This window comes from Hypomesus nipponensis, chromosome 14 (genome assembly GCF_054491055.1).
Source record: "Hypomesus nipponensis isolate SF chromosome 14, ASM5449105v1, whole genome shotgun sequence".
Taxonomy (NCBI): Eukaryota; Metazoa; Chordata; class Actinopteri; order Osmeriformes; family Osmeridae; genus Hypomesus; species Hypomesus nipponensis.
Genome location: NC_140374.1, coordinates 5,109,070 through 5,249,520, shown reverse-complemented (window position 1 = coordinate 5,249,520; position 140,451 = coordinate 5,109,070). Strand labels below are relative to the sequence as shown.

Below are 140,451 nucleotides of genomic sequence, written 5' to 3'. Positions count from 1 at the left end.
CACACATACACACTCACACACACACACACACACATACCCATAGGTTTACCCCTGAGCCTCATTGATCATTCATGATATTGATCCACCTCAGCTATGCTAGCTGCTTTTAGGAGGTTACTAGTGCACACGCTCACACACACACACACACACACTTACACACACACACACAAACACACACACACAAACACATGCAGGAACACCAACAGCACCTGGAACAGTGGTTGGTCAGGGGTGATGAGGACGAGGGCTGGGTTTAATCCTGTTAGCTGATCATTAGGCCGGGTCGATACAGGAACCAGTTAACTGCTAGATCTCTGCCTGTCACTTAGACCTGTCAATAACCTCGCAAACGCTCACTGTCAATGTGTGTGTGTTTGTTTTTGGGTGTGCAATTGTGTTACATAAACTGTAGCAGAGTGTGGTTTGTGAGTGAGACACACTGTGTGTGTGTGTATGTATGTGTGTGTGAGTGGTGTGTATGTGTTGTGACAAGTTTACCGTGTCGATAAGTGTGTGGGATTTCTGTTTTTCATGGGACAAATGTTTTATTTGACTTCTATGGGTGTGTGTGTGAGAGAGAGTATGTGGAAATGTGTGTGAGAGAGTGTGTGGAATTGTGTGTGTGTGAGAGAGTGTGTGTGAGAGAGTGTATGGAAGTGTGTGTGTGTGAGAGAGTGTGTGTGAGAGAGTGTGTGGAAGTGTGTGTCCCGGGATGTGTAAGTTGAGACCCCTGCGGTGTGTAAACGTGTGTGAAAGTGGCTCCACCTGAAGAGAAAGATCTTATTTACACACACACTGCAGAGCAGGGAAGGAGGGAGGGAGGGAGGGAGCAGAGGAGGGGGAGGAGGGGGATGCAGAGAAGGGCGGGAAGGGGAGGAGGGGGAGGAGGGGGAGGAGGAGAGAAGGAAGGAGGGAGAGGAGGAGGAGAGGAGGGGGAGGAGAGAGGGAGGGGGAGGAGGAGAGAGGGAAGGAAGGGGAGGAGGAGAGGAGGTGGAGGAGGAGAGGAGGGGGAGGAGAGAGGAGGGGGAAGAGAGGGGGAGGGGGAGTAGAAGCAGGAAGGTTAGAGACAGAAAGGAGGAACACAGACCTGGGGAGGATTTCAATCTTTTGTTCCGTGTGTTCTGGTGTGTTCTGGTGGGTTCTGGTGGGTTCTGGTGGGTTCTGGTGTGTGTGAGATGAGAAGATCAGGGAGAAGGGTTGTCCCTCTCCAAGCATGTGTGTGCTTGCGTCCATCTAGCTAAATGGAGATTGGATTGCTTTTAGTGCTCGTCCATTCTAGCTTATTGATAACTAGTGGATTTCGTTCTCTGTGTTGTCGAGTGTGAATCCATGCCCTCAGTATTATAGAACCCATCTGTCTAGCCAACATGGCCGATATAGCCAGGAGTGTGTGTGTGTGTTTGATGCAGTCGTTTATGACAGTGCACCACGTTGGTAGCCAAGAGGGATGATCTGAGATATCTGTCCTGACCAGTGGCCTTAGAGCAACTCATGATTCGATGAAAGATAAATGTTTCTGATTGGAGGACAGATAGCATTTCCTGACTGGTATCATCCTGGCCTGGGGCTGATTGATCGCTAGCCGAGATTACAGGAAATCAGAGGGAGCACATACATACAGAAACAGGACCTCAAGTACTAATATTGCTGCCAAACTTAATTTCACCAGAGTCTGAAAGTGTTATGGTGTAGGATGATACGGTGTGGGTTTTGCGTGTGCGCGCATATGCGTGTGTGTATGCTAGGCAGCTTGTTTCTCTTTCCCAGACGAGACAGTTGACTCTAGCCTGAGACTATAATACTGCGTTTTAACAGACACACAATAGGACCGCCCCTGTTCCCACGACAACCTGCCAGGACCCCTATTCTGTTGTTACAGCCTGGGCCCTGACCTCGTCCAAAACTCTGTCAGTTGGGGTGTGGGGGAAGGAGGGGGGGACTCTAGGGGTCAGGGGTCGCAGAGACGGAGCTGTGGCGAGGTCGGACTCCTCAAGGCAGGCTGGAGCTGTGTTGAGGTCAGACGATGAGGCAGGCTGGAGCTGTGTTGAGGTCAGACGATGAGGCAGGCTGGAGCTGAAGCAAGGTCAGACGATGAGGCAGGCTGGAGCTGAAGCGAGGTCAGACGATGAGGCAGGCTGGAGCTGAAGCGAGGTCAGACGATGAGGCAGGCTGGAGCAGACAGTGTCTGGGAGGGTGTGACTGGAGGGAGACCGAGCGCAGACGAGCATAGTGGCATCATAGAGACCGACATGACACTGGGGCGTATTGTGTATATGTGTGTCTGTCTGTCTGTCTCTCTGTCTATTTATCTTACTCTACATCTATCTATCGATACATATGGACATATTTACATGTATTCATTTGGCAGACGCTTTTATCCAAAGCGACTTCCAAGAGAGAGCTTTACAAAGTGCATAGGTCACTGATCATAACAACAAAACAACAAGCCCCAAAGCATTGTGGGTAGCCAAAACAAGAAGCACACATTGTGAACAACCCAAAAATAAGTGCCAAAGGGAAGAACCATAAGAGCATGTAGTTAAGCAAGTTACAATGAAACGACATTCATCTCATATGACATATTACGTGCATCATACTGTATACTTTCACCCTGGAAGATACTGTAGCTGGTCAAGTACCCCAGAGCATGATTAACCTTCTATCCCTCCCTCCCTCCCCCCTCCCTCCCTCTCTCCCTCCATCTCCAGGTGGTGGTTCCCACCAGGGTGGGTCAGGTGTACGTGTACGACACGGGGAAGGCTGAGCAGGACGAGTACGACGTCCCCCCGCGACACCTCCTCCCCTCTCAGGACATCTACGATGTTCCCCCCACACGCGCTCAGTACAACCAGCAGGTGAGACGCACGCACACACACACACACACACTCACACACACGCACACACACACACTCACACACACACACACACACGTTTTCGAAATCCAAGATACACACTCACACTCATACGTGAGTGTCTCACATCATCATTTGATGTGTTGGGAATATTGAGTATCCCCTTGTGTTTCTGTGTGTGCGTGTTAACTCAGGGCATCTGTCTGACTTCATAGCTATTTTTAGAAGAGGTCCTTCATTCCTGGCAGGGAGGCAGGGACGGATTGAGAGAGGGAGCGAGGGAGGGAGGGAGAGTGGGAAGGAGGGGAGGGAGAGTTGGAAGGAGGGAGCTGTTTCTGTGTCTGGAGGCGCCGAGGAGACAAAAGAGAAGCGTTTTTTTCACACGTAGCAGAAAGCTTTGGGAGCCTGAACATCCCAGTCTGCAGCTGAAGGTGATCCACTGTGTGTGTGTGTGTGTGTGTGTGTGGAGGGGGGGGGGGGTGTGCTGTGTCTTCACTGCCTCCAGCACACACTCTCAGGCTCACGCACGCACGCACGCTCCGGCTGGTGGAGCAGACAGGGAGGCCGCGCGCTGACAGGCCGTGCTCCTGCAGTAAAGGTCACGGGCGCTACGTCTCAGCAGAGGAGAACCTGCGGCTGGATGCTGGGCACGGTGGGGGGGGGGGGGGGGGGGGGAGAGGGGGGAGGGATGAAGTGAGGGAACGGGGGAGTGGGCAGGGACTGGGGGGGGGGGAGAAATTAGAGAGAGTGGGAGAGAGATGGAGAGACAAAGTGAAAAGGGGCCTGGACTTGGCTGATGTCTCTCCTTCCCCCAAGCCAGAGAGGCCAGAGAGATGGACCTCCATGGGCCCGATGTAGAGATCTCACCAGGACTGGTCCCTCTGGTGGAGCACTGCTAAGGACAAGGGGCTGCTAATGCTAAGGATACAGAAGCTCGAGGAGGAATGAATTGCCTCTGGTTTTTTGAGATGGGGGCGTGGAGATGAAGTGAGATGCATCGTGAAAATAGATGGAGGGAGAGAGGCAGGGGGAGGGAGGGAGGGAGGCAGGGGGAGGGAGAGGGAGGCAGGGGGAGGGAGAGGGAGGGAGGGAGGCAGGGGGGGGGGGAGGGAGGGAGGCAGGGAGAAAGAGAGAGGGAGGGAGGGAGGGAGGGAGGGAGGGAGGGAGGGAGGGAGGGAGGGAGGGAGGGAGGGAGGGAGGGAGGGAGGGAGGGAGGGAGGGAGGGAGGGAGGGAGGGAGGGAGGGAGGGAGGGAGGGAGGGAGGTAGAAAGAAAGAGAGAGGGAGGGAGGGAAGCGATGCAGGAGGAGGAGTCGGGACGACGTAAAGATTGTTTAAACATGCAGACAACGCATGGAACACATTGCTCATCTCCTCCACTAACATCACCAGCCCAGAGGTTCAGTCTACTGTCGAGAGTGTGTGTGCATGCTTGTGTATGTATGCATGTCTGTAAGTGTGTGTATATGTCTGTGTGCTTGTGTGTGTGTATGGTACGTGTATATATATGTGTGTGTATGCATGTGTATGTAGGCGTGTGTGTGTGTGTGCATGTACAGTATATGTGCGCATGTGCACTGTAAATGTGTGCGCATGCGTGTATTGTGTGTGTAGTGTGTGGGTGTACTGTACTGTACACTGTATGTGTGTGTGTGTGTGTGTGTGTGTGTGTTGTGCAGCGTTGGTCCTGCTCCACTGCTGTACCCTGGCTGTGTGCGTGTCAGGGAGTCAGACAGGAAGTCATTCCTCAGTGTGGGAGAGGGGGAGAGAGGGGGGAGGGAGAGAGAGAGAGAGACAGAGAGAGAGAGGAGAGGAGAGGGAGAGGGAGGATGGGGGGTGTCACATATCGTGTGTGTATCAGTGCTCTGCTTGACCTCTTCTCAGACCCAACCTCAATAACTCCACTGTCTGGCCCCATGCTGGAAGGGGAGGGGGAGGGAGAGGGGGAGGAGGTGGAGGGGGGAGGACAGGAATGGCAGCAGAGAGAAGAGGGCCCCCATGGGAGAGAGGAGATTAGAGGACAAAATGGGCAGAATTCCTCCCTCCCTTTTCTCATTCCCTACATCCCTCCCTCCTTTTCCCCCTTCCCATTTCTCCCTCCCTCCCTCCCTCCCTCCCTCCCTCCCTCCTTCCCTCCCTCCCTCCTTCCCTCCCTCCCTCCCTCCCTCCCTCCCTCCCTCCCTCCCTCCCTCCCTCCCTCCCTCCCTCCCTCCCTCCCTCCCTCCCTCCCTCCTCCAGACACATTTCAAATTACCCAGGATTAAACCAGCAGGTCCTCCAAAGCTTGATTTAATTAGTTCTTCCTGTTTAATATGCTCTCTTCAATAGACTCTCCTGCACACACAAAACAGTGCTGCTAGCTGATGGTGATTAGATGTGTGTGTGTGTGTGTGTGTGTGTTCATATGTGTGTGTTTGTACCGGCCCACGTCGGATTGTGTGCGCCTGACACAGTTTTGGATTGTCTGAGACTTTCATTGTGCTGAGTGAGGAAGTCATCATGTTGTGTGTTGGTGTGCACGTGTGTGCGTCTTCTCATCATGCCCCTCCCCCCCAGGTGTATGACACGCCCCCCATGGCTGTGAAAGGCCCTCCTAGTGGCCAGGACATCTATGACATCCCCCAATCACAGACAAGAGCCAGCTCATCTCACAGCACACGGTGAGGCCTCCCAGCCAATAGGAGAGCCTCTCATGGAGTGCGTTGCCCTCCCAACCAATAGGAAATCCCTGCACAGCCCCAAGGAGCCTTTGTGTCTCCGAGACAGGGAGTCTTCAGCAGATCCGTTCACGTGTTGATTCTACTAGAATCAATAGTAGTAATGAATAAAAAAAAATATATATTAATGAATATTAATGTTACCTCTTCATGCCTCCCCCCCCCCCCCCCACAGGTGTATGACTTCCCCCCCTCTGTCAGTAAGGACATCCCAGACGGGCCAATGAGAGAAGAGACGTACGACGTGCCCCCCCACTTCGCCAAGCTGAAGGGCGTGTCCGACCCCCAGGCGGCCTACGACCCCCCCATCCCCGAGGACGTCTACGACGTCCCCCCCACCCCTCACCGGCAAGCGCCGCGGCGACGGCGCCGGCCACGACAACCAGGAAGTGTACGACATCCCCGCCAGCCTGCGCAAGGGAGGCCCAGCCCCCCAGTCCAGCCAGGACGTGTACGACTTCCCCCGGGAGCGCTCCGCCCCCGGCGGCGCCGCCGAGGATTCCGGAGACTACGTGTACGACGTCCCGCCGCAGGTGGTCCGAGACGCGGCGGCGGCGGCGAGCGGCGAGGAGCTGGGCAACTCCTTCAAGCGCCTCTCCGCCTCGTCGACGGGCAGCACGCGCAGCAACCTCTCCTCCTCCTCCTCCCTGGACATGGTGCCCGTCAGGGAGTCTGGCCCCGCCCCCGGCCACGCCCCCCTGATGCTGGACCTGGAGCAGGCCATGGAGCGCCTGTCCCGCCTCCAGCAGGGGGTGGAGTCCTCCGTCTCCCTCCTCATGTCCTTCATCTCCGGCGCCTGGCGGAGCCCCGCCCAGATGGAGAGCAGCCTGCCCGCCCTGCGCCAGGCGGTGGAGCGCGTGCGCGCCGCCGTGCGCGACCTGCTCGAGTTCTCCCGGGGCGCGGTGGCCAACGCCGCCCAGGCCACCGACCGCTCGCTGCAGGCCAAGCTGGGACGCCAGGTGGCCAAGATGGAGGAGGTGTTCCAGGGCCTGGTCCGACACAGCCAGGCCCTGGACGCGCTGGGCTGGGTGCCCTCCAGCCTGGCCCTGGCCACGCCCCCCGCCGGCCAGGACGACTTGGACCGCCTGGTCATGTGCGCCCGGAGCGTTCCGGACGACACCAAGCAGCTGGCATCCTTTCTCCACGGCAACGCCACGCTGTTGTTCAAACGGACCAATAAGCAGCAGCTCCCGCTGCCGCCTCTGCCCCAGGCCGCCGAGCCGCTGGCCAATAGCAACCTCGCCGCCTACCAGACGGGGGCGCCGGAGAGAGCCAACATCCAGTCCCGCCCCCTGCCCTCCCCGCCCAAGTTCACGTCGGAGGAGGAGGCCCCGGATCGGCCCTACGAGACCACGGAGGAGGGCTGGATGGAGGACTACGACTACGTCCACCTGCAGGTAACACGCTCACCTGCACACACACACATGCTCACGCACACACACACACATGGAGTGTCCCTAGACTGCATCTCGATCATCGCCAGAACCTCTATGTGGGCCACACACACACACACACACACACAGACTCTGTCTGGTGTGATGCATATGCTGCAGGTATCATCATCCATCTTCCTTACTGCATGTGGAAGCATGTTGCTCAACATGCTACACAAATATCCCCTCCCCCCCCCCCCCCCATCTCTCTGCTGCTGGGCAGGTATGGACATGCTAGCAGGCCTCACAGAATGACTGAGTCACACCTGACAAGGACACATGCTCACCCGACACAGGGTTACGTGGCTAGGTCTCTAGTTGGCGTTGGGAAATTCATTCACAAGCCTTCAGAGAAAGTTGTTGAAAATGACATTTTTACTGACCCTTGTTTTTTTTTATTATTAAAACGTAACACAAATATTGACAGTTCTATGCAGTTATCTGGGGGGTATTCCAGAAAGCAGGTTATGCAACATAACCTGGTAAGTTAACCCACCAGCTGAGTCACAATGTTGCAGCAACCTACTGGCAATGTTGCTACAACGCTGGGTGTCAACTGGGTAGTTAATTTACCCGGGTATGTCACATAACCTGCTTTCTGGAATACCCCCCTGGAAGCCACACAGTGACTGTGAGAGTACCTCCAGCCAGCTCCAGAACTGTGACCAGCCCAGCTCCCTGAGCTGCTTCACAGTGCTGCAGGATCACACTGCCCCCTGCTGGACAAACAGGAACACTACCACAGGGTCCTTACTGGGATTAGAAGCTCCGGGTTGGAGTTGTGGATTTAATTCATAAAATGGCAGCTAGTTGGTGGAGACAGTTCAATACAGTTAGCTCCCATCCATCCATCTTTTGTATCTATCCGCCTATTCATCCATCCACTCGTCGATTCATCCATCCTCCTATTTTTTCAGATATATCTGTCTATCCATTTATCTATCTATTGATCTATCCATCTATTGATTTATCCATCTGTTGATCTATCTATCCATCTACCTATCCATCTGTCCATCCTTCCATCTCTCTTGGCGTGTGTCGCTAAGCCTCTGCTCTGGGTCGTGTCCTGCAGGGTAAAGAAGAGTTTGAGAAGAACCAGAAACAGCTTCTGGAGAAGGGCAGCATCATCCGCCACAAGCCCCATCTGGAGCACCAGCAGGTTGGTCTGCAGACGCGTCAAATCCATGACGTGTATTTATGGAGCCTATTTTTACGGCCATAGTCTCAAAGGGCTTGCCAGAGGCTCATATACGCCAATGTATTGATGTGTGTAGGAACATTCTAAACATAACCGAGGTATTCACGTTTCCCTGCCTCCTGTTGCAGCTGAAACAGTTTGAGCGCCTGGAGCAGGAAGTCAGCCGTCCAATCAACAACGACATCTCGGGCTGGACTCCGCCCCCGCAGTACCCGGCTTCCAATCAGAGGTCGAGGCTGTGCACAGGCGACCGGCAGCTCCTCCTCTTCTACTCGGAGCAGTGCGAGGCAAACGTGACCACGCTCAACAACGCCATCGACGCCTTCTTCACCTCCATCTCCTCCAACCAGCCGCCCAAGATCTTCGTGGCCCACAGCAAGTTCGTCATCCTCAGCGCCCACAAGCTGGTGTTCATCGGGGACACGTTGTCGCGCCAGGCCAAGTCCCCGGAGGTGCGCTCCAGGGTGGCGCAGCACAGCAACGCGCTGTGCGACAAACTGAAGGACATCGTGGTGAGCACCAAGACGGCAGCGCTGCAGTACCCGTCCCCAGGCGCCGCCCGCGACATGACGGAGCGCGTGCGGGAGCTGGCGGGGACCACGCAGCAGTTCCGGATGGTGCTGGGCCAGCTGCTTGCCATGTAAGCCCCTGGAGCGCGGAGCGGGAGTGGGGGGGGGGGGGGCACCAGAGGCACACCCCCCCCCCTGGACTGGAGGCTCCCACAGACCCCCCCCCGCCCCCCTCTCTGGAACCGGACCTTCTCAGAGGACCCCCCCTGTGCCCCCACCCCCAGAAACGCCTCATCCCTGCTCCCCCCCCCCCTCCTCCTCCTCCTGGGCCTATTACTGTAGAGACACCTACCTGAATGGTCTGGGCCATCGGTTGTAAAATAATCACTGTACATATTGAAGCTACTCTCGATATAGGGACAGAAAAAAGACTTTCTCTCTCTCTCTATATATATATATATATATATATGTTTTTGAAATCTTACGGAAAAAAATTCAACCTAATGTAGTTTTTAGACAATATCCCATCATGATGATTATTATTATTATTATTGCTATACTGTAATTATTGATCTGAATATGATAATTGTTATCATTATTGTTATAATGCATTGATTAAGGACGTGTATGTATGTTGTACCTATGTGCTGCATACGTGTTACATGTATGTAGCTGCTTTGCTGTCCGGATGGGGTTCCGAGGTGGAGGGTCTCATAGTAGACATGCCCTCATCTCAGCCTGAGGTGGAGAGACAGGTAGGGGATAGGGAGAGACAGGTAGGGGCTGGGGGAGAGACAGGTAGGGGCTGGGGAGGGACAGGTAGGGGCTGGGGAGGGAGACAGGTAGGGGCTGGGGAGAGACAGGTAGGGGCTGGGGGAGGTAGACAGGTAGGGGCTGGGGAGGGAGACAGGTAGGGGCTGGGGGGGGACAGGTAGGGGCTGGGGAGGGAGACAGGTAGGGGCTGGGGGAGGTAGACAGGTAGGGGCTGGGGGAGAGACAGGTAGGGGCTGGGGAAGGTAGACAGGTAGGGGCTGGGGAGGGAGACAGGTAGGGGCTGGGGAGGGAGACAAGTAGGGGCTGGGGAGGGAGATAGGTAGGTGCTGGGGAGGGAGATAGGTAGGGGCTGGGGAGGGACAGTACCTGACACTGAGATGGTAATCCCAGAGATGATTGTTATCTCTCTGATGATTAAAACGCCCCTCGTTACCAGACTGCTCTCTACCCCTCTCTCCCCTCATTGGGTGGGATCCCTCTCTCCTCTCTTCCACTGACTCCAGAATGGACAGATTCAAGCACAGTATGTGGGAAAAAAATAAGCGGTTTAAAAAATGTGACGAGTCAGCTGTTTGATTAAAGAGTCAGTCTGAATTTCTGCTCGACTTGTTCTTGAAAAGCACATGGCGCCTTGTCTGTCTGTGTGTGCAGCCCTGCCAGGGCTTCTTCATTTCCCTCTTCATCACACCTGATCCCTCTCTTCCTCCACCCAGACACAAAGCTGAAGGTGCTGCCTGTTCTCTCCCACAAGGTGGTCAGGAACTGACGGGTTCCAGAAGTTAATACTAAGGGCTGTGTTCTAGAACCCTGTTCTGTTCCAGAGTTCCTCGGGTCTCATTGTGGTTGCCTGATTCGTCAACCATCACTGCCCCCTGCTGGACCATGCCAGACAAGACCCAGGGGTGGAGTTAAGGGAGCTTTACTGTAAATGTATGAAAGAATGTGTTTGATAGACCCCTGTGCTTGTTGCTGCTGTGCTGTTTCCTTCTCTAGGGGGCAGTAGTGGACCAGTTTTCACCCAGACTCAAGGAGGATGGATGGATAGATGGATGAGGGAGTCAGGTGGCTGAACAGTGAGGGAATCGGTCGCCAGATTGATTCCCGGCCGAGCCAAATGACGTTGTGTCCTTGGGCAAGGCACTTCACCCTACTTGCCTCGGGGGGGAATGTCCCTCCCTGTACTTACTGTAAGTCGCTCTGGATAAGAGCGTCTGCTAAATGTAAATGTAACTGGATGGATGGATGGACAGGTCAGGAGAAGAAAGGAAGAGTGGAGGAGATGGAGGGTTGATGATCTGAACAGGGTGACCTGGAGCCATTCCTCAATCTAGTCCCCGAATAAGTTATTCAATCAGTTCATCAAGAATTGTATTATTATTTATTGATGTCTAACGGGAATGTTACTCAGTTTCATACAACTCTGTATGTTGGTAAGTAAAGTAGAACTTTGCTATGTCACTAGAAGGGCAATTTGTTGTGCAACAGTAAAAAAAGAAAAAAAGAAAAACGATACAAAACAATATCACAAAAATGCAACATCTATGTGAGAAAATGTTTTGTCCTTATAAACAGGTTGTGCAAGATAATGAGGCCCTCTGAGAGGTATTTAGCAAAACAGACAGCTCAGTGACAGTGGAATGTCACTTTCTGATTCTTAGAGCAGCCTACTAGTTTCCAGCTAATTATGTTAAAGCGATCTTTATCTTGCGCCATTTGTTAGTTAACAAAGCAGATTATGGTTTTGATTATTTAATAATATATTCGGCTCCGCCAATCTAAAACAGCTCAATCTGGACTGTAGCCAAGCAATGCAAAATGTTTCTTGCTTTACATTGCTTTGGCTCAATTCTTGAAACAGAAATTACATTCTCAAAGCTCTAAGTGCATTTGGCAAAATAGCTTATATGGTTCAGCACAACTACATAGATCACCTTCAAAAGGTCATATCTCATCTAAAACAGTTAACTCATGCTTCAAAACCAAATCATTTTCTCATATTAATAGTCAGTGCCCCCAAAATGAAAAGTTCATTTGTCGATTGCTGTCGCTCATATCGCTCTCGAAAAAAAGGACATTCTCAAAGTTATATATACAGTCGCCAAAATAACCTAGATGGCACACCTGCAAAAGGTCATATCTCTTCCAAAACACACAACTCATCAGTCAAAATGTAAACCTTTTCTCATACAAATAGTCAGTGCCCCCAAAAGGAAAAGTCCCTTTGGCATTGTGTAAACGCTGCAAGTCAAAATGTTTAGATGTTTTGTCAGTATGGCAGTGGATCCCTCATGTGTACTGTGCTACACTTCCTGTAGTAGATGTTTTCTTTCCGGAATACTATGTGTCTTCAATCTACCCAGACGCTCCCATGTTACTCCGCTCCTCATCTCCCTCCACTGGCTTCCCATCACGGCCCGTATCAGATTCAAGACCCTGGTACTGACCTTCCGAGCAGTAAACGGAACTGCACCCGACTACATCAAGTCTCTCCTCCAGCCTTACGCCCCCACCAGCCACCTACGGTCTTCTTCTGACAACCATCTGGTACGCCCACCGCTCAAGAGCGCCCTATCCCAACCCAAACTTTGATGTCTGGCCCCCCAATGGTGGAATCAACTCCCCACCTCCATCAGAGACACTGGCTGTCTCCCCACTTTCAAGAAAAAGCTCAAGACGCACTTGTTCCGGGAGTACAACGGCACTTAGGAATGATTTGCTGGACCTGATGTAAGTCTTTTCCTCCAGGGAAACAATGACTCTTATTGATGGACTTGTTGCTCTTGTTGGTTAGTTGTAACTGATTTACTGTAAGTTCTTGTACTCGCTGTGAATTATATTACTGTATTGTTACTTGCTTTCCTACAGGTACACTCAGGTTCATGTTGTTGTAAATGTAACTTGTTTAACTACATGCTCTTATGTTTTTTCCCATTGGCACTTATTTGCTTTTCACAATGCATGCTGCATGTTTTGGCTACCCACAATGTTTTGGGGGCTATCTCGTTGTTCATGATTATTGACCTATGCACTTTTGTAAAGCTCTCTTGGAAGTCGCTTTGGATAAAACCGCCAGCTAAATGAATGAATGTCAAATGTAAATGTGTATCAAACTGAAAAAAGATTACAGTAAGAGTAGCCTACAAGGTTTCACATCACAGCACTCATACTGCCATGGAAATTGTTACTGGAATTGCCATACATCGTGGTTAACAGGAAATGTGTACAGCACAATATACTGTCATACAATAAGCGCATCAAAACTAAAATGATGTATAGCCTACACTACCAACACATAAAGTAAGAAAGTAAAACAAAGCTGGAGTTTCAAGTGTAGTCGTCCTCACTCTCCTGCTCAGCCTCTTTTCTCCTGTCTGTCTGGCCACAGATTTCATCGACATCACATCTGATGTTCTCCCTTGCGATGCAACAGGGGAAGAATCGTTGTGCACGCCGCAACCATCCCCTACACTGATCTGCTGTGACATCATCACAAGCAGCATCCACTGCCTGGAGCAGGGACCTCTGGTTTTGAGCCCGATGCTCATAGACCCCCCCACCTCCATGCAGAAAAAAACTCCTCGATACGATTGAGGAATGGGGAGTTAGGTGATAAGAGCACCATCAGCATTCTTGGATGTGCAGTGAACCCTGATGAGTGGGCCCCGGTGGAAGCTTACATTGTCCAACACGATGACAAATGGAAGCAAGTGAGGCCCTACCAAACCCCTCTCAAGATCGGAGTGCAGGCGGTCCAAGAACACCAGGAGCTTCTGGGTGTTGTATGGGCCAAGACTGGGAATGTGGGTGCAATTTGATTACTGTAAACGTCTATAGTCGACTAAAGGTCGGCTGTACCCACGCTACCACAGGCCGGCTACTTCTTGGTAAACATCTGTGTTGTTATTGCCAAATGTCAGCCCTTGGACTGCCACTCATCCAATAAATTACTCTGAATGAATTGTTGATTTGTAACGTGACAGACTCATAGCCTACCACACTCAGTATGAGTATAAACTCATATCTGGCATCCTTATTATTCATAATTCATGATTACTTTATTTGCTCATTTGTATCTTCTCCCTTTGACAAACACAAACTGAAGAATCAAGCAAGCTAAATTTATTTTAAAGATTTATATATTTATTCATTTTTTCAACAAAGTGTGTCATATCTCATACATGGAATACATCAGCATTTTCAACTAAACATTTGATGTTGATGGAGTATTCCTTTATGTACTCTTATATGCAAATACTGCAGGCAGTGGTTCTGCAAAAACACAATTAATACTTCAAGTGTGCAACCATGACACACTCAGAATGTAATGTTACACATGTGGTCATTACCAGTGCAAATGGATAAAAGGAGAAAATAAATTAAGAGAACACAACAGCAACTGAATGTTTATATCACTCCTGGAAAACCAAAACACGCACGTCTCAGTCGTCATAGAAACAGGGATAAATACTAAAGTCTATATGAGTTTCGCTAAATCGAACACAATGATCATTCTTAGTGCAATTTCATGTAATACGCCCTCTAGTGTTGCCTCTCGTCTGCGACTTCCAGCAGACAGCCGTTACAAGCAGACCCTGTCCTAGTGCTGCCTAGGATGTTGCACCAGCTGGTCTAACCTTTCCTAGTACTGCCTAAGATGTTACACCAGCTGGTCAAACCTGTCCTAGTACTGCCTAGGATGTTACACCAGCTGGTCTAACCTTTCCTAGTGCTGCCTAGGATGTTGCACCAGCTGGTCTAACCTGTCCTAGTGCTGCCTAGGATGTTACACCGGCTGGTCTAACCTGTCCTAGTGCTGCCTAGAATGTTACACCAGCTGGTCAAACCTGTCCTAGTACTGCCTAAGATGTTACACCGGCTGGTCTAACCTGTCCTAGTACTGCCTAGGATGTTGCACCAGCTGGTCTAACCTGTCCTAGTGCTGCCTAGAATGTTACACCAGCTGGTCAAACCTGTCCTAGTACTGCCTAGGATGTTGCACCAGCTGGTCTAACCTGTCTTAGTGCTGCCTAGGATGTTACACCGGCTGGTCTAACCTGTCCTAGTGCTGCCTAGGGTGCCGTTTCTCTCCATACATTCCTATGGTCAGTGATGTATTGCAACCTTGTGAGTTCTCACTAATCTATTAGTATATCATATTGCACATCATCAGGTATCATCAGGTCTAGTGTCGTCTGGATGGCAGGCATCTCTGGGAGTCTGCCTAGGGGCCTTCTGAAACACTCTAAACATCCTTCCTTCATGCCTTCCTTGAGGTCATCTTGGGCCCAAGTTAGAATAGAGTAGAGGTGAACGCCTGTGGCCTTCTACAAAGCAGATGAAGGAAGGGTGCATTTGAGACCCGGGGGCGGTCCTGTTCCTGACAGCTACTTCCTCTCAGTTTCCTGCTCCTGAGCTGTCTACTTCCTGTCTGCTTGCTGCCTCGCAAGCCACCTGGGCAAGCTCTGCACCGCACGCCCACAGAGACAGCGCCCCCCTCTGGGGAGAAAAGTCACTGTTTTACCATTAAGGATGAATGATAAGTGATTGAAATTGTGCAAAAAAGCAATGCATGGTTTCTTCGTGGATTCCCAGATGGAAGGCCTATCATCCGACATCTCCCTGACCTCCCACACTACAACGTAGAGAAGAGAAGTAACACTATCTGTGTGGCCGTCATCATTATCAATAATATATATAATCTCCGAAGTACAAATAAAGTATTTTGTCAAGATAAGAATATAGTAAAAATCGGGCGTTCATACACCAGGTTAGGAATAAAACATCATTTCCACAAGCAGAAACTCTCACACACATGCTAAAGTGCTTGCTAGGGGGGAAACCCAGCGGACTGGTGGGGGCGGGGGGGGGGAGGGGGGAGTCAGGGTAAATCAGTCTGTGTGCCTCTGGATTTTCTCAGTTTCCCTCTCGTTGTCCCGAGGAAAGTCCTTGCACAACGCTGACATCTGGTTGGTCAGTCCGGCTTGACCAGGGATGGCTGGGGTCTGATTGGTCACTGCTCCTCACAGCCAGCTCCACTGAAGGCCTCAGCTTCCTGGTTCTGGAACATGTACTGGAACACACACACACACTCCACATCAGATGATCCCTGACGACAACACTCCATTTATGACCATCAGCCCATAAACAAGAGAGGTGTGTGTGTGTGTGTGTGTGCGTGTGTGTGCGTGTGTGCGTGCGTGTGTGACTCACTGATTTGAGATTGGACTCCATTTCAGAGAAGTTCCATTCAGTCAGAGGCAGGTTGAAGGTGAAAGGCTGAAACACATGGACCAGGTTCTGTTAACAAGATGTGTGTGTGTACCAAACACGTCTTGTATGGGCGTGTGAATGTGTCTGTTTGTGTGTTTGTGTGTGTGTGAGTGTGTACTCACGTCTATGACAGCAGTCCCAGGCTCCACACTGTGCTGGTGAGTCCTCAGCAGAAGCTGTAACTCCTCCAGGCTCATGTCCACGTTCTCCACAGCGTCAGACACCTCGGGCCTAAACACACACACACACACACACAGGTTTGTTTTACTATCCTAGTGAGGACTGTATTCACTCCCATTCATAATCGTCCCTAACCCCTAACCTTAACCCTTCATGTAGTTCTGTGTGTGTGTGTGTACCTCTCCAGAGCAGGTCTCTTGCTCCTGCGGTCCCCAGATCCCCGGCCCTCCAGGACGGACTGTACCATTGCGACGGGGAGGACGGGGGGTTCAGAGCACACCTCACAGGAGCCCAGGGGGACCGCCTCCCCGCGGCCCCGCACACCTGGACTGACCGGCTCCTCCTTGATCAGCATCATACACTTATCCCTGGGAACACACACACAGACAAACATAAACACACAAGCACATACGCACACACACCCACAGACAAACACATACGCACACACACGCACACACACGCACCAATCATCATCCACATGTTTGGACGTTGTCATGGTTATCATGCAATATATTTATCGTCCTGTTCTCCTTTCCCAACACCATGGTGGGTATGAATCAAGGCCAATAGTCTAGCCTAGTTCCTGGCTGTACACCTTCTTCAGCCTGGGCCAGCCTGGTCCAGCTCAGCCCAGCCCAGCCCAGCCCAGCCCAGCTCAGCTTCTCACCTGTTCTCCTCCGTCTGCATCTGCAGGGCCATGACGGAGGGCTGGGACATCTCAGTAACATCGGAAATGATTGGTCCTCCTGTCATGGCAGCAGACGAGCATGAGGCTGTCTCTGTGGATGGCTGTGGAGACACAAACACCACAGGTACACAGACTGGTGACCAGGGACCACATCTGTCACTGGAAGCTCCCTTTGTGTGTCTGTGTGTGTCTGTCTGTGTGTGTGTGTGAGTGAATGTATCTCTGTGTGTGTGTCTGTGTGTGTGTGTGTGTGTGTGTGTGTGTGTGTGTCTTACCGACTGAATGTAGAAAGGTTCTTGCAGGGGGTCCATCTGGGATGTGTGGCTGAACTTTTGGGCGGGTGGGCTGGAGGAGCCATCGTCCAGCATCAGGGGCCTGGAGTGACACACACACACACATATACACCCAACCACACATACACACAAACACAGTATGGGGGGACGGACGATATCGTTTTTATATCTATAGAGATACAAGCCACTGAAGTATAGAATGTGTGAGGTGAGATGTAAGTGGTGCAAGTAACAGACAGACTTTACACCAGGATTATATGAGGTAAGGTGTTTAGAATGACTTGTTTGGGTAGGTTGAGGTAGATGATGAGATCGTTTGAGGTATTTGGAAGTGTGTGTGTGAGGTGTGTTTTGGTGCGTGAGGTCCAGAGAGGTTTCCTGGTGCTCAGCTATGTGAGTGAGCTATCCAATCATACCCTGCTTGTTCACACACACCACTGAGCTGACAAGGCATTTCTCACTCAGAACAGTCATGCGCTTAGGTTCAGTAGGGTAGGGATATTGTGTGTGCGTTCCAGGGTATGTGCGTGAGTTCAGTGTGTGTGTGTGCCCGTGTATGTTTGTGTGTGTTAATGTGTGTGTGTACCAGTATGTGTGTGTGTGTACCACCGTTTTGGTGCGTATATGTATGTGTGTGTGTGTGTGCATGCATGTGTGCGTGTGTGTGCGTGTGAAGGGCTTAGTGTGTGGTAGGTCTGATTCAGCACTTGCGTCCATTCACAGTAGCAGGGATTGTGCTCTGGCAATCAGCTGATCCAGCCAGCTGACCCTCCCCTCTGCCCTGCTGTGTTTGTGTGTTCCACTTACTATTGTGACCAGGAGTGTTAACCGCTGTGTGTGTGTGTGTGTGTGTGTGTGTGTGTGTGTACTCACAGTTTTCTCTTTATTCCCACAGGGCTGGGTGGGTTGGACTGCATCTGACTGAAGAGGAACTGAATCAGCTTTTAGAGAGGAAAAAAACACAACATGATTCAGCAGCCCACCTCAATGCTACCGAGAAATGTCCCTTCCTCTCATCATCCACCCCTCCACCCCCCCCCCCTTCCTCCATCCACCCCCCTCCATATCTCTCTATCCTCCCCCCCCCCTTTCTCTCTCTACAATTTATTGTTCCACACATTCAGAGGGACGTCACCTACTGTAATGCCTGAGAGCCAGAGAATGGCATTTAAGTCAGAAGGGGATGGTTACCTTCTAAATCCCTTTGATTACATACAGGACATTCTCATACAGTACACACAGACAGACACACAAAAACACCTTCTTACCTTGTTCATAACCTTTTGTTGCTGGGTGTGGTTCTGCCTCAGTGAGACCACTTCCCTCCACAACACCTCATTCTGTCTGTTGGGGGAGGCGGAGCGAGAAGAGAAGGAGGGAGGATGGTGAGAAGAGGGGAGGGAGGGAGGGAGGTGAGAAAGAAGAGGGGAGGAATGGGAGAGAGGGAGAGGAGGAGGGAGGAAGGGAGGTGAGAGAAGGGGGAGGAGAAGAGGAGGATGGCAGGAGGTGGGAGAGAAGAAAAGGAAAGAAGGGCGGAAAGAAGAGGAGAGAGGAAAGAGGGGGAGGAGAAGGATTAGCGTATGTTTTCACAGTTTCAACAGTAATCGACTGTTTCAACGCTGGCTCACGATGGTTAGCAGATTAACTTGTTGACATTCAGTTGAGCACCTGGACCGTCTGTTGGAGATCGTGTGTGTTCTCCCTGATAAGAGTGTGTGAGGGGTAGATAATGCTGTCTCACACATCCTGCAGCACCTGTGGAATCACCTGGCTGACACACCTGACACTATTATGAGTTGCAGCGGTCAGGTGAGCAGCTGAATGTTCTCCTCAACCACACAATGGAGACAATACACAATAGACCAACCCAGTGACCACACAATGACCACAGTAACAGGACTTTTCCCCACCGAGGGTCGATTTTTAAGATGACTGTTTCATGTGTAGCTTTGTTATGGGGAAAGCTTAAACCTGTCCAATGGGAACCCAAAAATCGACCACAAACACATAGAGGAATTCTCAGACGTCTCGTGGCCAGGGTTCAGGGCCCTGCACAGTCATAGAAAAGGTTTTCTCCCCAGCTTGTGAAGATTTTTTTTTTAAATAAAACGTAATAAAAGAAAATAAAGTAATATGACAAATATCTATGTGTGTGTGACTCACTGTTTCATGTCCTGCATTTGACACTCCATGTTCTCCTGCTGGCTCCTCAGCACCTGGACCTCATACAGCAGCTTACTGAGGTCCTCCTGCCGCAGCTTGGTCTCTTCACTCTTCACAATGGAAACCTGCTCTCTCACACACACACACATGCGCGCGGACACACACACAAGCATAGATGGGTATGGTCAATGGGTTTGTGTGTGTTCAATGTTCTGTATGTTGTGTGTGTGTATGTCAGTAGATGTGTGTGTGTTTGTGCGAGATGTTTGTTTATGCCATCCAGTTGTTGTGCGTATGTATGTATGTATGTATGTATGTATGTATGTATGTGTGTGTGTGTGTGTGTGTGTGTGTGTGTGTGTGTGTGTGTGTGTGTGTGTGTGTGTGTGTGTGTGTGTGTGTGTGTGTGACAGTAGATGTGTGTATATGCATGCCAGTAGATGTGTGTATGTATGTGTGTGACAGTACATGTATATATGTATGTGTGTGTGTATGCCAGTAGATGTGTGTATGTATGTGTGTGTGTGTTCCAGTAGATGTGTGTATGTATGTGTGTGTGTTCCAGTAGATGTGTGTATGTATGTGTGTGTGTTTATGCCAGTAGATATGTGTATGTATGTGTGTGTTCCAGTAGATGTGTGTATGTATGTGTGTGTTTATGCCAGTAGATGTGTGTATGTATGTGTGTGTTTATGCCAGTAGATGTGTGTATGTATGTGTGTGTTTATGCCAGTAGATGTGTGTATGTATGTGTGTGTGTGTTTATGTCAGTAGATGTGTGTATGTATGTGTGTGTGTGCCAGTAGATGTGCGCGTGCGTTCCTTACCTTCCTCTTGATGTGCTCCAGCAGGTGTTCGTGCCCTTGGAGGAAGTAGAGGTGCTGGAACTCAGTGTCATCCCTCTCCGGCTTCACAAGCCCACTCTGCTCAATGTTCACCACCTTCCTGAAGCCATCTACAGGGGACACGCGCGGCTGTTACACACACACGGAGAGCAGAGGAGGGGAGGGGAGGGAAGAGGAGCAGAGAGAAGGAGAGAGGAGCGGAGAGGAGTGGAGAAGAAAGGGAAACTCACACATGTTGAGTTGTCGAACAAAGCTCGCCATGTTGTTGTGCTTAAAGTACTTGGGCAGAACCTCCTTGGCGAATCGCCCTTGATCGAACACATGGAAGCTGGTGCCAGTCTGAGGATAGAATCGCACAGACCATCAGAAACCTCCAATCAGACTGCTCAAGGACTCTGTGAAACATTTGACTAAGACTGCTTTTTTAAGACACCTGTTCTGTCGAACTCAAACCATTTCACATGAAGGTTCAACCCAAACCCCAAAAAAGTGTTCTTGATAGGAGATATCCTCCAAGACCAACCCCAGACCCCTCTGGGGCTAGCCAACCTGGAACAATAATCAAGGCTATTTCCTCTAGTGCCTGCGTTTGGCTTAGTACTGGATGAGATAAACAGTTCTACTGAGACAGATTTGACAGAACCTTCCTCTACTGTAATCTACGGTAACGCGCAATACATGTGAAACAGTTGTGTTATAGATGTGTAATACATGTGTTATAGGTGTATACTAGATGTGTAATTCATGTGTAAGTATCAAATACATACAATGATATAGAACAACAGTGATGTTCACTTTTCTTCAAAAACATTCTCAATGATAAGTAGGGACGTATCACCATTTATATTCCCAGCAGGATTCTTACCAACACATTTACAAGTGTTGTCTGAAACGGATAAACTGACTAAGAAACCTAAAGGAAGGTTCCCTGACTTGGCCTGATCTGGATAGACCGTTACAATGGAACAATCCCCTGCTCCAGGTCCCAGGCCCTCACCCCAGCCCCAGTCCCCAGGACCCAGCCCCAGGTCCTCTTCCTCTCCCCAGCCCCAGGACCCAGGACCCAGGACCCAGCCCCTCTCCCCAGCCCCAGTCCCCAGGACCCAGCCCCAGGTCCTCTCCCTCTCCCCAGCCCCAGTCCCCAGGACCCAGCCCCAGGTCCTCTCCCTCTCCCCAGCCCCAGGACCCAGCCCCAGGTCCTCTCCCTCTCCCCAGTCCCCAGGACCCAGCCCCAGGTCCTCTCCCTCTCCCCAGCCCCAGCCCCCAGGACCCAGCCCCAGCCCCAGGCCCTCTCCCTCTCCCCATCCCCAGGCTCCCCAGCTCCAGGCCTACTCACAGCACTCCAGCAGATGAGGTGGTTGGTGTCTGGGTCCTCCACCAACGTCCAGAGCTTGGTGAGGAAGGCCGGCACGTTGCTGCCATAGCCCCCGTCCACCCCCAGAGAGCCTGGAGACTCCTGCATGGCCAAGCCACAGGCACGGCAGAAAGTACAGAGAGTGTGTGTGTATGAGAGTGTGTGTGTGTGTGTTTGGGATTCTACTCCATCTCTCAGGTTCTGCTTGGCTCTCTTTCTCTTTCTCTGCTCTCTCTCTGCTCTGCTCTCTCTCTCTCTCTCTCTCTCGCTCTCTCTCTTTCTCTCTGTGTCTTTAGCTTCGGGCGTTTCTTCGTCCTTCTGTCCTCGGCCCTTCTGATGGCTTATCTCCCAGTCCTCCTGATGGTGTCTCTCCCAGTCTCTCTCTGTCCCTGGCTGGTCTCTGTGGTAGCTCTCCTGGTCCAGCCCTGTCGTCCCCACAGGTCCCCGTCAGCACAAACCTGCCTGCATCACTGCTGCCCTCCGGCCAACAAAGGGGGCCAGTGTGGGACAATAGAGGCCAGCACAAAGACCTGCATAATGCCTGCTGTCACACAGAGAAGGGCCATACACCGTTCTTTACACAGAGGTGTGTATGTGTGTGTGTGCGCGCGTGTGTGTGTGACTGTACATATATATATTTGCACACACACACACAGCAAATTGATGGACATGCAGATGCTCGAGGAGCCAATATATTTTGACAGATTACAGATGTGTTCTCGAGATACTCAGACAATGATAAAGGTGAGAGAAAGACAGAGAGAGAGAGAGAGAAATAGAGAGAGAGAGAATGAGATTGGGAGAGGAAAATGGAATGGGTCGACCAACCAATCTCAAGGAGGTGGTTTTTCAAACATTTGCGCCATCTAGTGCTCTTCACGGGGACATTAGTTTTCACGAAAAGTTAAATGACAACAATTACTTGTTTCTCCGATGCCTGGCAGGAAATCAATAGTAATAGCATTTAGATGTATTTCAGCCTCTTGTATCTGACAGATGGAAATAGAAAGCAATAAGAGAGAGACACACTGAGAGAGGATGCCAGTAGAAGGAGAGAGAGAAATCCTTGGAACTTGGTACTCCCCGGAACTACTTTTAATGGAACTATAATGCTCCTTCAGCTCATTGTTAGCCACATAACCACCTCATGTACTTTCAGAAAACTTGGCACAGTAGACTGCTGAAGTATGCAAAGTATATAAATAGAATTGAATGTAGAAAAGACTGGGATAGGGCCCACAGGCCCCGAACCCACGACCTCCTCTCTGCGAGATGCCAGTGCAAAGTCTATTGTGTTCCACTCGTGCTCGTTTCCATCATTACCTTACACTGTCATCAGAGGCATGATCCGACCTCCAACTTTGACACTCTAGGCCAGGGGGTTACAAACTTTATAATCTGCGTACCCCATTCAAAATAATATAGTCCACCACGTACCCCCATGTGATATAGTCCTATTTTAGAATATGTATATATGGAACAATAATGTAATACAAACAACAAAACAATGACCTAACTATTTGAAACATTTAAAAACTCTTCTGCTTTCATATCAGGCATACAGTGCATAGAGGCTTGTACAAAAAATCGTTAAAATAGTCTGCAAGGCAAAACTATGGCTTTTATTTGGTCATGCGTTGTGCATTTTGAAATGAACGAATTCACGAGTTCAGTGACACACCAGCAATTGAATAATGATGTGCTTTTATTGAAGCGGGGCTGGTAGCACAGCCAGGCCTGGTGCGGTTTGGTAGAGGCTGGTAGCAGAGTCAAGCCTGATGCAGTTTGGTAGAGGCTGGTAGCAGAGTCAAGTCTGATGCAGTTTGGTGGAGGCTGGTAGCAGAGCCAGGCCTGATGCAGTTTGGTAGAGGCTGGTAGCAGAGTCAAGCCTGATGCAGTTTGGTAGAGGCTGGTAGCAGAGTCAAGCCTGATGCAGTTTGGTAGAGGCTGGTAGCAGAGTCAAGCCTGATGCAGTTTGGTGGAGGCTGGTAGCAGAGCCAGGCCTAATGTAGTTTGGTGGAGGCTGGTAGCAGAGCCAGGCCTAATGTAGTTTGGTGGAGGCTGGTAGCAGAGCCAGGCCTAATGCAGTTTGGTGGAGGCTGGTAGCAGAGCCAGGCCTAATGTAGTTTGGTGGAGGCTGGTAGCAGAGCCAGGCCTAATGCAGTTTGGTGGAGGCTGGTAGCAGAGCCAGGCCTAATGCAGTTTGGTGGAGGCTGATAGCAGAGCCAGGCCTGATGCAGTTTGGTGGAGGCTGGTAGCAGAGCCAGGCCTGGGGTCCTGAGGGGACTAGAGTGATTACTGGGATGCATGGGAATGAATGATGTGAAGGGATATTTAAGAAAGGGAAGGGTGGGTGATAACATGCTAGCACAAGGACCAGAGGAACGGAAGAGACTTTATACAGAACTCGTAATTGAAAACGGGGAGTTCCTCCCTGCATTAACTGGGCGGATGTGTATGAGTTGATTGGAGCAAAGGAGGAGTGGTATCTTCATCCTGAAATTCAGTTACTGCATTTTCTTAAATATCGTTCAATTTTGGTGCAGCGTTTATTCAAGAGCGGCGTTTATTCCAGGGCGGCGTTTAATTTGTAAGAGAGAATGAAGAGTGAATTGTAGCTGCAGTGCAGCCATAGACAACTTTGTTGCTGGCATTGTGACAAATGAATCATGCAGCTAAAAACGCAGGTTTCATTTATTACTGCTGACCCCCTTTTCTATTCTGTGTTTGTCTATGAGTGCGGCAACTCCCTTTCTTATTGGCTATCTATTAGGTGTGCGTTGGTAGTACAATTGTCTCAAATACAAGTGTTCTAGAAATCTGAAGCAGCATGGCGAAATGTTCATACATGTTAGCTTTCAAACAGGAAGCTGTGCAGAAAGTTAGGTAGGCCTTCATGTGTAATAAATACAGGGGTTGAATTTAACTAATTAAATAACGGTTTTCAGATTTTTTGGTGCAGCGTTTGTTCGAGGGCGGCGTTCATTATACATTGTTCATTTTTGGTGCAGCGTTTATTCGAGGGCGGCATTTATTATACAACGTTCATTTTTGGTGCAGCGTTTATTCGAGGGCGGCATTTATGAATTCACAATTGGCTGGTACAAACACACAGAAAGAGGGATTAGACCTCCACCAAATCAGCCTGGCCAGTTGTTACTAACACATTTAAATATGGCTTCTGTTAAAAACAGGGCTAAATGAATATGGATATTTGACAATTGTGCACTGAACATTGGTAGTCAGGACGCAATTGAAACAATCTTCAACGCTTCTGAAGTTTATAGAACAGACCAAAACAGAACAAAAAACATTTATTAAATTGCCAAATTATAGTAAATACATTGCATTACACAGCATTAGGGATTTTTTTCGCATACCCCCAGAGTAGAGTTTGCGTAGCCCAAGGGGTTTGTGTACCCCAGTTGGAAAACCGCTGCTCTAGGCTCACCAGCCTGAGTTAGACGATACAAGTTTTCCACATGACTGTCAGCATGGCTACAGAAAGCAGATAAACAAAGTATTCTCTATCAAGAACCTCTTTCTGCTTTTGTGTGTGTGTGCGCGCGTATGTGTGTGCCTGTGTATGTGTTCCAGCCTATGTGTGTAATCTGGATGTCATGTGTTTTAATGTGGGTGGGGAGAAAGGAGGAGAGGATTAGAGAAAAACCAAAAGGAGAGTACAAGTGGTGGAGGAGGGGATAACAGGACGAGAAAGAAAAAGGGGGATGAAAGAAGGAGGAGACGGTGGTGCTAATGTAACTGCTTTCTCCTGAGAACTTCCTGGGAGGGAGTGTGAATTACATGGTTCCAACTTCATACGCGTGCAGCAGTACACGTCCTCTTTCCTGTCCTCTACTGTCATTCTCTCCTACTCCTCCTCCCCTTATCCTCCTCCCTTCCTCCTCCTCCCGTCATCCTCCTCCCCTCATCATCCTCCCTTCCTTCTCCTCCCCTCATCCCCCTCCCTCCCTCCCTCCCTCCCTCCCTCCCTCCCTCCCTCCCTCCCTCCCTCCCTCCCTCCCTCCCTCCCTCCCTCCCTCCCTCCCTCCCTCCCTCCCTCCCTCCCTCCCTCCCTCCCTCCCTCCCTTTCTCCTCCTCCCTCCCTCCCTCCCTTCTTCCTCCTCCTCCCTTCGTCATCCCCCCCTCATCCTCCTCCCTCCCTCCCTCCCTTCCTCCTCCTCCCTTCGTCATCCCCCCCTCATCATCCTCCCCTCATCCTACTCCCTTCCTCCTCCTCCTCCCCTCATCATCCTCCCCTCATCCTCCTCCCTTCCTCCTCCTCCCCTCATCCTCCTCCCTCCCTCCTCCTCCCCCCTCATCATCCTCCCCTCATCATCCTCCCTTCCTCCTCCCCCCTCATCATCCTCCCTTCCTCCTCCTCCCCTCATCATCCTCCCTTCCTCCTCCCCCCTTCATCATCCTCCCTTCCTCCTCCTCCCCTCATCATCCTCCCTTCCTCCTCCTCCCCTCATCATCCTCCCTTCAAATAAAATCAAATGTATTTGTATAGCCCTTTTTACACTCAAGCATGTCACAGAGGGCTTCACATACGCCCATAGAACTGCCCCTCAACCAACCTAAACCCTCAAGGAAGACATGGAAAAACTCCCAGAAAAACTCCCAACGGGAAAAAAATGGAAGAAACCTTGGGAGGAGCAATTCAGAGAGGGATCCCCTCTTCCAGAGACGGTTGGTAAGAGAGAGGAGCAGAACACAAGCTAAACATAGTCATACAATGTCAATGGGTTTTGAAACACCAAAATCCATTGTTTGGCTTTATAGACGTTGGATGGGACCGGGAAACTCGCTGTTGGCCATCATGGAGACTGGGTTCCGGTAGACGACCTTCTTTCTCCTCGCCTCATCCTCCTTGTCTCATCCTCCTCCCCTCCTCCAACTCCTCTCATCCACCCCTCATCCTCCCCTCATCTTCCTCCCCTCATCCTCCTCCCTTCCTCTTCCTCCCCTCATCATCCTCCCTTCCTCCTCCTCCCCCCTCATCATTCTCCCTTTATCATCCCCCCTTCATCATCCTCCCCTCATCATCCTCCCTTCCATCTCCTCCCCTCATCCTCCTTGCCTCCTCCAACTCCCTTCCTCCTCCTCTCCTCCTCCTCCCCTCAACCTCCTCCCCTCATCCTTCTCCCCTCTCATCCTCCCTTCCTCCTCCCCCCTTCATCATCCTCCCTTCATCATCCCCCCTCATCATCCTCCCTTCCTTCTCCTCCTCTCATCCTCCTTGCCTCATCCTTATCTCCTCCTCCAACTCCCCTCATCGTCCTCCCCTCATCCTCCTTGCCTCCTCCAACTCCCTTCCTCCTCCTCTCCTCATCCTCCCCTCAACCTCCTCCCCTCATCCTTCTCCCCTCTCATCCTCCCTTCCTCCTCCCCCCCTCATCATCCTCCCTTCATCATCCCCCCTCATCATTCTCCCTTCCTCATCATCCTCCCTTCCTCCTCATCCCCTCATGCATGTGTTATTTATTTATTTATATGTTTATCAGGGGCTTCACACAATACAACCGTTAGGCCAGAGATGGCTATGTGGCTAATTTACATTTGCAGTTCCTTGGAAGGAAGGTTATAAAAACACGATAGCACAATACAAACAATACAAAACAAACTCTTGAAAAAACCCTACAATTAGCAACATTTACAAATGGAGCATCACATATAAAGGAACATCATTCGAAATATATTCTCCATGGTCGAAAAAACACAAATACAAAGGTTTAGATCAGTAACTACCTGAATTGTTTGTGTTGATGAGTGTTGTTAAAAAAAAAAAGACTGAAGCTTTTGCAATATGGGGGGAACCGAGTTCCATTCATCTGCTGCTCTGACTGAAAAGGCTGAATGTCCAAAAGCAGTTTTCCTAAATTTAGCTGGTCAGTCACCTCTGACTGATTATCGTAAGCTATGAATGCATGCACCTCCAGGCTGAGCTCGATCTAAGGGAGAAGACCACATCTGATGAAGCACTGGAGATATGTGATGGCTATGCAAACCAAATTGAAGTCAGGGAGAGATTCTTCTGGTGCCCCGCCCCAAAATGGTTATTTCAGGCTTTGTAGAACAGTTGCATCATGCTTTTGTGTGTGTGTAAGTGTGTGTGTGTGTGACAGAAATCTGGTGATTGAGCAATGTAAGGGAGCTAACTGGTGTGTGGAAAGAAAGAGTTTCACTTCCCGCTGCTCTCACCAGGCCTTATTGGACGATGTTTGCATGAAAATATTCTGGCCTGCGTGGACATGCGGAGGGCATGCAGCGGGAGGGAGGATGATGCCCTCCAGCTCCAGGCCTCCAGTGGGAGGGAGGATGATGCCCTCCAGCTCCAGGCCTCCAGTGGGAGGGAGGATGATGCCCTCCAGCTCCAGGCCTCCAGTGGGAGGGAGGATGATGCCCTCCAGCTCCAGGCCTCCAGTGGGAGGGAGGATGATGCCCTCCAGCTCCAGGCCTCCAGTGGGAGGGAGGATGATGCCCTCCAGCTCCAGGCCTCCAGTGGGAGGGAGGATGATGCCCTCCAGCTCCAGGCCTCCAGTGGGAGGGAGGATGATGCCCTCCAGCTCCAGGCCTCCAGTGGGAGGGAGGATGATGCCCTCCAGCTCCAGGCCTCCAGTGGGAGGGAGGATGATGCCCTCCAGCTCCAGGCCTCCAGTGGGAGGGAGGATGATGCCCTCCAGCTCCAGGCCTCCAGTGGGAGGGAGGATGATGCCCTCCAGCTCCAGGCCTCCAGTGGGAGGGAGGATGATGCCCTCCAGCTCCAGGCCTCCAGTGGGAGGGAGGATGCCTTCAGGAGACACAGGCTGACAGTACAGCAGCTGCCCACAAACATCTGGAAGTGCAGTTTCTACTGTGAACCACAAGAGGCAATCTGTTAGCGTTCGAGACAAGAGAACTAACAAGTACTGTACATCTACACGAAGCCGACAAGTCAAATCAAACCAAGGCAAACAACGGTGGGCATTTATGGGAAAATAAAATGGTGAAGACTTTCCTTCACTGTCACACCTCTGAGCACACTCACACACACACACACACACACAGGATCCACAAAAGGGAGAGCCGTCCTATGTTCCAACACAATCTGGGTAGAATGGAGAGTTAGGGCCATAGTGGAGGGTGTAATTCATGATTTATTGTGGACTGAGAGAGAGAGCATGTTTTGATCTGTATCTGATAGGAGGCTGTTGTTGTGAGAAGGAGCTTGTGTGAGAGTGGAAGAGAGTTTTATCTTTCGGCTGTGTGTGTGTGTGTTCATATGTGTGTGTGTGCGTGTAGGCCTACGTGTTTGTAAACATGTGTGCTGAGGACGGTTAGGGTGCAAAGAGCAGACACTCGGCATGACGTCCTACCTCGTCCTCCCAGGCGGATGGATGTACTGAGTAATTAATATATTACATCTGCATTCAATAATAAATCTGACATGACCTACAAACAGCTGTCTTTGTAACATTTCGGTCAAACACCTCATAATCACACCATTTTGTGTTCAGTGTTCATGGATCAAAGTTATTTTATTGAAAGTGAACCATGACACCCATAGGAAACTTTAATGATTGCATAATTATAAGGTCCCACGAGATCCCAATCAGATTAATCAAATTGTAATCAGTTAAGAGTTGAAGCAGCTGACCGATACCGTGGTTCTGAACTCGCTCCATGCGGAGATGTGTATCAAATTGCCTACTGAACTGTGAATCACGACTGTCAGGACATATCAAACAGCAAGCTACTTATTATGACTCAATACAAGAGCAGCACTGAATAACGGTGAAGATCTGGGAGCGTATAACGGTACACCGCCGCTAGAATGGTTGCTCGAGCATGCTCGCTCGTTCTCTCTGGTCTTGACGTCAGCGAGATTGTCTGAGCCGCTAGCAGCGCACTCTACCAACCGACCGTCCATTGTGAACAAGCTGAACGATGCGAGCGCTCGACACCTTCGCCGCCGCCCTATAGAGATCTGTGGACCGAGCGCCAAACGTAGCGACTGGGACAGCCGGACCGTGTGAACGCTAAATACGGAGACAATATTTGTTTTTAAACAAGTGTAAAACGTTGTCGTGTCGGGTTTTTAATGCTTTAGTTAGTCACCGACAGAGCGCGAGCGAGAGGGAGAAAGAGAGAGAGTGTGTCTAGAGAGACAGAGGGACAGGGAAGAAATCCTACCGAGGAAAAAGGGGTTGCTCGTGTTTTGCACTTCGCCTATTTTGGATACCAAGATAGCAAGTTGTGTAGCCATGGGATGTACATTGAGCGCAGAGGAGCGAGCGGCTTTGGACAGAAGCAAAGCAATCGAGAAAAACCTTAAAGAAGATGGACTCACTGCTGCAAAAGACGTGAAACTCCTCCTGCTTGGTAAGATGCTTATTAGACTGCGGCGCTGGCCTTTGAGGCTTCCCGGGGGTTGAGACATTCACTTAATTAGCCTTTAAAGTGTCATAATAAGGCTCCCTCTGTTACCTTTTCACGGTTGGAGCCACGTTCATGATGCAGGTTGATTCTTTACGGTATCTTTTTCTTTTCATCAGGGGCGGGGGAGTCAGGAAAGAGTACCATCGTCAAACAGATGAAGTAAGTAATAGTTGTACGCTCGGATGTGTGAACTGATTTCTGAACACATAAAGTCTAACGTAAACGCACACACACAAACACACTAACTCACAGAGGCTTGTCAAGTGGCGTCCTCGGTCCGCCATATTTTCAGGGAGTTACAAGCTACCTTTGAAGTCGTAGGCTGCAGACAAACTCATTGAAACTAGAAGTGATGCGGGTTGGTTTGCGAGGAAGTGCACAGATGTTAAAAGAAAAAGGCGCAAAATTGCCAATGAGAACTTTTTTTAAAGATTCAAACATGGAATTTGAAGTCTTGTAGAACCATTTCTCAAGAGGGGTTAGGGTGTTTTAACTCGGCTAAATGCATTTTATTTCACAGCTTTCGTTGTAGCTACTCTAACATGCTATCGAGCCTATGGTGCTTGCATTTACACCTGCCGCAGGTTTTAGCTCCTGTTTCCTCGGTATAGCCTATTGCTTTAGAGGCTTTTTATAATTGTATTATACAGTCCAATGAAGAACATCTTAGTGCAAGAAAACTCACTGGAGTCTTTTGTTCCACAACCAATGGTTTCATCAACCTTCTTTGTTATATTTCTCACTGCTGTGTTGAATATAGGCTAGCCTACACTACATAAGCAATAGCCCAAACGATTAATAATTTAATGTATTCACATATGATCCTTTATCTGTCTTCTTTGTAAAATGTGTGTGAAGCGGACAGTTAACTCACTCCAACTTGTTCACACGGCCATCTTTACAAGACTATCCTACTTGTCTTAGCCAACACCCTTTATCTGCCAATTCGTCAGTTTGACGTCTTTGGAGCCAATCATTTAGTCAGATCAGGCACCGGAGGTGGTTGGGCTAAACTATGATGATAGATAGCCCAGGGGGATGTCATTGAAGTCTGCTATAATCCGTTGCTTACAAGCTAATTAAATGTCGGGCTTCTTGTGTGATTTCTGATGGTCAATACGCTGTATGTGGTATATTTGTTTCGATTGTAAAACGCTCAGTTCAGTGATCATGCTGGTGGATTGTTTGCTGGACTTAAAGAGACCGATGTTTTAATTCATATCATAATTAGGAGAGGAATGCTTAATCTCTTCTCATGATGTGTAGGCACCTGTCATTTGTCGAGTTTTTCTCACGTCGCTTAAACTAACGGAGTCGGAGCCTACTATCCGTTATGATTCACTTACGCTCTGGTGTTGCAACTGTGTAACCACCAAATAATGGACAGTTGATTACATAATTTCAGACGCTTTCGCTGGTGGACAGCGCCCAGAAGAATCTGTGGCAACTCGTTTCTTTTCGGTCTTTTTCGAGCCTCTCCGTCCGTAGACTCAAAGCTCTACAGTACCTTCGAACAAGAGTGGAAATCCTGGTGCGGATTTTCACAGCTCCGTAGCTATCTGGGGCGTGTACCCCGGACCGATGCTTTGTGTGTAGACAAACGCTACGCGTCCTTTGATTCGACAAGAATCTTAGATAGGAGTGTCACTTTGGTCATGTTGAGAAACGCTCTGTACGGTCTGTTTTTATAGCTTGGATGGTTATTCTGGGGTTCCCTTCCATATTGACCATTAATGATAGGAGATATCGTGTATATTTAGTCTTTGAAATGTAACTGCTCTGAGTATATTTGGACAGTGCTGAGTTTGTATGAGAAGTTGGAAGACAAGTGTGTCAGCTATTTTTGATGTACGGAAGAGACAGGCCTATTCAATGGTATCCCATAAAACTCTATGTGTTTGTGGATTTAATTAAAACTTCTAAACTGTTTGTGTGCGTGCGCATGTGTTTTTGCAGTGTTTTAGGTGTTTGACGTTTGAATACCTATCTCTGTAAAACGTGAGATACTTCCCAGTGTGCCCTTGTGGCCTGTGTATGTATTAGGGAAAGTGAGACGGGCAAACACCAAAAGGATCACTCAGAAAAAGAGCATAGAGAATGAGATGTGCTTTGTTCCTGCCGTTTTTCATTAACCCAATCCGTTCACACGCACACACACACACACACACACACACACATACCCATACCGGGTACTGCAGCTTAGTAGGTCAGTGTGAGGTGAAGACTGAGGTCGATCTGGATCTCTCTCACTCTTTCATTTCTCTCTCTCTTTCTCTCTCTCATCTCTCTCTCTCTCTCTCTCTCATCTCTCTCTCTCTCTTTCCTTCTCTTGTCATTGCTGTCAATTTTTTGTCTTCCTTTCGGCCTTTCTGTCTGTATATATTTGTGTGTGTGTGTGTGTTAGCGGGGCTGCCTAGCCACCCTCGATGACATGATTGGAGGAGACCGAGCGCAGAGAGAACAAACACTGGCCGTACGGTGTGGCTGCACTGGTTCTCAGAGCTGTGTGTGTGTCCCAGAGAGAGAGAGAGAGAGAGAGAGAGGGAGAGAGGGAGAGAGGGAGAGAGAGAGAGGGGGGGGAGAGAGAGAGAGAGAGAGAGGGAGAGAGAGAGAGAAAGGGGGAGAGAGAGGGGGGGAGAGAGAGCGAGAGAGAGAGAGAGAGAGAGGGAGAGAGAGAGGGAGAGAGGGAGAGAAGGAGAGAAGGAGAGAGGGAGAGGGAGAGAGGGAGAGGGAGAGGGAGAGGGAGAGGGAGAGGGAGAGGGAGAGGGGGAGAGGGAGAGAGAGAGAGAGAGAGGGAGAGAGGGAGAGAGGGAGAGAGGGAGAGGGGGAGAGGGGGAGAGGGGGAGAGAGCCATACAGTTCTGGACTGTTCCCATTGCCGACCAGTCCTGGCATGGCCTGTCTCCCAGTAGCACCCTCCCCCACCCTGGCCTCCCTCTATACCTAACCACCCACCCAGCCATCTCCAGAATGGAGGGTGATTAGGGTCTGAGTTGGGGCTAGGGGGTGAGGGAAGAATGGGGGGCTAGTTATGGTTAGAGCTGGACAAAGGAGGGGGCATGGAGGAGGAGGGGGTGTGGAGGGGGGTCGGTTTAGTTTTGGGGGGTACAATGGATGGGTGGCATGCTACAGTAGCTCGAAACATTATCATTGGTTGTTAGCTCTTCTCATATTCTGCTTAAACCTACTTGTTGTAGCCAACACCCTTTATCTGCCGAATCCTCAGTTTGCCTTCTCTACAGCCAATCATTCAGTCAGATCAGACACCGGAGGTGGTTTGGCCAAACTATGATGATAGATAGCCCAGGGGCTGTCATTGAAGGTTGATATAATCCGTTGCTTACAAGCAAATTAAATGTCGGGCTTGCTGTGGGAATTCTGCTGGTCACCACATGCAGCATAACTTTGCTTCGGTTGCAGAATGCTCAGTTTAGATATAGTGACCAAGATAAACGAAGATACGCTTGTATGTGTTGACAGCCACCTACTGGCTGAGGTCTCAAAAGCGGGACTGGGGTCAGTTCAACATCCGTTTCTTTTTTTTGTTCAATACTTTAGTGGCCTTTTTCAGCTTTGTTTATATTGAAAGAGACAGGAAAGGCAGGGAGGGGGAGGGGATGGCATGCAACAAATGGCCTGGGCTTGGACTCGAACCCTGGCCCCTGTGTCAAGGCCTCCTCTTTAGCAGTACACACTCCTACCCGGTGAGCCACTGGGGGTCCCGAACTTTTGCGTTCTATAACGATACAGAAGCACATGCAAATCCCACGGGTTAAAGAGCAGCATGCATACAGCAGACACATGAGTATGATAGACAGACCACTGTGTGTTCTGTCTGACCCCAGTCCTCCAGTCCCCCAGTCCCCCTGTCCTCCAGTCCCCCAGTCCTCCAGTCCTCCAGTCCTCCAGTCCCCAGTCCCCTGTCCTCCAGTCCCCCAGTCCTCCAGTCCTCCCAGTCCTCCCAGTCCTCCCAGTCCTCCAGTCCCCAGTCCCCCAGTCCCCCAGTCCTCCAGTCCTCCAGTCCTCCAGTCCTCCAGTCCCCCAGTCCCCCAGTCCCCCAGTCCCCCAGTCCCCCAGTCCCCCAGTCCTCCAGTCCTCCAGTCCCCCAGTCCCCCAGTCCCCCAGTCCCCCAGTCCCCCAGTCCTCCAGTCCTCCAGTCCCCCAGTCCCCCAGTCCTCCAGTCCTCCAGTCCCCCAGTCCCCCAGTCCTCCAGTCCTCCAGTCCTCCAGTCCTCCAGTCCCCCAGTCCCCCAGTCCCCCAGTCCTCCAGTCCTCCAGTCCCCAGTCCCCCAGTCCTCCAGTCCCCCAGTCCCCCAGTCCCCCAGTCCTCCAGTCCCCCAGTCCCCCAGTCCTCCAGTCCCCCAGTCCGCCAGTCCTCCAGTCCCCCTGTCCTCCAGTCCTCCAGTCCTCCAGTCCCCCAGTCCTCCAGTCTCTACCTGCCGTCTGACTGTCTGTCACTCATTAACTTCCATCTGGAACCTTCTGTCTTTCTCTCTCTCTGTTTCCCTCCCTCGCTGTTTCTGTCTGTCTGTCTGTCTGTCTGTCTCTCTCTCTCTCTCTCTCTCTCTCTCTCTCTCTCTCTCTCTCTCTCTCTCTTTCTCTTTCTCTTTCTCTGTCTTTCTCTATCCCTGTCTCTCTCTCCATTTACTCCAGTCTCTTACAGCTCAGTTCCCAGCGTGTGAATCTATCCAACCCTTGGCCCAACTCTGTTCAGCTCAGCTCAGAGGGGAGGAGTGGAGAGTAGAGTGTGTGTGTGTGTGTGTGTGGGAGCAGAGACTGAGGGAGCAGGGATAGGCTGTGTGTACGTGTGCGTGTTGGGGGTGCTGCAAAGGACTGACTGCTGCCTCTGCTACTAGGTTGTCTGTCGGGGACTATTAGAATCTATTAAAGCTTAAGAGGCATGTGTGATATTCTTCTGGTACTCTTCCTCTCTCACTCTCGCCCCTCCTCCCTGCTACTCCTGTTTCTCCTCCTCCCTGCTACTCCTGTTTCTCCTCCTCCCTGCCACTCCTGTTTCTCCTCCTCCCTGCCTCTCCTGTTTCTCCTCCTCCCTGCCTCTCCTGTTTCTCCTCCTCCCTGCCTCTCCTGTTTCTCCTCCTCCCTGCCTCTCCTGTTTCTCCTCCTCCCTGCCACTCCTGTTTCTCCTCCTCCCTGCCTCTCCTGTTTCTCCTCCTCTCTGCCTCTCCTGTTTCTCCTCCTCCCTGCCTCTCCTGTTTCTCCTCCTCCCTGCCACTCCTGTTTCTCCTCCTCCCTGCCTCTCCTGTTTCTCCTCCTCCCTGCCTCTCCTGTTTCTCCTCCCTGCCACTCCTGTTTCTCCTCCTCCCTGCCATGCTTCTGCTGTCTCTTCCATGTTTACACTCCAGGCTTGTGTGTGTGTGTGGTCCATGTGCGGGTCAGGTCCGTGCTGAGGAACAAAGGGCTGTTGTCTGAGGGAGGTGTGTGTGTTGGGCCAGGCAGCAGACCTCAGGTCAGGTCTTAAACACAGCCAGACAAAGGAGCCTTGTTGCTGGGCCACTCTCTCAGCTGCTCCCAGATCAGCTGATGCGGAGCGTGCCTCTGTTATGTCTGCCTTCCTAACATGGCTCAGACATGGAAAAAAAGCTCAAACACAGCACTCTGGCACTGTCAGACCCGCATCCAGCGCGCATGAGGACTAGAGGTGTGTGCGTGCTGCAAAGATCGATGCAATGATTGGAGGAGGTTTTGTTTGGGTGTTAACCTCTGATGTCACACTAAACCTTACCTTAGAGGTGATAAATTCACCTTTGCCTGTCTGGGGGAGGGAGGGGGAAGGAGGTGGAAGTGTAGCAGCACTCCTCCTTCTCCTCCTCTGTAGAACGTTGTTCCGGAACATGACATCAATCTACTAGAGAGATGAGTTTTATTCGCTGATACAAGTCGACGACACATTTGATGACTGCACAGGAAACACGGAGGGAGGGAGGGAGGGAGGGAGGAGAGCATTTAAGAAGACATGAGGCTTGTGTACAGGGAGGGTTGAAGGAGGAGAGAAAGGGGCCGGGTGCAGCGAGGAGGAGGAGGAGAGCGCGGTGAGAGATGACTGATACCGAAAGCCTTTCACAGTGACAGCCCTTACACAACCTGAACCTAATAACACAGGTGAGCTCTGCTCTGTTTGGTCCCACCTGTTATTACTGACCCTGTTCGCACGGCACAGGGTCACTCCTGCCTGCCTGGCCAGGCTTGGTTTGACCAGACGAGAGCTTTGTATACCACACAGTAGCGACCACCGCTGAATGTCAAAGCTTTCCCTTTTGTCCGTGTGTCGACAGCTCGTGTGAGTTGACATTTAAATAAGGGTTTAGACGTCGTTATTGCGAGGCAGCGCGAGCAGGAAGCCGGCGGCGGAGGAGACGGGGCAGGTCACTGTGTGGGCCAGAACACCACAGGAAGGAGGGACACTGTAATGAGGATGGTCCGGATGCAAGGCTGAGCTGTTATTATGCTGCAGATCTGAGGGATTCAGAGAGCGTCGTGCGCCTGTGTGTGTGTGCTCGTGGGGGTGTGTGTGTGTGTGCTCGTGGGTGTGTGTGTGTGTGCGCTTGCACCTGAGTGTGTGTGTGTCTGAGTGCATGTGACAGCAACAGCAACATTCATCAGATCAGTGCCACCCTCTTCTGTACCCAGCTGGCACACAGCAGCTAGAGGAGTGACAGTCAGTAATCTGACTGGCACCATCGAGATGGGCTGTGCGGAGGGAGAGAGGGAGGGAGGGAGGGTGGGTGGGTGGGATTAGGGTTGGGTACCGAAACCCGGTTCCTATGCAACCTGTAGGAATCGGACCGGATTAGAACGCAAATTTTGGTTCATCATTTTGGTTCCACTTAATGTGTTGACAGAAATATTTTTCCTCTGTCGCTCCGAAACGGATGTAAAAAAAATCCCACACTCCTGGGATGGTTGGGTGGGTTGGGGGGGTATCTTTCACATTGGTTAGTATCTGTATAGCACATCCATACTATGTATACATTTGGTCCAATATGTGCTGTAGAAAATGCTACATGGTTTAATGGAAAATCAATAAAAATTGAAAAAAAAACAACTAAAAAAACACTTTCTCTGTAGTTTACTGTTAGCTAGCTACCGTAAATGTAGGCTGCTTTTAAAATTACGTTTTCCCTCAGACGTTTCCTTTTACGTCCGTTTTCCAAAATGGATGTAAAAGCATATTAACCATTCACTTCACGTGATCACTAGTATACATATTACACTTGCTCTGTTTGTCTATCGTTAGCTAGCTAGCTTTTAGTGCATTTAAAATGCCTAAAGCGAAGCGGTCAAAAGTGTGGCTGTATTTCCCACCCAAAGATTCCGACATCGCAAAACGCAACAAGTGTTTCAAAACGATCAAGTGCAAAGGAGGAAGCACGTCAAATTTTTTGCGGCGACAGTCAGGAGAGGTGTCATATCACGCCAGAGAAGGCAAATATGGTAATTTTTCGGCGAAATAACCGCTAGAGTCCCCTAGGTGGGATAGAGGGATGGAGGGATGGTGGGAGATGGGGTTAAGGAAGGAGAGGGAGGAGGGTTGGAGAGGGAGGAGGGTTGGAGAGGGCGAGAGTTGACGCGTGTGAGAGAGCTGGGGGAGAGGGGGATGAGAGCACAGGGAGGAGAAGGTGTTGGCCGGGTCTGGGATGAGAGCACAGGGAGGAGAAGGTGTTGGCCGGGTCTGGGATGAGAGCACAGGGAGGAGAAGGTGTTGGCCATGTCTGTGCTTGACCTCCAGGGTGTGAGGGAGAGATTGTCGCTAGCGGAAGCAACAGCTGATGCTTGGGAGACCAGCGCTTCTCTGATTGCCGAGGTTATTAATAGCCACACACCCAGTACACACACACACACACACACACGTACATACACACACACACAGCGGGGTAAATTAGGTAGCTGTGTAATGCAGGCGATGACAGCGTCAGCACTTGAGGGGCCTCAGACAGGACAAAGAGGTTGGTCATCGTCAGCACGGACAACAGCGGTCAGTGGTCAGTTACAGGAGAGGCTGACACACCAGGCCTGGGACCATGCTATGGAGGGGAGGGACCAGGTCTGGGACCATGGAGGGGAGAGACCAGGTCTGGGACCATGCTATGGAGGGGAGAGACCAGGTCTGGGACCATGGAGGGGAGAGACCAGGTCTGGGACCATGCTATGGAGGGGAGGGACCAGGTCTGGGACCATGTTATGGAGGGGAGAGACCAGGCCTGGGACCATGCTATGGAGGGGAGAGACCAGGTCTGGGACCATGTTATGGAGGGGAGAGACCAGGTCTGGGACCATGCTATGGAGGGGAGAGACCAGGTCTGGGACCATGGAGGGGAGAGACCAGGTCTGGGACCATGCTATGGAGGGGAGAGACCAGGTCTGGGACCATGCTATGGAGGGGAGGGACCAGGTCTGGGACCATGCTATGGAGGGGAGGTGGTTAATATCTGCAGTCGAAAACAAAGTACTTAGTACCCAAAACATATTTAGGCCACGATGGAGGGAAGTAACCTCGAGATGTAAACAGTCAGATGGATTCCTTATCCAGTTTCTTGATGCCCAGATTCATGCATGGGACATACAGTATCCATCTTGGGAGCAGCTCTAGAAAGGCTAAAGTTAGATACCTGACTGACAAGACTGTCAGGCTAGCTACATTCCTAAATGCCATATTCTAAAACTGGTTGTTCCCATCCTTGATTGTGATTGGCTATATCGCGATCCATGCCGTTGTAAAATCCAGCATAACCTCACAGGTTGTCTTCATAACATTCTTTAACATTCCATATTACTACGCATCGAATATTTCAAATAAAAAAAGACGGCAAAGGTGTCCATCTGGCTGTTGCGTGCCAACAATTTATGTAGGAACTATACTTTGTAGTGGCGGAGGAATGACGGTTTATTATTAAACTATTTTGTTTTATAATTGTTTTTATTAATGAAACCACATCAAATATTTGTAGTAACAGTTTTAGAAAAGCAATAAGCCCCGCGAGTCTGTGTTTTGTGCTGATTGTAGAACAGGTAAGGGGGTTTCCGGCACTCCGCTTCGCGTCGTGCCTAACAACTCCCCTTACCTGTTCTAAAATCAGCGCAAACACGGCCTCTTGGGGCTTGTTGCTTAAGCAGTCTCTGGGCTAAAGAGCAAAGAAATCACATCATTTCCGAACTCCAACTGGGAAGTTTATTGAAAAAATACATTACCTTAAGCTTATGCCAATAGAATGGGGGGTATTGTTGGTGAATATCAGGGCAAGATTAAATAAAGCACTGGTAACACAAAGGTAAAGCTATGAATTCACAATTATATTGTGCTTGTGAATTCTTTTACTGACTCAATAAAGTTCTAAAGAGATCCTCTCCACAGATGGTCACAGGTGGTTGAAGGTTCACTGTTGGTGAGTGAGTGTGTGTTTGGGTCTGTGTGTATTTGAGTATGTGTGTGTGCCAATAGACAGGTCTACAAGACTTCTCTGACTTTCTACTTACTCAAGCCACAAAGCAATGTGTGTGTAATGTGTGTATGATGTGTACAGGTTTCTCTCTCTCTCACACGCACACACACACACACACACACACACACACACACACACACACACACACACACACACACACACACACACACACACACACACACACACCTGACAGAAGGAGGAGAGGCAGTAATGAGAAAATGTTCTCATGCATGAAGAGCCCAGAACCTTTGAACCACAGATGATCATTGGATTCAAAGGCTTTTTACCCAGTATGTTCCTTTCTCTCTCTCTCCTTCCTTTCCTCTCTCTTTCTCTCAACCTGTCTCTCTTTCCCTCACCCACTCTCATCTTTTCTCTTCCCTCTCCCTTTCCTACTTTGTTTCTTTCTTAATGACTGTTCTGTATCTCTTCCTGTCTCTCAGACCCACCCACACTCTGCAGGCCTGTCCCCTTCTCTCCCTCTCCCCTTCTCTCCCCTTCTCTCCCTTTCTCTCCCTCTCCCCTTCTCTCCCTCTCCCCTTCTCTCCCTCTCCCCTTCTCTCCTTCTCTCCCTCTCCCCTTCTCTCCCTCTCCCCTTCTCTCCCTCTCCCCTTCTCTCCCTCTCCCCTTCTCTCCCTTTCTCCTTCTCTCCCTTTCTCCTTCTCTCCCTCTCCCCTTCTCTTCCTCTCTCCTTTTCTCCCTCTCTCCTTCTCTCTCTCTTGCTCTCGTCTGCTAGTTAATGAGGGTGCCAGTATTAACTTTGAGGGAAGGCCAGGCGGAAAGACAGTAATAATGATCTGAGCTCTCCTGTGGTGTTTCACCCACACACACACTGACTATATGGTGCAGCTCCAGGAAACAAAGAGGAAACTAGACATTTTTAGTCCTGTTTAAGCAGACACACCCTTCCACCATGACTACAGTATACTGCTGCTGATTACCGTTGTTACCATGACTACAGTATACTGCTGCGGTCTACCTTTGTTACCATGACTACAGTATACTGCTGATGGCTCTCTACCATTGTTACTATGACTACAGTATACCGCTACTGTCTCTACCACAGTTACCATGACGACAGTATTCTTCTACTGTTTCTACCATCTTTACCATGACTACAGCATACTGCTACTGTCTCTACCATCATTACCATGACGACACCATACTGCCTCTGTCTTTACCATTGTTACCACCGTGACTTTGACGGCACCTGAACACCTTTTGAATATGATCAATACACCTGACACCTGAGAAGGAGAAAGGAACACACACACATACACTTAGGACTGTCAGTGTTGCTGTCAAACTCCATCTGCTGTGGCTGAAGCAGTGAGTGGGTGACCTGATCTGCTTGTGGCTTCAGTGGCCTCCATCTGTTCATCCCCGGTGTGTAGAGACTTCCTGTAGAACGCAGTGCTCCAGTCCTGTTCATCCCCGGTGGGTAGAGACTTCCTGCAGAACGCAGGGCTCCAGTCCTGTTCATCCCCGGTGGGTAGAGACTTCCTGTAGAACGCAGGGCTCCAGTCCTGTTCATCCCCGGTGGGTAGAGACTTCCTGTAGAACGCAGGGCTCCAGTCCTGTTCATCCCCGGTGGGTAGAGACTCCCTGCAGAACGCAGGGCCTCTCTGGCCAGACGTCAGGGTAGCGGCTGCAGTGTGGTGCAGGCAGGACACCACAAGGCCCTCTCATTCTGAGGAGCTCAGCTGGTCCACACGCTGTCTGGCTCACAGAGAGTGTGGAGTGTGCCCAACATCTACCTCCCACCAGCGAGCACACACAAACACACACATACCACGTTGCCCAGTCTGTGCTGCACTGTTTATTATACTACTAGATAAACCTGTCATGTCATGGTGGCATGGTAATTACTGGATGAGAGAGTGAAAGAGAGAGATAGGGAGAGAGATACACACACACAGAGAGAGAGGGACATACAGAGAGAGAGGGAGAGCCCCTTCTTTATGTGAAAGATGAATTATTAAGGGGTTGAACCATCTAAATCTTGGTGGGCAGAGTAGAGCTATTTTACCACGGAGATGACACAGAGATAGACCGAAGCTGGGCAGAGAGAGAGAGAGAGAGAGAGAGAATAGGTGTGTGTGTGTGTGTGTCAAAGCTAAAGTGAGGGAGGTTGTATCCCACTACCATATTAATGCACCTGTCTGCCTTACAGCAAGACTGTTGAGCTGTAGCCAACCCATTAATAAACACTCTCACACACACATGCACACATACATTCAAACACACTCTCTCACATACACACACAAATACAATGGACATTGCAGGTTAAGACTTGCCAGAAGGCTGATGAGAAGCAGATGCTGAAACGAAGGTGTGGTGCTATAAAGAGAGAGAGACATAGAGAAGATGTGGTGCTATAAAGAGAGAGAGAGACAGAGAGAAGGTGTGGTGCTATAAAGAGAGAGAGACATAGAGAAGATGTGGTGCTATAAAGAGAGAGAGAGAGACATAGAGAAGATGTGGTGCTATAAAGAGAGAGAGACATAGAGATGTGGTGTTATAAAGAGAGAGAGACATAGAGAAGATGTGGTGCTATAAAGAGAGAGAGACATAGAGAAGATGTGGTGTTATAAAGAGAGAGAGAGACATAGACAAGCTTTGTGGGGGAAAGCTGGGGGCTGGGGGGGGGGAGAAAGAGAATGACGGACAGTCTCTCTTACACCCCAAGGCTTAGGTCTCTTTCTTCCTCTCTTCCTCTCCCTCTCTCTCTCTCGTCTCTCTCTTTATCTTAGTCTCGCCTTCTTTATCTCTTAGTCCTCTTGTTCACCCTTCTCACAGTCGTTCTTTTAAACACTTGGTATGCTAGAGTGAACACACACACACACATTTTCCAGTTAAGAAACACTGAAAAGATTACAAGCTAAAAGAGTGGTAGAGTGTAGTTGCTGTGGGTCCAGGCCCGAGTGTGTGTGTGTATGTGTGTGAGAGAGTGTGTGGGTGTATGTGTGTGAGACAGTGTGTGTGTGAGACAGTGTGTGTGTGAGACAGTGTGTGTGTGTGAGACAGTGTGTGTGTGTGTGAGACAGTGTGTGTGTGAGACAGTGTGTGTGTGAGACAGTGTGTGTGTGTGAGACAGTGTGTGTGTGTGAGACAGTGTATGAGTGTTTGATGGAGCACAACCTCAACATCTGGACTGCTCTAATGTCGGCAGACTCATTCTTCCAGCATGCCAGTGTGTGCAGCCTACAGGCACCTACAGTACTGGGCCATGCATGGGGTGTCATGTACTGTACAATCCAGTCTAATGACTGTGTGTGTGTGTGTTTTAATCTACAAGCCAGTCCAGTGTGTGTGTGTGTGTGTGTGTGTGTGTGTGTGTGTGTGTGTTTCGAGGTACATGCCGGTCTGGCACGCGTGTGTTTTTTACTGCATTGCGTTAACGTGCGTGTTTGCCGTGTGTTCAGGATCATCCACGAGGACGGTTTCTCGGGCGATGATGTGAAGCAGTACAAGCCCGTGGTCTACAGCAACACCATCCAGTCCCTGGCGGCCATCGTCCGTGCCATGGACACCTTGGGCCTGGAGTACGGCAACAAGGAGTGCAAGGTCAGTAGCACACACACTCTGCACATCAACACACACACACACACACACTCTGAATGTAAACACGAGTGTATGCCACACACACATGGCGGGATTGAAACCGATCCCATTGCATTGGTTTCTGCTGCTGATTGTGATGTTGGTGGTGATGATGATGTGATGAGGGTGATGATTGTGATGGTGATGATAAGACGATTGATGAGGATCGTAATGGTGGTGATGATGATGATGGTGGTGTTGAGGATGATGGTGTTGATGAGGATGGCGATGATAAATGGGTGATGAGGGAGATGGATGGTGGTGTTAAGGATGATGATGGGGGTGTTGAGGATGATAAGAAGGATGATGATGATGATGGCGATGATGATGACTTCAGAAGGTGGTTTAGGAGGAGTGATACCGTGGCTGTATGACCCCTGGCTGAGGACAGGGGTGGAACATGTGACACCAGCTGCTCAGATTCGGTGTCACAATCTGTCCCCACCGGGTGTCCTGTACCGCCACCAAAACAGGATACGCATCACTGACACTGACCTTTACAGGAAGTCCTCTGTTTTTTTATCCAAAGCTATAGATACTCCAAGAAGAGATGGACTATTGATCAAGAGTGTGTGTGTGTGTGTGTCAATCTGATGTGATCTGCGATCGGTGTGGTCCTCAAACCTGCAAATACTTTCATCAGAGATACTGACCCATGTTTCTGACGGAAGGAGAGATTGTAGACATGACGCCGTCATTTCCTCAGAATTACGTGTGTGTGTGTGTCTGTCTCTGCGTGTGTGCGTCTGTGTGTAACCTTTGTAATCATTTCGAGTCGGGTCATACGGGTTCAGTGTCCTTCAGCACAAAGAGAGAGAAAGAGAGGGATAGAGAAATAGCTTCGTTTGAGTAAGACGGAGATTAGAGGAGAGGAGTGTGAGAGAGTGAGATGGAACAGAGAGAGGGTGTAAGTGAGAGAATGGAGAGAGGCCAGCTGCTGTGTGGAATAGCTGTTTAGACAAGTCTCCTTTCCCCCTCCCTCCCTCCCTCCCTCCCTCCCTCCCTCCCTCCCTCCCTCCCTCCCTCCCTCCCTCCCTCCCTCCCTCCCTCCCTCCCTCCCTCCCTCCCTCCCTCCCTCCCTCCCTCCCTCCCTCCCTCCCTCTCTCTCTCTCTCTCTCTCTCTCTCTCTCTCTCTCTCTCTCTCTCTCTCTGTCCATCTGGCTCACACCTCTTTAATCTGAGGTGTGAAGCTTTTATTGGATCTGTTCAACAGTCCCTGCAACACACTCTGCCCCCCCTCTCTTTTTTCCTCTATGTCTCTCCCTCTCTCATCTGTAATCTATTTGATTAAATCATCTATTAAATGAGCAGTCTTTCTCTGTCTGTTCTACTGTATCTATATCTCTCTGCCACTGTACTCAGGAGACAGGTATAGCACACTGGGAGAGTGTATGACGTAGATCAATAGGTTGGAGGTTTAAATCGCCCTTGTTCATTGTTTTGGATGGAAGAGTATGCTCAATCAATGAATTATTTAGTAAATGTCCCTCCTCCACTCTCAGACTACTTTTCCTTTTGTACCTCTCTATTCCTGTCATGATGAGAACTCTCTCATCCTCTTCCCCCCCCCCCCACCACCCTCCCTTTTTTCACTGTACTTGCCAGTTGCCATGACTACCCAGTGTTGTGCCTTCCTCTCAACACATACCGCAGGTGTCCAAGGGCAAAGTCGCACACACACACACACACACACGTGCACACACACGTGCACACACACACTTTTTATAGCGCTAGAAGAGTTGACACATTTTTCTTAATGGGAAAATCCAACCCATTTAAATTGCTTGTGTGTTTGTACCCTGACAGCAGTCCATGGACCTAACTGAATCCTTATCTCAGGTAAACAACACGGCAGGGTAATACGAGGGAGAGAGGTCTGCTGCCAGGGAGGTGGAAGAGGGAGAGACGGACAGAGGAGAGAGAAAAAATCATGTAGGGTGCTATATATTGGCCAAACAACCAAAACGAATTCCCCTATGGTTTAAAGGAAGATGGGAAACTGAACAATGTATCAGCATGAATCAAATAATGTCAATACAAGTATGATTCCAGTTATTTGACTCTAGGGGTTGAATCAGAGCAAGAATGGTCAAAGTAAGGTTAAAATAAAATACGCATTTAATAACATTGCAAATGAGTGAAATCAATTACAAGGTAAACATGTTTTCAAAATGAAGGCTTTAAATATTGCCTACTCTACCATGATCATTGTGAATCAGAGAGAAAGCAAGAGTAGGACAGTAGAAAAAGGGAGAACTGAGGAGAAGGTCTCAGGACATAAAGAATCCACAGAACAATGTATTACAATTCCCTTTATACACAAGACCAACCAATCTGACCAAATCTTGAATGGGGTGTGAGAGCCATCAAGTTGAGACCGTCCAGGAACTCCAGACTTTAGCATATGAGAGGTGGGGGCAGGTTTGACACCCAGCCTTACAATAATAAAAGGAAGGAAGGACAGAAGTGTGTTGTCCTCGTGATCAGCATGTGTACAGGTGTATGTGATTGTGTGTGTGTGTGTGCGTGTGTGCGTGTGAAGGACGATGGGCGTTTGTGTGTGACGACGCCCCACTGCTGATAACATTGCATCTCCTCATTAGGTGCAGCTACCACTGAGACGGGACACACACACTCTCTCACACACACACACACACACACACACAGATACGATGTCCCTCCTGGCTGCTGCTGTCCCTCTCTTCCTGCTGTTCCAATTAGCCTGGGTGGGCCATACATCACTGTCCTCTGACACTGCATGTGTTGTCCTGTGTTTGGGTGTTTTCAGGTTATTCTGAAGTGCTTGTGATGCTTTGAAGTGTATGTGTGTGTGTGTGTGTGTGTGTGTCAGTGTTTGTTTTGGGGTGATATGGCAGTATGGATTCCCCGGCCAGGTGATGAAGGTCACATTAGAGTTGGAAGCCCTCTACATTTAACACCACTTCCTCCTGCCTGAAGCTTCAACGCAGTCCTTTGATGTGTGTGTGTGTGTGTGTTTGTTTGAAGTGTGTGTGTGTCTCTCCTGTCATCTGGGGAACCTGCTGAGATGAGCACCTTTCATCTCCCCTCTCTCCTCTCCTTTTCTCTTCTCTCCTCACTCCTCTCCCTTCATCGCTTCTCTCCTTTACCCTTTCCTCCTCTCCTCTCCTGTCCTCTCCTCTCATCTCCTCCCTTTTGGTCTCTTCTCCTCTCCTCCTTTCTCCTGTCACAGAACCCAACGTCTACTAGGGTGTTCCTCTGTATCTATGTGAGAGAGGCAAAGAGAGAGAGATGGAGAGAGGGGGTAGGAGAGAGACGGGGAACTGGGGGGCTGACTGCTGTCAGATTGACTAACACCTGTTCCTTCCACCAGAATTGAAATATGAGCTGTATCTTAGCAACTGTGACAGTGTGGTGAATTCCCTGAAGGATGGAGTAAACCTCATCGGATCACAGTGTTAGTGTTGTGGACATTTGTGAGTTGTAGTCGTGGAGTAACCGTGGGTGGGGGTTGTGTAAGTGTGTAGATTTGCACATACAAACACACACTCCAGTACTGTCTGCAACAATATGAATGTAATGATGAATGCCCGGTCCTATATAGCTTCAGATGCGAATGAGAGGATATGTTCAAGGGACAGGAGCTGAGGTGAGGAAGTCCAGTTCCTGGCTGGTTGGAGGGGTGAAGAAGTCCGAGGTTGGAGGGAAAGGAGCTGAGGTTGGATGCATTTAGAGACAGGACCAAGGCAGGATTAGTCCTGGATTAACACGTGATTAAAGTCCAGTTAATTGATATAGAATTTTATAACAAACCAGTGGAGCTTCACACCGTCTCTCGTACATTTACATTTAGCAGACGCTCTTATCCAGAGCGACTTACAGTAAGTACATTCTCCCCGGTGAAGTGCCTTGCCCACAACGTCATGTGCACTGGCCGGGAATTGAATTTGCAACCTTCAGATTACTAGCCCGATGCTCTACCCGCTTAACCACCTAACTCCCCACTTTCACATGCAGGCACACACACATACACACATAGACACACGCAAATCCTGTAAAGCTCTGTACTCTGGAAGAGTTCTTCTGGTCTTCCAAGACGGCTGCTCTTATCCTATTAGCCACAGATTAATCCATTTATGTGTGAATATGGACGGCGGGAGGGAGGGACCTGAGCTCTCTGATCAAGACAAATGGGTCAGACCATTCCTGATATGTTGTGAGTTTGTTTTGGTGGAGAATTGTTGATTGACGATTGCAATATAAGTGTCAACAAGAATCATGTGATTGTCTTGAGTTGTAGTGAGGTTTACCCGTATAAGCTGTGATTGGTTGAGTAATCAGCAGGCCAGTAGGTGTGTCACTACGTTATATGGCTTAGAAGTCCTGCAGGATTGTAGTCCAGAGTGGGCTGGGCTGGGTTGGGTTGGGCTGGGCTAGTCTAGGCTGTGCTGTAATGGGCTGTACTGTGCTAGTCTGGGCTGGTCTAGGCTGGGAAAGGATACCCCTCTGACAGTAGTGGGCTAGGCTATGCTAAGCTAGGCTAGGCTAACCCTCTGGGCTAGGTAAACTAGAGACTAGGGGTTCTGGCCCCCCCCCCAGCAGCCTGACGGCCCTGCTGCTACCAGCTCTGTGCCAGTCGTGCCTGGCCGGTGCCAGCGCTGATTGGAGGAGCAGGAATAAAGAGATCAGAGGAATAAGCAGCATCACAGCCAGATGGCAAGCTGGACAACACACACGCACACACACATACAAACACACACACAAGCATACAAACACACATACACATATACATGCATTAATCACCTCTCACCACCTTTGCTGTGTGTGTGTTTGACTGTGTGTACGTGGCTAGTTTAGAAAGAGTGTTCAACTCTGTAGATACATAGTGCATCAGATGGAGGCAGGAAGGGATAGATGAGAATAGGGAGGGAAAGAGAGAGGGAGGGAGGCAAGGGAAGTGAAGGGAGGGAGGGAGGTAGAGAGGAGGGAGGGAAGGAGGGAGGGAGGGAAGGAGGAGGAGAAGGAGAGATGAGAATAGGGAGGAAAACAGGGAAGGAGGAAAGGAAAGAAGGAAGGAAGGAAGGAAGGAAAGAAAGGGGGAGAGATGGGAGGAGGAGAGGTACAAACCTGAGAGGACAGTTATTTTCACAGCTGTAGAACCCAGCACCCTCCCTCCCCCATCCACACGCCCCTCCTCTCCATCACCCAGGCAACCTCCACCCTTGGGTTACCTCCAGCCCTGCAGGCCAATCAGACGGCAGCAGGTGATTAACTAGCGGGTTGAGGGGTTTATAGGTGGTGGGCCGCAGCTCAAAATCGTGCATTTGAACGATCCCTGGTGATGGAGGAGCTGGATTTTTCTGTATCGCTTTAAAACTTTTCTACAACCCTTAAAAAAATGTGTTGGCATGTCCAGTTCTTGCACATTTTTCAAGGAACAAACACTTTGTTTCTTTATCGACACAGGCATGTTTTCTGGACAACTATGGTTTGCATCAAATAAGAGTTCATATCCATGACACCTTCATAAAATCCACCAATCGTATACTCTTCAAGGCGAGTAAAGTAGGAAGTAAACATTGACAGGTGCATTTTGGTGAGCCGGTATATTGTCAGTGGTCGACTGGGCTTCAAAGTATGAAAAAAAGTACAGCAAATGGCTAATTCAGGTATTCTCTAAAGAAACATTGCAACATTCCACTTAAACAAGCATATTTGTTATATTATTGCACTGCTATTAGTCATCAGAGCAAGTTAACAGTTAAGTGATAATGACATTTGCAGAACATTTTCAAATAAATGTACAGTATTGTTTTATGTGCGTGTTGCCTAAACATATAATAATGACATGAGTCAATGACATACGTAATTATAATTAGCCAAGAGTAGGTAACACTTATCAATACATATTGACATCTCTGCACACTTGGAAACCGAACCTCATTAGCATAATACACGCATGTGCACAATTAATTGTATTGCTAGTAGTGTATTCAAGGCCACAAGTAAATTTAGTTGCAATCATGCTGTATGCATGGAGGTAGCAAACCAAAAGATGTAATCTAACCATTTACTGAAGCTAGTTGGTCCAAGTTTGTCCAATTGCAACATTTTGACAACAAGGAAAGCATTCTTGCAGAAATAGCAGTAGAAAGATTCAACTTAAATTTAGCACCTGAGAACCATATGCTAGGTAATGCTGGATTTCACAGGGGTGTCACAGTAACTTCACCAACACAACAAATATAGCTAAAGCACGTAAGAGTGAAAATGGAGAAGGATTTCTGTATGGCAAGAGGTACAGTGGGGTCAGTGTATACAAATAACCTACTGCAAAATCAATGTTGCTGTTACAATCTAAGTGCACCACATTTGATTTGAAAATTAGTTGACAGACATTGCATGCTTATGAAAAGCACAGACAGGACGGGCAGGGCAGAGGAGAGGATGGGCAGGACAAAGAAGACCTATAATCTGATGTGGAATACCACGCCCCTCTAGTCGTCCGAGTGTCTGCTCCCATGTTCTTTGTACAATAAAGGCTATAGAGTGAAGAGATTAAAAAACATAATCTTTAGATGTTTAAGGACAGAGAAAGAAAGACGATGACGAAGTTTGAAGGTCGGGAAATAACTTTTAGAGCAGACCGGGACCTATTGCTCGTTTGACACAGCTTAGTCTCCCATCTCCAGCCAGCTCAGTCTACCATCTCCAGCCAGCTCAGTCTACCATCTCCAGCCAGCTCAGTCTACCATCTCCAGCCAGCTCAGTCTACCATCTCCAGCCAGCTCAGTCTACCATCTCCAGCCAGCTCAGTCTACCATCTCCAGCCAGCTCAGTCTACCATCTCCAGCCAGCTCAGTCTACCATCTCCAGTCAGCTCAGTCTACCATCTCCAGCCAGCTCAGTCTACCATCTCCAGCCAGCTCAGTCTACCATCTCCAGTCAGCTCAGTCTACCATCTCCAGCCAGCTCAGTCTACCATCTCCAGCCAGCTCAGTCTACCATCTCCAGCCAGCTCAGTCTACCATCTCCAGCCAGCTCAGTCTACCATCTCCAGCCAGCTCAGTCTACCATCTCCAGTCAGCTCAGTCTACCATCTCCAGCCAGCTCAGTCTACCATCTCCAGCCAGCTCAGTCTACCATCTCCAGCCAGCTCAGTCTACCATCTCCAGCCAGCTCAGTCTACCATCTCCAGCCAGCTCAGTCTACCATCTCCAGCCAGCTCAGTCTACCATCTCCAGCCAGCTCAGTCTACCATCTCCAGTCAGCTCAGTCTACCATCTCCAGCCAGCTCAGTCTACCATCTCCAGCCAGCTCAGTCTACCATCTCCAGTCAGCTCAGTCTACCATCTCCAGCCAGCTCAGTCTACCATCTCCAGCCAGCTCAGTCTACCATCTCCAGCCAGCTCAGTCTACCATCTCCAGCCAGCTCAGTCTACCATCTCCAGCCAGCTCAGTCTACCATCTCCAGTCAGCTCAGTCTACCATCTCCAGCCAGCTCAGTCTACCATCTCCAGCCAGCTCAGTCTACCATCTCCAGCCAGCTCAGTCTACCATCTCCAGCCAGCTCAGTGTCCCTTTACCAGCCAGCTCAGTCTACCATCTCCAGTCAGCTCAGGGTTCCTTTACCAGCCAGCTCAGTCTACCATCTCCAGCCAGCTCAGTCTACCATCTCCAGCCAGCTCAGTCTACCATCTCCAGCCAGCTCAATGTCCCTTTACCAGCCAGCTCAGTCTACCATCTCCAGCCAGCTCAGTCTACCATCTCCAGCCAGCTCAGTCTACCATCTCCAGTCAGCTCAGTCTACCATCTCCAGCCAGCTCAGTCTACCATCTCCAGCCAGCTCAGTCTACCATCTCCAGCCAGCTCAGTCTACCATCCCCAGCCAGCTCAGTCTACCATCTCCAGTCAGCTCAGTCTACCATCTCCAGCCAGCTCAGTCTACTATCTCCAGTCAGCTCAGTGTCCCTTTACCAGCCAGCTCAGTCTACCATCTCCAGTCAGCTCAGGGTTCCTTTACCAGCCAGCTCAGTCTACCATCTCCAGCCAGCTCAGTCTACCATCTCCAGCCAGCTCAGTCTACCATCTCCAGCCAGCTCAATGTCCCTTTACCAGCCAGCTCAGTCTACAGTACACTCAACAAGAGGTAGACACAAGACAGCTTACACCCTCTACCTGGAACACATTATAGCATCAGATGTTTAAAAACAGTCCAACTCAGATGTTGTGTATCACTTTTTACAGGGTTTTTGGGGATCACTTACATTTACATTTAGTCACTTTGCAGACGCTCTTATCCAGCGCGATTTACAGAAAGTACAGGCAGGCAAGTAGGGTGAAGTGTCTTTCCCAAGGACACAACATCAAACTGGCAACCTTTAGATTACTAGCCCGATTCCCTAACCGCTCAGCCACCTGACCTGACCTGACCTGACACTTGCAAGGGCTACCCGATTAAAGGTCAGCCATTGTCGATTATAAGTCTCCACTAAACACAAGAGGAAGAGCCAAGACTACATAAAAACTTTCAACATGCTACATATTATGGTATTCGTTGTATAAAAACGTCTCAATAATGTTCTCATATTTCTTTGTGTTTTTGGGCTACCCTGAGCTCAGCCGGCTAAATCTCCAGGTCAGTGAGTGCCCAACAGTTTTAATCACCGCCACTGATTTAAAAAATGAAGAAAATAAGGTAAATTAAAGATCGACAGTGACATGGAAAGCAAGTATTTAATTAAAGCTCACCGAACTACCATTGTGGTGCTGAGACTTGTAGGCTTACTTGGCTAGCTACTTGACACATGGTCACCTAGGTTGTTTTTACTATCAGCTGATCCTGTTACGAACCATTCGATTAGCTAACAAGATAATACACCAGTTCTGGTTGGTTGGAGAGCTACGTAGTTGAGACGATTGCCTGATAAAGTTGCTAACTTTGAAGTAAGCTACAGAAACAATTTGCAAGAACTGGATGTGCCAACAAACGAGAGAGAGAGAGAGAGAGAGAGAGAGAGAGAGAGAGAGAGAGAGAGAGAGAGAGAGAGAGAGAGAGAGAGAGAGAGAGAGAGAGAGAGAGAGAGAGAGAGAGAGAGAGAGAGAGAGAGCGAGAGAGAGAGAGAGCGAGAGAGAGAGAGAGAGAGAGAGAGAGAGAGAGAGCGAGAGAGAGAGAGAGCGAGAGAGCGAGAGAGCGAGAGAGCGAGAGAGCGAGAGAGCGAGAGAGCGAGAGAGCGAGAGAGCGAGAGAGCGAGCAGCAGGGAGACCAGTCTTGAGTCTCCTCTGCAGCCCATGTGGAACACTGATGTCCGCTGACATCTCTGCCTGTGCTTCAGGCTCTGTGAGATCCCTAGCAGGTTGGGAATGTTGGGTCTGCGTAGCGTGTGTGTCAGCAGGCTGCCTGCATGAGTGTGTGTCTGTGAGTGTGTGTCTATACGAGTGTGTGTCTGTGAGTGTGTGCTTGTGGCCCTGTTCAAAAGTAGCTGTCCAGTCATCCAGTAAGCAGGGCTCCCTGAGGGTACAGAGGAGAGTTGATGTGGAGTGTGTGTGTGTGTGTGTGTGCGTGGAGGAGAGCTGATGTGATTCTCTCTGACTTGTTTTTAGGATTACTCTCTGTAGCCATCCCAGCATGCTCTATGTATTCTCTGCCAAGAGCAATGCCGGTATCATATGACCAACATATAAACACCTCTCTCTCTTGCTCTCTCTTTCTCTCTATCACCCTCTATATATCTCAAACAATCTCTCCCTCCCTCTCCCTCCCTCTCTCTCCCTCTCTCTCCCTCTCTCTCCCTCTCTCTCCCTCTCCCTTTCTCTCTCTCTCCCTCACACACACACTCACCAGACCCAACCACAACAGCCAACTCAGGCATTCCTGGTAGAGAAAACGGAGCCAGTGGGCCATACTGCTGTCACTGCTGGTTACACAGGAAGCCAATCAAAAGTTGTGGAAATAGCCTGAGTTAACACATGAGGGCCAGGATTGGCTGGGGACAGAGGAAAGGAGAAACAGTGTTGAGGCTGGCTGTTCCCAGGTGTGTGTGTGTGTGTGTGTGTGTGCGTGTAGGACAATGGCATCTGTGTGTGTATTCCCAGGTGTGTGTGTGTTTGTGTGTGTGTGTTCCCAGGTGTGTGTGTGTGTTTGTGTGTGTGTGTTCCCAGGTGTGTGTGTGTGTGTGTGTTCCCAGGTGTGTGTGTGTGTTCCCAGGTGTGTGGGTGTGTTTGTGTGGGTGTGTTCCCAGGTGTGTGTGTGTTTGTTCCCAGGTGTGTGTGTGATGCCCCGCAGCCGAAACACTCCCATCATTAGGTGCAGCTACCACTGTCTGATTACTGCGTGATTACCGTTCTGTTTGGACATGGGATTCTTGCTCTGTGTGACTCGGTGTGATGTTAGCAGAGGTGATGTAAAGCAGCAAAGAGGGGGGTGTTGGGTCCTGACAGGGTGGTGATGCTGCTAGCAGGAGAGACTGACAGACACCCTGCTAGCAGGAGAGACTGACAGACCCTGCTAGCAGGAGAGACTGACAGACCCTGCTAGCAGGAGAGACTGACAGACCCTGCTAGCAGGAGAGACTGACAGACCCTGCTAGCAGGGGAGACTGACAGACCCTGCTAGCAGGAGAGACTGACAGACCCTGCTAGCAGGAGAGACTGACAGACCCTGCTAGCAGGAGAGACTGACAGACACCCTTCTAGCAGGGGAGACTGACAGACACCCTGCTAACAGGAGAGACTGACAGACACCCTGCTAGCAGGAGAGACTGACAGACACCCTGCTAGCAGGAGAGACTGACAGACACCCTGCTAGCAGGAGAGACTGACAGACACCCTTCTAGCAGGGGAGACTGACAGACCCTGTGTCCTCTACTCTGCTATCTTCTATCTTTCCTCACCTCCTCCTTACCTTACCTCACCCCACCCCTCCACTCTCCTTCTCTTCTCCCATTACCTTTCCTCTCCTCTAATCTCCACTTTTCCCCTCTCCTGCCCTCCTCCTCTCCTCTCTTCTCCTCTCCTTTGTTTACACAATTAATGATGTTCTTGCCCTTATACGGTACGGTATTGAGCTCCCTTAGCAGTAGCAGAGGCAGGGGGGAGCCTAGAGGAGGGACACAGGTTCTTACAGATGGCTCGTAATGTTTGTACATGTGCGTGTGAAGGGGCAGGGGAGGGGGTTGGAAGGAGGGGACAGTTGGGTGTGTGTTGGGCTTTGTTCTGACTGGGTCGGTGGCCGGAGGATCCACTAGAGTTGTTGAAATATGCTGACAGTCCCAACCTCTCTATGCTGGTCCATTTCCTTGTTTACACTCTTGTCTGCAGGTTCTAGGCTGTGTGTTTGTGTGTTTGAGTGTGTGTTAAAAGCTGTGCGTGTGTGTGTGTTTGAGTGTGTATGTGTGTCTCTGGGGTTCAGTCTTTCAACTCAGAGAGGATTTATCACCACAGCTTCCAGAGCAAGCAGGAGAGTGGCTGATCAAGTTAGCCTTGGGTGGAGCTGTCATCCTTCCAGAGCAGGGTATGGGGAAGGAGGGACGGGGAGGGAGGGATGGGGAGGGAGGGAGGGAGGAGGAGGTTGAGGTTAAGGAGAGGACTGAAAAGAAGAGAAAATTAGGACAGAAGAATGGAAAGGAGGGAGGGAGGGAGCGAGGGAGCGAGGGAGGGAGGGACATAGAGAGGAATGGGGAGACGAGTGTATGTGTGTATATAAACTGTACATGTGGCTTGTATGTCTGTGTACGTGTGTGGATTTGTAGCTGGCGTGTATAGCTTGTGTGTGTGTAGCGTGTGTGTGTGTGGCGTGTGTGTGTAGCGTGTGCGTGTCTAGCTTGTGTTTGTGTAGCATGTGTGTGTAGCGTGTGTGTGTGTGTGTGTGTGGGGTGTGTGTGTCTAGCTTGTGTGTGTGGTGTGTGTGTGTGTAGCGTGTGTAGTGTGTGTGTGTGTGTAGCTTGTATAAAAGTGTGACTCCCTAGTGGACAGTCCCAGCTGCCAGCAGTGAGACTGAACACTGGCAGGGTTCTCCCCAGGGAGCCTCCGATGAGAACCCAGTTTTGTTCTTCATATTCCTGTTTTCTTGTGTTCCTGTGTGCTTCTCCTGTGTGTTCCCTCTTTGTGGTCCTCCTGGGTGTTCCTGTATGTTCCTTTTGGGTTCCTGTGTGCTCCTCCTGGGTGTTCCTCTGTGATCCTGTGTGTTCCTGCCTGTGTGTTGCTCAGGTCCGTGCTGTGCCAGTGGGCAGCCTCTCAGCCTGTTATGTGTGCTTCGAAGAACTGTCTGCATCCCTTCCCATCATCACTCACCACACTGAACCCCAGTGTGTGTGTGTGTGTGTGTGTGTGTGTGTGTGTGTGTGTGTGTGTGTGTGTGTGTGTGTGTGTGTGTGTGTGTGTGTGTGTGGTTGCACCAAGGTCAGGGGGAGACAGTGCTGGGAAGTGAAGTAGATGAATCCCAGTTGAAAACAGCTGAGGCTCTGTGTGTGTGTGTGTGTGTGTGTGTGTGTGTGTGTGTGTGTGTGACACATCACTGTATGTTCATGTGTACCTTCATCAAAACCATAGAGGCAGAGAGAGGGGGACAGATAGAGAAAGGCATAGAGGGAAAAAAAAGTGAGAGAGAGAGCAGATATTTGATTAATAGAGAAAGAGGGGGAGGGCTGTAGCTATCTAGCTAACGTCCTGCAGCTAGGATACATATGGAGCGTGTAGATAGCTACTGTAGCTACCAAATCAAGTCCTCCTGTTCTAAATATAAAGCCTGTGTGTGGTTAATGAATCTGTCTGCCTGACGATAATTAAGAGGTCTAAATATAACTGTGATTAAGACACGAGTCCCTCAACACTCAGTCATAAGCTTTCTCCAGCGTTCATATTGTCTCATTCACAGTATTCAAGAGGAGATTGAAGGAGGGAGGGAGGGAGTGGAGGGAGGGGGAGGGAAGGGGGAGGGGATGGGAGGGAAGGGGGCGAGGGAGGGAGGGGCGGAGGAAAGGGGAGGGGAGCGAGCGAGCGAGCAAGCGATCGGGCAGTGTTCTTGGCCAGAACTGAAAGGTATTCTGTGCCAGTGGAAGCAGGAAGTCAAGGCGCCTCTCAGCAGGTGGGTGGGGCCTCAACAAGTAGGCAGGACCTCAGCCGGTGGGCGGGCCCAAGGAAGGCATCCATCAGCACAGTTGAAGCGGATGGAGAGAGAGGTAGAACCAAGAGGTAGTGGGTGAAGGAGAGTTTCCTGTTCCACTCAGGGAGGGGTAGTTAGAGAGAGAGATGTGACGCAACAGTTTAGGAGAGTCCCTGAATGTGTTTGACCACTGCTGCAATGCATTGTCCGTCCCTCCTCCCCCTCTCCTCTACCCTGGTCCCCATCCCTCCCTCCTCCCCCTCTCCTCTACACTGGTCCCCATCGCTCCCCCTCCATTCTCCCCCTCTCCTCCCCCTGGTCCCCATCCTCCCTTTTCCTCCTCCTTCACCCCTCCCCCGCTCCTCCCTTTCTCATCAGTAATTGTGTGTCCTTTCAGACAGCCTCCCTTCCCCTACATTTCTACCCATCCCGACCCCGCTCCTCCTGGAGAAACATGATGTTGCCGGCAGCTTTGAATTATACACATTTGGAGGATGTATATTTGATGACGGGTCTGTATTTATAACCTGGCAGAGCAGCGTGTGTGCGTGTGAGTGTGTGTGTGTGTTTAAAGTGCGGGCTGGACGGTTCCCAGGGTGAAGCAGTAACAGGGAGGATGGTCCTTCTGTCTGCTGTGGAGGGTTTTGGAGGTGGGATGTGAGGGGGGGCAGGGGGGGGGGCAGGGGGGGGGGGGGCAGGCAGCTCTGCCTTCTTTTAGCTGACACATTGGTCCCCCTGAAGTAGCCCTACAGACTCACAGGCAGCCCCCCCTGCCTACTAGCCTCCCAGCCCCCCCTGCCTACTAGCCTCCCAGCCCCCCAGCCTCCTTGTCCCCCAGGTCCCCAGCCTCCCCACCTCCAGCCACCCCGCTTCCAGTCTCCCTGCCTTATAGGCTCTCAGCCCCCCAGCCTCCTATCCCCCAGCCCCCCCAGCCTCCAGTCTGCCTGACGACAGAACCAGCAGTGAGAGGCAGAAATGCCACCCTCTCTGCTCACTCCTGCTCCCTCAGCACAGCACACGCCTGTAGGAGCGGGGTTGGGGGAGCGTGAGCGTGTGCACGTGTGTGAGGGTGTGTGTGTGTGCATGAGGGTGTGTGTGTTCAGAGGAACTAGGCCCGTGTTGTTTGACATGTTCCACTATCCGAGAGAGCAGGCTAGGAATAAGTACGTGTCCCAGCACTGCATTAGTCACAAAACCGAGGATCTTCCGGGATACCTGCGGTAAGGGGGGGTTGTGTAAAAGAACAGGGCGCCATCAACATAGAGACCAGCTCTCAGGTCTCATTGTCGCTTCCTGTCTTTGAGGAGTGAGAAAAGATGTCCTTGTACGGTACATTAACGGGTATATGCTCCGTAGAGCGTCTTTGAGGACTTACAGAAGCGCCGTCCAAATGGAGTGTGTTGTTGTTGTCATGTGTGCTCAGCAGTAGGTGACATAGTGGCCCAGCGTCGGTGACAGACAGCTGTGTCCTTGGTAGTGACAGCGAGAGCTTCTGGATCCCTTACACACCAAGCTGACTGTCACCGAACCTGGGGACAGAGGACAAGTCTCTCTTTCTCTCTCCGCGTTTTCTCTCCCTGTCTCTCTCTGTCTCACGCCCACACACACACCCACACACACTCCTCTCTAGATATAATCTAATCTGAGCCTGGCAGTGGTGTGTTACTATCAACCTCATGTTCAAAGTATGAATGTATTCAAGACTATAAATGTTTCTCCCCAGCGTTGTGGCTCCTGGGTTCTCAAGTGTCCCCTGCCCTGTATTTTTAGTCCCTTGTAAAGGAACCCCTCCAACACTGACTTGGTTTATCTCTGTGTATCTTCCAGTCACTCAGCTATCAGGGCTCAGTGGATTATACCACCTCAGTGAGGTAGGGGGGTGGGGTTCAGCCCTCAAACTGTCTGAGGGTCCTATTGGCTTGGCTGGGTGTTTGTGTGTGTGTGTGTGTGTGTGTGTGTACAGACAGAGTCAGTGTTTTACAAGGCCTCCCTACTCCTGTTCTCAGTGATTTAAAGCTACATCTACTTCCTCCAACACTTCTGCTTCAGACACACACACGCACACACACACTCACTTGCACACGCACACACACAAACAGACAGCTCAGTCAGTTAGACAAGCCCACTGAAGCTCAGTTGGTTGGTTATACAGCAGGAGAGAGAAAAGCGATTGGCTGCAGACAGAAGGCTTGGCTCGGTGGCAGGTTTGCAGTGGTGATTTGTTCAAGTTTCTGCTTAGTTAGCTGAACCAAAGGATTCGGCGTGTGTGTGTGTGTGCGTGCGCGTATGTTTGTTTGTGTGTGGGTGTGCATCGCCTTCCATGTAATTAATGTGTGCTTTAGAATCCTGGCGTGCCAAAGGACTACCACTGTGTCACAGGGTGGTTTGTGTGTATATGTGTGTGTGTATGTATGTATGTATGTGCGTGTGTGTGTGTGTGTGTATGTATGTGTGTATGTGAGTGTACGTCTACGTGTGTGTTTGTGTGTGTTGGCATTTAGAAGCTAATCAATGCCCTGTGCTGCCTGCTGCCGCTAATTGAAGGTTAAGAGATAACAGCAGCATGAGACTCACTGAGGAGAGGAAGACAACACTCTCTCTCTCTCTCTCTCTCTCTCTCTCTCTCTCTCTCTCTCTCTCTCTCTCTCTCTCTCTCTCTCTCTCTCTCTCTCTCTCTCTCTCTCCCTCCCTCTCTCGCTCTCTCGCTCTCTCGCTCTCTCTCCCTCTCTCCCTCTCTGCCTTTCTTCCCCTCTCTCTCCCTCTCTGTCTCCCTATCTCTATATCCCTTTCGCTCCTTCTCTCCCCCTCCACCTCTCACCCTGTCTTTCCTCCTCCTCCCACTCTCTCTCCCCCTCTATCTTTATCCCTCCCTCTTACTCCCCCCTTCTCGCTCCTCTCTCTGGTGCCCTTCTCTTCTTCCTGGTTCAAATCAATATGCTGTTAGAGGAGAAAAGGAGAGGAGAAGAAAGTAGGGGAGTAGAGGAGAGGTTAGGAGAGAGGCGAGGGTATAGGGGCGAAGAAAGGTGACTGATGAATTAGAACTGATATATTATGTTACCATGGTGGGTGCAACACCTGAACAACTGTCTCTTCAGAACAGAGAGAGAGAATGATAAGGAGAGAGAGAATAAGGAGAGATAGAAAGTGATAAGGTGAGAGCGGGAGAGGGAGGTAGAATGAGAAAGGAAATTGAAATGGAGAAACATGAGATAGAAGAAGGAAAACATCTTATTGGGTCGATTCTGATCTGCTTTAACATAGGACATGGGTCTTGTCAAACACACTCGCACAAACACACACACACACACCTGCACACCTGCGCACCTTGGAGTAGCAGCAGCAGAGAGCAGGCTTGGCACAAATGCATCATTGTGTGGGAAACACGCTCAGTCTCAGCACTGATCACAGCTAATGTCCAGCTCAGATGGCCACACTGTGTCTGTGTGTGTGTGTGTGTATATCCTGTATGGAGTGTGTGTTTTCTACTCTGATAAGGAGCCTCGTTGAGATGTATTTGCATAGCATATAAATGAGAAGGAACACAGAACAGCAGATACACACACTACAGCCAGGAAGGATCCTCCATTTTGAGCTGCTTACAAAAGACCTCCCTACTGTCTGTGCTCTCCTCTCTTCCTGTGAGCTAACATCAGTACCAGGCGGCTGGAGCTCCAGTCCAGTCCAGCCCTATCCCCAGCCCCAGCCCCAGCCCCAGCCCTATCCCCAGCCCCAGCCCCAGCCCTATCCCCAGCCCTATCCCCAGCCCCAGCCCTATCCCCAGCCCCAGCCCTATCCCCAGCCCTATCCCCAGCCCTATCCCCAGCCCCAGCCCTATCCCCAGCCCTATCCCCAGCCCTATCCCCAGCCCCAGCCCTATCCCCAGCCCCAGCCCTATCCCCAGCCTCAGCCCTATCCCCAGCCCTATCCCCAGCCCCAGCCCTATCCCCAGCCCTATCCCCAGCCACAGCCCTATCCCCAGCCCCAGCCCTATCCCCAGCCCCAGCCCTATCCCCAGCCCTATCCCCAGCCTCAGCCCGATCCCCAGCCCCAGCCCTATCCCCAGCCCCAGCCCTATCCCCAGCCCTATCCCCAGCCCCAGCCCTATCCCCAGCCCCAGCCCTATCCCCAGCCCTATCCCCAGCCCCAGCCCTATCCCCAGCCTCAGCCCTATCCCCAGCCCTATCCCCAGCCCCAGCCCTATCCCCAGCCCTATCCCCAGCCCCAGCCCTATCCCCAGCCATATCCCCAAACCCAGCCCCAGCCCTATCCCCAGCCTCAGGCCTATCCCCAGCCCCAGCCCCAGCCCTATCCCCAGCCCTATCCCCAGCCCTATCCCCAGCCCCAGCCCTATCCCCAGCCTCAGCCCTATTCCCAGCCCTATCCCCAGCCCTATCCCCAACCCTATCCCCAGCCTCAGCCCTATCCCCAGCCCTATCCCCAGCCCTATCCCCAGCCCTATCCCCAGCCTCAGCCCTATCCCCAGCCCCAGCCCTATCCCCAGCCTATCCCCAGCCTCAGCCCTATCCCCAGCCCCAGCGTCAGCCCTATCCCCAGCCCCAGCCCTATCCCCAGCCTCAGCCCTATCCCCAGCCCCAGCCTCAGCCCTATCCCCAGCCCCAGCCCTATCCCCAGCCCTATCTCCAGCCCCAGTCTTAGCTCCTGATATAGCCCCAGCCATTGCCCTGGTCATAGTCTTCTAGCTAGCCCTATCCCTGTCCCCAGCTCTAGCACCTCAGAGCACTAGTCCCAGTCAAAGTCCAACCCTTAATATTCGTCCCATTTACAGACAATACCAGTCCCACTCCCACCCTTCATCTTGTAAGTGGGAGTTGCCTTACATGATTTAGTAAAGAGCTGCATCTGCTTGCTGATGAATAATGGAATATTGAAGCTGGGATTCCTCCTGGGAGGGGGGAGGGGGGGGGCGGTCGGACACCCATGTAGCGTCCATCCAATCCATGTTTAGTTTTTTCTCCACTGTTGCTTCTCTTCCCGGTCGATAAGGCAGCTAAGTGGTGGTGCCAGCAGATGGGAGCTGTGGTGATGACTGTGGGAGATGGGCTTCCGTGACCCCAGTAAACCAGGTTGCCGACCGTTGCAGGCAGATAGGAGATGCGAGCTAAATGCTATCGATTGTTGTGGTGACCTGACCACTGGCCCAGTCCGACAGGATAGGGGCTCGGGCGTAGAGTGTCTCTATATGGTCAAGATTTTGAGGCTTCAGAAGCACTTCCATATCTGTTTGTTCTGTTTGTGTCTGAACTAGGCTGCAAGCTGTACAGGAAATGGCAGGGTTGTTTACTGGCTGGTATCTTCTTCTGTGGTGCTTTCCCAGGTTGCTGTTGTTGACTCAGTCAGGGTGTACTGGCTGCTGGAAAGAAATGTGACCCGACAATAAAGATGTACATGTTGTTGTGCTCCCAAGGGGATCCACCTACACCAGCCGGCCTCCTGCCGTTACTATGACAAACATGTAGGGCAGGAGGCGATGTTCTGTCATTTGTCCTACCTTATCGGATTGTCCTACAGTACCGCCAAATTATAGCTAGGCCTATATTGATATATTTATTGATATATCCATCCTTCTAAATCGAAAAATCCTGGTCATTTGATTTTACAGTGGAAAAGTAGGGTTATTATACATCATGACAAAAAGGAAAAGGAAAATGCCCAGTAAGCCCAGGTAGAACAATCTGACAAGGAGCAAAGAAATGTCAGGGCAGCGGCCATCAACATCTGAACCTAATCACTGGCATGCTGGCGAAGAAGCGCGCAAGAGAGTTTCTAACTAATTTAAAAATTAGTTAAAAATTAAAAATTTTCTCACCGGACATTTACCTAAATAGCGACCCGGCGTTTCCATGCTCTGCAACGCTGTGCTAGTACATGATATTGGGGCAGCACAGTGGCTCAGTGGTTAGCACTGTCACCTCACAGCAAGAAGGTCCCTGGTTCAAACCCCGGTCGCTCCCTTTCTGTGTGGAGTTTGCATGTTCTCCCCGTGCCTGTGTGGGTTCCCTCCGGGTGCTCCGGTTTCCCCCACCACCATAAAGACATGCATCGTATGAATGTGAATGGATGTAGGTAATGAATGTTGGTGGTGGTAGGAGGGGCCTTAGGCGCTGATTGGCAGCCCTGCTTCTGTACCACCACTGGTTTGACTGTGTATGAATGAATGCTGGACTCTGTAAAGCGACCTTGAGTACCCTGAGTAGTAGAAAGCGCTATATAAGATCAATGATGAATACAAAATAAAAATAAAATATGGCACACTAATCAACGAGAACACTTTAAATGAACACTTACAACTATAATGTCAAAAAGGTTGCCAAACCCTGAGGTAGCCTATTCATCAGCACTGCTCTTTGACTGATCTATCCATGAGATTCCCATAATTATAGGCTTTACTAGTTTGAGAGGATGTATGAGTAAGATTTTGTGTGTTCGATTGTTAGTGATTTTGTGTGTGTGTGTGTGTGTGAGAAGACTGTGTGTGTGTGTGTGTGTGTGTGTGTGTGTGTGTGTGTGTGTGTGTGTGCGTGTATGTAATGAGCTGGCCTCCTTAGCCAGGCTCCTTGTGTGGCAGTCTTAAGTGCTGCTCTATTGATCACAGTGGAGAGCGGCTGTGCTTGTGTGTGTGTGTGTGTGTGGGAGAGAGAGGGGGAGAGAGAAGGAGAGAGAGAGATGTGACATAAGAGAAAGCCCCAACGTGTCTCGACTCTCAATATTAGTGTTCCTCCTCTCTTTTCTCTCCTCCCACCACAAGTGTTTACAGACAACTATGAGGAGAGGGGGGACGTAGACAGTGGGTGAGTGGGTGAGTGGGTGAGTGGGTGAGTGGGTGAGTGGGTGAGTGGGTGAGTGGGTGTGACAGAGTGACAGAGTGACAGAGTGACAGAGTGACAGAGTGACAGAGAGAGTGAGAGTGAGAGTGAGAGTGAGAGTGAGAGTGAGAGTGAGAGTGAGAGAGAGAGAGAGAGAGAGAGAGAGAGAGAGAGAGAGAGAGAGAGAGAGAGAGAGAGAGAGAGAGAGAGAGAGAGAGAGAGAGAGAGAGAGAGAGAGAGAGAGAGAGAGAGAGAGAGAGAGTGAGAGAATAAGTGACTGAGTGACTGAATGAGAGTTTTCAAGCTTTACAGTGAGCCCAGGTTCAGCCTCTGGGCCATCACTGACCTGTTTACTATTCTGAAACCACCAGCCACACACACACACAAATCAATGTTTGCACTGCCGCCTGGCTTTCACAGGTTCCTGGTATGAGACAAGTGACTCTGTTAACTTATTCATAGGTGTGGTCAATTATTAAAGACCCTGAGCAAGTCTCCGGTCTCACTCTCACCCACTAAGACTGACACAGATCTCTCTGAGAGATACCTGTAGCAGCCTCTCCCATCCGGGCCCTTTGGGAGACAACAGGCAGGCCTAGGGTTGTGTACCGTGGCTAGCTAGCTAGCTACTGTGTCACACTCAAGGGGCAATATCTACGTTTCCTCCAGCTGTACAAAAATGAAGCCAAAATATCCCGGATACGGGTGCTACCACCTGCTGGTGCGCTGGTGATCGAGTGGTGGAGCCGCGGTATCGAGGTCCCGATCAACACTCGCCCGACCCAATCACAAGCACACACTAACCCCTTTTTCTAACGTCAAATAACGAATTAAAAACAAACTGATCCGAAACATGCTAACATGGAGGGGGCGGGACTTATTACCTATACTGCAGCCAGCCACCAGGTGCCCATCGAGATGTTTTGGCTTCACTTTTGAGGGGCTGTTACTATGTCCACTCTTTTTACAGTCATTGGTCACAAATACATTCTAACAGTTGCATTTGTTTACTGACTTTGCTGGGTGTGTTTCAATGCAGTTCCTACGGACAAGTATGTTTTACTTCATGTTTTTTTCACCTGTAGCACAGACACAAAAGGAGAAAAGCTCGACCTTAGAGTGCCAACGGACGCTCACTGTGCGACCAATCAGAGCACAGGTGTTTAAAAACTCCTGATCCTTTAGGACCCAGATATCTGCCAACCAGTAGCTGTGTGTCACTGTTTTTCTGGTTGGTTTAACCCGGTCTCGTTCACCTCCTGATCTTATTAACAGAGAGGCACTTCTCTGTTTTTGATATGCTTCCACCACGGTTCTGTGTGTGTGTGTGTGTGTGTGTGTGTGTGTGTGAAACCAACACAGTGGATTCAGGTCGGTGGGTTAGGGTTAGTCCTTCTTCTTCCTTCCTCTAGAGAAGAACTCTGTAGGGGAACAGCTAAAAGCAGTGTGTGTGTGTGTGTGTGTGTGTGTGTGTGTGTGCGTGTGTGCAAGAGAGAGAGGGTAGTCTGAATAGAACTGGAGTGAATGCCCGCAACGACGGAGAGAGGGGGATGGGAAGAGAGAAGGGGCGGGTCGGGGAAGAGAAGACATTATGGGATGGAAGATGGGATGAGGCTGGGGAGGAGGGGACGCCGGGAAGAGGCTGGGGAGGGGGAGTGGGTGGTGGGGGAGGTCGGGAAAGGCTGGGGGAGGGGAGAGGAGGAGGGACACTAATGTTTTCTAGAAGTGCCCAGTCAGCTGGGCAGCTGGTGCAGAGCTGCTGCTTTGCAGAAGGCTGAGATCATGGGCCATCTTCCAGGGGTGGTACACACACACACACACACCTATGTGCCCACAGATGCACAGTCAGGCACACCTGAGAAAGCTCACACACACACACATCTTCAGTAACCACACTATGCCCTTCTGACGATCTGTTGTTCTGGGTTCCTGCCAGACAGATTCATTATTTGGACGACTTACATTCTCATTTGGCTGTTGTCTGAAACTCTACCTCCTCTCCCCTCCCTCCCTCCCTCCCTCCCTCCCTCCCTCCCTCCCTCCCTCCCTCCCTCCCTCCCTCCCTCCCTCCCTCCCTCCCTCCCTCCCTCCCTCCCTCCCTCCCTCCCTCCCTCCCTCCCTCCCTCCCTCCCTCCCTCCCTCCCTCCCTCCCTTCCCCTCTCCTCTCCTACCCCCTCACTCTCTCCTCTCCTCTCCCTGACAGTTAGCACTGCTACATGGAGAGTGGATGGCACTATTACTTTCAGAGACCCACCAGATACAATCAGTCAGAGTGGCAGCGTGGGCTGAGCTACTGTACTGCTGCCATAGCTCCCCGCTGACACCCACACACACACACACGCACACACACACACACACACACACACACACAGCATCAGCAACTGTTACTAATTACAGTCAGGCAACATGCATCATGCTGGGGCAGAATAAGCCGCATCATTTTCTTAAAAGTGACCCTTCATCAGATTGATTTGAATTCACTAATAATGTGAGGGGGGCCTGGTCCGGGTGTGATTGGGTTTGTTTTGATCATGGAGATTCGGGTTGAATCCTCGATCCGTATTCTATGCATATCTAGTCTACAGTCGAGGTAGTAGACTCTCACCGGAGTAGGGCGTATCCCCTTGGTCTGGTTTGAGCAGGGGACCTGGGTTTGATCCCTGCTGACAGCGTAATTGCGCTTGAGGAGTCAATGATGTGTAATGTTTCCCGGTGGAGCTGGCTGCGCAGAGATAAGTGTGGGTGTGCGATGCTAGATGAGGGAAATGGTGTCTTACAGTGCTTATGTGTAATTTAGTCTGACTGAGTGCATTTTCTCTCCTGCTGCAGGATGGCACACATACACACACACACACACACACACAGTCACACACCGTCGCTCACTGACTTGAAGGACCATAATATGCATAAGCACACACCTGCATGTGATGGGTTTCTGTGTATGACAGAGAGCAGGGTACAGCACTGTTGATGCGTTATTTATAGCTGGACAAGACATTGATGAAGGAACTACATGTCCTGTCTCTCTCTCTCTCTCTCTCTCTCTCTCTGGCTCTCCCCCTTGTTCTCTGTCTCTCTCTTTGTCTCTCTCTTTCTTACTCTCTGTGTGTATCGCTCTCTCTTTACCTCCTGTTTCTCTGTTTCTCTCTCTCCTTGTGTCTCTTCAGACTCACTGTGACAATAAGATAATCTAACTCAACAGCTCTTATCTTAATGGCTGCTATCACAAGCAGGCCTAATGCAGTGAGCCCAGCCAGGTTTAAATATAGGCCCCGCTCTGAAACAAGGTCCCTCTTCATACACGATAAGCAGCACTTTGCTCTCACTGCTTACAACCGTCCTGTTCTTGCCAGGGTGTTCCCATCAAGTTCATTTCCATCTTGTCCTGTTCCCTGTCGCTCTGTCTCTGTTTCTCTCTCTCCCTCAATTCTCTCTCCCCTCTCTTCTCTCTCTCCCCTCCCTCCCCGTCTCCCTCCCTTCTCTCTCTCCCCTCCCTCCCCCATCTCCCTCCCTTCTCTCTCTCCCCTCCCTCCCCCATCTCCCTCTCTTCTCTCTCTCCCCTCCCTCCCCCGTCTCCCTCTCTTCTCCCCTCTCTCTCCTCCCCCGTCTCTCTCTCTCTCCCCTCTGTCTTCAGGGCTCTCTCTCTCCTCCCCCGTCTCTCTCTCTCTCCCCTCTGTCTTCAGGGCTCTCTGTCTCCTCCCCCGTCTCTCTCTCTCTCCCCTCTGTCTTCAGGGCTCTCTGTCTCCTCCCCCGTCTCTCTCTCTCTCCCCTCTGTCTTCAGGGCTCTCTGTCTCCTCCCCCGTCTCTCTCTCTCTCCCCTCTGTCTTCAGGGCTCTCTGTCTCCTCCCCTTCTCTCCCTCTCTGGGTGGCTTTTTTATTCAGTTTTCCATAAGCTGTTCCGTGCTGCTTGGAAACGGGTGGTTGCCGTAGTGACCCGGCTCATTGGACACTCAGCGAGTAACAGAGGGGCTGTGGTCATGTGACCGTGAGATCTCCGACTATTGGTCTGGAGCGTTCTGTAGGGGGCCCGGGCCTCGCTGTTTCTCTAAACTTTCTCACCCTCTCTCCTGTTATCCTTCCCAGCTTCCCCCCCTCCTTTTCTGTTATCTGTCCCTCCCTCCAACTATCCTGTTAAATATGCCTCCCATACCTCTCACCCTCTCTCACTCTCTCTGTCTCTCCCTTTCTCTCTCTCTCCACCCCCACCCCCCCAGCAATACCTCCATGGTGGATGACTGTTATGGTCCTACCTACTGTACAAGTGCTGCTGTTTTTGTGTTCCAAGTAAGGCGAAATTCTTCCGACACATCGTCCCCTTCTGTTCTTTTGGGGAAGACAGAGAGGAGAGAGATAAGTGGACATGGTGACAATAAGAAGGACATGGTGACTGCGAGACAGAGAGACATACCCCCCCCCCTCCCCCCGTGTTCCTCCCCCTCTTGTTCCTCTGGTTCTACCTGGCCAGCCACACACCCCTGCCTAATTACCTCTCTGCCAGCCAGCCTCACGCACGCGCACGCACACTCCCACGCACAGGGCCAACACCCATCCTGTATTTTGTTGTTTCGCGGCAGACAAAGGTTAATTTGATTTAGTTTACTGGTCCTTCCCGACCCCGTGGCCATCTCTGCGGAGCTAACCCAAGACAGGGCCGTGGGGGACAGGAGGAAGACTCGCGGGCAGCCGGGGGAAAGGGGGCAGTGTAAAAATGGTACAGTCTAGTGAGCCTGAAGAGCCAGGGGGGCGGGGTAGATGGTATGGTCCAGCAGGGGGGTGTTGGGAGGGGAGAGAGTGTGACACCTAGAGATGGCTTCTCACCAAGGTGTCTCACCCAGGGTAGAACTAGGAGCTGCTAAAAATACAGACAGTGAGAAACACAGTGAGAGAGACAGAGCATGGTGAGAGACTGAAAGAGAGGTGAAGATATGAGAGAGAGAGAGAGAGAGAGACTCAGAGAGACAGAGTTTGTGTGAGGAAAAAAAAAAGTGAGGTTTGAAGAAAAAGAGATGGGAGAGGGGGAAATAGAGCTAAAACGAAGGGACAGAAGAAGGACGGAAAGAGGGAGGGGGAGAAAGTGTGTGTGAGAGAGAGAGAGTTAGTGAGTGTGAGAGACAGTGTGTGTGAGAGAGAGAGAGAGAGAGAGAGAGAGAGAGAGAGAGAGAGAGAGAGAGAGAGAGAGAGAGAGAGAGAGAGAGAGACAGTGTGAGAGAGAGAGAGAGAGAGAGAGAGAGAGAGAGAAAGTGTGAGAGAGAGAGAGAGAGAGACAGTGTGAGAGAGAGAGAGAGAGAGAGAGAGAGAGAGAGAGGTATGTAAGGGAACAGTGAGCGGACAGAAGCAGCCAGTCAGCCAACCACAGAGCGTTTTAATAAATGCCAGGGCTCAGCTGACACAGCAACGCAACCCGCAGGCTCACACACACACACACACACACAGTCCAGCACCATATCTCCCCCTATCCATCTTCAGTCAAAACATTCTGCCTTAGACTTATGTCTTAGTCAGTAGATGGATGAGGGTGAGGCCTGGCGGGCAGAGAGAGGGAGAGAGTAACAGGCAGATAAGAGAGAGAAAGACAGGCAGAGAGAGAGACAGAGAGACAGAGAGACAGAGAGACATAGAGACAGGAGACAGAGAGCGAGAGAGAGAGACATTCAGACATACAGAGAAAGAGTTAGGCAGAGAGAGATGGAGAGAGCTACAGAGACAGGCAGGGAGAGAGAGACAGTCAGAGTGAGATAGAGGGAGAGAGAGACAGAAACAGAGAGAGGTTTTCCACCAGATCCAGCAGTTATACATGGTCATGAGGTCACATGCACTGTGCTCATCAATGATTCAGAAGTGACCCCATTTTCACGGCACGGTCCACTGTAATCACAGTTACTGCACTGCACTGGCGGAGCAGCAACCTTTTAGAGACTAGTTTCATGCTCATGCCCCTGGGGGGAGGGGGGGCATGGGGGGGACCTAGAGTTCAACTGGGTCTGTCTAGCCTCCTATTGGTCAGGTGAGAAGCAGAAATGCTTTCCTGTTGGTTGGGTCAGTACAGTGGGGTGACCCGGTTTTTGATATGTTGACGTGCTGATGGAGTCAGAGGAGGACATACCTGCTGTAAACACACACACACACACACACACTCACGCACACACACACACAACCAAACACACACACAAACACGTCCACACACACACACTCCCACTGTCACGTTCTCGCAGAATGGATCAGGAATCAGGTTAATGCAGGCATATGGCGTCACATCTCCCTGGTAACTCATCTCCACGGTTACCCTATCACCACAAACGTCTGACCAATCATGCATCTCCCCCCCACCGTCACCACGGAGACGCATCCCACAATCCCTGGCTCAGGGCTGCTTGCTGCCTATGGTCACTGTTCTCCTCAGAACCCAGAGGGAGGAGGGGCTGCCGTCCTTCAGGTCCCCTCGTCACACACACACACACACCAATCCACGTAGACACACTCCTGTTCCAACATGTGATTACCTGAGTGTGTTTGGAATCCTTTATTGTGCCTTCCTCTGATTATGATAGAGGGGGTGGGAGTGTGGGGGTGAGAGAGAGAGAGAGGGGGGGGGGGGAGAGATGAGGAGTAGAAGGAGGAAGAATAGAGGGAGAGAGGGAGGATAGAGACAGGGAGAATAGAGGGAGAGAGAGAGCGAGGTTTCTCTTTTATCATTCCAAATCACATGCTCTTTGAACGTGTTTACATTGTAATCCCAAAACAACAACCCCTGCAATAATGAGGCAATACCCTTGAAAAACCCAGAAGCATTCCCCTCCACATCTCCAGTCAGCAAGCAAACCTTGAGCGCTCTGTAAAACCCATGGAGCGAGAGAGAGAGAGAGAGCGAGAGAGAGAGAGAGAGAGAGAGAGCGAGAGAGAGAGAGAGAGAGAGAGAGAGAGAGAGAGAGAGAGAGAGAGAGAGAGAGAGAGAGAGAGAGAGAGAGAGAGAGAGAGAGAGTGAGAGAAGCAGGAAGTGTTTATGGAAGATCTTCTCTTCCTTCCCTGATGGTGTGGGCTAGCACAAGTGTGCAGCTCGTATCTTCTACTGCAATGGTTCAAGTGGGTGTGGTACTGGACTCTCCTTGTTGTTTAAATGCCCCCTACAACGCTGTACACACACACACACACATACACACGACACAGCCAAAACACAAAGTAGAGGCATAGCAGGAAAGCAGAATAAGTTAAATATTTCATCAGATCAATTATTCAAATGCGGCCATAGAAGGCAGAGAGAGAGGGGGGGGAGGAGAGAAGGAGGAGGGAGAGAGGAGAAGGAAGAGAGGAGGAGGTAGAGAGGAGGAGGAAAGGAGGAGTAGGTAGAGAGGAGAAGGAGGAGAGGAGGAGGAGGGAGAGAGGAGAAGGAGCAGAGGAGGAGGAAAGGAGGAGTAGGTAGAGAGAGGAGAAGGAGGAGAGGAAGAGGAGGGAGAGAGGAGAAGGAAGAGAGGAGGAGGAGCGAGAGAGGATAAGGAGAAGAAGAGGAATGAGAGAGGAGATGGAGGAGAGGAGAAGGAGGAGAGGAGGAGGAGCGAGAGAGGAGATGGAGGAGGTGAGGAGGAGAAGAAGAGGAGGGAGAGAGAGGAGATGGTGGAAGGAAGGACGGAAGGAAGGAAGGAAGAGAAAGGAGAAGGAGGCGAGGAGGAGAGGAGAAAGAAGAGAGGAGGAGGAGGGAGAGAGAAGATGGGTTGAGTGACAAACAGACTCAGGGTGGGGTACTGTGTGTGTGAGCAAGAGAAAGAGGGAGGGAGAATAGAAAATCAGACTCAAGATCGCATTCCCCAGGAAGAGCCTGGTAACCATGGCAACTGGAACAGGCTGTCACATGATGCGGAGGAGTGGAGAGGGAGGGAGGGCCCTGGGAGCGAGGGAGGGAAAGACAGAGAGATGATAATGAAGTGAAGAGCCTGCTGGCAGGGATGGAGGAGGGGTACAGATATTAGAGGTTCTTGTCGTTTGCTGCTCCTGCTGTGTGGAGAGAGAGAGAGGGTGTGAGAGAAAGACAGGGGAGAGGGAGAAAGAGGGGGAGGGGGAGAGAGAGGGGTTAGGGAGAGAAAGAGATAGGGGAGAGGGAGGGAGCGGGGGTGAGAGAGAAAGAGAGAGGGGAGAGGGAGGGAGAGAGAGAAAGGGGAGGAGGGAGAGAAGAGGATGAGAGGATGAGAGGGAGAGAGAGGGGGAGGGAGAGAAAGAGAGAGGAGGAGAGAGAAAAGAGGAGATAAAGAGAGAAGGGGAAGGGTAGAGGGAGACAGAGAGGATGAGAATGAAAGAGAGGGGGATAGAGATAGAGAGAGAGAAAGGGAGAGAGAGGGGGGATAGAGAGAGGGGGGGAGAGGGAGAGGGGGAGGGAGATAAAGGGAGAGAGGGGCAGGGAGAGAGAGGGGAGCAGAGGGGTAGGAGAGAGGAGAGGGGGAGCAGAGGGGTAGGAGAGAGGAGAGGGGGAGCAGAGGGGTAGGAGAGAGGAGACGGGGAGGAAAGGAAAGCCAGAGGAGGATACAGAGGACAGGGAAGGGTGAGGGAAAGAACTGAAAAGAGAAATGGCAGTGACAGCAGGAAAACCAAGGGATGGACAAATGAGAGGTGTGAGGGGAGCAAGATGGGGGAGGGAGGGAAAGAGGGAGGGAAAGAGGGAGGAAGGCGAGACTAAACAGCATTGTTTTTGAACTTCAATCAAATCTCTGAGAACTGTTGACGTCACCTCAAACACTCTGTGACACCACAGTGAAGGGCACACTCAGCACACACGCATTCGTCCCTCCAGGGGGCGGTTCTACACGGGGGCCTACAGGGGCCAGTGCCCCTGTAAAAATGTCCCTGGCCCCCTTGTGGCTCCCGTGAGCTAACTGAATATTATTAAATTTTTTTAAATCTTTTTTTTACACATTTTTCTTCTTCTAGTAGTCATCATGAAACCAGGAGGGGAAATTGCATCCTTTTTGCCCCTCTGATTAAACACTAACCTACCCCCCCCCCCCTTGGACCCTCCAGTAAAATGTGTCTAGAACCGCCACTGCGTCCCTCCATACTGGTTGTGCAGGGTTGCGGTGTGTGAGGACTGTATGCAGTAGAGGGCGAGCCTGTAACCCCTTCACTTCAGTCCATGGACCTGAGTCAATCGCTTCTCTGGGGTGTGGAGATGCCTGCAGTGAACCGTGTGTCCAGGTGCGTTCTGGGGGCCTGGCTGGTCCTGTGTGTTCTGGGGGCCTGGCTGGTCCTGTGTTCAGCCCTCTGAGAGAGGACAGACCGCCTGTCTGCCTGTCCAGCCATGTGTGTCTGAAGCCCCTCCCTGAAGAGCTGCTCCACGCCTGGGGAACACTGTCTGTCTCTCTGTCTGTCTCTCTGTCTGTCTCTCTGTCTGTCTCTCTGTCTGTCTCTCCCTCTCTCTCTGTCTGTCTCTCTGTCTGTCTCTCCCTCTCTTTCTGTCTCTCTGTCTGTCTGTCTGTCTGTATGTCTCTCTATCTGTCTCTCTCTCCCTTTCTCTGTCTCTCTGTCTCTCTGTCTCCCTCTCTGTATATCTCTCTATCTGTCTCTCTCCCTCTCTCTCCCTCTCTGTCTCTCTATCTGTCTCTCTCCCTCTCTCTCCCTCTCTGTCTCTCTGACTGTCTCTCTCTCTCTGTCTCTGTCTGTCTGTATGTCTCTCTATTTGTCTCTCTCTCCCTCTCTCTGTCTCTCTCTGCCTCCCTCTCTGTATGTCTCTCTATCTGTCTCTCTCCCTCTCTCTGTCTCTCTGTATGTCTCTCTCCCTCTCTCTCCGTATGTCTCTCTATCTGTGCTCCCCTCCCTGTGTGTCCTGGCACCCTGCCTGCCTGCCTGTCCCAGTCCAGCACCAGCCAGCAGCCCAGGGGGAGCATGTTTGAGACGGGATTATCATAATCTCACTTAACACAGCCATTTAGCCCGCTACAACTGTTGATTTAATCCTGATCTGAACAAGGGCAGCGGTGTGTGTGTGTGTGTGTGTGGGGGGGGGGTTCACATCTCTCTGGGAAGTAGACCAGTCTGCCTGGCCTTATTAGCAGGTAAAACAGGCCTGCCTCTGTCACTGTAGCTGGATAGATAGCTCTCGGCTGATCGGCTCCACTCTACTGCGGTACCACTGTACAGCAGACACAGAGAGAGAGAGAGCCGTATGAAAAGAGAAAGAGAGACACTCTCTGGCCCACCCTTGTAGGAACCTGAGAGAGAGAGAGAGGGGGGGGGAGGGAGAGAGATAGAGAGAAAGATGGAGAGAGAGACAGATAGAGATTGTCAGTTATACCTTTGTTACGTTATGATATGTGTTGACATAAATATATTGTCCCTTCACTGTGGACTGCTTTGCCAATAAAGCATGTTGAACTGAACTGAATTAGTGAGAGATGGAGAGAGTGGAGACCAGTAAAGAGAGAGAGAAACTGATAAACAGAGGGAGAGAGCGACACAGATAAAGAGAGAGGGAGGGAGCGAGCGAGGGAGGGAGGGAGACAGCTTAAGATAGAGTGTAATACTTCCCAGCCTCTGATGCTAAGGCTGCTTTATCCAGGGCCTCATCCCTCAGCGAGGGCAGGAGGCCAGGACGGTGCCAGCCTCCCTGGGGCTCTGCTCTCGGGGAAGGTGCCTCCCACACCCTCCCCCAGTCTATCCTCCAGGTACCAGGGCCGCGCAAGTGTGTGTGTGTGTCCTATGTCGTCATGCGCCCAGGCTTGCTATCATGCCTATTATTGGTCAATCGCGCAATCATACAGACTAGGTCATACAGACCAGGTTATACAGACCAGGTCATACAGACTAGGTCATACAGACTAGGTCATACAGACCAGGTCATACAAACCAGGTTATACAGACCAGGTCATACAGACTTGGTCATACAGACCAGGTCATACAGACCAGGTCATACAGACCAGGTCATACAGACTAGGTCATACAGACCAGGTCATACAGACCAGGTCATACAGACCAGGTCATACAGACCAGGTCATACAGACCAGGTCATACAGACTAGGTCATACAGACCAGGTCATACTGACCAGGTCATACAGACCAGGTTATACAGACCAGGTCATACAGACCAGGTTATACAGACCAGGTTATACAGACCAGGTCATACAGACCAGGTCATACAGACCAGGTTATACAGACCAGGTTATACAGACCTGAGCTCCATCCAACTGGTGTGCGTGGGTGGGTGGATGTGTCAGTGAGTGTGTCTGTGTGTCTGTGTGTGAGCAAGTAGAGCTCTCTCTGGATTTCTACTCAATCTCTCTGTGTCTTCAGAGTGTAGACGATTATCAATTCCTAGTATTGATCAACCACAGAGCTCTCTCTGAGAGAGAGAGAGAGAGAGAGAGAGAGAGAGAGACAGAGAGAGAGGAAGAGAGAGAGAGAGGAAGAGAGAGAGAGGAAGAGAGAGAGAGAGAGAGGGAGAGGGAGACGGAGACAAAGACAAAGACAGGAAGAGCGAGAGAGAGTAAGAGAGACATGAACCAGGCCTGACCTTTTACCCTGCTGGTATGGAGGCAGCTGGGGATGTGAGTGACAGGCCAGGGTAGGCCTGTCGTCATGGTGATGATGTGTCCAAGGTAGCGGCTGGGGTTTAGGAAAGTCGAGTCTTACTCTAGAGTGTGCATACACATGGCCACTGACATACACTCACACACACACACCTGCCAACACACACACATTCACGAGCGCACACACACAAATACACACACCTGTCAATATGCACGCACACACACCTGCCAACACACACACATTCACGAGCGCACACACACAAATACACACACCTGTCAATATGCACGCACACGCACCTGCCAACACATACAAACACACACACACTATGGGGTGTAATCAGTGACAGCGTAGCTGCGCACAGTGCGTTCAACGCATACCTGATACGGGTGAATAATGCGTGGGCTACTCTGGCAAGTTTTAGAATGCGCAGAATGAATAGCCTACTACACCTTACAGTTTGAAAGAATATTTGGTGTGCGTAATAACAGGGCGTCATTTGTGCATATTCCACTTGATAAGGCGTGCGGCTGTGCGCACAGGAAGGTGTCATGTGTGCATTGAAAACATCAATTACAAAACAGCAATCTAAGCCATGCCTTAATAGCTCACGCGTCTGGGCGGGCACGTGTTTGCAGGCGTTACTGGGCTGCGCAATAGTGTCAGTACGCGCAGCACACATAACACCTGCCCGTGCCACGCTTAGATATCGATCAAACTGTAAGACTTACTGTTTATGTGGCGTAACTGACTTTAGTCTGTAATACATTTAGCTGAATGAAGGGACAGAATTGAAATATTCAAATGCAACAATCACTGACTAACATTAGAACATGAATAATTGACCCAAGGCAAGTTCATTTTCGAAAGAGTTCACGCATCTATACGGGCATGTGTTTGCAGGTTTCTGTTAGGACTGCATGATAATGGCCAAAATGATACTCACGATTATTTTGATCAATATTGATCATGATTAATGATCACGATTATTTGCTGATTTTAACCAAAACAAATGTTAATTTCACACAGGCTAATTATAACTGCTTTCACATCCATATTGTGCTACATTCCTGCAAATGTACAAACATGTGCATCAAAATAAAGTGGGTCCTCTTATTCACCAAAATTCAGTGCATCTTCTCAAAGAATAAATACAAATAAATAAAGAAAACAATAAAGAAAATGTAGCAGAACTTCAACAGGGCACTATTTTCCATTGTGTAAATATATTTTAGGTAGCAAAAAAAAAAAATGTTGATACTAAGAACGGAATGACGCATTTTAAATATCTCTCGATCACGCAACTTCGATCATGGGAAGCCAAAATCGTGATAAAAATGTGATTCATTGTGCAGCCCTAGTTTTCGTGCTGCGCAATAGTGTCAGTATGCGAATCACACATGACACCTGCCTGTGCGCATGCCTAGAGATCTATCAAATAGTTAGGCTTACTGTTCACGTAGGCGTAGGTCTCTTGTGTTTGAGGCGTTTGTCAGGTGAAGTGTACACAACACATACACGTTGTTCACACGTCAATAAACCTCTTCCTTTTCCTCCTCCCTTCATTCCATCTTCCTCAGACCGGAAAGCTGCACTAAGGCTTCCCTCTTGTTTATGTTTACCCCTCCCCTTCTCTCTGCATTTGTGTGTGTGTGTGTGCGCCTCGAGTTTCATTCTGGACTAATCACTCAGCCCACAGGATGCGGGCGGGACCAGCAGCTGCAGTGGGATCAGGAGGGCACACGCACACACACACACACACAGGACACTCCTTCAGTAATTGAGTTAACGCTCTAGGGTTTTCTGGTCAAGCAATGGGGGGTCGTTAGGTTGGGCAGAAATACACTCCTTCTCCAAGAACCTTACTGTACATTTAACAGTTCAATTAGATCCAAAGAGAGAGTGTGTGTGTGTGTGCGTGTAACCATGTGTGTGTGTGCGTGTGTGTGTGTGAACATGTGTGTAACCGTGTGTGTGGTTGAGCACAGATCAGGGTCACTTGTAGAGCCACAGCCCCCCCCCCCCCCCCCCCCCCTGCAGAACTACAGTTGTTGATATTGCTGCAACCAAAACAGATTGTGTTCAGTGGTGAGATCAGATAGCTGTATTTTTGATTTACTCTGTAACTATAGAAGTATGTTATCTGAGCGCCGGAAACTGCAGCATTCAGGAAAACGCATCTGAAGGACGTAACCTTACATAAACTCTATTTGCTGTGTACATGTGTGTGTGTCTGTTTGCGTGAGTGTGTGTGTATTAATGCAGTGTGTGATGCCATCATCATTTGCTGCTATTATACCAGGATGCTGTGTGTGCAGTTGTCAGTCCTATAGAGTTGGAAGGTTAACGCATAGATTGTGTATTGGACATACATTGGACATATAATGTGTGTATGAATTGTAGGTGAAAAGGGTATGCATACAGAAGTGTATGTATAGTGTGTGTATATGGTGTATAGTGTATTTGTAGGGTATGTATAGTGTGTATAGTGTAGGTAAAGTGTATGTAAAGTGTGTGTATAGTGTATTTATAGGGTATGTATAGTGTGTATAGTGTATGTAAAGTGTGTGTATAGTGTATTTATAGGGTATGTGGTTCCCAAACTTTGTACAGTCCCGTACCCCTTCAGACATTCAATCTCCATCGATGTACCCCCCCCCCCCCATGTTTTTTTTCATGTTAGTAACCGCTGCCGCCACCCCTCCCCCTCCCCCCGCGCACATATAACAGCCTATAGCACTTGAATCTGTGAAATTGTCAGGGATGTAAGGACTCTGACAGAAATTTAGATCAAACAGAGTTTTATTGGCAATACAACCAGGTAAAGGGAAATGAGAAACAAACAAGGAGGTCGAACTAACTCACTTAGGGGTTTAACGGGAATAACTAGGGTGAGTTCAGGTAATGTGGGACATCAGGTAAAGTGGGACAGTTATGCATTTTGATGATTTAATATGTGCAAAACCGACATCCAATCACCAGAGCTGATGTTGACTCGTAAATATAACACTTCTAGTCACTATGCAGTGGTTTGTATTTGTCTGACATCATCAGAGTAGGCGTGATCTGGTTTGACAAGAGGTCTATACAGAAAAAACGCATCGAAAGTTCAGCGGTATTATATATTTCTCAATGATAAGGCTGGCAAAGGAATTTAAATTAAGTTACAATGAGTACTATTGCAGCATATTGAAGGGGTTTAACCACTGATTGAAACACACACAAAAATGTGTAAAATAATGCTTAGTTAGAAGAAAAAAAAAACATTTTATGTGACTGTCCCACATTACCTTATCATGTCAGGTAATGTTGGACAGCATTTCTCAGGTAAAGTGGGATCTAGTAATGCTGTGTTTATGCTATAAAAGTAAGTTAATTCGACAGTTCTCAAATGTTTAATACCAATGCATCATACTGCACTTAAGTTCCCAACTAAATAACAACTTACACTGTCATCAAACCAGCGCTTTCAGACTTGTAAGCGTGACCGCTAACGCTAGTCCAACAAAATTCTAACGCAGCGGGTCTAGCTAGCTAGCACATAGATTGCAGATCAGAAAGGTTTACATCAGTTACACTTCATGCCTATTGTATAAGTCAAACCCCACAACTAAATGAATCTTGCCACACCCTTGCACCTAGCATTGTTGTATATAAACTCATTATTATTATATCAGCAGACTAGGCTGAGAGACGATGACTGTCCCACTTTACCAGACAAGCTGTCCCACATTACCTGAAAATGCTGCCTGAGTGAGAGAGGGGGTCATGTTATGTTTGAAAGTCTGTAGCTTCTAAAATATTGTGTGTTCCCATTTCATTCCAACATGAAAAAGTTCCTAAGCCCTAAAACCATTTACAGAAACACCACTGGGGCGAGTTAACAGTCTACTGGAGCCTCTACCAAAAAATGTCCCACATTACCTGAAATCACCCTATTTAACTCAGACAAGTCAAAACAGCTGAAAACCAAGGTACTTAGCGTCAAACGCCGGAAGAACACAAACTAAGAACAACGTTTAACTCTAAGGACATAAATAAACGAAATAGTGTGCAGGAGTGTGTGCGTTGAATTTGAAAAGGGGGACGTGGTCGGAGCGGAGTTCAGCCAGAAATGATCACCTTAGTAGCTGTTTTGAAACGTCCTCTGCCATGTCACTGATACGCAGTGAAACTGTGTTGTTTGATGAAGGCTTTGTCCGTAGAGTTTTTTTTTGCCTTTTCCCACGGCATTGCCCCGACCATATCCACGGCTGACTGCAGTTTGAAATTGTTACAGCCGTATTTTCTGCACTATAGGGCGCACTGGATTAAAAGGCGCACTGTCAATGAACGGCCTATTCTCTTCTTTTTTTTCATATATGAACGCACCGGACTATAAGGCGCATTAAGTGAAACAAAACAGTCAGATAGGTCAGTCAAACTTTTTTAAACGTGTTCACAATAACTCTCCACATTGTTCAAACGTTAATGAGCGTATACACAATAACTCTCCACATTGTTCAAACGTTAATGAGCGTATTCAACCTTGTTCAGTTGTAACATGTAAAAAAATTGTCTGAAAGCCTACCGCTACACCAAACGTTAATGTTGAATTCTCTCGCAGCTGCTCTATTCCCATGTTCCACTGCGTGACTGATAGCCTTGAGTTTAAAGTCCGCGTCGTAAGCGTGTCTCTTGACAGGTGCCATTTTGGGGTCCTTATACACACACACTGTAATATTATGGTGAAGCACAGTATGTATTACACCGCGATTACGCACGGTGTACCAAACAAAATCGCTTTGAGGTCATTAAGCACAACCAGAAGTAATCCATATACAAAGCGCTCCGGATTATAAGGCGTCGTTATAAAAAATTAAAGCCTTTTAAGTGTGCTTTATATTCCGAAAAATCCGGTATATATATTATTTTTTTCACTTTGAAAACGCAAATCAAATTTTCTCCCGCGTACCCCCTGAACCACTTTGTACAGTGTGCGTGCAGTGTGTGTACAGTGTGCATGCAGTGTGTGTGCAGTGTGCGTACAGAGGGTTTACAGTGTGCGTGAAATGTGCGTACAGAGTGCGTACAGAGTGCGTGCAGTGTGCGTACAGAGTGCGTACAGAGTGCGTACAGAGTGCGTGCAGTGTGCGTGCAGTGTGCGTGCAGTGTGCGTGCAGTGTGCGTGCAGTGTGCGTACAGAGTGCGTACAGAGTGCGTACAGAGTGTGTACAGTGTGCGTGCAGAGTGTGTGCAGTGTGCGTACAGAGTGCGTGCAGTGTGCGTGCAGTGTGCGTGCAGTGTGTGTACAGAGGGTTTACAGTGTGCGTGCAGAGTGCGTACAGAGTGCGTACAGAGTGCGTGCAGTGTGCGTGCAGTGTGCGTGCAGTGTGCGTGCACTGTGCGTGCAGTGTGCGTGCAGTGTGCGTGCAGTGTGCGTGCAGTGTGCGTGCAGTGTGCGTAACCTGTGTCCTCTGTGCCGGGCAGGCGGATGCTAAGATGGTGTGTGACGTGGTGAGCCGCATGGAGGACACGGAGCCCTACTCCCCCGAGCTGCTGGGCGCCATGATACGCCTGTGGTCCGACACGGCCATCCAGGAGTGCTTCAGCCGCGCCCGCGAGTACCAGCTCAACGACTCCGCCCAGTAGTAAGTAAAACACAGCTGCGCCCACGGGTGTGTGTGTACGTGTGCACTTCTCCTCGATCAATCCAACTCTCATCACCGGCCGGTCGATACAAGATTCATAGATCAAACAGGCCCAGACATGTGCATAGACATGCATAAACACATGCGTGATGTATGGCCCTGACACGAGTCCAGGCGTTGACATTGGAGTGGTTGTGGTCCCTGAGGTCCGCAGCTCCCACAGGAGGGATATCAGTCTCCCTACACTGGCTGTGAGGGCTGATTGATGCTGTTACACACCAGGATGTGGTGTTTGGGGTCCACGTCCTTGATTTAACTGCAGCAGCAAACTGGAAACCAGTGCATGTGTGTTAAATGTCACAGCGTGTAAGGCTGGAGGCTGGAGGCTGCAAAGGTGACTGTCGTTCTGGACTCTGTCCAACGCAGGCATCTGACAAAACAGGACTCCTCAAATTAGACTACATTAAATAAACCCTCCACTAAAATAGGACAAATATGTCAGATATTATTTGTGTTTGTGTGTTTGAGTGTGTGTTTGTGTGTGTGTGTATATGTGTGTTTGTGTGTGTGTATTTCAAGAAGGCAGGGCCCAGAGTCCCTCAGAGGGCCTGGGGTATCTACTTCTATCTTTCTCCTCCTCTCCCATCGTCCTTGAAGTCACTACTGACACATCATCTGTCCAAACACACGGCTACCATTTTGCATTTGTGTGTGCATGTGTTCAACAATCCATGCAGCTGTGTGTGTGTACTATATATTTATGTGTGTGTGTGTGTGTGTGTGTGTATACACTGCTCAAAAATATTAAAGGAACCCTTTTTTATCAGGGTATGGCATGAATTAAATTGCACTTCTCTGATAACAATCTGGTCAGTAGAATCTCCAGAAGATGGAGGAGATTCCAGGAGACAGGCAGTTACTCTAAGAGAGCTGGACAGGGCCGTACAAGGTCCTCAACCCATCAGCAGGACTGATATCTGCTGCTTTGTGCAAGGAGGAACAGAGTGAGCACTGCCTGAGCCCTACAGAATGACCTCCAGCAAGCCACTGGTGTGAATGTCTCTGCCCGAACAATCCGAAACAGACTTCATGAGGGCGGCCTCAGGGCGCGACGGCCCGCAGTGTGCCCTGTGCTCACTGCCCTGCACCGTGGAGCTCCATTGGCATTTGCTATAGAACACCAGAACTGGCATGTCCGCCCCTGGCGCCCTGTGTGCTTTTCACAGACGAGAGCAGGTTCACCCTGAGCACCTGTGATGGACGCGAAAGGGTGTGGAGAAGCCAAGGAGAGCTGCCTGCAACATCGTTCAGCATGACCGGTTTGGCGGTGGGTCAGCGATGGTCTGGGGAGGCATGTCCATGGAGGGACGCACAGGCCTTGACAGGCTAGAGAACGGCAGTCTGACTGCCACTAGGTATCGGGATGAAATCCTTGAAGCCATGGTCAGACCCTACGCTGGTGCAGTAGGTCCTGGGTTCCCCCTGATGCACGACAATGCCCGTCCTCACGTGGCAAGAGTATGCAGGCAGTCCCTGGCGGATGAAGGAATGGATACAATTGAATGGCCCTCACGATCACCTGACCTAAACCCCGATAGAACACCTCTGGGACATAATGTTTCGGTCCATCAGACGCCGCCAGGTTGCTTCTGATGCCCTTCGACAGATCTGGGAGGACATCCCACAAGACACCATCTGTCGTCTCATTAGGAGCACGCCGCGACGTTGTCAAGCATGCACACAAGCACGTGGGTGCCACACAAGTTATTGAGAAGCATTTTGAGTTGCAGAAATTGAATCTTGGCAAAATGGACTAGCCTGCCTCATCATTTTTTCACTTTGATTTTCGGAGTGTCTATACAATAAGGCCCCTCTAGGATGAAAACTTTTATTTCAATCAAAAGGTGTTGGCATCCTTGTGTTCCTAAGACATTGAACTGTCCATATCCGTGTAGATATCCAACATAATATTTTGTGTTTTCAGCATTCCTTTTTTGGAGCAGTATATATGTATGTATGTATGTATACTATATACAGAACTGTACGAATGTCTTTGCCACAAAATCAGCACAGCAAAAATGCTATAAGAAATGAAAAGACGAATCAAATCGTTTTTCTCAACATTGCACTTTTATACTGCCGCCAAAAATACAAAAGACATAAACATTTCAGATTGAACTCACGTGAGAACACAAGAAAAATGAAAGGCCAAGAGTTTTGCACTGCACTGTGTGTAAGTGTGTGTGTCACCAGGCTGGAAAGTTGTCACAGGGCTGCTGAATACTGCAGCTGGCCAGGGGAGTCCTGCAGCTCTGCTGGCCCTGAACCACGACTACACACCACACACACACACTTACAGGACACACCCTCACCCTCACACACACACTCACCCTCTCACACACACACACACACACACACACACAGACTCACACACACCCTCTCACACACACACACACATCTATACACGCTCACACACACTCTCACACACACTCTCACACACACATACACGCTCACACACACTCTCACACACACATACACGCTCACACACACACCTTCACACACACATACACGCTCACACACACACTCTCACACACACATACACGCTCACACACTCTCACACACACTCTCACACACGCTCATACACGCTCACACACGCTCACACACACCTTCACACACACACACTCACACTCACAGCAGCAGAGAGTAGCAGGTCAGGATGCTGTGTTGATCCAGCCTGGTCCAGCTCTGTTCTGGAGTCCCCTCTGGGAACACCTACCACTCAATACTCCTAGCTGTCCTCTAGTGTCTATACTAGCCCCTCTGACAAGCAACACCGCTGTTCCATCTGCCTCTTTCCCCACTGTTTATCCCTCTTTCTCTCTTTTTTAGTCTGTCTCCCTATTTCTCGCTCTCCGTCAGATCAATAATGAAAGTCTTTTAATTAACAAGTCTGCATCAATCCCAGTCTCACTGCTACCTGTGAATCTGCCGTCTCTATCCTGGCTCAGTTCCGTCCATAAATACTGGCTTCACAGCCGTCTCAATCTGGCTCTTACCAGCCCTCATGTCGGCCTCTCTAACCCGCATGTCAGTCTGTCTGTCTCACCTGTCTGTCTACATCTCTGACCTGTCTGTGCGTGTCCTGACCTCCGTCTGACCTGCCTGTCTGTCCACAGCTACCTGGACAGTTTAGACCGGATTGGCGCAGCAGACTACCAGCCCACAGAGCAGGACATCCTCAGGACTCGGGTCAAGACCACGGGCATCGTAGAAACACACTTCACCTTCAAGAACCTGCACTTCAGGTACACGCACACACCTGGCGGGCTTGTTGTCTGACAACTTGGCTACAGGCGAGGGATTTTGACATCATCTGGTAGCAGTTTTGGTTTTGCCATGTGATGAATGTAGTGAGTGATTTATAGAATCCACTGTTCGCGTAATAGAATAATGCCATTTTTAGTAGTCACCAGATGAATGAGAGGAGATTAGACTGAACAGGGGACCTGTAGGGAACTCTTCTCATTATCTGCTCTGTGTAATTCCTCATCTTCCTCCTTCTCTCTCTTTTTCTTTGTGAAGAAGAGGCAGGGGTTTTCACCATTGTCTTTATGAACATTAGCAGTATCAGCTCAATTCTTTTTTCAATCCACAATTCTTTGTGTCCTCTTTTTCCACGTAAACTCCTCTCCCTCTACTTCTCTCACCCCCCCCTTTTGTCTTCTCTCTTTCCTCATGTCTCTCTCCGCCTGTCTCTCCTCCTCTCACACTATCCTGCTCTCTCTGTCCTCTCTCTCCTCTCTCTCCCACTCGCTCTCCTTCTCTCACACTACTCCATCTCTCGTTCTCTCCAGTCAGATGCACGTCTTTGTCTTTCTCCATCTGTCCGTCAGCTAACGTTCAGAGATACCTGAAAAACACACATGACGAGGAAGAAGAAGATCTATGCAAATATGAGCCACTAATGAGCCGACACTGCTAAAGATGCTGCCCAAAGATTCTGTGTCTCAAAATTGCGTGCGTGTGTGTGTGGTCCAGGCTGTTTGACGTGGGAGGCCAGCGGTCAGAGAGGAAGAAGTGGATCCACTGCTTCGAGGACGTGACCGCCATCATCTTCTGCGTGGCCCTGAGTGGTTATGACCAGGTTCTGCACGAAGACGAGACCACGGTGAGTCGCACGCACGCGCCCGCACGCGCCCGCACACACGCACGCCCACGCCCGCCCACACACACCTACAATTGTTCTTTTATTCAGAGGCCGATCCATCCGACTTCCGATGGCTCTCCAAGGTGTCAAAGTTCACACGTGTTCGATCGATAACCCGACCTTTCGGCCGGAGCGCGCGCAGGGACGGGAGCTCCCTCTTCCTCCGAGGCCCAGAGTTCCGATTCCTCTCAAATAATATAACATTCGAATCCATTAACGGCACTGTGCTTCCAGCGCAGGCTCATAATCCACTCGCTGTTTTGGCTAAGCAAACCCTACTGCGGGAGTTGTTTGGGACATCAGGTTGTATAGATACCGTGTACAGCTATCCCTCATGCAAAGCCGTCCCCCTGACCACTGCTTTACATAGAGAGGCAAGACGGATCCTGCTGTGGCTGGTCAGCCCAGCCGGTAAGTATTCGGACCCTGACCCAGGACCAGCGAAGTGCCCCTTTAGGTCGTCGTAGCTCAGGGGCGTGTTGGCGGCTGTATAAATAGCTGGGCCCGTGATGCCAGAGCTGAAGAGGCCCAGGCCGGATGTTCCTGCTTCCTCTGCTGGGCTGTGTCGATGGGATTTACAGCGCCGAGCGCCAGGCAGGTTGCCATAACAGCGAACACCAAAATGAGCTGTCGACATATTGATGGGTATTACGCTCCAGAACAGTTGAGCGCGGTCGCAACTGCCACACACACACACCCGCACACACGCGCGCACAGTGGAAGTTCACCTTGCTTTCTTTCCACCTGTCTGCCTCTTCCAGTGTTTCGGCTGACGCACACACACACACACACACACACCTTGGTCGCCCACTCTCACTTCTGCCAGGGCTGGGGTCTTCTTATTCCTGCTGTACAGTCTCTCCTTTCAGCGTTGGGGGCAGTGTGTGTGTGTGGGTGTGAGAGAGATGTGTGCGTGTGCTTGTCCGTGTACGTGTGGTGAACATGTGTGTTTTCTGTGGGGGGGAGATGAGTCGGGCTTGAGTTCTTCTTCGCTGGCCCCCCTCCTTCCCTCCTGGCCTCTCCTTATCCTGTCCCTTCTCATCATCGACTGTCCTCTCTAACCAACCAGAGGGGCCGGCAAAATCACCTGACAGGTATGACCACTCCCACCGAAGCGAACACTAGAGCAGAAACTGTAGTTAGAAAAAGCTCCTCTCTCTGGCTGTGGTGTGTGTGCGTGTGTATGCGTTTGCGTGTCTGTGTGTTACCTCGTCCTCCGTCTAATCACATGCTCAGCTGACACGCAACATGGGCACCTTATCTCTTCGGTTGATCGGTGGTCATTTCTGACCTCTTATTGGCCATGCCAGGGCTTCCCACAATGCTGTGCGAGCTGCCTCTCTGAACAGATCTGTTTGAGTTGCAGTCCTGTGTCGGCTGAATGCAAGTTCTCTGTGAGGCGGCGTTAACCAAAGGTGAATGTCATTACGGCCGTGTTGATTGGATGTTGCGCTTTCTCTCTCTCTCAAAGAGAACAAAGCCACAGTCTCTCACAGCAGAGAAGGAACTGCAGTCAGTGTGAAAAACAACCAGAGAGGATTAGCAACATCGTGAAGTCGCACGCAAGACTTGTTACTCAGCATGAATGCCCCCTGTGTCACAGCTGTAAACTGGCGAACCCCGAACTGCGTCTTCACTGTCGAACTGGGCTTCCTCTGCTCGTCTCCTGATGCCCCGGGCTACTCATCTCCCTCCCTCTATCTTGTTCGGAAGACGAGGAGAGAAAAGCCACTTTAGAACATTGACATGCACACGCACGACTCTTCTAGGTGCTGCTCATAGAACATCGCCTCTGTTACCCATGAAAGTACTTTTAACCATTCATTAAACCTGTCCCTTTAACCTCATTAGACCTGAGGGTATCTAACGATCATCAAACAGGGACCTGAGGGTATCTAACGATCATCAAACAGGGACATGAGGGTATCTAACGTCATTAAAGATAGACCTGAGGGTATCTAATGATCATCAAACAGGGACCTGAGGGTATCTAACGATCATCAAACAGGGACATGAGGGTATCTAACGGTCATTCTAGACCTGAGGATATCTAACGTCATTAAAGATAGACCTGAGGATATCTAACGGTCATTAAAGATAGACCTGAGGGTATCTAACGGTCATTCTAGACCTGAGGGTATCTAACGGTCATTCTAGACCTGAGGGTATCTAACGGTCATTCTAGACCTGAGGGTATCTAACGGTCATTAAAGATAGACCTGAGGGTATCTAACGGTCATTCTAGACCTGAGGGTATCTAACGGTCATTCTAGACCTGAGGGTATCTAACGGTCATTAAAGATAGACCTGAGGGTATCTAACGGTCATTAAAGATAGACCTGAGGGTATCTAACTGTCATTAAAGAGACCTGAGGATATCTAACGGTCATTAAAGATAGACCTGAGGGTATCTAACTGTCATTAAAGAGACCTGAGGATATCTAACGGTCATTAAAGATAGACCTGAGGGTATCTAACGGTCATTCTAGACCTGAGGGTATCTAACGGTCATTAAAGATAGACCTGAGGGTATCTAACGGTCATTAAAGATAGACCTGAGGGTATCTAACGGTCATTCTAGACCTGAGGGTATCTAATGGTCATTAAAGATAGACCTGAGGGTATCTAACGGTCATTCTAGACCTGAGGGTATCTAATGGTCATTAAAGATAGACCTGAGGGTATCTAACGATCTAACTGCACAGACTGAGGGACAATCTCTAGCCATTCCAGCCATACACTGCAAAAACTGTATATGCGAGTGATAATCTTGTTTTTAGATTAGAAATATTGTTGGACTTAAGTAAACAACACATTCTTTTCAGAAATCTTACCAAGTGACATTTCCTTATTGCACTGCCAGCCCAATGTCCTTGTTTTACTAAGCGTGAGCAAGCTCAAAACTCTTTTTTTTTTTGCACTTCGATTTGAGAGGGTGTTTTTGCAGTGTCGTGGTCAAGCTTGTAGTCTTGCCCTCACCATTCCCTCCTGGGGGAAGACACTTCCAGCCAGCCGTCTAGCCCTCACCATCCCTCCAGACGGAATCACAAGCAGCTTTGTGTTCTCTTCAGTCTTCCTCTTTTCACTTCCTCTTTTGTGATTATCACACCGTATGTGCAGTAAAGTGTGTGTGTGTGTGTGCCGTTCAGTGTGCAGGGCTGCGTGTGCGCGCCTGACAGTTTGTGTGTGTGTTTGTGACAGTGCGTTTGTGTGTGTGACAGTGTGTGCGTGACAGTGTGTGTGTGACAGTGCGTGTCGGACAGTGCGTGTCCGAGACCGTGGAGTGACGTGTTATCCTATGTACCTGCAGAACCGCATGCATGAGTCTATGAAGCTGTTTGACAGCATCTGCAACAACAAGTGGTTCAACAAGACGTCGATCATTCTGTTCCTCAACAAGAAGGACATATTCCAGGAGAAGATCAAAAAGTCTCCTCTCTCCATCTGCTTCCCTGAGTACTCAGGTAGACCATCACTGAGGATTGGAGTAAGAATAGGACCCAGCCAATACACAGAATGTTATGCAATAGAAATACAGCCTTCTATATTCCAGCGTAGAACAGAGTAGAAGTAGATTTATAATGTAACGTAATAGAGCATGAATCGAAGCTGAAAACAATAGAAGGATGGAGAGAGGGATGAACAGAAACGGAAGGACGGATGGATTGCGGGGGAGGAGGGGATGAATGGGCTTAGACGGGGATCGTTACTCGTTCCTGGACGGAGGAGAGGAGACTGTTGTTTCTCCCGTCTTTCCCTCTCTGTTTGTGCATCCCTCCATTCCTGGCCTTTCTCCTGGTTAGCTGGACTGCATTAGAGAGTGGGAGGAAGAGAGGGAGAGATTGATGGAGGGAGGTGGAGAGAGAAGGGGGGGAGAGACTGTGTGTGTGTGTGAGAGAGAGAGAGAGAGAGAGAGAGAGAGAGAGAGAGAGAGAGAGAGAGAGAGAGAGAGGGGGAGAGGGAGAGGGGGGAGGGGGAGAGGGAGAGGGAGAGGGGGAGGGAGGGAGGGAGAGAGGGAGGGAGAGAGAGAGGGAGGGAGAGAGGGAGGGAGGGAGGGAGAGAAAAAGTGAGAGAGAGGGAGGGAGAGAAAAAGTGAGAGAAAAAGGGGGAGAGAAAAAAAAAGAGAGAGAGAGGATGGGGGAGAAATACTAGTCTAATGGCATCACTAAAACCTGGTTTTAAACCACCTCTGCTGCACTGCAGGAGAAGGTCAAACTGTTTCCTCTCCAACTTTTCGGGACTAATATCGTATTTATGTTCTGTCGTCCTTCCTGTTTCCTGTCTCTTTCTGCCAATCCCCCCAGGTCCCGACACCTTCATGGAGGCGGCGGCCTACATTAAGTCTCAGTACGAGCATAAGAACCAGTCCCTCGACAAGGAGGTGTACACCCACGAGACCTGCGCCACTGACACCAACAACATACAGTTTGTGTTTGACGCCGTCACGGATGTGATCATCGCTAACAACTTGAGGGGCTGCGGCCTCTACTGACCACCCCCACAGTGCCATAAGCCCCGCCCGGTGTCGACAAGCCCAGTCACCGTCTATGAAAGTCTCCCTGTCCTAAGTAGACCCCTTATACTCCAGGGTACCCCCCCCCCCCTCTCTCTCTCTCTCTTCGATCCTCTAGTCCTGCACGCTAGCAAACCAAAGAAACACTTGTACTTGTTTATTATTATTCATTGTCAACCAGCCCCTCTCCTTGGAGTTTCCATTGATCTCTGAGCTGTAGTGTCCATGCCGTGGACAGAACACTGGCTCTCAGACACTAAGGTGTTTTGGGGTGAGTCCATGTAGTCTTCAGATGTTACGTTTCCTGTGCGCGTCCCCTCCTGCAGGCCTGTTGAGTTACAGGAGAGGGTTTTTTTGTAGAAAGTTTTGTGACCCTGCTGGTTGATCGATCGCTGCGTTTGAGAACGGAGAAACGTAGCCTGCTGTGTAAATAATGTGAATCTGTGGATTACCTTTGGTCCGTTCTATTGACGTTTTTTTCTGCTTTTAAGTGCAAGTGCTTAGCCGTGTGATAGCGTGCCTAGCTTAGCTTGCTGCTGTTGCTCCAAGTCTGCTGGTCAGAAGTGGGATGATTGGTTCAGACTCGTTCTCTGGTGAGGTGGAAGTCGTACCTGAGACTGCGATGTCCCCATGTTACACCGGCAGGTTGTTTCGTCAACTCAGCTCATTCCCAGCTAATCTGTAATTATCAGAGGGCAGGCGGGGTGTATCACATACTGAAAAGTATGTGTGTGTTTGTGTGTGTGTGTGTGTGTGTGTGGTGACCTGGTGCGGAGTCATTATCCAGAAGTCAGCTGTTTCATGCTGGCTGGCACAGGCCCTCAGGGAGAACAGCAAATGTCACAACACCCTGTCTGCCCAAGCCAAATACTGTTCCAGAGAGAAGATAGGAAATCCATGTCCCTCCGCTAAATAATACTCCTCTCCTTCAGGCCAGCCACGGCCTCACAGGTTGTCATGGAGACAGATGCTCTGACTCATACTGCCCTCTGATTGGTCTGCTTTACGGGGTCACGCCCAGACAGGGTCCAGGTGCATCTGTGTGTATGTTTGTTTGATGTGTGTTTTGATGTGTGTGTGTGTGTGTTTGAGAGGGAGGGGAGGTGGAGTTACTCACAGCCCCTGTGTGCCATAGTGGAGACATTCTCTCCCATTCCAGAGGCCAAACTAAAATGGAGGCCAGCAGCAAGGTACAGTCTTTGTAATGTAACTGCCGTCTCAAGCACTGCTGGTCCCTTTAGAGCAGAGTTATGGACAGGGAATAGCCTGTGTGAGGGTTACAAAGGGCTGTGTGTTTGTGTGTGTTTGTGTCTCTGGCCTTAAACCTGTCTGACAGACAGACAATAAAAACGCTGGTTGATAGGCAATAACAGGAGCAGGCGTCGAGGACACCGGTTGATGACGTTTACTACCCAGGCAGTCAGACTGAGGTGATTGAGGCCGAAGCCAAGGTAAAAGGATTGACGTGTGTCTGGTGTAGAACTACTGAGGCGCTAGTGGGTGTGCGAGGGAGAGAGATGACAACAGCTGCAAGCGACTTCAACCTGACACACAGATGTGTGAGAAGGAGGAGGAGGAGGACGTTGTTCTCTCGCCTCCCTGGGCAGCCGAGAACCTCGCCTTCAGAACATATACTGCAGACATGAAGGATGTAACAGTAGCATCTAGAACTGGGGAATCCAGACAGGGCTTTACTGCGGTAGACAGGTCTAGGGCAGGTGTATTCTAGAATTCTGCGAACGTGAGTGTTCTAGAGTGAGTGGTGCGAACGTGCGTTCTAGGGTGCTGCGAACGTGTGTGTTCCAGAATGCTGCAAACGTGTGTTCTAGAGTGTTGTGTGTTCTAGAATGCTCCTCAGACTCAAGCCTAACCTGTAGGTCAGAGAACCTCATTAGCGAAGCTCCCATGATGCACAGCTTTTTTGCTCGTTTTAAAAGGCTGTGTCTTGGTCTGCTTCAAATGTACATAACCTCTTAGAGAAACCAACCTGTCTGCCACTAATCCTACCTTAGCTAAAAGATAAGATTATCAAAACGTCAGGAATCCCCAGGCGGGGAAATATGGGTTTTTCAGCAGCAGAAAGACAAGCAAAACATAAAAAGAATGCAGTAATGAAAACATTATAAATAATGGTAATGATATAAATATAAATGGTATAAATACAATGGACAAATAATAAACTATATAAACAATGAATGTTGTTAGTCACCAGCTCAACCTACCAAAGACACCAACACATTATCCCCTGCAACTCAACCTTTCCCAGAACCTACAAAAATAACATACACTCACCTTGCCCTCCAACCCTACCGTAACCCCTTGGCCACTCTCCAGCTGTCCATGTCTTGGTTGGAGAAGCTGTATGATATTTCACTTCTGTAATGAATTCTATTTTGCTCCTTTACTCCTCTCCCCTCCTCCTCTTTCCTCCTCTCTACTCTCCTCTTCTCTCCTCTCTTTCCCCCCCTCCTCTCTCCCCTCCCCTCTTCTCTCCCCTGCTCTCCTCTCTTCTATCATGTTTTCCTTCCCTTGCACTCTTCAACGGTGTTGTTATTTATTGAAAGGTGTATTTTTATGAAGAACATCCTAATAAAGCACCACATGAAAACACGCATTGGATTCTTTCTACTGGATTCTGGAGTTTTTACTCTTTCTTTTTTCTTCCTCTGTCCATTTGACTCTTGTGATGTCGGCTGGGACTGAGACAAACCCTCACACACCGCCACCGTCTCTCACACACACGTCACACCGGACTAAGAATATCATGCTCTTATTTACACAGCAGCCCAGATAACAGGCACCCCGCCATCTCTCCTTGCCAACGCACACCGCCTCACACTGCTCCGATTGGTGGTTTACAAGTCACGTGGTTGATCTTCTCTCCTGTTCTGTCCTATTAGGGTGCTTCATGGGGCTCCTCCTTCCTGTCCAGGCTGACTGGGACTCTGCTACTTCTGCCAGGGTTATACTGCTTTGACTCTAACCTGTCCTCTTCTCTCTCTCTCCCTCCATTCTCTTGCTGTCCTCCCTGTCCTCCTTCTTCTCCTCTTTCCCCTCCTCTTCCTCATCTTCCCCTCTGCAGAATCGCATGCACGAGTCTCTAATGCTGTTTGATTCCATCTGTAACAACAAGTTCTTCATTGACACCTCCATCATCCTCTTCCTCAACAAGAAGGACTTGTTTGCTGAGAAGATCAAGAAGTCTGCTTTGAGTATCTGTTTCCCCGAATACACAGGTAAGACGCCCAGCCCAGTTCACACCACAGCACTCCATTACAGATGCCAGACCCCACCAACAACCTGCTTAAGGAACCGAAGGGAGAGAGTCAGTCAGGCAGACAGAGAGCGTGCAAACAGGGGGAGACAGATGGACAGAGTTAACGACAGGCAGACATAGAGAGAGGGAGATAAACAGAGAGACGGGTGGAGAGGCAGAGATTGAGAGACGGGTGGACAAACAGACAGAGAGACAGAAAGACAGGCAAAGACAGAGGAAGAGGCAGAGAGGGGAGTTCAGCGCGTGTCTCTTCTCCTGGGTTCTGGACTGAGGTGTTCAGCCGCAGCTTGGCCAGCAGAGGCAGCTAGCTTCATCAGCCAGGGGGAGGATGAGCTGTCTCCCTTGTTGCACACCACACACACAACACACATACCGTACATCACAAACACACACACCACATAGTCACCACACACCACATGCTGCATACTACACATTTACATTACATGTTCATGTCATTTAGCAAACGCTCTTTGGACATTCCCCCAAGGACTCAGCGTCATTTTTTGGCACAGCCAGGAATCGAACCGGCAACCTTCGGATTAGTAGCCCGACTCCCTGACACACACACCACACACACATACTTCACACACACACACACACATAACCACACACACATACTACACACTCACATACCACACACACATACTACACACACACCACATACACCACACACACATACTACACACTCACATACCACACACACATACTTCACACACACACACACACCACACACACATACTACACACTCACATACCACACACACATACTACACACTCACATACCACACACACATACTACACACACACCACATACACCACACACACCAAACCATAAGGGACAGAAGGACACAGCAGAAAGAAACGGTTATGATTACACTGACACAAGTCGCACAATAATCGTCTGCTCCCTCGCCTGCCCCCTCCCTCCCTCCCTCGCCTGCCCCCCTCCCTCCCCCCAGGTCCTAACACTTACGAGGACGCTGCTGCCTACATCCAAGCACAGTTTGAGAGCAAGAACCGCTCGCCCAACAAGGAGATCTACTGTCACCTGACGTGCGCCACCGACACAGGGAACATCCAGGTGGTGTTTGACGCCGTCACTGACATCATCATCGCCAACAACCTGAGGGGGTGTGGCTTGTACTGAGCGCGATCAGTCCCACCCCTGCCCCCCTCTCTCTCGCAACCCCCCCCCCCCTCTTCTGGAAATGATCCTAATTGAAATGCAACTTGGTAAATATTAATAATGATAATTTTAAAATAGGCATACGTATATATAAATAAATATATATATATAATGTTTTTAGTTTGTCTTCAAAGAGCTGCCGACAGAACTGATTTGCTAAAGAAGCCCGGCCTTTATCAAGGTTCTAGATCAAACCCTTTCCAACTGTGTCTTTCTGTTTATAACAAAACAACCCTCACTCGTTTTACAAATGTGTTTTTTCTTTTTTCTTTTTTTTCTTTCATGTTTTATTGTTTGATCATGTTTATATTTATGACATGTGTATCTGCCTATACTGGGCAAAGCTGTGCACAAAAGCCTGGCCAGGCCAGAGCAGACAAGACCTGTCTAGACCATGTCAGGCCAGACTAGACTAGACCAGGCCAGGCCAGATGAAATCACAACGGCCAGGCCAGCCTGCCTGTATGTAACAATGCTGTACTGATGTAGAAACACATCTAGTTTTAACACGGTCTCATCTCAGTCAGACCAGCTAGCACACACTGGCACGCTATCGTCAGTCCAGTCTCTCATCCACCCTCATCCTCGTCCCCTGAGAATGGGGACCCTCATCCCTCCATTTGTTTAGTTCAGCTGTTCGACCTCAAGAAGATCGGAGGCATCCTTTCACTCAAAACACCCTACTTCCTGTTTCTCTTAACAGCCTTGCCATTGGCTGCGTGCACAGTGGGCCACGTCAAGTGAGCCAAGCCTCTGAACCTCTGAATCAGGTTGTGTGATAAATGTCATATCAGTGCCAAGTCCAGATGCCTGGCAGGTTAGGGCCTAGATCTAGAATCAACCTAACCACTAACACATTCACGTAAAGATCCTCGCGTTTGTTTTATTTGTATTAATCTTTGATTAATTTATTCATGTATTTATTGATTGTCCATCCCACACACACCACTGCACTCACACCACACACTTCTCACATTTCACCCCCCCCCCCCCCCATCCCTCTCTTCCTCCATCTCCGTCCATCCCCATGTACCCCTCCATTGTGTCCTTTTCAGGGGTCAGGGGTCAAGCTAGAGGTTAAACCTCACCCCTGCTCATCCCCATCCTCACCCGGCCTGCCCTCCTCCCCCCGCTTCACAAGAACAGCATGAGATATTCAGCCTTTGTATATAGAGACAGTTAAACACTTCACATAGACACTGTTGACAAAAATGTAACAAAATAGAAACAAAAATAGAAAAATAGAAAAAGCCGGCCATAGAAGAGAATGTCTCCACCTAGTGTAGCGTGGTGACGGTGGGGATTGAAGGGGGGTGGGGGGTCAAATCAGCCAATCCCTGCTGGTGAAGTGGTCCTGCTGGGTTAGAGGTCACCAAACCTGTGTCAGGGTCGGGTTCTGTAGACGCGCAGGTTCTAGAATCTATAAAGAAATGGGAGTGTGACTAGTAAAAAAAAAAAAAAAAAAAAAGTGACTATAAAAAAGTGACATTAATAAATGACAATGATAAGAATTACAATGCCGATGATGATGATGATGAGGATTGTGTAATATTATTAAAGTATATTTCTCGTGCTTTGTAGCTATACAGAACATTTGTTTCTCTCCCCTTTTTTAAAAAAGAGACGTTTTGCAAGGGTTTCCATGGTGCAGTGGGAACTGTTCTTACTGACTAACCCATGATCTAGATGTTCTATGAGTAGCCATGTTCTTTTTGCCTGTTCTCCCTGCATTCCTGTGTCCTTAGCCTGACTTATAATGACATCATTATATGATATCTATTTTTATTATTTTGGAAGAACCACTTTGTTGCCCATCCTGCCTCTGTAGGAGGTACAGGGGCAGGGCCTCACACTGTACAGAGTCCTTCACCACTCTCTCTCTCCTTTCTCTCCTCTCTCTTTCTCTCTCTGTCTCTTTTTCTCTCTCTCCTTTCTCTCCTCTCTTTCTCTTAGTTTGCACACCTTCCAGGTCTGCATTGAAAAGCACAGCTCTCTCACTCCCCACACGTAGATTTGGAACAATGTTACTCTCCTCCTCTATCGATCTGCCTTCGCTCACTTTTCTACCTTTGGAAAAAAAGTGACGCTGCGTGTTATGACGAGATGACGCGCAGCTTTGACATTCTTCTCACCTACATGTTCTCTCCTTCGCTCTCTCTCCCCCCCCCTCTCAATCTCTCCCTCCCTCTCCCGGGGTTTCACGTTTCTTTCTGTTCTCCTCTCATAGTGAATGCTTTTCTGTGCTGCTTTCTGCTCCCTCCTCTTTAGTGAATGGTTGTTATCTCATGTGGGATGTTCGTGCTGGAAATACCAATCGAATGTAGTGTTTACATTAAAAGCCACAGTTTTCATGACTTCATCTGGATTCTGCGTGTCTCTCGTTCTTGCAGAGCTGAACTTGGACTCAGATCAGACTCCAGAGACTTTCAGATGCTTTTTTATTTGACCCGGTAAAAAGCCCCTGTTCCCTGTCCTGGCTCGCTGGTGTTGGTGCTGCCCACGTGGGCAGAGCAGCCTTCCCTCCAACCCCAGAGTGTGGACAACACGAGACACCGGGACAACCCACAGCACCATCCTAAAAGCCAACCCAACATGAGCACCAGCCATGCCATGCCATGCCCAAGACGGGCAACAGCCAGACATGCCAGCCATGACATTTACATTGACAGACTGAGAGGGACCGAGTTGTGGGAGTCGACAAGGAGATGAGGAAATCAGAAGAGATGGGATGAGAGAGAGAGAGAGAGAGAGAGAGACAGACAGACAGACAGACAGACAGACAGAGCAGTGAGCACCCTGTCTTAATCCATGAGAAGACGATGGAACCATTAGTTCCGTTCGGAAGCATACAGTTGTCCCAGCTGTGGAGCTCAGGCTCTGATTGGACAGCTGCTGAAACTGCAGAGTCAAGACATTTCAGAGGAAGGGAGGGGAGAGAGAGGGGGGGGGGGGTGATGGGAGGAGCGAGATGGACAGGATGGAAACCTTACACAGAGTTATTGAGAAGCTGATTGGTCGACCGAGAGTTGGATTAGACTGACAATTGGCAGCTGAGTTTCAAACCGACTCACAATTGCAGTCGGAAATCCATATCATGACCAGAGGGCCACAAGGCAAGAGGACAAACTGATTAGAAAACCATGAAGTCAATGATTTCAAACCCAGCTTTCCAGTCTGTAGTGTCGAGTGTGGTCAGTTCTCTGAATGGTGGGTTTATAGGACAGCTATCAGTCTTCCTGTCTCTCACTCTCTCAGAGAACAGTCACACACAGGAGGAGAACCTGCCTCCATCAATAGACAGCTTCACCGATAGTCCGCTCGCCATCTCCCCATCCCCTCAGAGACTTAAGGAGTCCCTAAGGAGAGGGAGTGAGAGAGGGGGGTGGATAGAGGTGGGTAGTGAGGTGGGGAGGGAGGGCAGGGGGGATGGAAGGATGAAGATGAAGGCAGGTGGATTGGCTCCCAAGTACAAGTGGACACTTCACAAGGGGAGGATCCCAGCACCGGTAGGTCGAATGACCCAGTGATGGATCAACAGCACCACCTGCTGGCGGAGGAAAGAACAGCACCATCTCTTCGTCACATTGTTGTGTGATTGAAGCCTAACAGCTCCTGTCTGGTGTTGGGTCTGTGTTAGACTGAACCATCAGATCACACAGCGCAAACCCCAAAACATTCCCTGAAAAGCGTGCACACAAACAAACAACACACATACAAAGAGGGCACACACACAACCATCACACACCAACAAGATATTTATAGCACTCCAGCACGGCCTGTCTGTTGCTAGGAGACCGACGAGTAGAATTCTAAGGCAAGTGCATGTGCCCCATTCTAGCAGATGAGTGCGTTCCAAATAGTCTCCACAACCAGTGTGTGTTAGTGTGTGTTTGTGTCTTCTAACTCATAAATGTCTCGGGGCGGTGTACAGCCTGAGCGCACTTGGATGGCTGTATGGTCTGTGTGAGTGTGTGGTCATTTATCTGCCTTGTGTTTCCCCCAATCTCTCTAGTGCCTCGTTCTCTCAAGCATGTGGTTGCATAGGCCTAAGACAAAACATGCACAAATACACTCCACTGGTACACACACAGGCGCAGAATTCTTGTACAAATACAATTTAGGTAGGCTATTTGTGCATACACACACGTGCATTGTCCTAAGGCCAGCGACAGACTACAGGAAGTGCTGAGCATGATGTTGGCTCCAGGAAGGTCGGGGCCCGGGAGGGTGTGGTCGCTATGGTAACGGTAGGTGAATCTTAAGAATCTTGAGTTTACTACTTCCTCTGTGGTTTCATCACGGAGGAGACGGGTGTAAGCTGCTCTCACGGTTTCAAGAGAAAGGGATGCGTTGAAATGTCATATCCTGTTCCGGCTAAACTACGAAAAAACATCCAACATTGCGCCTAAAATAATTAGGGTTAAGTTCAGTAATTTGACTTTGTTTCAGACACAGCTTTGTGATTCCAAACCACTTTCACAAGAAAGAGTGCCGGCGATAAATTACTGAGATGAATGTGGGGTGGAGAAAAAGATTATCTGCATGAACGTGTCCATCCGCCAGAGGGAACTAAATTACGGCAGGCTGAATTGAGTGTAAACGTCTGTGTGCCTTTGACCGTGCGAGTTTGTAAGTGTGCCAATACGTGTGTCAGTTTATTGTGTTATTTTTTGCTCTCACGCGGAGGATCCCGACAGACAGGCAGACTGCCACCGTCCCATCGTGTCCCGCCGTGTCCCGCCGTCTGACCTCGTCCCGAGACACACCTTAATGTAGACCAGGGGCTCTCCTAGTGGCACCGTTCCAGCTGCAGTTAACGGCGAGTACTCCCGTTCGGTTTTTGTGCTGTGCGTGAGAGGCGAGGAAGCCAGATAGCCAAGGAGATTCGGTAACATCATTTATCACGGTCGGCGCTTGTGCCGCGTGATTCCCCGCCTCTGACGTGGGTGCTATGCTCGGTTTGATCACTTCTGATGCCCACTCTAAATTCAGACACACACGCATACACACACATAGGCTTATACCTACACACAACACATCATTCATCCAGTGTGCCAGCTATAGAAAGTTAGTAGGCCATTGATCCTTCATACACAATAGTTAAGTCAAATTTCACATTTGACATATGAATTTCACATTTCATGAGTAACTAAATAAAGTTGTGAATACTTTTTTTTCAAGTGTAATGTTTTCGTCCTCACCTGACCTGCGCTGTAGAACAGCGTATTGGTCCATGGACCAAGCCTGCTCTACTTGCAAACCAGCCGCTTGTAGTGCCACACCAGCGTCCCAGATGTGGATCACTCACGCCTGAATAATTCATCTGATTGCACGCCTGTCAGAGGCGTCCTTTCAACCCAGCAGGCGTCTTTTTCGTACACCGAGAAAAGTGAATGAGACCTTATTTTCCCGTTGTGCTTCAGAGGTGCACGGTAGCACTGTTGGGTGTGTTTACAGCAGGTCGCTCTTAGAGGATCCTGCAGAGGCGGCAAGAAGTGTTCAGACACGCAGGGCAGAGACAGGCTGCTTTGAGAGTTGCCAATCCCCAGACTCCCGAAACCATCTCAATCATTAAGCAGATGTCATCTGATCATCATAGATAACAGAAGAAAGACACACAAACACGTATATAATTCTCACACACACAGACATACATAGGCTACATCTACACGCGGAAATGTCTCAAGTCAGCTGTCATGGTTGTCTTCGGTTGATTCTCTTTAATATTTCATACCAGTCAACAATCAGTGTGTTGAAGAGTTGGGAGACTTGTGACAGTAAACATGGTCTAGAGCAGAGGAGAAACGTCTAGAGAAACAGCAGTGACCTGGAAAGTAGGTTTCATTAGACTTGAAAACAGACAATTGGTCTCCCCCCCCACACACACACACATACTTTATTCAATTAAACACAGCCGTATCCTCAGTTCAATTTTACAATGCTGTCTCGTCCACATTTGAAAACAAACCTATGCTTTGGCAGTGACAGAGGTCCCTGGCGTCATCAGAGAAGAGTGACCTCTAGACCTTAGAGACCTTAGGATCCACGTCTCCTGCACGCGTACCAAAACCTTTAAAGCAAGAGTATCGTAACAAGAAGGATGTTTGAAAACACACTCTCAACAGACATACACATGCATGAAGACATATAAACAGTCTCCATCTAAGCACTCCGACTCATACGGATCACACGCTCACGCATACCCACGAACAGACATGCTTAGAGCGCACACACCTGGCCTATTCTCGGAGTCATCTGTCAGAACAGATCATGCCCAGTGACCACAGAATATCTTATTAATTAATGTGTGTTAGGTGGTGGTAATATGAAGGCTCCGTTCGTCTTCTCTTTCTCTGCAGTAATATCTCTCTCAATCTCCATCCTCCCACATCCTTGTGTTATGTTTTGAACTATATGTTACCTGTGTGTATAAATGCATGTGCATGCGTCTTATCTAGAGATTAAAAATACTTCAAAAGGTCCTGTGGTAGATTATCAAACCAAGTAAATTGTTTTATTTACTAAGAGAAACGCCCCAGTGTGTGATTAGTGGGTGGAATTATGTATTTCTGCATCTCAGGCGTGTTATTATATGCCTACAAGCCATTGCATTACCCACGCTCATACCGCGGGTACGTAGAAGTGCCAATACTCTCCACAAGGAACAATTGGGAGTTTGGGTCATGGAATAGGGTGGAAGTGTGCATGTGGATGTGTGTCTCTCTGTTTCACTGTATGCCCCACTATCCATAAGTCTATTAAAGCTATGTCAAGTTGAGACGCCTGCGCACTTGGGCCCTATAGTGAGTAGAATTGTGAATGGGGGGGGAGTATTTGTGGTGTACAGTCAGGAGTCGGACTCGCGGGAGCCAGGAAGTAGTCTCAGACATGCAGCGCAACGGATAAAGTCGAGAGAGCGCCCGTCTGTTGTCAGTGGACGCTGATCACACGCTTCGGGGTGAGAGCGAATTATAGCCAATTGCGAAATTGAGTTTAGCCCAGTGTAGTGGCAGAAAGTAACCGCCTTGTAGTTGAGAGATCACGACCCGACTTTTTGACAATAAGGTACATATCGCATAAAGACTTTGGGACACACACTTCTGAAAATACGCGGAAGGAGTTGAAAACGGGACTACTGTCTAACAGCAAAAGCTTCTCTCGCTTAGAAACATTTAAAGTCAAGGAAAAATAGCTCAGACATCCTTCAAGATGCCTCGGGTCGTCCCGGATCAGCGGAGCAAGTTTGAAAACGAAGAGTTCTTCAGGAAACTCAGTCGCGAGTGCGAGGTAAATTATTTTAGGTTTCGATGAATAAACTGGTGGCGGAAACAAAGTAACTCATAAAGCAGAAATGAACGTCGAGTCAGGAAAGCGTCTCCGTTCTAAAGATACAGGCCAAAATGTCTATTTAAAATTAGGTTAGGCTACTAATATTAAATTCATAATCTGTGGTATGGAACATCATGTGTTCCGAGTTATTCATAAATCTCACGTTTACATTTTACAAATTGTTCTTAATCTTGATGTGAAGGTTTTAGACTGGTCCATCATATGAGACGATGGGTCTCCTTGTGTAAAACTATGTTGATTTAAGATGTTTCATCATTCCATTCTTTATGGAAATAAAATATTGCACCTCATGGTTCTAAGGTTTCATTGTTTCCCAGTCTTTAACCTCTCAATCAAATCAATAGCGCGGGATTCGCATTAGGGGGTCGAATTTATTTCCCAATATCATCGGACATAAAGCCCAGTAGGCTATTCATGATTCATATTGTTGTTTCTTTCTCAAACAGTTTTTCCCTAACGCCTTGATTCCTCTGTACTTTTCAGATCAAATATACCGGGTTCCGAGACCGACCTCACGAGGAGAGACAGGCCCGGTTCCAGAACGCTTGCAGAGACGGACGCTCAGAGATAGTGAGTTCTATATTTCGCATTATACATATTATTTTAAATTACATTGTCAGCTATTGTCCATGACCCTGGGATGTCAGACACAAACATCCAACGTGCTTTCTATAATTATAGTCTAGACAGTCATTGCCTGTCAGCCAAAATTAAAAATGTTTTTCTTCCTTTCGAAACAAAAGTTATTGTTAAAGTGGTTAGAGAGAAGACTGAGTGCATTCTAGGTCACAGTTCATGCTTTGCGCCTACAGGTAGGCCTTTCAAGTACCGAGAAAAAAATCTCAGCTGCAGTCCAAAAGCTTGTGAAAATGGGCACAGTCATAACGCTTCCCGTGGCTACGGGCATGCTCGTGCTTCCACCTTTTTACACATTTGTGTTCACCCACGTGCCGTCGTACGGATGGATTATGAATGTGACACATTTTTTAATCTGCGGACTTCAGTGACTGTAGCTCAGTAGAGGCCCAACAGGTCCGAACTATTTTCTGCAGATTTTAAGAAAGTTGTATAATGCAAATTTCACCTTAGTAAGTTGTAGATTTTATAGACCTATAGTTGCAGACAAATTATATACATAAGGTCTAGCATAGTATGCATTAAGGCTGTTGGTAGAGACATTGCATCTGACATACCATGATTTATGAGGTGCTGTACTGTACTTTAAAGCTCTTAAAAATGTATAGTCACACTGTGGCCACTGATGAAGTTGCTGGTTTAAAACATTTCAGTGTCAGTTGGGAATTTATGTTTCTTTTGTCGGTTCATATTCAGTGTGTGTGTGTGTATGTGTGCTGCTTTATCAATTTATTTCAAAGGAAACACGGTCAACACATACAGTACCAGTCAAAAGAAACTTTTGACTGGTACTGTATGTCTTTAATTTATACAAAAATAAAAAACTATTGAACATCCAATACAGTATCAGGCCTCTCCGATCTTTAGTAAATATGCTGTGATCCAACAGGAGCTTGCCCTCTCTATCTCTCTCTCTCTCTCTCTCTCTCTCTCTCTCTCTCTCTCTCTCTCTCTCTCTCTCTCTCTCTCTCTCTCTCTCTCTCTCTCTCTCTCTCTCTCTCTCTCCAGGGTTCCTCAGTTGTATATAGACGCAACCAGGTTTGCCTGAGTTCCCCTGTTCGTAGCTCAGTTGTTTAAGATGTTTGTCAGGCAGTAAATTCCACAGCATCGCTGCCAGAAGAGTGGATTCAAAAGACCAGGATGGAGAGAGAGACAAAGTCTGATTCAATAAGTTGTTTGATAAATGAAGCCTTATTCATCCTAAATCATCTAGACTGGTTGTCATTAGAGTAGGCTCTCCCTCTAACTAGTATTGATTTTTCAGATTTTACCCATTTCTGCAGCCCCCCCTCTCTTTCTGTCTCTTTCTCTCCCCCCCCCCCCCTCTCTCTCTCTCTCTCTCTCTCCCCCTCTCTCTCTCTCTCTCTCTCTCTCTCTCCCCCTCTCTCTCTCTCTCTCTCTCTCCCCCCCCCTCTCTCTCTCTCTCTCTCTCTCTCTCTCTCTCTCTCTCTCTCTCTCTCTCTCTCTCTCTCTCTCTCTCTCTCTCTCTCTCTCTCTGTCTCCCCCTCTTTCTCTCTTTCCCTCTCTTTATATCTCTCTGTGTCACTCTGTCTCCCTCCAAAGTAAACTCTCTGTCGCCCTGCAGTCGGCTAGCAGAGAACGCTGGTCAAAAGAGAATCAGATGTGTGTAACTCAATACCTCTATCTGAGAAAACGATGACAGTGGTGTTTCTCTCCATTTTGGCAGCAGGGCAGTGCTAGACTAGACTAGACTCAAGGCAAGGCACTGGGCTAGGCATCGTGAACGTCATGTAGCCTACCAGCAGATGACCTCTGTGTTGTGTCGGTAAAACTGTCAAACTGCCGTCAATCTGACGCATCGCCGCACACGTTTGTGAGCGTCCAACCTCCAGATCCAGCCTGGTCTCCACGCTCCTGCCCCCTCTGATGGTGGGCAGAGATGACATGCTGCATAATTGATACCTTCCCCCAGCCCCGGCAGCTCTCTGATGCACTTTGTATTGATTGTCTCTCCTCTAAAAGGCCTTTGTGGCGACGGGCACCAACCTCTCCCTGCAGTTCTTCCCTGCCAGCCTCCACGGAGACCAGCGGCAGGCGCCCACGCGAGAGTACGTCGACTTTGAGAGAGAGACGGGAAAGGTAAGAGGGGAGAAACCGCCCCAAAACCCCCCGCCATCTCCCCACGTCTTCCCACGACTCCCCCTCTTCCATCCATCCGTCCCCTCCTCACCCTCCCTTCTCCATTTCTCCTTTTTCCTCTCTTGGCTCCCGAACCATTTTTGGATGGGTAATTCAATACACACTTACAGACCTCGGCGCACTTCTCCCAGCTCTGCCCCTGACTCCTGACGGCACAGATACGTACTGCTCCATGGGGGCTGGATGTGGCAAACACAGCGACGCGCTCCTCAAACTCCCTAGCCTGATTCCCCTCAGCCTCCCTCCACAGCTCTCCAAGTCTCAGTAGCATGGCCTGGCTCACTGCGAACGGACCACAGACAGACATACAGGACTGTGCAAATGTAAGAGGCACCACAAAAAACAAAGTCAAAATGCTTAAAAAAATATATACGAAAAGATGAAACCAAAATGTTCTCAACATTGCACTTTCATACTTCTGAAGGAATACGGAAGTCTTTGAAGTAAGACAACGTTTGTGTCAAATCTCATGAGTGCCTAAGAAGTTTGCGCAGTGCTGTAGATGGTTGGGAGAGGGACACGCAGGAGCCAAGAGAGAGGGGGGCTGTCACAGGAGTGAGGTGGAGGGGTTGGGAGTGCGAAAGGAGAGAAAGAGAGAAGCCATAATTATATGTCATTGCTTCACATGCGAGGGGAACCAGGAAAAACCTCCAGCTGCAGCGCGCCCAGCACCACACCCTCCCCCTGAAGCATCTCACAAATGTTCCCTCATGTTTCATTTGTGAAAACACACACACACACACACACAAACTATGGCAAGGAGGGTGAGCAGATGGATAAAAGGTCCTGTGATCATGTCTGCCTGTAGGCATGTTGTTAGCATGTTTTAGCCATGTTGTGTGTTAGTGTGTTTTAGCCATGATGTTTGTATGAACCCGGACCAGAATCCATGTTAGAACCAGTGCTGACGTGTCCAGAATGTTTTGTGGACTGTTCTGGCATGTTGCTTACTGGACAGAATCGGATGTGACTGTACACATTGATTAACCAACCTTCAATAACCTTTACCTATTATAAATACCAAAATACCACATTTGTTCTTATTAACATTTGTTGACTTTAATGAACCTAAATTAATTGGCTATGCAGATCTAGAAGGTGAAACACAAACATTCTCCCGGATGCCTTTGTTTTCCTGCATTAATTAAGGTGCAGTTATTGTGTGCAGTGTGTGTGTGTCTCCTGGGAAGCTAGTGTGAGCAGGGTGATGTGCCAGACCCACAGTCACGGACGCTGGCTTGCTGAAAGGAGCTCATTAAAAATGCATCCTGGGAAATCGATGGACCTCACAGCCCTTGGGCTGACGGACTAATCTCTGCCCGTTAATTATTCAGACGGGAGGTGTGGGGGGGGAGTGGGGTGGACTCTTCATGGAGTAAGTTTGGGTGTGTGTGTGTTTGTGTGTAACTCTATCCATGGCCACATCAAGAGGAGCGGGCCCTGGTCAATGCAGTTTTAATGAGCTTTGCACTGATGTCACTTCCGTGTCTTACACACACACACACGCACACACACACGCACATACATACACACACATAAAGACACACACTCTCAAAGACACACATCCACATAAAGACACACACACACAAAGACACACACACATGAAGACACACACTCTCATTATTCCATTCCAAAGCATCTTAAAGAGATGAAGGATGGAACATCAGTCTTCCCTGACCTCGACCCCATCCCTCCCTCCTTCCTTCCTTCCTTCCTTCCTTCCTTCCTTCCTTCCTTCCTTCCTTCCTTCCTTCCTTCCTTCCTTCCTTCCTTCCTTCCTTCCTTCCTTCCTTCCTTCCTTCCTTCCCTCCCTCCCTCCCTCCCTCCCTCCCTCTCTTACTCTCTCTCTCTTTCTTACTCTCCATCTCTCTCCCTGTCTCAGTTACCCTCCCTCCCTCTCTCTCTTACTCTCTCTCTCTCTCTCTTACTCTCCATCCCTCTCCCTCTCTCTTACCCTCCCTCCCTCCCTCCCTCCCTCCCTCCCTCCCTCCCTCCCTCCCTCCCTCCCTCCCTCCCTCCCTCCCTCCCTCCCTCCCTCCCTCCCTCCCTCCCTCCCTCCCTCCCTCCCTCCCTCCCTCCCTTACCTTCCCTCCATTACCCTCCCTCCCTCCCCCCTCTTTCATGTAAAAAAACAAACACTTTAAATCCAGGTGCTTGTAATAAGCGTTAGTTATAGGTAATGAGGTCTAAGTAAGTTAATAAGTCTTATTAACACATGTTCATGTTAATGGGCATCTTAGAATGACCTTATTACCTATTAACTAATGCAACTAATGCAAGCACATAGATATAAAGCGTTATCAAGGAAAACAGTGCCAGACCAGAGCAGGGCCAGTTTAAACTTGGCGCCTGAAGAAAGGGCGGGGGGTTGGAGTACGCCCCCCCTCCTCCTCCCCTTTGCCCTCCTCCCCCTCCTTCCTCTCCTCCTCCACCTCCTCCTCCCCCTCCTCCTCCCCTTCCTCCTTCCCCTCCTCTCCTTTCTCCTCCTCCACTTCCTCCTTCCCCTCCTCTCCTTTCTCCACCTCCCCCTCCTCCTCCCCTTCCTCCTTCCCCTCCTCTCCTTTCTCCTCCTCCTCCTCCTCCTCTCCCTCTTCCTCCTCCTAAGTACAGGCTCCCAGTGTCACTACTGGCTAATGGGACCCAGCTGTGGGCAAGGTTAAATTTAGCGGTATATACAAACTAGCACAGTTAACCCTATACGAGCCTAGTCAGCGAGTTCAGCTATTTGAGAGGAGATAGCTCTTTATCTATTATTTCTCGCCTTGTTTTTCTTCGTCTTGTTAATCTGGAGCCTGGTGTGTGTGTGTTGTTTTGTGTCAGTTGTGTGTGTGATTCAGTCGAATGTTGGCAACAAGAGGCCTTGAGTAAGTCTTTGAAAGTGGCACAGAGACAATTTGGAGTCAGAAGACTATAAATCTTCAGTTTGTCAGTATGTTCGTGTGTGTTTGCATATAGGAATGTTTGCTTGAGGGCAGATAGCGCAGCAAATGATTCCATTATAAAGAGACAGCAAACTCAGGCGTCACCACAGGAATTACACTTTCATTTTTTCTGTTCAAGTTTGTCCTCTTGTTGTGTGTGTTTGCCACACTTATACCGTGTGTGTATGTGTGTGTGTGTATATTTCGAGAGCTCATCTCCATATTCATGAGATCGATGTGCAGGGTTGTGCAGTATGGCGCCAGACAGACGTTAAGACCACAGACACAGTGAGAGAGAGAGAGAGAGAGAGAGAGAGAGAGAGAGAGAGAGAGAGAGAGACAGAGAGAGAGAGAGAGAGAGAGAGAGAGAGAGAGAGAGAGAGAGAGAGAGAGAGAGACAGACAGACAGACAGACAGACAGACAGACAGACAGACAGACAGACAGACAGACAGACAGACAGACAGACAGACAGACACCAGAAAGTAATCAGGCCAGAGAAAACAGAGAGACCAGCGAGAGAGAGACAGAGAGAGACAGAGAGAGACAGAGAGAGACAGAGAGAGACAGAGAGAGACAGAGAGAGACAGAGAGAGAGAGAGAGAGAGGGGCACAGAAACATTTGCTGGCTGCCTGTCTAAGTGACTGGCTTTAGAACACAGTTATTCTTTATTTAGACAGGGAAGAAAGATTAAATACACCATGTGAATTGATGGAGTAGTATAGACATGCAATAATAAACAGTCGTATTGACCCCAACTGTTTTTTTGTTTGTTATCTACACCACTTAACAGGCACAGATAAAGTTACTTTTCCATTGGTAGAGTTACCTGTTTACACTAAATACCAAGCAAGTTAAATCGTAGAAGCCTATCACACACCAAATGCCACAAAATCAGGATTTTGAATAAAATGGCTTCAAAGTTATCGAAGAAGCTTGGAATCGTTGATAGCCGGAAACAAATCCCTGGATATAGTTGTTCGAGAATTCTGTTAAATAAGCCTCTCCCAAATCAGAAATAAACACGTTGAAATTTCAAATGAACACACAAAAAACATAAGAAAAACTGCAGGAATACAATGTGAGGGCACATGGTGGTTATACAGTAGCTTGTCCTGAAGGTATACAGGAGGCTGATGCCTTCACACCAAAAGATGCTCCTCTAGAACAGTAGCCCTCAAAGTTAACCATCAGCTAAGAGACCAAGGTCTACACACACACACACACACACACACAGGTCTGGTTTTGATAAACTGTGTGATGGATGAGGAATAGAGTTTCTAGGACTGGAGCTCTGATGGTATGAAGGATCGGGTGTTTGGTGACGGATAGGGGTGTGTTGGTGGTTTGTTGGTGTTTGAGTGTGTGTGTATGTGTCTTCCTGTGTTCCTGTGTTAGATGACGAGCAAGGCCAGTTAAGTAGCAAGAAGTAAAGTTCCCATATTCCTGCCTCACCCTCAACGGAAGCCCCTTCAACAGCACATGACTTGTCAGTGACATCATGAAAGCCATATACTAATAGGTTCCTTCTGTGTGTGTGTGTGGGTGTGACAGTCCTGGTTTGAAGTGTGTGTGACCGTTGTTTGTGTCCTTGGTTGGACCATGGTGTACAGTCTGGAGACATGTTGCTTGGTGGTATGGAGGGATGTTATCAGTGGAATGTAGCTGTGCCCTTAGTCACAGCAGCTCCTCCTCATCTCTCGGGATTGACCAACATTAGTCAATCACTCCTACACGTCTCTCTCTCTCTCTCTCTCTCTCTCTCTCTCTCTCTCTCTCTCTCTCTCTCTCTCTCTCTATCCCTTTCTTTCTTTCTATCTCTCTCTCCCTTTCCCTCTCTCTCCCATAGGGCATCATGTAGTGCTTCCAGCTTTCTGGCCCTCTGAGTGTGGCTTCTCCCCTGGGTGAGCTGGAAAAGACAAAGGAGGGCCTCCTCTCACTAACCGGAGTCAACAGATGGTTTGTCACACATAACTATCTGGGAAGTCGTCCTTGTAAACGGTTTGAAAAAGGACAGGCACTTTCAAAAAAGACTTGGCAGGTGATTGGATGGACCATCTGTCTACCACGGGCTAACTTCAATCATCTGTAGCTGTCAGTAGTTCCTCATAGGATGCTGATTGGTCGGAACCACTTTGGTTCGGCCAGGGACTGGAGTGGACAGATAGGGAGTGTGAAATACAGCATGTGGTTGTCACCTGCATTCCTGGTCTCCAGTTCCAGGAAACCTCTTGTCTTCCTGTCAGAACTTCCCCTCTTCCTGTCCACAGACCCGAGCGTGGGCGACCCGTCTGACTGGATGGCAGGCAGGGCTGGGTGCCGAGCGGCTCCCCAAACCCCCTCTCCTACCGACTGCATGGTGGTGTGGGGGGATATCTGTCCCAGGACTGACCATGTGGTGCAGAGATAGAGAATAACATTTCAAGGGTTTGTTTTGTCAACTACTGCTGTATGTATGTGCCTGAGAACCTAGTCCCTGAAGATTCCGTTCAGCCCTCTAGAGGCTCTGCATTTAGGCTTTTCTTCCTGGGAAATCCTCCTTCCGTCTCGGCGATTTAAAAACAACGACCGTGACGTCAGTGACGCAGTTTGGGGTGACTGCTGACCTGGAGCACACATCCATGTACGTGGAGCCTGTCCTCAGCTAAACCCAAGGCCCTGTGGTTAGAGAAGTCAGTGGGGCAGGAAAACATCATGCAAAGACACAGGTGGTAGCTTGATGGAGGCTCCAACCACAGCGGAAAGGTTTGGGAGGATAGAGAGTGGGGGGAGGGCGGGGCAGGGAGATTCTGAGCAAATGGGGAGGGGGGGGGGGGGGGGGGCTACAGGTGACAGGAGTTAGGAGTGTCTTTTTCGAGGGGGGCGGGGGGGCACCCTGAGGGGGTATCCTGGGGTAACTGCAGAGCTGGGGGTGTAGGAGGGAGGGATGAGCGTTAATACCCACCCTCTCCCTTTGTCTCTGACCGGCGGCAGGTGGTGTGGGAGGTGTGTGTGTGTGTGTGTGTGTGTGAGAGGGTGTGTTTGACAATAGACTAGACATTACCCGGCATCCACCCTCTGAACACACAGAAGCGTGCCCTTCCTCAACCCGCTGCTTTGCCTCTGAAAGGACCTCTGCACCTGTCCACACCTGCCCCGCCCTGTAACATCACACCCACGACAAGAGAGCACTCTGCTGCCTCCACCCAGCCTCCACCCTGCCTCCGTCCTGCCTCCATCCTGCCGCCCCGTCAGGGAAAGATGCAGGGATGGGTGGGGGGGGGGGGGGCAGAGGGGGACTGCCAGGGAAGAAACAAGATACACGGACAAAACGGGAGATGCAGGAAGCGAGAGAGATAATGATAGAGGAGACAAAGTAGGCATGTCGCAACACAGGAAGAGAGGATGAGAAGTAGGATGGAGGGAGGAGAGGTCTCCGGGGCAGGAAGACCCCCTCACAGGCACGTGCGTCTGTACCAGTCATGGAGAGAGAGTCCTTCACACTGGGAACCCTGTAGTCGAGCTTCTGTAGGGCACAAGCACACACACGGAGGCTGTGAATGTGCACCCTGTGTGTGCCAGGGGCGAGGGGCACGGGAGTGGGTGTGCAGGGGAGGGGGGTGGGGTGGCACCGGGCCAGTTATGGGGGTGGACATGAGTGTGTCGGGCCACTTCCTGTTGGTGGCTGGACTGCTTGAGGGGATGGGGGAGGCTGAGTCATTGGGGGGGGGGGGGGCTGCACAGAAGGGACAGCTGTTAGGTCTGTCTGTTTGAAGTGTAACCTTCATGCCCAGGGCAAATGGCAAATGACTTGGAGGGAAGGAGGGTAAGAGAGACAGGGAGAGAGAGAGACAGGGAGGAGAGAGAGAGAGAGAGAGAGAGAGAGAGAGAGAGAGAGAGAGAGAGAGAGAGAGAGAGAGAGAGAGAGAGAGAGAGAGAGAGAGAGAGAGAGAGAGAGAGAGAGAGAGAGAGAGAGAGAGAGAGAGAGAGAGAGAGAGAGAGAGAGAGAGAGAGAATTCCTTAGAGGTGTCTGACTAACAAACATACTCTGACACACTCGCTTACACATCCACATGCCATCTGAAACACAGGCATACACACTAACTCATACACACACGTACACACTAACTCATACACACACGTACACACTAACTCATACACACACGTACACACTAACTCATACACACACGTACACACTAACTCATACACACACATACACACTAATTGGTAATTGCATAATTACTGTGCAAAATCAGTGGATGCCTGTCTCCCTTTCTCTAATACACACACTCACTTACACACTCACTCACACACATCCACACTAGCCGACATTGACAAGGTCTGTGAATACAATGGTCTTCTTTGTGAGCATTCTAGCACTTTCTGCCCCCTGAGTTTAGGCCAACAGCTCGTCTCTCCCCCTCACAAACACGCACTCACAGACACAAACATATACACACACACTCCTCCTCTTTGAATCTCCTCAAGTGTTTGTGTTTGACTCTGACAGCTCCCAGATCTGTTGTAAAGAGCCTGGCATGCGTCGAAGTGAAGAGTCATGTGCCAAAGTGCCCTTACGTGTGTGTGTGTGTGTGTGTGTGTGTATGTGGGTACCTGCCAAGCAAAGTGAGGCTCCAATACCAGTCTCTACTCAACTCTCTGCATCCGGGTCTCTTTTATTATCTTTCCTCTCAGACAAATTGTGTAGCCCCTCAAATGCATGGTGGTCATCTTTACAAAAATTCACAACAGAAATCCTACCTGTGGTGCCGGCGTGTCATTTCCTGTTTGGGTGAGGTGACAGTTGAATGCAAGGCCTATACAGACCGTTTCAGTCCAGGTCCTTGTACCTGGGACTAAATAGCCACCCTAGCACACGACTTTGTCTTAAATTAAGTGGAATACTTTGGCTGTGGGAGTGTGACTGTGTGTCTGCAGCGTCAGTGAGATGACTTCCACATATGTGAGCCCCCACAGTGTTTCAGAACTCTGCTAGAAGAAGGAAAATATGGAGGGAGCTCAGCAACAGCCTAACCACAGACTTCCTCCGCTGCCTCCACACACACACACACACACACACACCCCAGTGACTGACACACACACACACACATACATGTACACGCTCGCACACACACTCAACCTACTGACTGACACACACTCACACACACACACACACTCTCACACACCCCAGTGACTGACACATATACACACACACAGACGAGGCGCCCAAGCCTCATTGCATTCTGGGTAATCTCGGGCTTGGCCAACTCATAAATGAAGCCCCTGTGTGAGGCTGTCTAGAAATAGCCTGCTCAGAAACACTGCTGCACGGCCCTGGCCTGGGCCCAGACAGGTACACCAGCTCACCACAATACACACATTACACAGCAGTGTGTGTGTGTGTTCATGTTTTACTCACTAATTGAATACTGATCATTTGTTTCGTCTGGTATAAATGCTGGGCGCCCTGGTGGCTCACCTGGCAGAGGGCGTAGGACCCTGTAGTCTAAGGTCTTGCCGCCGGGGCCTAGTGTGCTGAACTAGAGGGGTGGGGGTGAGCGAGAGACTGCAGTAAAGTTGAGTTTCTCATCTATCTGCCTGTTTGGCACTGGAACAACCAAAACTGTGAGTTTAGCCCCGCGAGCTAATGAATATTCCTTATGAGAAAGCAGAGGAGTCTGGGTAACAGTTATTGATGGCGGGGAGGTCTGTTTCAGCCTGCAGTGTTTAGGTTGGAACGGGCTGGACATGGGAAAATGACATACTTAAAGTAAATGTATTAAAACACCCCCATTCTGTTGGTTTAAACCTGGCTAGCCAAGCTATATCAATGATCAGAAGCACTGATGAACTGGAAAGGTTAGTTGCTTGGTAAAGCTAGTAGCTAGTAAGGCTAGTGGCTAGTAAGGCTAGTGGCTAGTAAGGCTAGTGGCTAGTAAGGCTAGTAACTAGTAAGGCTTGTGGTTTGGTTGGAGGACGGAAGAGAGTCACAGAGGAATTTTCTCTGAGTGAACAGAAGCATGTCCTTGTTTAGGTTGGAGAGGATATCGTACAGGCCCCTCTCTCTCTCCCTGCCAGCCCCGAACTGTAACAGATGTTCAACCACCACTTCTTTCATATCGAAGTCAGTGTATGTGTTCAGGCATGCGTAGGACAGACGCTATACGGCACACCACGGTTTAACTTTTCACACTAATCAGAGGTGGAACCATGGACTCGCTTATTAAATCCCCTATCCTTTTCTCCTCCTCCTCCTGTACATCACACTTTTTGAAAATGGAAAATTAGCCCCCTCACCCACTTTTATTAAGAAATCCTATTTCACAGTTAACTGTGTCCCACCCACATTCGAAAACAAAACTACGCCTCTGACACGCACACGCACGCCACGCACACACTCTCTCAACTCTGGGCCAAACGCCTTCGTCGCCTCTGTGCCTTTGGTCGTGGACCCTGTGAAGCCCTCTGAGCTGTGCGGTGTCCTGCTGCAGGTCTACCTGAAGGCTCCGATGATCCTGAACGGAGTGTGTGTCATCTGGCGGGGCTGGATTGACCTGCAGCGCCTGGACGGGATGGGCTGTCTGGAGTACGACGACGAGAGAGCACAGGTAACGAGCGCACGCGCTCACAAGCACGCCTTCTGCACAAGGTCCGCTCGTCACTGTACACGAGGTTTCTCCGTTGACTCGTCTGGGTAAATACCGGTTCAATATATCTATGTTATATACAGTGTTGTGTCAAAGTTTTTCTCAGCGTTGCACTTTTATGCTGCCGCACGAATACAGAAGAATTTGTTTTGAAATTTCAGTGAGAGTTCATGTGCAAAACACTTTTGCACAGTACGATACAGTATATCTTGTTAAAGAAAAGAAAGAAAAAAAAACGGACCCGCCGTTCTCTCTGCTGTGTTTGTTCAGCATGAGGATGCCCTGGCCCAGGCCGCGTTTGAGGAGGCCCGGAGGAGAACCAGAGACTTTGAGGACCGGGACCGCTCTCACCGGGAGGACCTGGAGGTGAGACTCCCTGGCTGGGCTGGAGGGCTGGGGCCTCAGGGGGTCAGGAAAGGCTAGTGTACCCGGGGCTGAAGCTGTTTTCTCTTTCACGTAAGCTAGGGGTTGGGCTTCAGGATACAGGGCTGCTACTGGGCGGCTGGGGCCCAGGTCCCAGAGCATGAGCTGTGTTCTGGGTCTGTGGTCACTTTGGGCTGGGCCTTGGGGGCTAGATAGGTCTATAAGACAAGATAATATAACTGTTGGGGGCTGGGTGTCTTGCGTGGTTGTGTGTGAGGTTCTTTGTGCTTTTGTTATCTGGGTTTAGTGCATGAACAGTCTGTCCATGATTTTGAAAGAATAACCAATATTACTGATTCTCTGATTGACTCTAAGATGAAAACCAAATTGTGTTTTTTTAGGACCCTGTGGCATCAAAAATCTGGGACTGATGACACACTCTCCAACCAGGGTCTGTCTTCTTCTCTATATCACCCTGTCATGCACTAAACCATATGTGTGTGAACGGGCATGTGTGTGTGTGTACGTGTGCATTTGTGTGTATATGTGTTAGTGTTGGCGGGTGAAAGTCTACCTAAAGGCATGTGCATGTTTGCTAGTGCATGCATGGTAACAGAAAGAGGAATCAGTATAAGAGAGTTCCTGTAACTGTATATGTGGGATGTATTCCGTGATAGAGATGTGAGAAAGCTCTCTGGTTGACATGACATACCCCATTCCTCTCATTCCCTCCTCTTCTCTCCTCTACGCTCCTCTCCGCCCTTCCTCTCCTCCCAACCTCCCCTCCCTCTCCTCCCTTCCCCTCCTCCTCTCCCTTCTCTTCTCTTCTACCCTGGAGCAGCACAACAAAGACTGCTGGGACAGATCTGGCCATTTTGGTAGCACATGATCCAGACAGAGGGGGAGAGAGAGAGAGGGAGAAAAAGAAAGAAAAGATAGATATCCCCTGCAGCTCTCTAGGGAAGAAAGACCTTTTCGATGTATATCAGTAAGGCAATGCTGTTGAGAGGTTTTAGGCACTGCTTTGAATCTTTTCACACTCAGATATATTTGACCAAAGGCCAGTGGGATATTTTCCTCAAACAGCATGTGCGTGTGTGTTTGTGTGTCCGTGTCTGTGTCCATCCATTTGAACTCAAACACACAGGGACTGTGGTGGTAACTTGAAACCCTGTAATTATTCTCCTAAGTCGTGACTGCTTTTCCATGGCAGCTTCAGTCCCCTACAGCATAGAGGGACGATCGCACAGGAGGAACATCTCCATTCACACAGGCATTTGCTGTTCTAAAATGCTAGCGCTTTGAGTACAAGAAAGGAGCATTACATATAAAATGTATTGTTATTATTATTAATACTCCAGACAGTGGACTATAGCTACTCTCACACAAGGTATTTATGTAGTCTAAACATGCTTTCATCACACACACTCACACACACACACTTATAACTGACACTCAGTATGTCAGTCTAGTTGTAGTGGGGACCATCGGTATAGTCTGTCTGTAGAAGGCAGGATTCCTGAAGGGTCTGCACCCCTGCTATTAAAGTTCAGTATTCGCAGCCTCATCCAACCAAGTGGTCATCGCCAGTTCAGTGTGTGGGTGTGGGTGGGTGTGTGTGTCCTGTTATGTATGCTAAACTGCTCAGAGCAGATGGGGATGGATGATGGATGGAGTAGAGATGCATGGAGAAGAAAATGTTGGTCGTTTTTTGTCATTACGCTGCGTACAGCAGCTATGTCCTGGTAGTGAAATGAGTAATATCTCATTAGTATTGATCTGTACCCCTCCTCCCCTCCCCCCAAGTCTGGCCTGCCTGATGTCTGCTGTATTGACCTGCGGTTTACTGTAGCTAGCAGCCAGAGTAGGCCAAGAAGCAGGCTCAGACAGCAGGATCAATACTAAGGCCTTCCTGTCAGAACCATGACCCATGATCCAACACAGGCCTGGGTGTGGTCCTTGGCAGAACGCCTCTCTGTCCTGAATCTGGACCAGACCTTGCTGTAACAGCAGTGCTCGGTCGTAGCATGTTCCAGTCTTGTGTGTATGTTGTGCGCGTGGGTCTTCTGGGTTGTCCCCGCTGCGTTCACTTGTTTCTTACATTCGACAGGATTACCTCAGTCCAACTCAAGGGTAGTGGACCCCTGTCCCTGGGTGTTGGTGCGTGTATGTGCATGCATGCATGTATGTGTTTGGGGCTTGTTAGGTTTGTGCTTGTGTGCGTGTGTTTGTGCTTGTGTGTGTGTGTGTGTGTGTGTGTGTGAGTGCTCACATGTGCCTAAGCATGACCTCATTTCTGTTTGAGACTCATATGGAATGGCACACACTAGTGTGTCTTGTGTGAGTTGGCGAGACTACAACAGCATCGCAGACCTCGAAGATGCTATTATGATGAATCACATGGATGACGACTACATGCCATTCAAGCTGAGCAACTTGTTCTCAGGTCCATCTATCTGTGTCTGTCTGCCTGGCAGTCTGTCTCTGTGTGTGTGTGAGAGAGAGATTTAGATGCAGACACATAAACAGAGGTATCTGTGACAGACAGACCAGTCATCCAGTATTTATAAAGTGTGTTATGTTGAAGACTTCCCTCCTGTCTAATGGCTGTCTGCCTCTCGACCCAGAATAACTACAGCTGTTTATATCCCGCTGCCCAGGACAGCTCTCTGTCGCTCTCTAGTGGGCAACATCGTTCTTCTGTCACTGTTGCCTACCTTTGGAGAAAAACATGATAATAATGTATAGAGACTCCACAGAATATGCGCATATTTCGACTTGAATTATATTCAACCTGTTTTCTCTCTTTTCTCCCCCTTCTGTTCTCCCTTCACCCATTCTCTTCTTTCTCTTTCTCTCTTCTCCCTCATTCAAACTTCCCTCCCTCCCTCCCTCCCTCCCTCCCTCCCTCCCTCCCTCCCTCCCTCCCTCCCTCCCTCCCTCCCTCCCTCCCTCCCTCCCTCCCTCCTCCTCTCTCTCTTCTTCCCTCTCTTTCCCTCTTCCTCTCTCCCTCCTCCCCAGCCCAGGAGGCAGCAGGACAGCTCTGGCTCCAACATGGCCAACGCTGATGACCACAAGATGCGCTAAGATCGAGGGGAGGAAGGGGGAGAAGAAGGGTCGGGGGTCAGGGACATTGGGCTGTGTTCAGAAGAGTAAACTGATTAAAGGTTTGTAGGTGACTCTCCTGAACACACATGGTAATAGTCCCTGGCCTAACAACCCCGCCCCCACCCCATACTGCTTCCTGGCTGTCACCTGGAGAGACCAAAGTCTACATTACGGGGGTGGGTAGGGGTGGGGGGTAGTTTTGTTGTGTATTTGTTTTGTTTTTTAAGGTGATCAATCCAAATTTGTCTTCCAGGGGGGTTTGCACTATGTGATCAATTCAGTTTAGTGCCCACGTTGTCTGTTTGCATGAAGTGAAGCGCCAAGCAAGCTTAACTGTTGCTCCCCTATGCAAGCTGCACCCACAGCTCTCTTTTTCTACAATGCTTTGAGGTCAGGGATAACTGGGCCATACCATGTCCAAGAGCAGAGAGGTGGTCATAAAGAAGGGATCTCGTAATGTAGTGCATTTTTGTATTATCCATAAGTTTAGTCCTTGTAGACATCCGTGTAGTCTTTTTAAATTTTGTACTCTGTGTTTCTAACCTCTCCAACAAGTATCTATTTTGTTCTATTTTTATTATATTTTACTTCAATCCTACCTTATATCAACACTCAACACACCAGAGATGTAAGTGTACAATTACTAGCCTTCGAGTTTCGGAAATTGCGACATCAAATGAATCATTCGTAGCAATGACGCACTGTAAAATGTATTGGCACTATCGTAATTGTATGGATTGTTTGTGTAAAAGTCAGCATGTTTACTTTTGGATGACCTGTCTCTACCGGGTGCAGATACAAGTGTACACGGTTATGCTCTTCCTGGGAACAGGAGTCACTTGAGGCAGACAGACACGTTTCTTTGGTGGTTTGTCTGCATCCACACAGGGTCACAAAACACCCCGCACAACTACAGATGGAACGGCTTGCTTGTTAACATTACTCCTCAGCTGTGTGTCAGCAGAAGAAATCCGAGCTTTAGTCTTGTTAACTCAACCCGCGATGTGGCTGAATGATCATCAACTTAATCGGTATTTGATTACTTTGGTCTGGGATCAGTTTAGGAAAGGGGGGCGAGTATCCGTTAGGAATACTAACAGGAGTTGGATGTCGTTACTGCAGGAGTTGGGTGTAGTTACTGCAGTCCATTTACAACATCAGCCCCGTTCGGACTGTAGTTGGAGGTGGAGATAGGGGAGAGGGCGGAGGAGGTAACTATAATAGTTATGGAGTGGTAGCAGAAGCCAGCAGGTGGTTGGGTGTTGAGCAAGTCAGAGATGGAGATGTAGGGAAGGGGGTTTGAAGCAGCAGGTGACTTCAGAGAGGAACAGGGTAGAGAAGGGGAAGGGAGGGATGAGGCAGGGCAAGTACATTCTGGAAAGGTGGGGAGTCATTGTGAGGGAGACCGGAAGATTAAGTTATTGATCTCAAACAGCATGTGGTATCAGACATTTGCGAGTGAGTTGCATACAAGTTAGACACATATCAGTGGTAAAGTCACCCTGACCAGAACCAAATTAGTAACAGTCCTTTTGTATGTGTTCTCATTCCTGGTGTCCTGTGCCCTGTTGTGGGCTGAGCTGTGTGCTCTCTGGTACACTAGCTTTGTTCATATTTATTGGCTTCTCCATATTTAAGTGGTACCATTAACTTCCTTCTGTATACTACTTTATCCGTGTATCTAGGGGTCTATACTATCCCTGTACTTCCTGTTTCCTTACTGTAGCTAGTGCCCATTGCCTTCCCTTCTCTTAATGCTGGCATTAAGGCGAGTTACACACCCAATACATGTTTGCTACACATTTCATTTTTTAATTATATGGTTTATTTTCTTATTTGTTTTAAGTTATTGATACAGGTTGACACTTTCTGTAGTTTTCATGTGACTATGAAGAATTATGTGTTTCTGTTTGACCGCTTGCCTCAGAGGTTTTCCAGGATATCTCGAGTTTTTCTTTTTCTCTGTTTGACGGTTTTGCTTGTATTTCGAAATGGGGGATTACAATCTGAAATGTTATATTTTACATTTTGCAGCATAAACTTGTAAGAATCCTTGTACTTGGCTGTGTCATTATTACTTTTCATATGATTGGTGTTTGTTGTATGTAGCTGTTCAACGTAAACATAGGCCTAGTTGATATTAGGTCTTACCACCATAGACCGTGGAGAACACGTTTCATTCTAAACGCTTTGCACTCGAGCAGATCCAGCAGTCTAAAACCAATACAAAATTATTTTGAAAAACACTATCAAATGTTTTTATTTAAAGTGATTTACAATGAGTTAAACTAGATCAGTTAATAGATTGACCACAATTCAACATCGGAAAGCGAAAAGAGGACTTATTTTTCTGCTATTTTTTTTTGCAGATATCTGTTTGCTCACCCACTGGTATGCGGGACCTTGTACAGCTAACTTACCCTAACTTTTTTCACTTTCCCCTTCCAGCTTAAAAACTACTGCAACACAATGAATATGACCTTTCAATTCGCAACTACTTGACAAACAACTTATCATACATAGAATTGCACTATAAAAATACATTTAAGTGACTACATAGTTGAAGAGAGGAACGCCTACCACGCAGTAAGGAACGCCTATCCTCACGGAACGCCTATCCTGACGGAACACCTCCGCTTCAGTCCACACGGTCCAGTCTGCGCCGCACAGGAAGTACAATTATCAGCTGATGCTGGTTGTTTTGATGGAAGTTGCCGTTGTTTGCTCAGTGAGTGTCCAAGCTAGTCCTTTATCTTCAAATGATACTGAAGACACTTCAAACTAAGAGGAATTCAGTCGACATTGTCTTAATAGTGAGGCTATAAACATTAGCTAACGGTTACATTATATTATATATTTGCTAGCAAGGTAGCTTGAAAGCTCGGGAAGAAAGAAAAACACCAACGTCAACGACACAGACCTAGCCTGCCAACGTAGCGTAGCTAGTAACTGGCGTTAACTAACGGGCCTTGGAAGTACTTTGTTTATTATGCAGTGACGACTTGCCAAGAATAAGATTATTCTTCATTTTGAAGAGATGTTTAATTCATTCAAATTGTGCTTGAATGTTCATGTCACTATCTGCTAACGTTACTGGAAAGGCTTCCATACAGACGGTATTCATAGCTAGCTACAGGTCGCAGACAATACGTGTTGTCTGAAGAGAAGGTTTGTGTTTGTTATCGACCTAAAAAAGTACGTGAGCTGGCTAACATACATATTAGACAGTCATTTGCTTGTCAGTCTTAGTGGCTTATCAGAGCAGTTGCAGGTTGTTGAAGCCTGATGAGTCTCGTGATGTCAAGTTGTGGGATTTTTTAAATATAGTTATAGTAAGAAGCCAGCAACAAATGTGTCCTGCCATTATAATTGCGTATTTGACTGATGTGTAATACCCTGTAGCTAACTCTGTCACGTTGAATGGGACATATAGCTAGCTAGTCCCTTTGTGTTTCAAGTTCGTTACGCAATCCTTTTATTAGCAGACCAGCTTAGCTTGCTAGCAAAGTTGGCTATGTCAGTAAAGATCACTTGTCCATGAGCATGGTGACATTAACTGTAATGAGTTAAGTAAGCTGTTGTGTGAAAACCACGTTTACACTGGTTGTGCAGTTCACGGCGTTTGGTGAATCTGTGGTGTTTTATGTCCGTAAACTAGTGTTCTGTACTGTGACATCAACTTGATGTTGTTTAGAGGCCGTGTAGTTGTTACTGAGATATAAGGGGAGACTGTAGTCAGGATAGGAGAGAGAGAGAGAGAGAGAGAGAGAGAGAGAGAGAGAGAGAGAGAGAGAGAGAGAGGTGCAGCCGTGGCCCAGAAAGAGACACGCGGTGTCCGTCACTCTCCTTCCTCGCCAATGCTGGATCTGGAAGTGGTTCCTGAGAGATCTCTTGGAAATGAACAATGGGAATTCGCATTAGGTGAGTGAGTCAGCCTGGCTGGCCTGCCTACGACGAGCCTTGGCTGACTGATGTTCTGTGACAACATTTATGTCGGTTTCCACTTTTAATCTGATGCTAAGGCAGGTGCATTTGTGTGGTATGTAAGATGTACACCTACTGGTTCAAACAGGTCCTTGAAGAGCTTAAAGAACATTGCCTATTATCCAGTAACCCACCATTATGTGTGTGAGGGGGAGCCTGAGTTGACTAATAGCCTTTGTGGGGGTCTTGTCCCAGGGATGCCATTGGCCCAAGCCATCTCCATTCTTCAGAAGCACTGCCGCATCATCAAGAACGTTCAGGTGCTCTACAGTGAACAGGTAAGACACTTGCTTGAGTTACGCACAAGCAAAGCCACAAAGAAACAACGTTCCTTTGGCAGCAAGACAAATGTGTTTTTTAAGGTAGACGGGGAGGGGGAGGGGGGGTTGCTCAGTGTCATTAGTAATCGTCCCCTCTCTCTGTCTGTCCTTCCCTGTTTGCTCGCCTGTGTGTTGTTGGCTCTTGCAGACCCCACTCTGTCATGACCTCATCCTCAACCTCACTCAGGATGGAATCAAACTGCTGTTCGACGCCTGCAACCAGAGGCTGAAGGTATGCGAAGGAGAGATGGGGTTGTTGGGGTGGGGTGGGGTGGGTAAATAGCCAGAAAGTTCTAACCTTGTGTCCCTGTGTTGTATCTGCCTAGGTTGTTGAAGTTTACGACCTCAGCAAGGTGAAATTGAAATACTGGTGCGTGAGATTTGGGATCTATGTGACGCACACACAGTGACACGTATGTCCTGCTACCTCGTGTCTCATTGGACTGGCTGTGTCTCTCTTTGCTTGCAGTGGAGTCCACTTCAACTCTCAGGCCATAGCCCCCACCATAGAGCAGATAGACCAATCATTTGGAGCCACACACCCTGGAGGTAAGTTCCCTCCACCTCTCTCACACACACACCAGTAACTACCTTTTCTGACAGGGTGTGTCAGCGAGATAGTTTTTTCATGAGTTCTTGCTGTATGTGTGTGTCTGTGTTTTTCTGACTGTGTGTGTGTTTCCGTGTGTGTGTGTGTGTTTGCGTGTCCTCTTACAGTGTACAATGCCGCCGAGCAGCTCTTTCACTTGAACTTCAGAGGATTGTCCTTTTCCTTCCAACTGGACTCGTGGAACGAAGCTCCAAAATACGAAGTGAGACCTGGGGATTTGACGGGCATCTTTTTACTGCAAATGTACAATGTCTAACATGAATACACTGTTTCAATGGTTGTGTCTGAGGCTGAAATGACTCAGCTCATCAGTCATGATTTGTGATGCTGCTAACCCGATCTCTCTGTGTGTGTGTGTGTGTGTGTGTGCGCGTGCCTTTTCACTGAGAAAACCACGCGCACGCACAACCCACCTACCCCAAGTTGTTTTGCATTGGCAGCCTAACTTTGCCCTCGGCTTGGCCTCCCTGCAGATACCCCATGGTGCCACCGTAAAGAGAATGCACATCTACACTGGCAACAACCTGCAGGACACCAGGCAAGACCCCACGCACACACACGGACACTGGCAACAACCTGCATGACGCCACAGCAGATCACACGCGCGCGTGCGGGCGCACACTCTTAATCCGACCCTAACTCTTGTTTTCAGGGCTCCAGCGATGCCTCTGGCCTGTTTCTTTGGAAACGTGTACGCAGAGTGTGTGGATGTGCTGAGAGATGGGGCGGGGCCTCTGGGTCTGAGACTCCGCCTCCTCACCGCAGGTCGTTTATCACCCGGCCAATCAGAGACATGGGGGAAATGGTACACGCGTTTTTGTGTTTCCTGTGGACTGGCCGTGGAGCTGAAGTGTGTGTGTGTGTGTGTGTGTCCACGAGCAGGCTGTGGCCCTGGGGTGATGGCAGACGCCAAAGTGCGGGCCATGGAGAGGAGCATCTACTTTGGAGATTCATGCCAGGATGTCCTCAGCGCCCTGGGCTCTCCTCACAAAGTCTTCTACAAGTCTGAAGACAAGGTCTGGATGTCATCCTCTCTTCTCTGGGGACCACTCTCACTCTCCCGTCTCTGCACTCCTCAGTCCTGCCGTCTTTCAGTAGGGGTGGACGTCTCTAACCCTGGCCTCTTTCTTTCTGGCGTAGATGAAGATTCACTCCCCCTCGCCCCACAAGCAGGTTCCGTCCAAATGCAACGACTATTTCTTCAACTACTTTACCCTGGGAGTGGTACGTACCGCACAATGCCTGCTGAGAATGTGCAGGATGTTCCTTGAGCTCTGCTCAGTGTTTGGTGTCTTTGGCCTCCCCAGGATATCCTGTTCGACTCCACCACTCAGCTGGTGAAGAAGTTTGTCCTCCACACCAACTTTCCCGGTCACTACAACTTCAACATGTAGGTCTCCCTGTCTCTCCCTCTCTCCTTCCTCCACGTCTCTCTCTCTCCCTCCCCCCCCCCCCCCACTGTCTCTCTATCTCTCTCGCTCCTTCTCTATCCCACTCTTTCTATCCATCTGTCCTTCTCTTTTAGACGTGTCATGTCTTCCTGTATCTCATCTTCCCTCAGATATCATCGATGTGACTTCAAGATTCCACTGGTAATCAAAAAAGGTGAGTGTCTCTTTCCCTGCCTGAGGTCTCCCCTCTCTGTCTGTCTGTGGTGGCGACTGTACCCTGAATCTCCCTCCCTTCTGCTCATTTTGTTCTAGAACGAGCTGATTCTCACAGGGAGGACTGCATCCTCACTACTTACAGCAAGGTGACACACACACACACACACACACACACAGCTGCTAATTGGGTAGAATGTGGTCACACATCATATTGTTGTAATGCATCACAATAAAGCATTGGCCTGCCCTTGTCCTCAGTGGGATCAGATTCAGGAGCTGCTAGGACACCCAGTGGAGAAACCTGTCGTCCTCCACCGGTAAACCGTCCAGTCACACAGTACTACACACTGTGATGTTCCTCTACATGCTAACACGCTAGCTGTCCTAACCACAGTACTACACACTAATGTTCCTCTACATGCTAACACGCTAGCTGTCCTAACCACAGTACTACACACTGTGATGTTCCTCTACATGCTAACACGCTAGCTGTCCTAACCACAGTACTACACACTAATGTTCCTCTAAATGCTAACACGCTAGCCATCCTGACCACAGTACGACACACTGTGATGTTCCTCTACATGCTAACACGCTAGCTGTCCTGACCACAGTACTACACACTGATGTTCCTCTACATGCTAACACGCTAGCTGTCCTAACCACAGTACTACGCACTATGATGTTCCTCTACATGCTAACATGCTAGCCGTCCTACACACAGTACTACAGACTGTGATGTTCCTCTACATGCTAACACGCTAGCTGTCCTAACCACAGTACTACACACTGTGATGTTGTTCTACGTGCTAACATGCCAACAGCTACATGAACCTTGCAAGTCTATGATGTGTGGATGTTTCTGAAATGGTGTAACGGTGCGTGTGTTTCTGAAGCTGTGTAATGGTGCGGGTGTTTCTGAAGCTGTGTGACGGTGCGGGTGTTTCTGAAGCTGTGTGATGGTGCGGGTGTTTCTGAAGCTGTGTGATGGTTCGGGTGTTTCTGAAGCTGTGTGATGGTGCGGGTGTTTCTGAAGCTGTGTGATGGTGTGGGTGTTTCTGAAGCTGTGTGATGGTGTGGGTGTTTCTGAAGCTGTTTGATGGTGCGGGTGTTTCTGAAGCTGTGTGATGGTTCGGGTGTTTCTGAAGCTGTGTGATGGTGTGGGTGTTTCTGTCTGGCAGGTCCTCGTCAGCCAACAACACCAACCCGTTCGGCTCCACCTTCTGCTTCGGCCTGCAGAGGATGATCTTTGAGGTGAGACCAACTAGCAGGACAGCCTCCTAGCTTACAATCACCTCTAGGTCCCTCTGGCTGATACTGACATGCTGTGTTGTTGCTGTTTCAGGTGATGCAGAACAACCACATAGCGTCAGTGACACTGTATGGAGCCCCTCGAACAAGCAGCCTGCCACGAGCCGACACCAGTGTCCACTGATAACCACCACTGCCAACCCAGCTGGACCCAAACAGCACCACATCAACCCGAACCACATCCACCTGACCCAGCTGGACCCAAACAGCACCACATCAACCAGAACCACATCCACCTGACCCAACTGGACTCAACCAGAACCACATCCACCTGACCCAACTGGACCCAAACAGCACCACATCAACCAGAACCACATCCACCTGACCCAACTGGACTCAACCAGAACCACATCCACCTGACCCAACTGGACCCAAACAGAACCACATCAACCTGACCCAAACAGCACCACATCAACCCAGCTGGAGCCTCCAGGACTAAGGCCTTCAGAACCCCCACCTGACCCCCCTCCTGCAGCCTTGATCATCTCCATCAGCAGAACTTGTTAGTTCACATGTTGGCAGTGTTTCATCCATGAACATTTGTATGCTTAGTGCACGCATGCACACACACACGCACGCACACACACACACAAACCTACATTTGCTTACACTCATGAGAACCTGCATGCATGTTGCTGTTTTTAAACTGACTTTAACTTGACATTTTACAGACTTTTATTGCATAAAAGACACACACTCACACACTCTCACACTGCTACATTAATCCTGAGATTCCAATCCTTTCACCACTACGTTCATGTTACACACATCGTGGAGACGAGCTTATCCATCTTCTGTACCAACACACAACACACAGACCTGTCTGCAGACACACAGCCACGCATGTCGCCTGACCCTCAGCCACGCATGACCACAGGTGATTTTCCTAGCGTGTTGAAGCCCAAACTGGCTTGTGCGGGGGCTCTGTATGTATTGCATGCTGCGAGGGCTGGGTTTTGGCATATTCACCACGAACACACACACTCAAAACACGTCCAGGTTCAGACACCTATGCCATGACCAAGTCCACACCACAAGCCAGCTTCTGGCATATATGAGTTATGCTTTTTTTTTTTGTGCTTTTTTTTCAGGCAAGATAGAAACATTGGTTTAACCATTTGCACTAAAACTACTTGACCATTGTCTCCCTTCCTCTGAGGTTGTGTTCAGGCTCTGATATGACAGAGGATTGAAGGGAGAGCCGACAGCACTGTGTGTGTTTGTGTGTGTGTGTGTGTGTCTACGTCTTCCATCTTGTCTCGTCACTTGTAAAGCCCCGTTTCCACACCACCCCTTTCTCATCCCGTCTCTCCATCTGGCTGTCTCTCTGTCTCTAGATATGTCTGTGTACCGGCTGGCGTCCATCGGCGACAATCTGGTACTGTCGCTCAAGCCATCGCCGTTCTCGCGCTTCATCCTTTCGGTTTCGTTGCATTGCCAAACATTTAGCCAAAGACCTTTATTCCCGCCGGTGGTTCCCCTCCTCCAGACTGCTTTTAGTTTGTCGCCTCAGCTCGACCCCCCGCCCACGGGGTAGGTTAAAGACATTCCCTGCCTGGCCGAAAGATCCTCACCTGTACTAGGTCACCTTTTCGAGACGTGGTTCCCTGCTCTGGGTGTGTTTGTTTTGTAGATCTGTGGGCACCTTGCGTCAGGTGACAGGAAGCAGAGGCAGCTGCAGCTCTTCCAGCTCACTCTCATGATAATGATGATGTATAGATGTGTAAATAGTCAGTGTGCTGGTCTCCCTCGTCTTGTCTGGTAAAGCTGAGGGTACTCTGTGGGTCCGGCCCAGGAGACACCTGGTCTGGCTACTCACCTGGTCTGGCTACTCACCTGGTCTGGCTACTCACCTGGTCTGGCTACTCACCTGGTCTGGCTACTCACCTGGTCTGGCTACTCACCTGTGTGACCAGAGACTGCTTCTAGGGGACAGGACAGTTGGGACTGGCCTCCCTCCCTCTCCCTCCCTGCTCTCTAGTGAGCGTGACCACTATGACGGACAGGCCGGCCGGCCGGGGGACAGCGGAGGCGGGAGCTCAGAGGGACTTAGTTGTGTTCTGTTCTATTCTCACTTGCTATGACAAGCCTGTATATTGTTGATAGTGATGTTATTGTCCCTTGCTTTGTGCAAGTTGTATACCTTGAAAAAGAAACAAGGAGAAGAAGTAAAAAAAAAAAAAAAAAAGAAGAAAAAAAGCTCTGAAGCTGTTTTAACATTGTGCCTCATCTCAAACCAACCTTGTCTTCACCTTTCTCGCTCTCTCCCCCTCCCTCCCTCCCTCCCTCCTCGACATGATTCCGACTAAACTGCATTGCGTGCGTATGACGGCGCGTCAAGATGACACGAGCCGTCTCCCGTTCGTCCTGCTGTCACCCCAGACACAGGGCGGGCTGTTCTCGTGGCGTCTAACTCAGTCATGAAGGGACCAGGCTCAAATAGGGTTTTGTTTCATGCCCTTATGGTCAATACATGTCCACTACAGTGGGACCACGGGTCAATTTTAGGGCTACACATTTTCGGGGGAACATTTGCCTGCCTTTCATGGCCTGGGTTAGACACAGGGGCTATGTCAAAGTTGCAATTACAATATGAGTTCAGTCTTGTTCTGGTGTAGCATTGATGACTTGCTCTGGGTGGATGAGAGCTCTCTGGTGCACGTTCAGCAGCATAGGCAATGTTATGGGGAGGTCACTGCTGAGAGTGGATGAGAGCTTGCTAGCTTGACTGCTGGGCTGTTGGCCTGTTAGCCCAAACTCAGGTGGACATATCAGATCCTTTTTGTTTTTAATTGCCTGGAGCAGCTGACTGCTTTGCTCGCGTCTAATAGGCTGATTGATGTCCTCTCTTATTTTTGCATTGGAATGATTGAGTGAATGATGTCCAATCACATTGTAAAAAACAAATGGACAAATTGAGTGTAATGTTCATATTCATGCTATGTATTGTCTACCTTTATATTGTATGTTTACCTCGGCCCTGCCCCTTAAAGCTTTTGTGTGGAACCACTTCTATCCCACCCATTTCTGGAAATGGGAGATTTCTCCTTGATTAAACATGTGAATTACATCCAGTGGAATGTGTTTGATATTTTTGGTTACTTGTATACATTTAAACATGTAGACCTAGTATTTACAAGCATGTATTAAAAACAGCAATAACCTTGGTGATGGAGAGTGGGAGGGGCGGGCTGCATCATGCTACCGGGAAGCTGTGATTGGCTGGTGAGAATTTACCCAAACTCAACTACTTGGTCTTTGACGAGTTAAAAGATCTCCTGCTGTGTGTAAATTACAACAATACAGAATTGAACCTGGATGTGATAATAAAACATCACAAGTCACATGACAACCACAATGTGTTTGTTTGGATTTCTTTATGAAGACAACACATGCACACCTTGATTTCTCATCGGACCTGTTCCCCCACTGAGGTTAAAACTGATTTAATACACACTGTGATCTCTTTATAATTCTACATACAGCATTCTGACTAGTACAGCTAGAGGTTTGGCGGATCCGCCTCCACACAGTGACAGCATTGTTGATGAGGCAAACAAGAGACCTAGACTCAGACCTCAAGACCGACCTCACAGCTTAGGGATATCTTCTTGAACAGGGATAACCCTGTCAAAGAACAGTCTGTTGACTTGCCATGATAGTGAAAGCACAACACCATACATGGCCAGGTTTCTAAGGTCTGGTTCGTTACTAGGGTGGTTGATTGTCGTTGTCGTCGATGAGAAAGTGAAGTAAAAACGTATCAACATTCATGAGCATTCAGGCAAGGCTTCAGAACAGGATCTACTAAGGAGTTCCATCCAAGGCATGTTGCTTCATGTGTGTGACAGTCTTAAAGCTGCATACCCTTGAATATGTTTCATTCCATGTACAATACAGAAATGGAATTGGCTCTTAATTTCTTCCAATCCTGACAATTGTGTTCGCACACACATTCTACAATACAGTCCAGCATCAACTTTTGACGTCACATTCTTTAAGGAGATTTGCTGCGTGGCTGGGCAAATACAAAACACAACAATAAACTCACGACTCAGTTACTTAGGCAATTTCTGTCCATAAACCTACAACTCTCCTACAGGAGTTCATCATGGCGATTCTTTCCAACTGTTTAAAAACCCACTTTACGGTTCTTGAAATATTTATGTTGAAGTTTTTTAGCATTGTTAACACTGCTCGTGGATTAGATGCAGAGCTTGGAAAGTCACAGCATTTATATAAAAACAAGCCCAATTCAATGTGTACTTTGATGTTATATAAAACAAAAAAATACTTGGGAAAATGTAAGGAAATATCTTCCTGCCCCCAAGTTACAATTACAGACAATACTATTACAAAAAGACATTATGATTTTCTGTCATGGGACAAAACACAGTATTGAGCTAATAGGAAAAGCAAGGAAAATGTTGGAGTGTACCTCCTTTAACAAACTTAGCATTACAGTTAATTTAACTAAGTAAATAAAACTTATCAAGCTAAATAAAACTACATTTAATTTACTAAGAAAAGTAGAAAGTTTGAGGTCACTTCTAACATTCTAGAATGGAAATGTCTGTGTATGGATACCGTATATGCAACCAGTAAAGCAGTAAATATTTTCAGTGGGAAGCATGAGAATGTACCACAGCTATGAAGTTTCAAGCATGACTAAGCCCCTCCATGCTGTACCTAGTTCACAGTACCAAATGTTCCCTTTCAGTATTCCCGTCTCAAGCCATTTGAAATCCCAAACGTCTTTCACAGCATTGAATCCCTTGCAGTATTGCGTACCTTCACACCATCATTCCCCCCCGCCCCTCCCTGGGCCTCGCCCCCCCTCCTCCCTGGACTTCGTCCCCCTTCCTCCCTGGGCCTCGTCCCCCCTCCTCCCTGAGCCTTGCCCCCCTCCTCCCTGCACCTCGCCCCCCTTCCTCCCTGCACCTCGTCCCCCTTCCTCCCTGGACCTCGTCCCCCTTCCTCCCTGCACCTCGTTCCCCTTCCTCCCTGGACCTTGTCCCCCTTCCTCCCAAGACCTCGTCCCCCTTCCTCCCTCGGCCTCGCCCCCCTTCCTCCCTCGGCCTCGCCCCCCTTCCTCCCTGGACCTCGTCCCCCTTCCTCCCTGGACCTCGCCCCCCTCCCTCCCTGGACCTCGTCCCCCTTCCTCCCTCGGCCTCGCCCCCCTAAATCCCTGGACCTCGTCCCCCTCCCTCCCTTGACCTCGTCCCCCCTCCTCCCTGGGCCTCGACCCCCCTCCTCCCTGGACCTCGTCCCCCTTCCTCCCTGGGCCTCGTCTCCCCTCCTCCCTGGGCCTCGTCCCCCCTCCTCCCTGCACCTCGCCCCCCTTCCTCCCTGCACCTCGCCCCCCTCCCTCCCTGCACCTCGCCCCCCTCCCTCCCTGCACCTCGTCCCCCTTCCTCTCTGCCTCTCACCTCCCGGGCCTCCCCTAGCAGGGCCTCAATGCTTTACAAACACCTTGTAGTTGTCCCCTCGTACCCCATAATCCTGCTCCTCGTGGTCCTCCGGCTTCCGGGAGGCCCCAGCCGTGGGTGACCCCTTCCTCCTCCACTGGAAGGGCCAGGGTGTAGGGGCCAGACGCGAGTGGCAGGTGAGTTTAGGATCGTGGAGGAGGCTCCACATCAGCCAGATCTGCGGCACCGTCAGGCTGTGCACCACCATCAGCTCCCGGTAGAAGCAGGGGTCGAACACCTGCAGGTGGGGCGCGGCGGAGGGCCGCACAATTCCGAAGGTCCGGAAGCCCTCGTGGCGCGTGGGCTTGAGGCCGATCCTCTGCAGGCACATGCCCAGGAACACGTCGTCGATGGGGAACAGCTCCACCTGCTGGCAGGCGGAGGAGAGGCGGCAGGCCGTGAAGCCAGACATGACAAAGCCCCCGCCCCCAGCATAGGACGGATACATCGACCCTCCGTACATGAACTCCGGCACAAAGTACTTGCTGCTTCGCCGGCGTATCGGCCGGGCGTTGAATATGATGTCGCCGACAAACAGGTCGGTGTCCGACCTCTGACCTTTCAGCATCTCCAGGATGTTCTCCACGTTGACGTACACGTCGGCGTCGCCTTTGAAGATGAAGCGCACGCCGGGACAGGAAGTGTTGACCCACTGCAGGAAGTGGGTCTCCTTGAGAGTGAGGTTGAAGAAGGTGTCCTGGAAGTCCCACAGCAGGATGTCTCTGAAGGTTTGGCTCTCGTAGGCCAGCAGCCGGTCCCAGAGAGGCAGGGCACTCTGGTTGCTGGGGACGCCCAGGAGGAACACAGTCCGGACGGTCACCCCGTCCCCCAGAACCCCCTCCTGACCCCACGTACGACGCACCACCTGCCTCTTGTCGAAGTCGACTGCCACGGACTTGACGGCAATGAGCAGGTCGGGGGCGCTGCCTCCCTGGACGGAGCACTTCTCCGGCTGGTCGATGAGGAGCTGGAAGCTCCTGTGGTCCTTCTCTCTCAGGTAGGCCTGGAAGTCAAAGGGAGGCCTGGTGGGCAAAGCAGCAGCCGAAGGCTTGGTCGGCGCCCCCTTTTTGCCCTTCCACTTCCCCTGAGACTTAACCTTGGACTGGACTTTGGGTTTGGCCTGTTTGGGCTTGGACACGGCCTGGGGCTTGTTTCTGGTCTGGGCGTCAGGCTGGCAGCGCGGGAGGGTATCTGAGGGGTTGGAGGGGGGCAGTCCGCCCCCTGAGGGTCTGACGGGGCTCCCAGCAGGGCTCTGGAGCTGGGGGAGGACAGCTGGAGGCTCCACTCCCAGGAGGGGCTGAGGCCCTGGTGGGCATAGAGCAGCACACAAAGCACCACCAGCAGCAGCAAGGTGCATAGCACATCCCCCTTGACGTGGACCCTCCTCATCATGACCTGGTTACGGAACAGTGTCCTTCTGAACTGCAGGTGGACTTCTGTCTGTCGTCTATCTATAGGTCTGTCTGAGGGTTTCCTCCCCTCCGCCCATCCTTATGGGGCTCTCCACTCCTGGAAAACGAAGAACATGAATTAGCGTGGGGAAGACAGCTGATTAGGTGTGTAGAAAAGGTATACACTCCGCAGTTTCAATTTCCTTGTTTTACTGAAAATCCTGCCATTTGCTCTTTGAGTGAAATGCAGTTTTTTTCGTGACATACCTTCTGTTTATAAAAGTTCATCATTACAGAAACATTACTGTTTAATTGTTCAAGTAAAAGGCAGAAGGTCCAACTGTTTCATAGAAGAAAATGTACACAAGACAGTTATTTTCCTTGACACACCCCCTCGCATTGATAGAAACGTTTTCTGAAATTCTCTGTCTAAAAGTGTAATCCCCTTTGGTATGTCGATGCAAACTGTTCCATTCGACCCTGCAGAGAAAACTCAGATTTCCCCTAATGATTCCAATTGTGTATCAACTGTAAAAAGGGGGCGTGTCGGGCATTATGTAAGGTACATTGGATTACTTGCTGCTCCCCTATAGTCTTGCCTACAGTATGGGACATAGTGTTCTAGTCAAACATATATGCATGTTGTTGATTACCTTCCTCCATTAATCGATCCTTCCATGGATGACAAGCACCCTATTTCTTCATCCAAACTAAATAATTCGTAGCTCCACAAACAGTCCCAGCAGTTTAGAACACAACTTTGAATACACTACGGATCCAGTTTCTTTCCTTCTTCTTTTTACTTCATTCGTACTCCATGAGTAATTGGCACTCGGCAGTATTACAAGTATATTTTTGACCTGACGACAGACCACGGAATGACATTTTGTGCAGCCGTTTATGTTGTTGTCAATGTAAAGAATGTTTTTGAATTAGTGCCACTTACCAAGAGCGAGAAACGTTGTCAAAGGAGCCACTCATGGATGCTGCCAATCCCGCACATCTGGTTTCTTTACCAAAACTGCAGTCAGCTCTGGCTTCCAAGCACAAACAAAACTGAGATAAGCTTATGTAGTTATTGAATAAGTACCCTGGACGTCCTTATGTCTCAGATGTCGGCACGAAACTAGAGTCACTTACGAGTTATTGGGAGTTTGAAAGAAACGTGCATAATTGGCAAAGCGCACCACTTACAGAGCTACTTTCCTTCTGCCCACGTGACGCAATGGGAGTCTGCTGGAGCAGAGCCGGGAGCCAGATGCCAGCGCAGCAACTGGAGACGCAGAGGGAATCTAAAGAGGGGGAGGAGATGGAGGCAATAACAGAAGGACAAGACGGGAGAAAACTGAAAAAACCCGAGAAGAATAGTCCAGAGTCTGGACAGACTCATATAAGTCCTTTGATGGAAGAGACATGTTACAGATCAGCAGCCCCTATATCCCCCAGCCCTATAGTACATGGCAGCAATTATAGCTCTGGTCTCACTTAAAACGATTTGTACCAGGAAAAGGGGCATTTAACATAAGCTGGATAAGGCCTGTATATGTACACGATGAAAGACACAAACCAGTAAAACACACAAACGAATTTATTTTTGAAAATTACATTATTCTCGGCACACACACAAATTCACTATTTACAATCTACAAAAGGAAACAAATCTCAGCCTTTGCTGGTCCCTGTTAACATTCATATAGTGCAGTTACCTTTGGCTACACACACACGTATGGCTACCCCAGCTGGAGAGTGGCTGTGACGCCCCCCCCCCCCCCCTGCCCCCCCCGCCCCCCCCGCCCAGTCCTCTACACTCCACGCCAGCCTCTCAGAAGGACACAGGAGACGTCTGTTTAGAAGGGAAACTCCTCAGAGTTCAGATATGCATGTGTTGTGAGGGCCAGGAATGAGCTAATGGCTATGCCAGTTTTTTCCTCGTATGTCCTTCCTGTGTTTTACAGCCTTGCACCCCCCCCCCCCCCCCCCCAACCAGGTGTCTCTTGTTAAGGTCTGGTGCCATCACTCATTACGCAGAGCCCACAAAAGGTCACTGAAAACCTTACCTTCTAACTGCTATGTGGATTTAAACGACCTACCCCTGTCCGCATACACACACACACACGACCCCATTTGGATTTGCGAGGGAAAAAAAGGCTGTAAGGTTGGAAAAAGAATGTTTTGAAAGTGGGTGTAAACTTTCTATAGGCTTTGTGCAGGACGGCGGGGTCATGCTGAGGGGAGCCGCGTCGCCCCTATACAACCCGTTTCTATCTGCAGACGTGGGCGTTTGTGTGTACAGCTGTCCCCGCTGTGAGAACGCAATCCCCTCCCTGTGATGTCGTCTCCCTCGGTGGCCGCCGCCCCTCCTGACCACCAGGTGGTGCCGTGTGCTCAGGTGGAGGAGGCGCCCGCCCTCATGATCTTGAAGAGGGCGTTGACGTTGTTGTTCTTGATGGCGTCGCGGCAGGCGGCGACCACCTGGTTCTTGGGCCTCCCCACTGGGAGGAGGGAGGGGGCCAACAGGGAGGGAAGGAGAAGGGAGAGTATTCCAGATTACTGCACGGACGTGTGTGTTTACTGATGAAAGGCATGCTTCGAAGACCAACGCTTCTCTCACTTCCCTGTATATCCACACACACACACACACACACACACCTCGGAGGCGTCCTGCCCTCTGGATGGCCTGGTTGACGGCTTTGAGTCGAGCCAGCAGGGCGTTATGGTTGTTGGAGCGGATCTTGTACTCGTTGACCAGGTCTCTGTTCAGGTCGTACAGCTCGATGTAGCGCTTCTTCATGGTCTTCCTGGAACGCCCAGAGAGAGAGGGAAACGCAGGTCAAACCCCTCACTCGGACACCACCTCACACACACACACTTGTAATTATTTTATTGTTTTTTAAATGCATGCTTTTTGCGTCAAAGCCCAGGAAGGCTAGCTGTTGTTACGGCATCGGCCTATAGGGATCCTAAATAAACAACAAAACAATAACACACACACGAGTCCCATATTCTGTCTCACAACTTCTAACAACACCGTGAAGGTGAAAGGTCTCTGTTCTGGGGTCGAGGGAGGATGCTCTCAGGTTGGGGGTTGGGGGATCTCTGGTCTGCCAGCACCACTCACATGTCTCCCATCAGACGGGCGTCCTCCGCCTGCACCAGCATGTTCCTGATGTGGTTGGAGTGGTCGGCCATGGCCGCCGTCAGCTTCTGGTGCACCGAGTGGAACTCATCCACCTGGGACACGGCGGTGGGGGGGAACACGGTGAACCAGCGGACGGAGCGGACGGAGCAGACGGAGCAGACGGAGCAGACGGAGAGAGAGAGAGAGAGAGAGAGAGAGAGAGAGAGAGAGAGAGAGAGAGAGAGAGAGAGAGAGAGAGAGAGAGAGAGAGAGAGAGAGAGAGAGAGAGAGAGAGAGAGAGAGAGAGAGAGAGAGAGAGAGAGAGAGAGAGAGAGAGAGAGAGAGAGAGAGAGAGAGAGAGAGAGAGAGAGAGAGAGAGAGAGAGAGAGAGAGAGAGAGAGAGAGAGAGAGAGAGAGAGAGAGAGAGAGAGAGAGAGAGAGAGAGAGAGAGAGAGAGAGAGAGAGAGAGAGAGAGAGAGAGAGAGAGAGAGAGAGAGAGAGAGAGACTCCTCAACCTCACGTTTTAAGCCAGAGGACTGAGGTAGTGGAGTAACCAAGGCAACAACACTTTCTCCTCCTCTGAGCAGTGATTCAGAGATCGTTGTGAAGCTGAGGTAGGCTGTGGTAGGTGTTTCTCCACAGTTCGGCCACCAGGTGGGGCTCCTACCTCGGTTAGGGTGCTCCTCAGCTCCTCAAAGTAGACTGGGAAGTCGGCCTCCGCCTGCAGGTCCTCGATGGCCAGGAACGAGGCCAGGGATTGGACCAGGTCTCCCGCTAGGTCGATGTCGTCCGTGCTCAGAGTTATCTGGTTTGGACATCAGAGCAGGTGGTCACATGACCTGGGGTGGAGATGTTGTGCCTGGTAGTGTGGTCAGGGGCACCGTGACCTACCTGTCCAGAAGACGCCATGCTGACGGTCAGCAGCCCTCCTCCCCTCAGGGAGCAGAAGGTCACCTCGGGACTGTCCATGCCCTCGGGCAGGAGGAAGTTCTGGTTTAGCCACATCACCACCTTGAGGAGGACATCCAGAACACACACACTATGACACACCCAGGGTTTACCGGAGCAATTTGGTGACCTACCGAGAGACAGACAGATGGTACCATGGGCTGAGGCCGTACCGCGGTGCCGGGTTCGATTCCAGCCCAGGCCATTTGCTGCATTATTTCTCTCCCTTGTTTTTCCTGGCTATCTTAAAGTGTCCCTATCCTAGACAACAAAACAGCATACCGGTAAGGCCCAATCTCTCCAAAAAAGGTTACGTCTCTATCCAATAAAGCAGAAAATTGCTGAAAAATTTACAATAGATAAAAATACAAATAAAACACATCAAGGTTTGCTAGAGCGTACTCTCTGAGGTCTGTCGTTGATGCTGAAGTGGACTCTGCCAGTGGGCGGGGCAGCGGAGGTGAGGTCACTGGTGAGGTCATACATGGAGAAGCGAGGAAGCTGCCGTGTGATTTCAAACACGTGGAACTGGGTGCTGCAGGGGAGAGACCGTGTCAGTGGGGTTCCTCAGATGGAGACACATGTGAGTACTAACAGTACATAGTCAGGTGGCTGAGCGGTTAGGGAATCGGGCTGGTAATCAGAAGGTCGCTAGTTCAATTCCCGGCAGTGCCAAATGACGTTGAGTCCTTGGGCAAGGCACTTCACCCTACTTGCCTCAGGGGGAATGTCCCTGTACTTACTGTAAGTATTCTCTCTGGATAAAAGCATCTGCTAAATGACTAAATGTAAATGGAGATGGAGACACCAAATCTGGCTAACCTGGTCTACTCCCCTCTTGAGGAAGTGCAGCTGACAGGAAGGAGGAGACAACCAAGCTGTTTTCACTGCTGCCGCTCACCTCAGGTGAGTCGAACCCACCTGTTCTTCCCTCCGACGAAGGCCTTGATGTGAAGGTCGACGGGGATGTCTTTGGGGGGGGTGATTGGAACCCTGACGCAGCCAGACAGGTGCTGGGCGCTGGGATGGACCACGTGGCTCTCGCCCTCAAAGATGCCCTCGGCAAATATCAGTACTGCCCGGATGATGGTCTCTGGAAGGGTCACGGGAGCATGTTAGATCCGGGCGGGAACTGTCACCAAGATGATGTGTACACCACACACACACACAAACACACAATTGCACTGTGATATGATTTCATATGTTTGTCATATTACCATTCGGTGTAGAGATGCTGAGCTCTATGTGAGCCTTCTGGGCCTCCGTAGCCGGTCTGACTGACAGGGCGGTCTGCAGCTGGGTGTTGGCTGGGATCACACCCATCTGGTTGTCCCCCTCCGACGAGCCTGCAACAGCCTGAAACCCTCCGACCACTTAGAACCAGGGGTTGTCATTCATTTCTCTTCACCTCTGTATGTACCTACATACGCATGTGTGTGTTGATTGTTCTTCTACAGGTACACTCTTGCACTTTTTGGGTTTCATGTTGTTTAATTGTAACTTGTTTAACTGCATGCTCTTATATGGTTCTTCCCTTTGGCACTTATTTGGTTTTTCACAATGTATGCTTCATCTTTTGGCTGCTTGCAATGTTTGGGGCTACCTCGCTGTTATGATCAGTGACCTATGCTCTTTTGTAAAGCTCTCTCTTGGAAGTCGCTTTGGATAAAAGCGTCTGCTAAATGCATAAATGTCAATGTAATGTGTGTGTGTGTACCTTGGCATTTTCATCGTAGTTGCGAAGCTCCAACAGAAGGTTTTGTCTTCGCTGGCTCAGCTCTCTGATCAGATCCTGTTCCACGCTGGAGTCCATCAGGTTGCCCATCAGCTCCTTACTGGCCGGTAGGTAGCCCCGTACTGGAGTACAACCATAGCAAACAACAGCAGGTTGAAGTTAAGGTGAGACGGCTGGTTCAAGGTGAAAGCAAAACATACTGGCGCACACCGACACACACACACACACACCGACACACACACCTTCTCCTTCCACAGAGGTGCATATGAGCTGGATCTGTCCGTCCATGCGGTAGTCGCCCTCCACCACCCCCGCCACCGCCGACGAGAAGTTGTCCTTGAAGATGACCTCTCCCGTCCGGTCGCTCCGAGCGTCGATCTGAAACGGCCAGCGGTCAGGGAGAGTTTGACGAGGAATACCAACACTGGGAGGGGTGAGGGGAACCCTGCCCTTGTTTTGAGTGGATGGATAGTCTACTTGTCAATGTGGTTTTTTGTTCTGTGCTGTCGGGTGAAAGCATCCATTCAACACTTCATAGGAGAGCGGGGGGGGGGTGGAGGGGTGAGGGTGGAGGGTACTACCTTGCCATTGGACCAGCCTGTGATGAGCTCCACCACCCCATCTGCGTTCAGGTCAAAAGCGTGGATGCTCATCGCATGGTTCTTAGACTGGAAGGAGGAGGAGGTTACTCAGGTGATAAACACAGAATACTGATAAACAAGTCTGTCGAAAAGCCAAACAGAAGAAGATGCGTACACGGAACAGTAATGTCCCTTTTCCTTTCACACAGAGTTCACTAACACATTGAGCACAGCACATTTAACATTTAGCAGCAGACTGTATACATCGGTACAGTACAGTGGGTAGACTGGACTACAGTGACTGGTCTATAGAGCCTCTAACTGCAGTACCTTTATCCTCCAGTAGCGGGCGGTGCGGTCATAGACCCCTACCGTACCGTTAGCCAGCGCATAGCCAAACCTGCTGCCGTGCATGTGACACAGGGATGTCACCGTCTGGGGGTGGAGGAGGGAGGGAGGTAGAGAGGGAGGGAGGGAGGGAGGGAGGGAGGGAGGGAGGGAGGGAGGGAGGGAGGGAGGGAGGGAGGGAGGGAGGGAGGGAGGGAGGGAGGGAGGGAGGGAGGGAGGGAGGGAGGGAGGGAGGGAGGGAGGGAGGGAGGGAGGGAGGGAGGGAGGGAGGGAGGGAGGGAGGGAGGGAGGGAGGGAGGGAGGGAGGGAGGGAGGGAGGGAGGGAGGGAGGGAGGGAGGCTGGTCACTACATATTCACCCCATCAAAAACACCATGTGATAGCAACGCCTACAAAGACTACTTCTTTACAATCTCCTCTTGAAAGTGCATCTTTGTTCAAACGAAGGCTACATGTAATTCTGAAGTATATACGCGCGTCTTATAGCCTCATTATCCGATGCAAGACACAGATGGTTGAGGACAGCATGTTTGGGGCCTGTGGACGGCTCTGTGGGTTCAGAAGTACCTCGTTCTCCGCCATCTCCGACACCAGCTCGTCCTCCCGAAACACTCGGATGTCGAAATCCTCAGAGCCGACGAGCAGCTCGTTCTTCCCGTCGCCGGTGAAGTCACACAGCACCAGCGACCTCACGTTGTCCCCCGTCACCTGCACGCCAGACCACGGACACACGGGTCGTCACCGAGCGGAATCACATTCGAAACAGGCGCCAATTGCGAGAGCGCTTTACAATTGCTTCGGGGAAGAATTACATTCGGTGATGCGTGTGGAAACGATCAAACTGTCCAGATGTGATGTCCGGATTTCAATCGGATCGCATTTGACACCGTGTTTGGGAGTAAAACAACAGGGCTTGTACCGTCCAGAACTGGTCGTTGCCCTCGTAGTCGAAACCCTGCAGGGCGCAGTTCCCCCCGATAATAGCCAACGGTGACTTGATGTCTCCCAGCTTCCCCAGGACAATGGCATTGGCCCCGTCTGTCACCTTCACAGGAAGCAGAGAGGAAGAGGGGGGTTAGAGAGCTCGGGGAAGGATTCCTTCCCATTTCAGAGGACACACAAACCCAGCATGTTCCACCTTGACTGTAAAGATGTAATATGTAAAGACTAGCTGCCAGAGAACTTGAAATAACAGAGAACACAAGACAATATACCTTTGCTGTAACCTGAAGACACCATGTGTATAGCTAGCTTCCGCTCAACAGGTCAAAGGTCGACCCTAGATTCGTTTCCTCACCTCCCTATAGAAGATGTCTGCGTTGTCGTGGACATCGTAGGCCAGCAGGTTGGTCTGGGATCCAACTAACAGCGTGTCTCCCGTGGTGCTGGGTCCTAGTGTCCCCGAGGTCAGACAGCTGACCGCCTGGTTGATGTTCAGGAGGGAGATGTCCGAGTCCTGGGTGCTCTGACTCAGCCTGTGGGCTGCCTGCCGCTGGCCCCGTGTATGGGGGTTATGGATGAACACCTGGAAAGACCAGGTGAAGAGGAAGAGAGTCTCGACTTGACAAGACAGAAACATCATCTTTCCTGTTGGGGAATACATCTGGAATACACTAAGTGTGTATGATGGTGTCACATCGATGCCTTGGTACAAGACAGGGTCCAGGCCCTAGTAGTAACTATACCTTCCCGGCCTGTGTAGCAGCAGTTAGACAGGGGTGAACGCCGTCAAACTTCCCCATGGTGACCATGCGGGGGTTAATCTTGTGGTTTAGCTTCAGGGTGAATATGGGGACCAGCATGATGGCACTACCCTATAGAGAAAACACATTGCACACATATCATGTATTTGCGTATGTGTCTGTGTAATTTTACTTAATTTGAATAAATAGTCAAAAAGGATCTCGAACTACTATGCACGGTGTGTTGAATCCATAGTAAATCAACACAAAGCAGGCTAGGTCTCTAGCCAACTGCGCTAATGTTTTAACCAGCTTAGATTAGCTCCTCTCTCACCCGCTGTTGCTGGGAGTCCCGTTACCTAGCAACGCAGGAGGGTTTGTCAGAGATTTTCCTCCATGGCTAGAGTTAGCTAATCCCTGTCGTTTGCTCTCATTGCTCATTGACTCCCTTACCCCTAAATCTTAAAAATATAATACATATATATATATAGCTAACAAGCTAAAGTACGTTTGTATCTTTTCAGTACAAACTGCCCAGACATCAAACGACACAAACAAAAATTGACAGACTTTAACAGCATTGCTACTGTAAAGCTAGCTAATTTAGTAGGCTAACCTGGCTGGCTTCGTGATCTCTACAAAGTATTTATTTTGGTAGCGCATTTCAGTATACACTGTGCATAAATCTCTAGTTATCTCATGCTAGTAGGAGTTATTATCTTACCAACGTCTTCGCTCTTAAACAGCCTTTGGGTTTTATCAAGACAGCTAACTAAACTAGGCAACAAGGGACAGCACGGGGATTGCGTGCTCAACTTCTGCACGCAGGTGACGTCAACTGTTCCCAGTACAGGAGAATTTACCACTTTAGTAGGGGCCACACTGTGTATTGTAATGATACAATAAACATAAATATCCGTGTTTCATCTGTTTACAATTAGCATTTCATTATATACAGTAGATACAGTTTTACTCGGATATCCCAAATATAAAAAAGGAGTTTGTTAAGCTTGTTAAGGACAAACAGCCAGCCTATAAATAGTAGGCATGATAGTGAAAACTATGACAGGAAAGTATTAACGTAACATTCCAGTGTTTTGAAGATTCTGGTTTAGAAGTTATTGTCTATTCATGAATCGTCGTGACACTGCTCTTTTTCCACGCGCTCTCGAAAAATACTAAATCTTTGAGGGGGTTGATGAGTGCAAAATGT

At 49.5% G+C, this 140,451-nt stretch overlaps 7 protein-coding genes across 14 annotated transcripts in view; 4 read left to right on the top strand and 3 right to left on the bottom strand.

Moving 5' to 3' along the window:
- Positions 1-8,940, top strand: part of bcar1 (BCAR1 scaffold protein, Cas family member) — a 28,851-nt gene extending 19,911 nt beyond the window's left edge. The window contains 7 exon segments of the mRNA XM_084672874.1: positions 2,709-2,855; positions 5,407-5,473; positions 5,476-5,510; positions 5,743-5,906; positions 5,908-6,964; positions 8,073-8,159; positions 8,327-8,940. Coding sequence (XP_084529000.1) covers positions 2,709-2,855; positions 5,407-5,473; positions 5,476-5,510; positions 5,743-5,906; positions 5,908-6,964; positions 8,073-8,159; positions 8,327-8,842 — 2,073 coding nt within the window. The 3' untranslated portion in view covers positions 8,843-8,940.
- A 6,551-nt stretch (positions 8,941-15,491) lies between these two features.
- On the bottom strand, positions 15,492-21,382 carry hsf4 (heat shock transcription factor 4). Of its 2 annotated transcripts, XM_084672493.1 has the most exons (13): positions 21,257-21,382; positions 20,151-20,259; positions 19,903-20,030; positions 19,076-19,200; positions 18,559-18,580; positions 18,181-18,252; positions 17,786-17,853; positions 16,895-16,994; positions 16,599-16,720; positions 16,111-16,299; positions 15,874-15,982; positions 15,692-15,757; positions 15,492-15,551 (listed from the first exon to the last, which is right to left on the bottom strand). In XM_084672493.1, the coding sequence occupies exons 1-13, from the start codon at positions 21,380-21,382 to the stop codon at positions 15,492-15,494; spliced, it is 1,296 nt and encodes a 431-aa protein (XP_084528619.1). The 2 variants fall into 2 exon arrangements, with proteins under 2 accessions (XP_084528619.1, XP_084528620.1); XM_084672494.1 differs by lacking the exon at positions 18,559-18,580 and having other exon boundaries at positions 18,181-18,256.
- A 7,782-nt stretch (positions 21,383-29,164) lies between these two features.
- Positions 29,165-95,332, top strand: gnao1a (guanine nucleotide binding protein (G protein), alpha activating activity polypeptide O, a). Of its 3 annotated transcripts, none has more exons than XM_084671326.1 (8): positions 29,165-29,638; positions 29,812-29,854; positions 42,577-42,718; positions 79,631-79,791; positions 82,968-83,096; positions 83,830-83,959; positions 87,309-87,462; positions 88,303-91,123. In XM_084671326.1, exons 1-8 carry the CDS (start codon positions 29,521-29,523, stop codon positions 88,488-88,490), a joined length of 1,065 nt encoding a protein of 354 aa, XP_084527452.1. In that variant the 5' UTR covers positions 29,165-29,520; the 3' UTR covers positions 88,491-91,123. The 3 variants fall into 3 exon arrangements, with proteins under 3 accessions (XP_084527452.1, XP_084527453.1, XP_084527451.1); XM_084671327.1 differs by lacking the exon at positions 88,303-91,123 and adding an exon at positions 92,747-95,332 and having other exon boundaries at positions 29,170-29,638; XM_084671325.1 differs by lacking the exons at positions 87,309-87,462; positions 88,303-91,123 and adding exons at positions 91,594-91,747; positions 92,747-95,332 and having other exon boundaries at positions 29,177-29,638.
- Positions 95,333-99,817: 4,485 nt separating this feature from the next.
- Positions 99,818-118,194, top strand: cbfb (core-binding factor subunit beta). 4 transcript variants are annotated; one of them, XM_084673042.1, is made up of 7 exons: positions 99,819-100,260; positions 100,807-100,893; positions 102,943-103,059; positions 112,510-112,626; positions 112,936-113,031; positions 113,430-113,479; positions 116,055-116,112. In XM_084673042.1, exons 1-6 carry the CDS (start codon positions 100,183-100,185, stop codon positions 113,457-113,459), a joined length of 525 nt encoding a protein of 174 aa, XP_084529168.1. In that variant the 5' UTR covers positions 99,819-100,182; the 3' UTR covers positions 113,460-113,479; positions 116,055-116,112. The 4 variants fall into 4 exon arrangements, with proteins under 4 accessions (XP_084529166.1, XP_084529164.1, XP_084529168.1 ...); XM_084673041.1 differs by having other exon boundaries at positions 99,820-100,260; positions 116,050-118,194; XM_084673040.1 differs by lacking the exon at positions 113,430-113,479 and having other exon boundaries at positions 99,818-100,260; positions 116,055-118,194.
- A 572-nt stretch (positions 118,195-118,766) lies between these two features.
- On the top strand, positions 118,767-127,038 carry phaf1 (phagosome assembly factor 1). Of its 2 annotated transcripts, none has more exons than XM_084672623.1 (16): positions 118,767-120,057; positions 120,316-120,398; positions 120,589-120,672; positions 120,767-120,810; positions 120,910-120,989; positions 121,158-121,252; positions 121,491-121,588; positions 121,703-121,815; positions 121,933-122,066; positions 122,191-122,274; positions 122,358-122,440; positions 122,612-122,655; positions 122,754-122,803; positions 122,916-122,974; positions 123,839-123,911; positions 124,003-127,038. In XM_084672623.1, the coding sequence occupies exons 1-16, from the start codon at positions 119,994-119,996 to the stop codon at positions 124,090-124,092; spliced, it is 1,278 nt and encodes a 425-aa protein (XP_084528749.1). In that variant the 5' UTR covers positions 118,767-119,993; the 3' UTR covers positions 124,093-127,038. The 2 variants fall into 2 exon arrangements, with proteins under 2 accessions (XP_084528749.1, XP_084528750.1); XM_084672624.1 differs by having other exon boundaries at positions 118,768-120,057; positions 121,524-121,588.
- A 2,384-nt stretch (positions 127,039-129,422) lies between these two features.
- On the bottom strand, positions 129,423-131,964 carry b3gnt9 (UDP-GlcNAc:betaGal beta-1,3-N-acetylglucosaminyltransferase 9). The gene is given in 3 exon segments (XM_084671735.1): positions 129,423-130,648; positions 130,651-130,945; positions 131,774-131,964. Coding segments are annotated over 2 exon segments (1,404 nt in total). The 5' UTR covers positions 130,829-130,945; positions 131,774-131,964.
- A 658-nt stretch (positions 131,965-132,622) lies between these two features.
- On the bottom strand, positions 132,623-140,094 carry bbs2 (Bardet-Biedl syndrome 2). The gene is made up of 17 exons (XM_084673092.1): positions 139,963-140,094; positions 139,242-139,370; positions 138,854-139,081; positions 138,476-138,601; positions 138,124-138,264; positions 137,540-137,644; positions 137,210-137,296; positions 136,871-137,006; positions 136,611-136,750; positions 136,111-136,249; positions 135,815-135,986; positions 135,296-135,428; positions 134,837-134,956; positions 134,613-134,750; positions 133,946-134,058; positions 133,477-133,625; positions 132,623-133,319 (listed from the first exon to the last, which is right to left on the bottom strand). Exons 2-17 carry the CDS (start codon positions 139,356-139,358, stop codon positions 133,213-133,215), a joined length of 2,151 nt encoding a protein of 716 aa, XP_084529218.1. The 5' UTR covers positions 139,359-139,370; positions 139,963-140,094; the 3' UTR covers positions 132,623-133,212.
- Between the last annotated feature and the right edge of the window lie 357 nt (positions 140,095-140,451).

What these genes read in the sequence shown, in the direction of transcription:
- hsf4 (XM_084672493.1), bottom strand. Translation starts at nt 21,382, where the DNA reads ATGCAGGAGTCTCCAGGCTCTCTGGGGGTGGACGGGGGCTATGGCAGC. An exon ending in CTGGGACTGCTGTCATAGAC is followed by an intron (nt 15,758 to 15,873) that starts GTGAGTACACAC and finishes CATGTGTTTCAG; the next exon opens with CCTTTCACCTTCAACCTGCC. An exon ending in TGGAGTCCAATCTCAAATCA is followed by an intron (nt 15,552 to 15,691) that starts GTGAGTCACACA and finishes TGTGTGTTCCAG; the next exon opens with TACATGTTCCAGAACCAGGA.
- gnao1a (XM_084671327.1), top strand. Translation starts at nt 29,521, where the DNA reads ATGGGATGTACATTGAGCGCAGAGGAGCGAGCGGCTTTGGACAGAAGC. An exon ending in ACCATCGTCAAACAGATGAA is followed by an intron (nt 29,855 to 42,576) that starts GTAAGTAATAGT and finishes CCGTGTGTTCAG; the next exon opens with GATCATCCACGAGGACGGTT. An exon ending in CTGCTTCCCTGAGTACTCAG is followed by an intron (nt 87,463 to 92,746) that starts GTAGACCATCAC and finishes CCCTCCCCCCAG; the next exon opens with GTCCTAACACTTACGAGGAC.
- cbfb (XM_084673038.1), top strand. Translation starts at nt 100,183, where the DNA reads ATGCCTCGGGTCGTCCCGGATCAGCGGAGCAAGTTTGAAAACGAAGAG. An exon ending in TTGAGAGAGAGACGGGAAAG is followed by an intron (nt 103,060 to 112,509) that starts GTAAGAGGGGAG and finishes GTCCTGCTGCAG; the next exon opens with GTCTACCTGAAGGCTCCGAT. An exon ending in ACGACGACGAGAGAGCACAG is followed by an intron (nt 112,627 to 112,935) that starts GTAACGAGCGCA and finishes GTGTTTGTTCAG; the next exon opens with CATGAGGATGCCCTGGCCCA.
- phaf1 (XM_084672623.1), top strand. Translation starts at nt 119,994, where the DNA reads ATGCTGGATCTGGAAGTGGTTCCTGAGAGATCTCTTGGAAATGAACAA. An exon ending in ACAATGGGAATTCGCATTAG is followed by an intron (nt 120,058 to 120,315) that starts GTGAGTGAGTCA and finishes GTCTTGTCCCAG; the next exon opens with GGATGCCATTGGCCCAAGCC. An exon ending in AAACCTGTCGTCCTCCACCG is followed by an intron (nt 122,975 to 123,838) that starts GTAAACCGTCCA and finishes TCTGTCTGGCAG; the next exon opens with GTCCTCGTCAGCCAACAACA.
- bbs2 (XM_084673092.1), bottom strand. Translation starts at nt 139,358, where the DNA reads ATGCTGGTCCCCATATTCACCCTGAAGCTAAACCACAAGATTAACCCC. An exon ending in CTGCTACACAGGCCGGGAAG is followed by an intron (nt 139,082 to 139,241) that starts GTATAGTTACTA and finishes TGGTCTTTCCAG; the next exon opens with GTGTTCATCCATAACCCCCA. An exon ending in TGAGGAGCACCCTAACCGAG is followed by an intron (nt 134,059 to 134,612) that starts GTAGGAGCCCCA and finishes GCCGTGTCCCAG; the next exon opens with GTGGATGAGTTCCACTCGGT.